At 44.8% G+C, this 140559-nt stretch overlaps 9 protein-coding genes and 4 long non-coding RNA genes across 22 annotated transcripts; 6 read left to right on the forward strand and 7 right to left on the reverse strand.

The window, feature by feature from the left end:
- Positions 1-5438: 5438 nt before the first annotated feature.
- Positions 5439-61564, forward strand: LOC310692553 (uncharacterized protein). Its single transcript, XM_083473501.1, has 20 exons — positions 5439-6022; positions 12302-12511; positions 14797-14955; positions 17029-17153; positions 18384-18578; positions 25944-26034; positions 27374-27572; positions 29316-29413; positions 34828-34958; positions 35851-36026; positions 39814-40304; positions 42594-42803; positions 43485-43643; positions 44386-44510; positions 46026-46220; positions 53218-53308; positions 54484-54682; positions 55955-56052; positions 57093-57223; positions 58412-61564. The coding sequence occupies exons 1-20, from the start codon at positions 5545-5547 to the stop codon at positions 58586-58588; spliced, it is 3738 nt and encodes a 1245-aa protein (XP_083329627.1). The 5' UTR covers positions 5439-5544; the 3' UTR covers positions 58589-61564.
- A 103-nt stretch (positions 61565-61667) lies between these two features.
- LOC310691022 (olfactory receptor 6N1-like) lies at positions 61668-64269 on the reverse strand. The gene is made up of 2 exons (XM_083470613.1): positions 64198-64269; positions 61668-62637 (listed from the first exon to the last, which is right to left on the reverse strand). Exons 1-2 carry the CDS (start codon positions 64252-64254, stop codon positions 61675-61677), a joined length of 1020 nt encoding a protein of 339 aa, XP_083326739.1. The 5' UTR covers positions 64255-64269; the 3' UTR covers positions 61668-61674.
- Positions 62417-63659, forward strand: LOC310691127. Its single transcript, XR_014518344.1, has 2 exons — positions 62417-62511; positions 63395-63659. It is a non-coding gene; the product is annotated as an uncharacterized lncRNA (long non-coding RNA).
- Positions 64270-67773: 3504 nt separating the features above from the next.
- On the forward strand, positions 67774-73423 carry LOC310691016 (uncharacterized protein). Of its 2 annotated transcripts, XM_083470605.1 has the most exons (3): positions 67774-67904; positions 70415-71160; positions 72651-73423. In XM_083470605.1, the coding sequence occupies exons 2-3, from the start codon at positions 70558-70560 to the stop codon at positions 73359-73361; spliced, it is 1314 nt and encodes a 437-aa protein (XP_083326731.1). In that variant the 5' UTR covers positions 67774-67904; positions 70415-70557; the 3' UTR covers positions 73362-73423. The 2 variants fall into 2 exon arrangements, with proteins under 2 accessions (XP_083326731.1, XP_083326730.1); XM_083470604.1 differs by lacking the exon at positions 67774-67904 and having other exon boundaries at positions 67911-71160.
- Positions 73424-75500: 2077 nt separating this feature from the next.
- Positions 75501-83833, reverse strand: LOC310691699 (uncharacterized protein; the record flags this gene model as incomplete). The annotated part of the gene is made up of 3 exons (XM_083471563.1): positions 83781-83833; positions 81147-82096; positions 75501-76454 (listed from the first exon to the last, which is right to left on the reverse strand). The coding sequence occupies exons 2-3, from the start codon at positions 82065-82067 to the stop codon at positions 75501-75503; spliced, it is 1875 nt and encodes a 624-aa protein (XP_083327689.1). The 5' UTR covers positions 82068-82096; positions 83781-83833.
- Positions 83834-85576: 1743 nt separating this feature from the next.
- LOC310691068 (olfactory receptor 13H1-like) lies at positions 85577-88160 on the reverse strand. The gene is made up of 2 exons (XM_083470668.1): positions 88070-88160; positions 85577-86652 (listed from the first exon to the last, which is right to left on the reverse strand). Exon 2 carries the CDS (start codon positions 86621-86623, stop codon positions 85688-85690), a length of 936 nt encoding a protein of 311 aa, XP_083326794.1. The 5' UTR covers positions 86624-86652; positions 88070-88160; the 3' UTR covers positions 85577-85687.
- Positions 88161-89480: 1320 nt separating this feature from the next.
- Positions 89481-92676, reverse strand: LOC310691069 (olfactory receptor 13H1-like). The gene is made up of 2 exons (XM_083470669.1): positions 92623-92676; positions 89481-91192 (listed from the first exon to the last, which is right to left on the reverse strand). Exon 2 carries the CDS (start codon positions 91161-91163, stop codon positions 90228-90230), a length of 936 nt encoding a protein of 311 aa, XP_083326795.1. The 5' UTR covers positions 91164-91192; positions 92623-92676; the 3' UTR covers positions 89481-90227.
- A 1890-nt stretch (positions 92677-94566) lies between these two features.
- Positions 94567-99261, reverse strand: LOC310691122. The gene is made up of 2 exons (XR_014518336.1): positions 98624-99261; positions 94567-95218 (listed from the first exon to the last, which is right to left on the reverse strand). It is a non-coding gene; the product is annotated as an uncharacterized lncRNA (long non-coding RNA).
- Positions 99262-112084: 12823 nt separating this feature from the next.
- Positions 112085-114083, forward strand: LOC310691055 (olfactory receptor-like protein OLF3). The gene has a single exon (XM_083470654.1). It carries the CDS (start codon positions 112684-112686, stop codon positions 113626-113628), a length of 945 nt encoding a protein of 314 aa, XP_083326780.1. The 5' UTR covers positions 112085-112683; the 3' UTR covers positions 113629-114083.
- A 155-nt stretch (positions 114084-114238) lies between these two features.
- LOC310691128 lies at positions 114239-115612 on the forward strand. The gene is made up of 2 exons (XR_014518345.1): positions 114239-114359; positions 115423-115612. It is a non-coding gene; the product is annotated as an uncharacterized lncRNA (long non-coding RNA).
- On the reverse strand, positions 115586-122775 carry LOC310691099 (butyrophilin subfamily 1 member A1-like). 6 transcript variants are annotated; one of them, XM_083470699.1, is made up of 5 exons: positions 121923-122775; positions 121271-121425; positions 119024-119441; positions 117535-117645; positions 115586-116924 (listed from the first exon to the last, which is right to left on the reverse strand). In XM_083470699.1, exons 3-5 carry the CDS (start codon positions 119298-119300, stop codon positions 116416-116418), a joined length of 897 nt encoding a protein of 298 aa, XP_083326825.1. In that variant the 5' UTR covers positions 119301-119441; positions 121271-121425; positions 121923-122775; the 3' UTR covers positions 115586-116415. The 6 variants fall into 6 exon arrangements, with proteins under 6 accessions (XP_083326825.1, XP_083326827.1, XP_083326823.1 ...); XM_083470701.1 differs by having other exon boundaries at positions 119024-119347; positions 121271-121487; XM_083470697.1 differs by having other exon boundaries at positions 121271-121487.
- A 944-nt stretch (positions 122776-123719) lies between these two features.
- THAP7 (THAP domain containing 7) lies at positions 123720-131740 on the reverse strand. Of its 3 annotated transcripts, none has more exons than XM_083470693.1 (5): positions 131292-131578; positions 128685-128764; positions 126961-127113; positions 126016-126132; positions 123720-125677 (listed from the first exon to the last, which is right to left on the reverse strand). In XM_083470693.1, exons 2-5 carry the CDS (start codon positions 128762-128764, stop codon positions 125122-125124), a joined length of 906 nt encoding a protein of 301 aa, XP_083326819.1. In that variant the 5' UTR covers positions 131292-131578; the 3' UTR covers positions 123720-125121. The 3 variants fall into 3 exon arrangements, with proteins under 3 accessions (XP_083326819.1, XP_083326821.1, XP_083326820.1); XM_083470695.1 differs by lacking the exon at positions 131292-131578 and adding an exon at positions 131644-131740 and having other exon boundaries at positions 124929-125677; XM_083470694.1 differs by lacking the exon at positions 131292-131578 and adding an exon at positions 129116-129233 and having other exon boundaries at positions 124929-125677.
- On the forward strand, positions 124957-129263 carry LOC310691117. Of its 2 annotated transcripts, none has more exons than XR_014518329.1 (3): positions 124957-125098; positions 126953-127132; positions 129032-129263. It is a non-coding gene; the product is annotated as an uncharacterized lncRNA (long non-coding RNA). The 2 variants fall into 2 exon arrangements; XR_014518330.1 differs by lacking the exon at positions 129032-129263 and adding an exon at positions 127385-127996.
- Positions 131741-140559: the final 8819 nt, after the last annotated feature.

The following is a 140559-nucleotide window of genomic DNA, read 5'->3' on the forward strand; positions in this document are numbered from 1 at the left end:
AGCCCCAACCCAGCACTTAACTGCAGGTAGAAGCTTTCAGCTTATGTAACTTGCATGCAGTTATGTCTAAAAAACTACCCACCACCTTTTAACAATTTTACACGATGTAAAATTTGCATTACAAAGAGCAGGACATCCTGGTTGGTTGGTTGGTTGGTTTGTAGCTGTGCTGGTCCAATCATTGTTGCCCTAAAATTCGGCTCATTTTTAAGGGCATTTATAATTATAATGGGAAAGAAGAAGAAAAGAACAGTGGGCTGGCTTCAACTAAGTTCTACATAGAATAGGTCCCTTAAAATTGATGGACCTAATTAGTCATCTCCATTAATTTCAATGAGTATAAACTATACAGTATAAACCATACAGTATAAATCACACATTACAAATAAGATATGAATTAGATTAATATTAATGCTACTTGCTTTCATCATACAGGGGACAGAAGTGAGAAACCTTGCTTGCTTTCTGGAATTTTAAAGTCATCTGGTGCGGAGATAGGTGGTTGTTGAACTGAATAAGACCTCTTCCTTTTTACAGGAAACAAGAGAAGTGGGTGCAACATGTGACACAATTTTAAGTGGCCTGTTGACTTCACCTTTGACATCTCCTGGTTGCATTTTGTCCTACTACTAAATCTCTCCACCCTTTGATGTGTGACGTAATAAGGGCAGCCGCAGTGGTGTGATAATTGCAGGCTATGTCCTGCTTTGAACCTATGTTTTTCTGCTATGATCCTTGCCCATTCCTACCCCCACTGCTCTCCTGCAATAGCTGCTTCCATGCCCTGTTCATTCTCAGGCATCCAGCAAACAAAAGCTGTCTGAGCACTAATTGGGCACTGGCACTAGTTCCTTTTCTAGCCTACTTCCGCCCTCATTGCTGCCAAACTCATAGAAAGAAGACGCCTGGCTTACACACTCTGCAGATGCTGGTGTGAGAAAGAAGAAAACCCGAAGGGTGCTGGCTCCAGCATTTTTGGGTGGGGAGTGGGGACATCCTCAGGTAGCCTCCCAATCTGGAGGAGGAAAAAATCCTGTCCTCTGGTACTCTGATGGCACTCTATCAATTAAATAACCATCACCTTTCTTGGATTCTTTATATAAAATGAGTTGGGGTGGTGGGCCCTCTGCTGGTTGTGGGATCCTGACAAATACCCAGCCTTGCTATTCTTTGGAACAAGCGCTGCAAAAAAATATCCAAGCATGTTTTGGGGTAAGATAGAGGCTCCTATAATAAAGGATGCTTTTGGAAAACGAGCGAGGTCCCAACTAAAGAAGAATGGCAGCTTAAACTGATGGAATATGCGCAGCTTGCGGACCTAACATATAGAGTAAGAGAACAAGAAGATCATACCTCAAAAGAATATTGGAAGATGTTAATTAAATATATGGGGGGGGAATTGTAAACAAGTCTAAACAAGTTTTGACGGGTGTAATAATGGAATACTGAATGGTTTAGCTTATGTAAAATATGCAGGGGTTTATAATAAGCAAAATGAACCATGGAAAGAGAAGAAGGGAAGTCATTTTAAGGTTGTTTAAATGAATATTATAAAGTGTAAAACAGAAAATGTGTGTGTGCGTGTGTGTGTGTGTGTGTGTGTGTGTATGTGTATATATATATATATATATATATATATATATATACACACACACGATGCTTTCATACTCTCTGCGACGATGCAGACAGCAGCATGCACCATGAGTGGAAGGGAAGGCAAATAAATCAGCTAGCATAATCCCTCCTGGAGCCTTCACTTCTGCCACCAAGTGAATGCCTTTATTTTTACTGGCTGCTTCTACTGAAACAATAATTTAATCCTTGTAACTTGTAATCTTGGATTGCCTCTGGCCTCAAAACTGAATCTGAGCACCCTTCCCCTGATACGACTGGGCTCTGTTCCCAAGCTGCCCGGAGCCAGCGCGCAAATCATTCTTGTCTTCCCAAGGTAAATGATAGAACTGCCTTTGTGCCTGGCCCCATCCCATTCAGTATGGACCGCCAGGGGAATCAAACACACAAGACTCTTTGTCTTGTATAGCACGCCTGACCTACATTCCTGAGTGAAGGCTCTTCGTTTCTACAGCGCAACAGGCTAAGAATCCAGAGGCATGAAGAAAACCTCAAGCAAAATCTCAGAGTGAAATGGAACATTAAGATCTTAATGGGGTTGCGTTTGTGGGTGGTAAAGATGAGCGTTGCAGGCTTGGCTAGTTCTCCCAAACATGCTGTATCTTTTCCTTGGGCTTCTGTTATCCTCCTGGCTTTTGGCCAGTGTTCCCCCTGCATGCCCCAAAACGCTTAAAAGTGGTTAAACCCTAAAGCATGTTCTTTGCTCTATAGCATTAGGATAAACATCCCCATGCAATTTAAAAAAGTGTACAAGAGAAGACAAGTTTTATATATTTACTACTGAATCAAGCCAATCAGCCTTGAAGCAAGGTTCCTTCAGTCTCCTGGCTGATCATCCCAATTCTAAGGGTGGTTTGGGGCCACAATAACCGTTTTTGCTTGGGGAAAATCATTCTGACAAGTGCTTTCATTGTGGGGATCCTTGCCAGGTTTGGGTTGTGTACACACTATATAAAGCACACACACCTAAATACAGCTCTTTCCTGCCATTCTCATGGGTAAGTCATGGGGGAATAGAAGCCCACATGCGTAGAAAAGGTCGGGGAGTAGCGACATTTGTCCAATTATATTCATTGTTGTGTCATGTGTGTGAATGAAATGATATGCTGGCATATTCGTCAGAAAGCCACAGTTCCATAATGCAGCAGGTACTGCAATGTGAAAGGAATGTTAGAGAACAGGACAGAAGCACTAGCATTATAATCAAGGAAACTAGTGAAATATTCCCCACGTTTGAATACACCCTTAGTGTTATGTGTGAGCCCCACACACAGGCCAACAACTAATGTCAATAAACCATGATCTGAAGCCCTAGTTTGTTACTGGATTACAAACTGGTTTGTTTTAACTATGGCTTGGTGTTATGTGTGAGCCCAGCAGCACCCATCTTTAATCATGGTTTGTTTGGCCACCCCATCCCAGATTTTCCTACTCATAGTGAAATACTGCCCCTCAATGAGGCCAAACTTAGATTCACAATTTTTTTAGGGGTATGCATCCCCCTGTGTCGCCCCCAGGAAAAAAACCACTGCATATCAGGAAATTCAGGTTGCACAACTGCAGTTCATTGGAAGTGCTTGCTCAACAAACCAAACTTCCCTCAGAGATAGGACTTTTGTGATAAGGAAAGTGGTTGCAGATACACTGCTCAGTAAGTGATCACACTTATTTGGAAGCAACTTCAGCTAACCTCCCCACAAACAAATCGGGATGAATGCTCAGTAAACAGGTCACCTGGAAGCTCCCCTAGCAGCAAGCATCTGTCATGCCTTTCAAACAGGGATGTCTTTCAGACGGAGACTTCTGTAAGGTCATTCACGCAGTTTATGAGAGAGCAGCAAAGATTGGACTGCAGATCCAGGTGACCAACAGTTTGGTATCAAGGGTGCCATTTTGGTACAGTGGTACCTCGGGTTACAGACGCTTCAGGTTATAGACTCCGCTAATCCAGAAAAAGTACCTCGGGTTAAGAACTTTGCTTCAGGATGAGAACAGAAATCGTGTGCCAGCGGCGTGGTGGCAGTGGGAGGCCCCATTAGCTAAAGTGGTACCTCAGGTTAAGAACGGACCTCCAGAACGAATTAAGTTCTTAAGCTGAGGTACCACTGTATTCAGTTTGTGTGTCTGTGTGTGTAGATATTTTGAATAGGGGGACAAGGTTCACGTTGAGATTTAGTGGCCCACTTTTGAATATGTTGAAGGTTAAATTGCAAACACAAAAAACCCTACCCCTTCCAGAAAACAAGCCTGCAGCAAATCTCAATTCTTTTTTGTTGCAGCTCCCTTTTATAACACTAGTCAGAGTGTAGAATCAGTGGACCAGTCATATACAGCATCTCCTGAGGATAAAAATCTGTGTAAGTGAGACATGCAGCAGTGTGTTGTAATGCAGACTGCTGCTGCTCCAGGAAATCGCTCATGTGCTTCCCATTCCTCCCTTCCACCTATTTCTCTCCCCCTACCTCTGATGACCACATTGATTTACTTCCGGGTGAAAGTTCAGCCCCTTTATAGGTTTTTCCCCTCTTAAAGGTTTTGTTGTTGTTTTTTGCCCAAGGCAGTGGTGTAGTGTGGGTTGTTGGCTCCCAGGGCGGGGCAAGTGTTGTGCCCCCCCCCGAAGGACTGGGCAGCTGTGGGGGGCTCACTGGGCCCACACAGAGGGTGGACAGAGCCCAGGAGGCACATGGCTGCTGGCGCATCCGCTGCTGGTGGCGGTAACAGTGCGCCTTCTTGGTTTGGCAGTTGCACTGCCCGCGGTCTCTCCCTGCCTCAGCCAGGGGTGCCAACTTGAATAAATATTTTTTTGGGGGGGGGCAGGCAAACCCTGCCCACATAATCACTCACATGTCATGGTGCACACATACCATTTGAATGACAATGTCCATCAACTTGGGGGGGGGCTCAAATATTTTATTGGGGGTGTCCAAAGACCACTCGGCCCCTAGGAGTTGCTGCTGCAGGCAGTGGCGTATCGTGGGGGGGTGCAGGGGGGCCGGCCGCACCGGGCGCAACATCTGGGGGTTAGGGTTAGGGGGCGCAAATCCACGGGTTAGGGGGCGCAAATTACTTGCCTTGCCCCGGGTGCTGACAACCCACGCTACGCCACTGGCTGCAGGGACTGCTTCTGGTGGCGGAGGTTGGAGAGGACTGCGACAATGAATTCTCAAAAACAGGAGCATGTGGAAGGACCCACAGGCTCTGTTTAGCCCTGTGAAGATTTTTGAACATCTCAGCAAAACGGCAGAAATCAGAAGTGCAATGGCTCTGTTGCACTTCGAGTTGTAACATCAAGTTTGTTCATCTGCACAGAAATGCAGAGGGATGGACACACAACTTGCTCATGCCCTGATGGATCTGAACCCTCTAGGCATGGAGCTGCCAAGCTTCCAAAAAGCTTCCTTCTGTTCCTGTTCCCTTTCTCCTCAGCAAGGCTGCTTTTTGGGACAGCGGAAATAATCTATTCTGCAAGGCCTTTTCATTTAAAAAAAGAGGGGGGGGGGAAGCAAGCAGCTCAGGCAATTGCCAATTTCCTCCAGCGCTTTTGAAATGTGAACTTTGCCTCTCTGAGAGTGGACTGGGGTCAACTCGCGAGGCAGACTTCGAACTGTGCTTGGGACCTGCCTCCAGCTGCAAGCGAATGCCAGTGTTGCAGATAGGGGAGGGAGGCGGCAAAAGGTGGGGGCTCTCAAGAGCTATCTTGTGCGAGTTAAAGTTTTCTGTCTGAGAGCCAAGAGCTTCCTCGAATCAGCCTGCAGGGACAGATGGGAGGGGAGGGTTGGAAACTTCGTCTCATTCACTTGTTGCTCAATACGCTCTTGCCTTCCATTCAGCACGGCTCAGACGGAGGCTATAGGAGGTAGTGTGTGCCTGCGGCTTGCAGGGCCCTGGGTCTTTTGAGGTGAGATCCCAGCCATGCTGGACTTCTACACAACCGTGATAGGGCTCCTGATCCTTCTGCTCCTCCTGGGGAATGTTTTCTTCCCCTACCTTTGGCTGGACTTGGTTTTCTTCTTCACCGTCCTTCATACAGGATACAAATGCCACAGGTGTCTCAGCCGCAAGCCTCCCATCACCTTACTGGACATCTTCTTGGCCAAAGTCCAGAAGCACCCAGAGAAGCCCCTGGTCCTCTTTGGAGACGAAACCTATTCCTACCGAGATATCGACAGGCGCAGCAGTCAGCTGGCCAGAGTGCTCCGGGACCACGTGGGGCTGGAAGAAGGGGAAACGGTGGCTGTTTTCCTCAAGAACATCCCTGCCTATCTCTGGGTCTGGATGGGACTGGAGAAGATTGGCAGTGTCATGGCGTGTATCAACTATAACATCCGAGCCAAGTCTCTCTTGCATGCCCTCAGCTCCTGCAAGGCCAAAGTGCTACTGACAACTCCAGGTGAGTTAAAAAGGTAAAGGTACCCCGTGTGCATTTACACCCAAGGGGGCAACTGAAAGCCTGTTTGTGCTACACTTGTCAGGCCATATAGTCACAATCGAGAGAACCTTGGGGAATTCTCTTGAACTGTTCCTCCTCCCACCCCCCTTTTAAAAGAGGTTTGACATGTCTTTTTCCATCCCTGACAAAATAGCACAGTCTGTGTGTTGTCTGAGCTCGTCTGCACCTGAGCAGTTTCAGACTTTCCAAGGGAAGAAAACAACAACTACATTTAAAGGAGGGGAGATCTGAGACAGTGATGACATGCAGATTCCCTGACATTAATAAAGAGACAGGCTGGCGCAAATCCACATTGTGGACAAACACTTGAACTTTGACTACTGATCTCCACCCAGGTGCTTTAGCAAGTCTGATTAGCAGAGTTAATACCCAGCAGAGTTCTAAATGCAGGGATTCCTCAGAGTTCTGCTTCTCCAAGGGAAAAGAGAAGGGGGATTCTGGGTTGAACCCCACACAAATGCAAAGCTTGATTGGGAAAATGGCATATAGTAACTTAAGGCCATTCGTTTAAGTGGATCTACTCTGAGTATGGCTTACTTTGAGATCACACCATTTGTTGATGAATCCACTGTCTTATTAGCCAGTGGCCAGCTCTGGACACCTTCCCGTCCCCAGATCAAAGTTTTGGGATTCAGTTACTTTGCTGTAGCTTGGAGAATGCAGGATCTTTGCCTGTTCAAGTGAGGCATTGCTCTTGATGCAAACTTTCAGTTGCCATTGGCTAATGGTTTTACCTTTCTCTGACTGTGGCATGGCTTCCATTCACTTTTTTTATTAAAGGAAAAGCTTTACTTTAAAAGCCATTTCTTCCTCCTTGAAGCCCTGTTGTTTGGCATTTTGGCACATGGATAACAGAACGTCCAAGTGTCCCTATTTTCCAGGGACAGTCCTGGATTTACAGAAGTCACCCCAGTTTCTGATTTGATCCTGGAATATCCTGCTTTCTCTTATGACGTTCCTATTTTCATCGGAGAAATGTTGGAGGACATGGGATAATAAATCTCTTAAATTGAAAAGAAAACAATATTTCTTAGCTAGTAGAAGTAACAATCTTTCTTTGAGCATGGGTGTATGAGAGTTAGGCAGAGTGCAAAGGGAAAAGAGCTGGAGAAAGCATTCCTTGAGTAAGTAGTCATTATTTCAGTTGCTTTAGCCCTAAAAGAAAACAAAGCATCTCTGAGTCTTCACCACGCAGGGTGTGTGTTTTCCTTGTTGGACTGCCTTCAGTGTTACCTCCCAAAAAACGGGTTAGTTTAATGAAGCAGTGCTCCAACAAGAAAATAACAGCAATAGCTGCTGATGTTTGAGGGAAAGGAAAGGAGGGAAGAGAGAAGGAATGGATATCCAGCGGAAGTAATATTACATTATCGACTCCAGTGGTTTCTGTGATGACATCAGTGTAACTGGCCAGGCAAAGTTGAGGGTGCTTTGCCATTCCCACCTGAATTGCCCCTTTGCAACAACTAGGCAAGCTGTGTCAGTGTTATTATGGATTTATTAGATTTCTCACCTGCCTTTCACCACAAAGGGCCAAAGCGGGTTATAATAAAATATGCCATTATGCAACAAATAAAAAATGAAGGTTAAAAAATAAAGAAATCACTAAACATTCCATATCTAAAAAACAGTACAAATGTTAAAGAACAATTTCATGGGGGGGGGGGGCGGGAGAGGGAACCCGCAATTTAAATCGATCCAATATGGATGCAGGCTGGGATAATTTGGAAGGCTTCTAGAAAGAGGAAGGTCTTCATTTGGCACAATAAAAAAATTCCTTCCAGTAGCACCTTAAAGACCAACTAAGTTAGTTCTTGGTATGAGCTTTCGTGTGCATGCACACTTCTTCAGATACACATTTGGCACCAATAAGACAACAAAGACCTGCCTGTCTAATATGTAACAAGAAGAAAGTCTGAATGATAGGGTATCACACTCTTTTTCCGGAATAAAATGGATGTCAAGAGTGTCTGACTCTCCCCGGGTTAATGAATCTGGACCGGGTGAGATTTTAATCCATGGCACCAGAGCCAAAGTAAACACTCTTGTGTACAAACAATTGTTTCTCTGAAGCAGAGAGGAAGAGACTCTCCCTGTTTAGACCAGCACACTAATCCTGACTCAACATCAATAGCTTGATAACAAGGTCTGGGGAGGCAGGGAGAGTGCATGGGGGTGGGAAGGGGTAGCTGGTTCCCTCTGTTTTCAGGGACTCCTAGTCATGATGCCTATGTTCTCCCTCTTACTGTCAGAGGCAGTCGGTCTCTGCTAGGAATCACAAGTGAGGAGACTGCCGTTGTGTTCAGGTCCTGCTTCTTGAGCTTCAGCTGGCCACCGAGACAGCAGGACACTGGGCCAAATTGGCTATTGGCCTGACCCAATAGGACAGCCAGTGTGGTGTAGTGGTTAGAGTGCTGGACTAGGGCCTGGGAAACCAGAGTTCAAGTCCCCACTCCACCATGAAGCTCACTGAGCGACCTTGAGCCTCTCAGCCTGACCTTCCTTACAGGGTTGCTTGGGGGATTAAATGAGGAAGAGGGAAGAAACCCATACACCACCTGGAACTCTTTGGAGTAAAGGTGGGATATGAAAGCAGCAAATAAAATAAAAATAAAATGCCATGAGTTCTGAGGCATTAACAGGCTCAGAATATAATGATCGTTAGCAGCCAACAGTCCCGCAAGCACGGGGATTTGGTTATCAGTTCAATTAAACTTTATTTGCAAGCATATTCACAGAGCTGCTCTCGCACACACCCATCACACATCCTGATCTAATCAGACACCTCCTCCCTATTTTGCTTCCAGCAAGATCCGTGCCAGAAACGCTTAAGCCTGCTTCTACGTTTACACCCTTCCTGGAGGTGTGCCCAACAGAGAGACCTCGGATTGGGAACGTCAGTTGGCTCTCCATCACTGTCATTAGACAGGAAGGCTGAGATGGTCCAGGAAGGGGAATAGGAGGGAGACATGGAGGTGGGGTTAGGGCTGCCATATGTCTGGATTTTCCCAAAAAAGCCCCAAGAGTTAATTTTTGGAAGGAGACGTCAAACAAACAAAAAAGCTCAACAACTTTGTCCGGATTTTCACTTTTGGGAATATGGCAACCCTAGGTGAGGCTGAGACCTGGGAACATAGGATGGTACAGTGGTACCTTGGTTTACAAACTTAATCCATTCCGGAAGTCCATTCTTAAACCAAAGCATTCTTAAACCAAGGCATGCTTTCCCATAGCAGTGGGGGACGCAATTTACAAGTGAAACACACTCAACAGGAAGCGGAACATGTTCTTAATCCAAGGCAAAGTTCACAAACCGAAACACCTACTTCCGGGTTTGCAGCGTTCTTAGTCCAAGTTGTTCATAAACCAAGCTGTTCTTAAACCAAGGTACCACTGTACTTCTGTCTCTTGGAGGTGGCTGCCCTAGCTGCAGATGCAGGACCCCATCTTCTCTCTTCCCTCCCAGGGAGCAGAACACAGCAATGGAATCCATGGAAGGTGCCAGCCCGCTGCTGTGGTGGCAGAACCAGGATCCGAAGGGGAGGGTTCAGCCCGTTCGCCCAGGCCCCGGAAGTGCTTCCACCACTTGGGAGCAGATGCATCCTCCCTGAATCAGTCTCGCCAGGCATGAGACTCTCACAGCTATGTTTGCTTGGCCTTGTCTTTAAAGGTTTGGCAAGTGGCATCCCAATCCGTTGGGACAGCTTTTCTGAACTCCAAGCCCTGATCTTGGACTCTTGGATCTTGCTACCAGCCTGGCTAGCCTCGCTTTTGTTTTCATCTAGCCTGAGCATAGCAACCGCTCTGACTCATTCCCTGTTGCTGAGCTTGTAAGTCTTCTTGGCATCAATAAAATGCCCTTCCTTCCTCTCAGGAAGGAGTTTCTGTCATTGTGCTCTCAGCAGGAGCTAGAACAAGGACTCTTCTTATATTCTTATGAACTCACATCTTTGGATTTGTGCAAAAGAGCCCTAGTTCCTAAATGCAGCTGCTCCCCTGAGATGGAAATTAACTATACCATAATACAGTATAAGCTGTTTCTGGTCTAGGCTATTTCATTCATCGGTCTTTTTCTTTTTACGGGCAAAATTCACAGTTGTGCAGAGATATATGAATAAGCACCCCTTCCTCCCATCTTTTCATGCACTTAATCTTTCTGTTTTGAAAACAGCTGGGAGGGGGAGCGATGGTGGAGAATCTGTTTTAAGTATCCTAGGCATTATCCAATAAAAGGCAGACATTTATATTAGCAGTTGCAACCACAGTTCTGTGGGGTAGTTCCCCATTTTCCTAGGAACATCTGCAAAACCAGTTTGACCGGGGACCATGCTGTAACCTCAAATATTCTATGTGCCAAAAACTACACCAAATGTTACACAATCATAGGCGGACCTGAAAATAGGCACAGCCTTGCACATCTGTTTGATGGAAGGGTAGGGTGCAAATTTAAGAAATAAATAATACATATTTTCAACAGGAGTGAGTGCAGGTTTTTCTGCTGTGCCCTAAGCACTGTTTTCCCCTTGCTTTCACTTCTCAAATGACACACGTACAGCCTTTTGAAGGTGAAAGTTGAATTACTCTTCCACTTTCCCTCGCTCCTCCCTATCTGATATTAGGTTTGCCTTGCCACTCCCTCAGGTGTTAGCAAATTATATATTTGTACAGCATCCTTTTAAAAACACACACACACAAGCAAACATGATTTTTTAAGGGCGCCTCCAGACTGTCAATATTTTGTCAGGGGGATTCTAGCAGATACCTGGAAATTTAAGTGGATTCAGGCTGCATAAACACTATACCTTTAAAGCACATTTGACACACATCTCCCCCTTCAAAGAATTCAGGCCACTGTAGTTGGTTAAGGGTTGATGGAAATTGTAACTCTGAGAAAGGTGAACTACAGTTAGGAGAATTCTTTGGGGGCGGGTCCTTTGAATGTGCTTTAAAGAGATAATGTGTACACAACCGAAAATACTCTGCCTCTCATCCCAATGAGTTCCACTTTTTAAAAAAGAAACACACTTTTAGTGCCTAGGAACAGGGAAATCCATTTGTTAGCTGTGCACTGGTTTCATTATTGCATTTGTGTTCATTGAATCCTTCCCTGACTAAGCAGATTTTTGTTGCTGCGGTTCCACTGGCAGAGGTATTTCGGTGGCTGCTCCTGACAGCTGCTGCTCTGTCTCTCTCGAAATGGTTGCATTGTTCCAGGGCATCCCTGTAATAAAAGAATTAAAAGCTGACCTCCACAAGACAATTCCAGCTGGGACCACCAGTTTAAAAATTTGAGTTCCCTCTGGCAACATAGTGTCCAAGACAGCCTTTCCCCAACCTGGTGCCCTCTATAATCCTTGGGCTATGTACACATTAGTGGTTTGAAATGCAGGAAAATCATTCCACCGCCACTACTGGTGCATTTTCATGTAGCTTTTGTATGTTGCTGTTCACACACCAGAGAAGGGGGTGAGGGTGTTATCACCTGAGGCTCATTACCTGAATTCTTTCCCTGTGCTGAACTTCACTTCATCTGCACATGCTCAAAAGCTGCCTGGATGTACACACCTCAGCTTAGCCATACCTTCCAATTTCAAATCGGATGGAAGTTAGTTTGAGGGAAACTGCCTCAAACAGGGGTATTTCTCAAGAAGCTACAGGAAACCAATGGATTGTAGCCAATGTCATGTGCTCTGGGCTTTAAACACCAGTGGTGGGATTGTGTGTTGGAGCTGGAGTAAGCAGTAATGTGTACCCAGCCTTGGACTTCCATTAAACCCAGCCAGAACGGCCAAGAATGATGGGAGTCGTAGTCCAAAACATCGGGAAAGGTGGTCCAGTTCATTCTGCAAATAATAATAATCAGCAGCATCACCATCATCTCCTCTAAGGCTGCTACTGGAGAATAAAAATCTGCCCATCCCATGAAAGCGTTTAAATCTGAGCAAGAACAAATGGGTACTTTTTGTTGCTGAAAAATACTGAAGTATCCTTTCATCACTCATAGCAACAAATGAAAATGAAACCAAATGGGTTCCAAAACTAATGCACACTCCTGTCCCAAATGCTACTGGCTGGTATACAACTGCAATTCTGGTTATTCATAAGCAAACAAAACCATTCTTTATTGCAGAATATGGGTAGGCTGCCTTACTGTCTAGCAGGATTTCCAGAATCAAGGGCCAATCAAGGGCCAATCTCACCTCTTTTCATGCTCTCTTGAAGATTTCAAGGCCGCCATTGAGGATGTCCTTCCTGCTCTAAAGAAAGAAGGAGTCCGGGTTTTCTTCCTGAGCGAAGACTCCCCAACCGAGGGTGTGGAAGCTTTGCTGGGGCAGATCCAATCCAGCTCAGCCGAGCCTGTGCCCATTTCCTTCAGAGCCAAAGTGACCCCTCAGTCATCATCCCTGTATATTTACACCTCTGGGACCACAGGTGAGGAGGAGAACGTCAGAGAGGTCGGTGAGGGAGCAAGGGGAGGGGAAACTTGGCTTGCGTGCCTGGAAATATCTTGTTTCCCATCTGCCCTCCTCCTGGGCACTTTTGAGGAGGGATGGGGTTTGCCCATTCAGGAGAGGCCATAGTTCAACCATCAAGGGGATGCATACCACTTTGATCCAGCCCAAAGTGCATCTCAGTGTAGCTCCCTGCCTGAGACCTCAGAGAGCCACTGCCAGGCATGTGTAAAACAACTTGAGATATACCGTATTGGCCCGAATATAAGCTGCACTTATTTTTCTAAATGTTGACCATGAAAAGTTAAAGCGCGGCTTAAATTCGCGACCTTACAAAAATGGGCTTTTACGATATCACTGCTGAAACAGACATATGGTAAAACAGAATGGGTGTGAGTGCCTGCGGAATTTTAAAGGCATGGCTTATATTCGGGTGCGGCTTATATTCGGGCCAATACGGTATCTCTGATCCAGTCCACACAGCCTGCATTTCCATGCAAGTGTCAGGCCATTTTGGCTGTGAGACTGTCACCAGTAGGCTGGTGAGGGCAAAAGAGCACACAGAGCTGCATAAAATCCCCGTAGCTCATTTATCTGTGTCAATGCAAATTTAGAAAGACTTAGCATATGCAATCCATTTCACAACAGTGGGGAAGACTGTGACATGGGGCATTTGCAGATGAATGGCTCCTGGCACTCTCCCAGTCACGACGCTTCTGCTGTCACTTAAAGGCAGAATTGCAATAGACAGTGTACACAATCAGGGATGTTGTGCTTTATTCCCGTGGAACCACTCTGACCAGTCTCGGGTCCCGGACCAAATTTATGTTGACTTGGGATTGAGACAGCACAAGATCTCATCAGGTCACATCAGCAGTGGAGGAGCTTCATGCTCCAGCACCGGGGAGCAGAGAACAGGCGGGGGCATGGCTGGCACGAGTCTCAGGGGAGTGTGGTGTGGTGTGCCGCCTCAGCGTCCTGGGAGTGTGGTGTGCCGCCTGTGGGGGCGTGGCGCTCAGCGTGGGGGGGGGGCAGCCACGATAGCACACCACCGGGATTGCACTGCCGGGGGTGCTCCCCCGCCCCCCTCTTCCTCCACCAGTGCACATCAGGTCCAAAGTCCAGCAGTAGTGCACTTTGATAATCTTTCATAATATGGTGCCCTGTGCGAGTCCAAAATTGGCGCCCCCCAAATGGATCTTCTCAATTATGGATCCTCTGAATTTTGTGTGCCCCTCCCCCCCGGCTTGGCGCCCTCTGTGTGGGAAGCGCCTGCACCACCCTAAATCCGGCACTGTACCTGGAATAAAATAGACTCTGTCAAAGGGTGGGGCAGCCCAAATCCTATTGATAGTCAAGACAAGACAAGACAAGACAAGACAAGACAACAAAAAAGGCTATAGGTGGAACTAAAAGCCGGTAGAAAAAGAATTCCTTTTCTGTGTCTGCCCTTTGCTATTTTGTGGTTGAGAATGTGGATAACCACAAAGAACTCATAACCCACCTACTTTCAGCAGCCAGAAACACCATAACCAGACACTGGAGAGACCTGTCAGGAGTAAGCATGGACCAATGGTACCAAATAGTATGGGAAACAGCCCTACTAGAAAAATTAACTAATAAACTGAAACTGACACGGGGACAAACAGAAGAAGACTCCTTCACCCCGGAATGGCTCCCCTTTATCACATACACAGCCCAACAGGACAATGACAATAATCCACCAACAGCATACAAATCAGTATGGCTAACCTGATCCAAAACACCCACCCACCTCACTCACACATGAAAACAAAGATCACCACAGCCAAGCAATCACAACCACATCACAAGCAAACAATCACACCCTAGGCCAACCCCAACCTCTCTCACCACCAAAGGAACACAAGTGAACAACACAAGCAATGCTGACACCAAACTCTACATACATTAAACATAATAGAAACACCGCCACCCGACCCCACCCCCATCCATCTTCCCTCTCTCCACCCCCTTTCTTTTTTCTTTCTTTTTCTTCTCCCCCTAATGCCTCAACAAATGAAACGGATTTGTAAAAATGTTACATGGGGGAAAAACCAAGGCATTACACTTACTTCTGTAAAACAAGAAAATCCTTAATAAAATATTTTTAAAAAAAGAATGTGGATAGCGTTATATTGGGGGGACAGGGACAGAAAGAAATATGACCCCTGCAAATTGTTGTTTCTCGCTTGATGGAGTCATTTCGGATCATCTTCCTTCTTTTTAATTTCTGCCTGCCTCAAGGGCTGCCGAAAGCGGCTATCATCACCCAGTCGAAGCTGCTCAAAGTGTCCCATATGTTTCGCATGTGCGGGGTCACTCCTAAGGATATCATCTACCTCCCGCTGCCGATGTACCACTCAGCTGCCCTTCTTCTTGGGACAGGAGGGTGCCTGGAGGTTGGTATGTACAGAATGTTTTTCAGTGAGCTGGCATGAATGGGTGCATAAGGTTTTTTTGTGGCGGGAGGTCAGAATCTGCACTCAGATCCTCAGTCTATGAATATGGATCATATGATCCTCAGGATCCCTTCCAACTCTACAGTCCTATGATTCTGCAAAATCCATCATTGCACATATAGGCTCTTGCCTGATACTAATTGGTGAGAATTTCTATGCAGGCAAGTAACAGATGGGCCCCTTTCCCATTCAGCATAGAAATGTAGTGGGCTGCTGCAGGAGAGATGGACCTCTCTGCTTGGCATGCAGAAAGGGGATAGAGAAATTTTTTTATCCCTCTCTCATAATGCTAGAACTCATAGACAAGCAACGGAGCTGAATGTTGGAAGATTCAGGGCAGATAAAAGAAAGCACTTAATCGCTCAGTGCATAGTTAAACTTTGGAAATCGCTCTCACAAGAGCAAACTTGGATGGCTACTGTTATAAGAAAAAACTGCTCCTTTTTACCTTATGGGGTATCCAAGACCCCGTATAGAGTATTTAAGTAGGTTCTCTATCGGTAGGAGAAAATAACAGAAGCCAACCAGAGACTATTGAGAAGCAAAGCAGCTATGAAGCCTGATCTTTATTAAACTGTTGCAACAGGGTCCCCCACTCCCCCACGCAGGGAGGGAGGAGAGGAACCCAGAACATTGGTGTGCAAGCTCTTATGCAGACATTTGAAATTGTCTACCCTGTAGCTCAAGACCACCCCCCCCCCAAAAAAAAACATCATACATTCATCACAGAAAGAGGTGGAACCCAGCAGGTAGAACCTGTCTGTCAGGATACCTGATAATGCCTTATCTGATTGCATTTCCTGGGTAGCCTGGCCATTCCTTTGAGATGGTAAATACATAGTTCCTGAATCTCTTACTCCTGTTGACAGTGTGCTCAGCTTAACAGATACTTGCCAGACTGTATTTACAGAGAGGTGTAAGCTCCTACAGTCCAAAGACAGTTAGAAAGCTTTTCCCATTTCCTTCCTCCTTGCAGATAAATATTTGAGGTCAATTTGGGAGAGTCAAAATGGCTTCAGGATTGTCCTCCTGTATGAAGGGAGAGTCCTGTTGTGCGCAGCTCCTTTTGTGGGTTCCCCCTTGAGACATTTGGTTGGCCTCTGTGAGAACAGGATGCTGGAGTAGATGGGTCACAGGCCTGATCCAGTTCCTGTGCTTGTAGAAATAGACAACACAGCACAAATACAGGTTGCTAGGGTTGCCATGTTTCAAAAATTGAAGATCTGGACACAAAAGTTGTTTAACTTTTTTGGGAGGAAAAAAAATGAAATGAATTTTTAGGAAAATCACCCAAAACGGCACTGCAAGCATGGGTTGCCATACGTATGGATTTTCCTGGACATTTTTGAATTTTTTGCCCAGACTGCAGTATTCCGGCTATGTCTGGGAAATTCCGGACAAATGGAAATCTGAAATGTGAGAATTTAATTTAGCCATGACGTGTGTGCTGGGTGCAGAGATACACTATTGGCTGCAAAGTCTGCGCTCCTCTCCCACCACTCTTATTTTCTTGAAACAAATATATTGCGAAACGAAACAAAGTTTTTGGGTCAGCACTGAATCTTGTACTGTTAGCTTCTGAACCACATTGTCAGAAATGTCTGAGTGGAGTGCTGAAATAGGGGAATGTGAATGCAGGGCACTGTTTTATTGCAGGTGCATTCCGCATCGTGTTCTCTATGTGATATTAGTGCACTAGTGGATTTATTCTGCTTTTTTGGTTGCTTTGTGACATTTCCCCAATGCTGCCATATTATTGCTGTCTAGGGCAGCAAACTGGGACAACCTCTCCACTGCCCCAAATATTTGTGGTATGAAAAGTTGAAGGACTTCAGCAGGAAGTTACAAGAGAAGTGCATACACTGGAACCAAAGCAGCACAACTGTCTTATAAAACTTTTGCAGGTCCAAACAGTAATGAAAGCAGAATCACTTTCTTTCTTTCTTTCTTTCTTTCTTTCTTTCTTTCTTTCTTTCTTTCTTTCTTTCTTTCTTTCTTTCTCCCCACCTCCAAACAGGATGCACAATTGCCTTGAGGTCTAAGTTTTCTGTTACCCATTTCTGGGACGACTGCAGGCGATACGGCGTCACTGTGATCCAATATGTTGGAGAAATGATGCGCTACCTCTGTAATGCACCAAAGGTAAATGAGAGACAGGTTGGGAGGGAGGGAGAATGTTGCCAAGAAGCAAAATGGGTTCTCCTGCTCAGTACTGAATCCCTTACAGCAGGTGGGTGCATGTCCACCTGCCGTACACCTGATGCTGCAGAAAGCAGGGAGTTCAATGCTTCTCGGTTTGAATGTGTCAGTCAGTTGCCATGCTTAGTTTTTGGTGAGCCAAAACCCCTGCAGAAAGTGTCAGTTGGTGTGATATTTGTGCATTGAATTACAAGGCTATTGAGACCAAAAGGTTTCATGGACCTCCGGGTAAAGGGCGGTATATAAATTCAAATAATAATAATAATAGAGGGTGATTGTAATTTAAAGTATGTTGCTTTTGGACTCTGTTATACAGCTGCAAATATAACATTTAAGCTCATTTTAAGTTCACTTTATAAATATAACACTAGATGACGATGGTGAGCTTATGGCAAATTCAATATATTTTTGAAAACTTTTTTAAAAAAACATTTTCACAGCATTTTTTATATATGTCTAGATTCCACCTTTGTTTTACTGTGTCTTGTGTTGCCCCAAAATCTTGTGTGACGAGGGTGTGTGATGTAAATCAAATAATCTGAATAAGATAGGATAGACTAGAGTGAGATAGGGAAGCTCTTTAGGTACCCGCAAGATACAGCTTGGACTCATCCACTTTTGCTTGACCCATATTTTGATCATATTGTGCACCAATTAATTTCTCCAGGTTGGATGGAGAGATTTATTGGTTGTTCTGCAGCCGTGCTTTGCAAAAAATAATAATTGAATCTTATCTGTTGAATTGAAGCTCGGTTAAGCAAAACCTCTCTTCAGATTTTCTGCACATCTAATGAAATTCAGTGGGTAGGATCGGATTTTCGCAAGGCACCACCACGGATCAGTGAGAAAAGCTCTCTGACCCTGGGCAATTAACCAGTACACAATATGATCAAGCTACGGCTCAGTCGAAAGTGTGGGTGAGCCCTTTGTCCTATTCTCTACAAGTTGCACCTCTCCGTTGTATCTTCTGATCTGGCTGAAGTTTCTGAACTGTCTTGCTAGGCAGCCCCACATTGCAGCAATCTAATCAGAAACTTACAGGGCATGACAAGGCGTTCTTTTTGTGAAAGTTCGTTAGTGTAACCACTTGGAGCAATTCCTACTCATCGCCAGTGAAATGGCTATCCATACAGCTTATAACCACAGTGATCACCTCAATGTGTTTCTTTGTAGACAGACCGTGACCGAGACCACTGCGTGCGACTGGCAATAGGTAATGGCATGCGTGTGGAAGTCTGGAAGGAGTTCCTGCGTCGATTCAAACCTATCCAAATCCATGAATTCTATGGTGCCACAGAGGGGAATGTTGGATTTATTAACTACATCGGGAAGGTTGGAGCCATGGGAAAGACAAACTTCCTCCACAAGGTAATGAGGGCTAAGCAGGAGTTTCCAGGGTGTGTTGATCATGAATGTCTAAATAAATAATGTCTTATCTTCTTCAGTTTTAACAGTGAGTCCATAAGTGACTGTGGAGGCCAATTCTGGACCCACACATCCTTCCACAGTGTTGGGTTGGATTTTTGGAAGACGCATGGGCATGAATTTGTTTTATGTGTGTAGATCAGTGCACGCTGATCAACGCACAGTCTTTGCAATAGGGCTCTGTTCCGATGGCATGAGTAGTCACGATGAACCGGTAGATCCTATCTGCTGCAGCTTTCATCCGCCTTCAGAGCCTTTGTAACATACCGCTTGTTATCACCTGCCTGTTCTGTCGTTGAGGACTTCTTGGGTCATTCTTTGTCTCACTCGCTGGATCATCACCTTGTGGTGGTGAGTGGGTTTGCACATTCCTATGACCCTTGTGAGCGAAGCCGTCGGGAATCTCGTACTCGCAACAGGGTCACCCAAGGCGGTAAAATCAAAGGGAAGGAGCTAGACAAAGAATGTCTTATAGAATTCCAAGGTCCCAGTTAAACATCCCCAAACACTCCACTCTAATTGCACACCTCATCTTCTGGTCTCTTAAAGCTGCCTTCAGTTCTCTCTTCAATAGCCACCTTTTCTGTGTAGACTTTGGCACTATACTTCAGTCTAGGAATAACCAAAGTGGTATTCTCCAGATATTGGACTGGATTCCTGACTAGGGCTGAGCGATAGCTGGTTTTCAACATTGTTATATATCAACAGCTAAACAAATAGCGATATACCGATATATCACAATGTCCGAAATAAGGATGGAACTATGTAGAGGCATTTGCTTCACGGTTTTGCCTTCATCGTGATTTTTGCTGGCACCTGCTCTTGTGATTCGCTGCCTCCTGCATGAGGTGGGGAGAGTTGAGTTAACAGAGTTAATAGGAGCTGTAGGAATCAGGAGAGGCATTGGCTGGCTTCACTGTTTTGCCCACATTGTGATTCTTGCATAACACACACACACACACACACACACACACACACACACACACACACACACAATTTGTGGTTTTTTGGGGGGGGGTGTTTATTGGGTTGCTGTTTTTATTTTTATTAGGTATTTTGTTGTTTTATAACTTGATTTTATTCTGTGAATCGCCCTGACACCCCCGGGTGTAGGGTGGTATATAACTTCAATAAATAATAATAATATATTGTCAGGTCAAAAATTACAAAGCCAATATCACAATACAGTTTTGGACAATATATTGATATATCACCTGGCCCTATTCCTGACCATTGGTAATGACAGCTGTGGAGGCCCCCCAATTTGGCCACACCTGCCTTATTCCCCCTTTCCTACTGAAACTAAACCTAAACAAATGTAGAGAAAACAAGTGTGTGTTCTTCCTGATATATCCGGCCTCCATCACCTTCCCCTCCCTCCCTTAACTCCCCTGTGTCAAATTTGAGATGGTTATCCCTTGCAGAGAGGGACCCATCTTTTTGCACTCCAGAAAAGTCTTTAGGATATATAGTTTATTTACACATATACACAACCTGCGCCTACGATGGAGAGGCTCACAGCATTAATACCCCAATAAGGTCTTTCTTCCCCAATGGCTACAGGTTTGGATTCCAGCAGAAATCAAGCATGGCTCTGTCTCACAGCTGCCCAGCTGCTTCTAGCTCACACACACCTCAACCTGGGCTTTTTGTTTTTTTAACTAACGACTAGTTGAGGGAGAGCAATCCACCTATTTTCTCTCTGGCACAGAGCCACTTACCGTAATGGCCCATATTTAGGTTGCCATTACCAGGAAACTTGCCTGGCTATTCCAGCAGTTGAATCCTTGATAGATCCAGGAATTAGAAGGGACACAGGCATACAGCCTGCCCCATCCACCCACCCCACTTGCCAATTCTCAACAATAGTAATTTGTGACAGCCACAGGCGTCTTTCATGAAAATAAAGCTGACAGATATGTAATGGTTGAGACGCCATGTGCATTTGGCGTGGCTGACTTGTGCAGCACAATGATATGGAGCGGGATAATTTGGCAGCTGCCTAGGTACGGCTGGCACACAATGTCCCTCAATCTATGCGAAGAAGAATCTCTTTCCTCAGGGCAGGTTGCGGAATACAAGCAAGAAAGTCATGAGTGGAGGAGTCTTTCCATGTTCCCAAGGCACCGTGAGAGCAGCTATAGTGTTCTCCCCATAAGTGCGGGAAATCAGAGTTGGCAACCTTTTATCCACCTAGGTTGCCCAGAGTTGTTGATCTTTTTTTTTAGGAAAGGTTCCCCAGAGTTGTCAACTGAGGGAGCTGACACTATGCGCTTATCTCTGCTCTGGAAAAGGAAACAGCAAACAGGTGCCTGGGGCTGCAAAGAGGAAGGAAAAGGACCATGTGGGGAGCAGGAATCAAATCCACACTCACGGGCTTAAAAAGAAAGAAATTCCCCCATAAACGCTGCTTTACACTGGTGGTAACCAAAAGTCGCTGTACTGCTTTTTGCGAGCTTGCAGTTATGTTCACGAATGTGTCCTGGGTGCAAACTGGGCAGGCTCAAACGACATCTCTCCCCTGGGGTAGGCAAGGTCAGTGGTAAGAGCTGCAAGGTGAGATATTGACAGGAGTCCATCTTTAGGCTATACAGCCGCAGTCATGGGGTCCTTCTGCCTAGGACCTTGATGCCTGTATTGGTACTGATCCGGGCTGGCTCGGCAATGAGCGAGTCTGCCCATTTTATGATAAGGCCTTGAGGTGGGGAGGGCGGCACATCTTGGCGTAGGGGTCCTTTGTGCTGGCCTACTGGTTGTTGTGGGAGACCACACTGAGGATACCGTAACTCTGTTCCCCTTGGGCCAACCTTTGGGTGAGCATAGCTCCCTTTGGAGGGATGTACTGGCGGGTAGCCAGCTTGATAGTAAGGAAGATCTCTGTCTTTTTACATCACCCATTGTCCTGCTATATACTCCCTGGGTATATAAACACTGCTAATAGAATCCCCTAGCATTGCAGTGGGTTGGACTACATAGTCCTTGGGAGCCTTTTCAACTCTACAATTCTGTGATCGAAGTCGGACTTCTATGATTCTACACTTCCCCTGCGGCTGCTTCAAAGTTTTTTAAAAAGAATAAAAGTCAAGAGATCCCATTGCGTCTATTCTGGTTCCTTCCCTGGCTGCCTTTGCCACCTCGCACTGCAAGAAAGGGGCCGCTTCTTCTCCAGGAACACCTCCTCCCCCAGCAGGCGGGGGTGACGCATTTTGGTGCGTCTCTTGTCCTTCTCCCCCCCACCTCCCTGTCACCTTCCGGGTTCCCTCGCTCCCTCCCCTGGCCGTTTCTGCGGAGGCTTAGGATCACTCTCCTCCCAAGGAGGCTTGGGAGGCAAGCTGCATTCCCGCCAGCCATATGTTTGATGGGGTGCAGCTGGTGAGTATGCAGGGAAAGGGGAGACTGCCACAAAGCCGTGCAGCTCCCCCACTTGCTGGGGCGCCCCTGAGAGGCCAGTGCCCTGGCGCAACGAACCACTAAGCCGTATGGGAAAGACGGCTCTGAGGTTAACCCTACTTAGTGCTTTTTTCAGGGGGTACTCAAGGGTACACAGTACCAGCAGCTCTTGGGGGTTTTTTGTTGAAAAGTGTGGCACCTATGTAACAATTTCATGCTGAGTACCGGCAAATATTTTTCTAGGGAGGAAAGCACTGTCCGTACTGTTTGCTAGATGCAGGTGGTGCTATGGTCTAAACCACTGAGCCTCTTGGGTTTGCCAATTGGAAGGTTGGTGGTTTGAATCCACGCAACGGAGTGAGCACCCATTGCTCTGTCTCAGCTCCTGCCTACTTAACAGTTCAAAAGCATGCCAGTGCAAGTGAATAAATAGGTACTGTTGTGGCGGGAAGGTAAATGGCGTTTCCATGCGCTCTGGTTTCCATCACGGTGTTCCATTGTGCCAGAAGCGGTTTAGTCCTGCTGGCTACATGACCCGGAAAGCTGTCTGTGGATAAACACTGGCTCCCTTGGCCTGAAAGCGAGATGAGTGCCACAACCCCATAGTCACCTTTGACTGGTCTTAACTGTCCAGGGGTCCTTCACCATTATCTTACCTTTATTGTTTGCAGGGATCTTGGCACCATTGGTGCCTTCTTAGTCTTAATCACCTTTTGGCTAGGGATGAGAGACTTTCTTCTGTTCCTTTCCTTTATTGTTATTCTGGTTCAAGGGCTTCAGCCTCCTCATGTGGTTTTACCCCACTGGAGTGTCCTTACTGTACTATGATAATGCCTGCTCTTTTCATGGATGGAGGATGGCGAGATATGGGTATTTTTTTAATGGGGGGTGGGGGCTGCTTCTAGAAACCTTTGATCTTTGCCTGGCTGGAATGCAGCCTCGTGTGCAAAGGTAAGAGTCCCACGAGATATTCCGAGATGAGGGCTTTTGTCCTTTGAAGAGTTGTGCAGTAAACAAGAAGCCTTGGAGGTGAAGCTGTTCCTGGCACGTCTGATACAGGGATGGGAAAAATTTAACCCCTTGCCATGTCTGTTTGAGATGCAGGGCTTAAGTCACAGGAGTCCTATGAGAGAGACAGAGAGAGAGAGAGGGGGGGGGGAAATAGCCATTGAGCTGAACTTGGCCCCGCATCATGATGTTGCTAAATCATGTTTTGGCACCTGGTACTTCTAAGTGCATTTTTTTTTTATTTTGATCAAGCACATTTCACAATAATGCGTTACAAAGTGTGCCGGAAAATGTTTCCAATTAATACAGTCATACTTCATGTTATGTTTGCTTCATGACATGTTTCTTCAGGTTGCGTCCTGCAGCGACTCGGGAGTACCAGCAAGGGTAACTTCCAGGTTTCGCCACTCGTGCATGTGCAGGCACGCAAAATGATGTCACGTGCATGCACAGAAGTGGTGAATCGCAACCTGCATGTGTGCAGACGTGCCGCTGTGGATTGCGTTCTATTAATGTTGCGAATGGGCCTCCGGAACGGATCCCGGTCGCAACCAGAGGTACCACTGTATATGAATATAGCAACAGGAAAACGCCAGCCAATTCAATATGGATGGATTGAGGGTGGGGGGGGGGAGAGATAATGCAAGACAGTCGCAAAGTTAGCGAACTCTTTTCTCTGTTACATTATATCATGTATTGTAAATGCTGCCATCATAATTCCCTCTATTGCTGATGTTCAGGCTGCCAGTGCCATTGGTTATGTTGTTAAAATGTCTCCCCCCACATAGAAGAGGGAAGATGTCACTATCTTGAGGAAATGGAGCGCAGTGACTGGAATCCTGAACAGGGAGCAACCCGTGCTGCAACATTTTGTTGCGGATCCTACTTGTCTACACAGTTGTACCTTGGTTTTCAAACAGCTTAGTTCTTGAACATTTTGGCTCCCAAACGACGCAAACCCAGAAGTGACTGTTCTGATTTGCGAACTATTTCTGGAAGGCGAATATCCAATGGGGCTTCCACAGCTTCTGATTGGAGCTTCCTGCAGCCAATCGGAAGTTGCGCCTTGGTTTCCATTCCGGAACGGATTCTGTTCAACTTCCAAGGTACAGCTGTAGTAATAGTAAACTCAATTTTCTAAGTGTGGTTGCTTCTGAAGCCAAAGTGGCAGTACTCACACAAACAAGGAAGATGTATCAGCAGGTACCCAGGAACTCCAAGGTTTGTAGAAGTACAAAAAAAAGAGAAACATTTTTTGGGGGGAAAGAGTCCAATGAGGGCTCTGCATACACTTCGGGTAGAGAATTATGACAGGTTGTTTTTGAGAGTGGAGTGGGGAGAATCGTAAACCAGCAGGGAGAGGGAATGGAATGGAATGCCCTGAAAAAGGGCATGGCTGGCTGGAGTCCTAAACTTCATGTTGCAACATTTTGCTGGAGCACCTGCTTAGATAAACTAAAATCAAAGAGCAGGTTCCAAAGTCCAGGGCAACAGAATGAAAAATCTGCTAACCCCACAAGCTTCACACAACTGTGTAAAGTTAATCCGTTCAGTCCTGAACTTTGAACTATTTTCAATTGAAAACCTTACAGTGATTTATTACCTCGATTGAAAAGCAAATAAATGTGCATAAGGTGACTTAGTTTAATAATCACCCCTCCCAAGAGGAACTCTGGGAACTGTAGTTCTGTGAGTGGCGGCATGCAGCTAGGTTCCTCTTAACGAATAATCCCCAGCACTCTCACCAAGCTACAATTCCCAGAATTCCTGGGGAGGGGGAGTCATGATAGCTAAAGTGACGTAGGCTTGTAGAAAGTTCCAAGAGCTTTCCCAGGTGGCATCTTTTTTGATGTTTTTGAGAGAAGGGCAGAAAACGCAGCTTTACCCAACACCGGCCAGAGATGTTGAGCGCACCTTTGCCCAGTTTAGCACAAGCAGTTACTCTCCCTCTGGCCTCTTGGTTTCAGAAAGTAATGCCAACATACCATATTTTTCTGTGTATAACATGCCCCTGTGTATAAGACACTATTTTGGGGGACTCAAAATTAAGAAAATGGGGGAGATGGTCCAGAGTTGTGGAGCTTTTTGGCGGAGGATTGACCAGAGTTGTGGAGCTTTTTTTGGGGGGGGGGGGGGATGCAGTAAATCACTAACCCAGAAAATCGCTCGCATTGCAGAAGCCTGCAAGCGTCTGCCCGCTCACAAACAGCAGCCGGCATTCGAACATCCAATTGCCACAGCGGCAGCCAATCCACAGCAGCCCTTGCCACAGCCACCAATCACCCACCAAATTGCCACTGACAAGCTGCAGTACGCGGCTGCAACCGATCGCTCATTCCCCCTATGCACTATCCGTTTATAAGATGCGCCCCGTTTTTACATCTTATTTTACAGAAGAAAAGGTCGTCTTATACATGGGAAAGTACGGTGTTTCACATCTGGCAACCAATAGGCCCTTTTGGTTTCAGAAAGTTCATGGGTAGACAAGTCTAAAACGCGCAGGACACAAACTAAGCTCTCCTACCACACTGTTTGGGGGAAGTTGGTGTTGCTGGTTGAAGGAGCTTGAGGTGGCTCTGTCCGGATCTGTGCAACGCTCGCTTTCCAGGGGCAGTGCTGAGGAGAGCAGCGGTGCCAAGGAGGAGAAGCCACAGTCAGGTGCCAAGGAACTGGCTCTGGCCTGTGGGCCACTGGTTATCTTTGCTTGAGGTCAATGATCCTAGCTGTGGTTCCAGGGCGTTGGACTCAATGACCCTTTGGGTCCCTTCCTGTAGTTCTATGGTTCCATAAAATGCTTTATGATCCTGGTGTTATAACATGCTTGCCTTGAATTTATGCCTTATCATCTAATGCTTTATCATCTTATGCTATCTTATGCCTTATCATCTCATGCTATCTGTTCCCCTTCAGAAACTGGCAAAATTCGAACTGATTCAATATAACATTGACCAGGATGAGCCGGTGAGGGATGAGAAAGGATATTGCATCCCAGTGGCCACAGGTAATAAAACAAGCGTACATTTACATCCACACCATAGGTTTAAAGCACTCTTATGCCACTTTAAAAGCCATGGCTTGCCCCCAAAGAATCGCGGGAGCTGTGGTTTTGCAAGGGTGCTGAGAACTGTAGCTCTGTATGGGGTCTCCTAACATCTCTCAGCACTCTTGACTTCAGAATTTTGGTTTCTCACTTCAGCGTGTGTGTGTGTTTGGGTCCAGCATCACATACAAGCACTAATTTTACATATGAATTGCCCAGTCCACAAAACTCTTAGGCGCATTACAGGAAGATTTTTAATTTTTTTTAAGATTGTCTATAGAATTTCTGGAATGTCTTTTTCCCAAGAGAACTCAAAAGTGAATTACAAATGATTAAATATAAAATATGTGGGGATACTTTTGAAAGTGACCCAGAAACTACAGTTAATCCAGAATGCAGCAGCTAGACTGGTGACTGGGAGTGGCTGCTGAGGCCATATAACACCGGTCCTGAAAGACCTACATTTGCTCCCAGTATGTTTCCGAACATAATTGAAAGTGTTGGTGCTGACTTTTAATGCCCTAAACGGCTTCAGCCCAGTATACCTGAAGGAGCAACTCCACCCTTATCGCTCAGCCTGGACACTGAGGTCCTTCTTCAAGGGTCTTCTGGTGGTTCCCTCACTGGGAGAAGTAAGGTTACAGGGAACCAGGCAGAGAGCCTTCTTGGTAGTGGCACCTGCCCTGTGGAATGCCCTCCCATCAGATGTCAAGGAAATAAACAACTATCTGACTTTTAGAAGAAATCTGAAGGCAGCCCTGTTTAGGGAAGTTTTCAATGTTTGATGTTTTATCGTGTTTTTAATATTCTGCTGGGAGCAGCCCAGAGTGGCTGGGGAAAACCAGCTAGATGGATGGGGTATAAATAAATTATATATAAATTAATAATAATATTCTGAACCAACTCAGAAACAAATGAAGATTTAAAGAGTTTTGTTCTTTTTAAGGAACTATCCAGTTTATTTTAAGACCAGTAATGTTCTAAAGGGGTAAAAGCACTTTTGTGTACGCACTATACTTTTAAAGAACATTCAAAATGCATTCTTTCCGTAAAAGAACTCTGGGTATTGTAGTTAGTTGGGGGATGCTGGGAATGGTAGCTCTGTGAGGGGTAAACTTCAAGGGGAAGGCATGCAAAGCTACCTTTTCCATTCAGCTCCTGTACTCTAAAAACATTGTCCTTTATGAGTGTAATTGTTTAGAGTAGTCTGGTCCAGTCAATTTCACCACTGTGTTGATTTGTTATGGGGCATGGGGAAATAGGACAGAATTACCAAGGTTCTCCTTCCTTCCCTTCCAAGGTGAGACGGGTTTACTGGTGGCCAAGATCACTAGCCATACCCCGTTCTCTGGCTACGCAGGAGACCGACAGAAGTCGGAGAAGAAGATTCTCCGGGATGTTTTTACCAAAGGAGACTGCTACTTCAACAGTGGTGACCTCCTGATGCAAGACCATGATGGCTTTCTGTATTTTCAGGACCGGGTAGGAGACACTTTCCGGTGAGTCCCACCTCTCCAGGTGGGGTGGGATCTGCTGCACTTGGTCTGCCAAGGTTGCAGTTTCAGATGATATACACCGTATTTTTCCGTGTATAAGACGCCCCCATGTCTAAGATGCACCCTTTTGCAGGGGACTCCAAATTAAGAAAACACCCCTCAGTACTACCCATGTATGAGACGAGCCCCAATTTTAAACCTTTTTTTTTTTGGTTAAAAAACCTAGTCTTATACACGGAAAAATACGGTATATCTGTTGTTGGCATTATGGCAGGTATAGCATATAACACCGTGCAAATCTATGCAAGGTATATTTAGAAGCAGGGGGAGTACTGAAATGTCTCGGGGACAGGCCCCTGACAGAAGCCTGCATGAGATTTGCATTTGCTCATTTATATTCATAGATGCAGATTTCTGCTTGGCTGCCGTCTCACTGCCCCTTTGCTTTGCAATATACCCAGCAGCCCTCAAAGCAAATGGTTGAGGGGGAAAAAACAGGAGATCTGGCTGTTGGTGCAAAAAGACCCACAATTTGAATCTCAGGGTTTGTCCTTGCCTCCGTTTGCCCCACTTCTGTCCGCTTCCACCCCTTGCGGAAACTCAATCTTTAGCACCAAATGCAACTGGATTTTCCACGATTGCTGTTTGTTCCGATTTATCACTAAAGAGTGGGTTTTCCGGGGGAAATGACAGGGCAAAGGCAAAATCACTCGAACCCATGCCCAGAAAGTATGGCACAAGCAGAAAACTGCTGAGCCTTGTGCTTTCAAGTGGAAGTGTGGACGAACCCTCAGGGAGAAAGATGACAGAAACACATGTACTGTAAATGTCCTTATTCTGTACAGAGATCATTCATATTGTGATTTTGAAAGGAGGCAGGAAAACAAGCAATGTGCCAGGAAGTTTCTGGTTCTGATCTGCAATGAACACTGTCAGATTGTTGCTGAGACCCACACCTCATGTGAAAGCCCCACTGCTGATCCTGGGAGCCTCCTTAGTGGGGAAGGAGAGCTGAAAGGAATGCCAACATATTTCAAATCTGGCAACCAATGCACTCCTTTGGTTTCAGATAGTACATGGGTAGACAAATCTAAAATGCCTGGGACACAAATTTTCACAGCCCTCTAGCAACTATGCTGGCTTGGTTACCAGAAGTAATGTATTTAGCATTAGCAAAATACACACCAGGAGATTTAGTTTGGTCCAAATCAAGTATAAACTTCCAGAGTGAACATTAAATACATCAGTTCTGGTAAATGAGCCACCGCAGCCACGAGAGGGCTGTGGAAATTTGGGTCCTGGATTTTTTACTCATCTGCCCATGTCGTATCTGAAACCAAAGGGGCACATTGGTTGCTGGATGTGAATTCCCTACCCCCACCCCAGCTCTCCTACCCCACTACCTGGTCCTATTCTTCCTCCTTCTCGCTGTTGCTGCTTGCTCTCTTGCTGACTCTGAGGTAGCAGAAGGTGTAGGAAGAAGCAGGGATGTGTGCCTGCTTTGGTTTATTCCACTGTTTTATTATGGGTCTTAAATGGACAGACATTGAGGGGCGAGCACACAGGAGTGTGCCAACTCTGCCCCCACCTTCCTGCCACCCTCCACAGATTTACAGATTACGGCAAAATATTGTACACAAAGCACTTTGAACACTCAAGAGCGGGAAAGAAATGCTGTGGTGGTTGCTTTTAACATAATGGGCATGCTCTTCTCCCCAAATGGTAACTGTTCACCTCTCTCTACAGCTGGAAAGGGGAGAATGTGGCCACCACGGAGGTTGAGACAACCTTGGCAGCGCTGGAGTCGGTTCAGGAAGCCAGTGTCTATGGTGTGCCGGTGCCAGGTGGGTCCTGAAGTGCCATTCTTAAATGCAACTTTGGGCAGCCAGAGTTAGCATCTGTGGCATCAGGAGATCGGCTCCACAGCAGCAGGCTAAGGGAAGAGGTATTGAGGATAGCCATTGTACCCACCATCTTTGGACACTGGCACCATTTCCAGTCATGGTTTGAAGTGCCTGTGAGTCCCACGGTCTATAGAGCACAAGGTGTCTAAACCAGAGGTGGGGAACCTATGCTGCCCCAAATGTCACTGGACTCCAGCTCCCATCTGCCCTGGAAGGTATGGCTGGCAGCTCGCCTCTGCTCCCCCTCCACTGAAAAAATGTCCTTCACCCACAATGCTTCCACACTGGGCATTCATTGTGGAATAGCCGCACTTTGTTCACTCTCTTTATGATGGATCTGCAGAACGTGCTGAACAGAGATTTAGAATCGCAGAGTTGGAAGGGATCCCAGCGGTCATCTAGTCCACACCTCTGCAATGCAGGAATCCCAGTTAGATCCGTTAGGTCAACAGTGTTTATTTCAAAATGCTGCTCTATTTTTATATGCTGCTTCTCCACTGAAGAGATACAAGGCAGTGAATGTAATATGCAACACTTTCACATTGATAGATTGCATCAGCTTTTAACACAAACAAAAAACCTGCCCTGGCCACAAATTATACCACTTCTTCTTCCTTTTCCTAATGGCCCTTCTCCCTTTCTATTAGTCCCACATTAATACCGTCAGTGGCGCAAAGAGTGCAAGAGAAGCTGGAAGGCAGGTCTCTGGTGACATGTGTGAAATGTGTTTTGCTAGCTAATATATGTTTTGCTACCTACAGTGGGAAGGAGAGCTGGAAGAAACACACATCTGGCAACTAATGGGCCCCTTTGGTTTCAGATAGCACATGGGTAGAGAAATCTACAAAGCCTGCAACATGAATTTTCACGGCCCTCTAGCGGCTATGATGGCTCATTTGCCAAAAGTAATGCATTTTGTGTTAACTCTGGAAGCGCAGACTCAATTCTGACCAAACTAAGCCTCCTAGGGCAAAATATAGATCAGAAGGCTTAGTCTGGTCAGAACTGAGTCTACTCTTCCAGAGTTAACACGAAATACCTCACTTCTGGTAAATGAGCCACCATAGCCACTAGAGGGCTGTGAAAATTTGTGTCCCGGGCTTTTTAGATTCATCTACCCCTGTATTATCTGAAACCAAAGGGGCGTATTGGTTGCCAGATGTGAAATACGTTGGCACTATTTCCAGGTTTCCTACTCCACTACTTAGAAGGGCTCCCACAACGATCAGAGCAAAGTCACAAACCATTACATTGCACCACTGGCAGCTATGCTAGCACAAATATTTGAGATCAAGATGCCAGTTAGGTTAATCTTTCTCTCTAGTCCACATACTGCCTTGTGCTACAGGCAGACATATTCAGATGTAACCCTTTTATCTATTCTGAGTTGTACTGTGGACAATGAAAATGTTTGCGGGAGCAAAAATCCATTCACCTCCCAGGGTGCAAGATGGACTGATCATTTCCCCTCTAATGTAGAGAATGTGGTTATTTGTGACATAGCTAAAAGCCAGAAAGACCAGAACCAACTTCTTTGCTATTTACAACATGTTCTCTACTTGGTTGCCAACAAGCAATTTTTACTGTCCCACCGGCAAGCCCAGGCCAGTGGCTATTTACAAGCCTATTTAATTAATTATTTCGTGGCATGTATATTGAATCCCAAGCATACGATAAAACCATAACTTCCAGCCTCCCTGTAAATGCAATAAAAGAAAAGCAGCCTGGAAAGCAGGTGTCTAAGCTAGCTTCTGAAATAGCAGAAGGAGATGATAGTAATTTCACAACTACAAAATCTATATGCATAAGGGTGGGTGGGAATATGTGAAGGAGAAAAACAATCTGAAAGAGAAAACTCACTTGGCAAGAAAAAGAATGAGCCATACTGGGTTCTCCGTATAGTCTAGGAGTAGGTAAAGAAACAATGTTCACAGAATACAATTTCCCCAAAGCAACATTAACATGTTTTATTATTTACTGCTGAAGGAGGGTCCATTTGCACATCAGGGTGCAGGACAAATGTCTGCAACTGTTGCACGTCTAGAGCAGTTAGTTGTGACAAGTGAAGCACCAGGACATAGGCGCCGACTCCATGGGGCTTGAGGGGGCCCGAGCCCCCTCAAAAATTCGTTTGGGGGGGCTCTGCCCCCCCCCAATAATCTCCGGCGCCCCTCCAGCAGAGCGCCATCGCCGCCCCTCCCCCAGCCCAAAATGCACAGGGTCGGGCTGCCTGCATGCCTCCTGTCCTCCCTCCCGAGCAAAAGCTCCACCCAATTTCCTTCGGAGCTGATTAATAGGCGCAGCACGAGGAGGCGGCGCCACTTTATTTGCATATTCATGAGCTTATTTATTATTCATGAGCTTTCACGGGCCCCCCCCAATATTTTTTATAAGTCCGCGTCCCTGCACCAGGACACAAGCACTTTTTTTTAATGCGATAAGTTTTATATTGCAGTTTCCTGCAACAACATCCTCTTGTTTGATCCCTGTCCAGCTTCCATTTTTCTTTCAAATCTCAGAAAATCTGACTTAATAACAATTAAGAAAATTCCATAGAATACTGTGCAATTTTCCCCAGATGTAGATGGCCTGTAATGCTGCTGTTCTACTGGGTTATGGCTTGTATAGATTGTTGTAGCCATTTCCTGGCTTATGCCACTCTCCAGTGGGTGCCCAGTCCTAGAAGATATCAAATAGCAAAGCACTCCCCAGCAGGGACAGGGTTGCAGATGGAGCACAGTGCAAACAAACCAAGGTCAAGCATGGAGAGTCAGCCAAGGTCCAAGGTATAAACCAGAAGCAACATCAGGCAACAATCCAAGGCTAATAGCGCAGGGAGTTCAGGCAAGCTGCAGGAACTAGAATCAGGAGCCGGAGACCTGTGCTGTTGCGTGGCGAGTTCCCGCCCCCAAGTGGAAATAATGACACACGACACAATTATTAAGGTTAATGGGCTAAAAAAGGCCACAGCTTTATTGGTTACACGTGATGAGTGGTATTGGCTTAGGCATTGGTTCTAACTGACTATATCTGACTTCAGCCCGTCTGCTTGAAGTCTGGGAAGGGTTAACCACCAGTAGAAGGAGTCCTGCTGATGCACATCAACTATTAACTCCCCTGGGGTCACCGATAGGGGGCGTGCCTTAGGCCCTCAGCTCCCCAGGCTTCGGACAGGGCCACACCCCCCGGAATCCTTTACCGGACTACCCTTCAATATGCAGGGCAGGTGATGGCATTACCTCCCCTCTTCCATCTACAGAAATATACCAATGCCTAACCGCCAATACCTGGCAAGTTATGACAATTGCTACGAGGTAGGTGAAAATCAAGTGGCTGGTGCCAATTTGCCAAGTGGAAAAATTCCTACCAGGCCCCTCAATGGTGACCAACCAAGGTCCATAGCAAGGTCAAAGAACAAAACCTTATAGGGTGGGAGGGTGGGAAAACCAAACATATAGGGCAGGCCATGCCACCTGAACCAGCCGATTGGCCTACCAGGGGGTGACGCGGCTGGCAATCCCCCCAATCGCGCGGGGGCTGGCCTCCACCCACCGCGTGCGTGGTGGGGCTGTGAAGCCCGCAACGTCACCTCCTCTGAAGAGCAGAAGTGGCTTTTCCAGCAACTAAAAGGCTCGGGAGACTCTTTACTCATGAGCTGTGTGTTGACTCTGAGTCTGTAGCAGAGGTGCATTTAGGGGAGCGAGACTGGTTCGCCCGCACTGGGCACTGAATCAAGAGGGTGCCTGTAGGGGGCACCACAACAACGACAAACAACAGAAGTGGAGAGGTGAAGGGGTGCCGAATTTTTATGTCACACACATGCTACGTCATTGCTCTTCAGCCACAGACCTGGATCTTACACACACACACACACACACACACACACACACACACACAAATTTTCTGTTTTACGATTTAAAATACTCATTTATACATCCTTGACATACCAATGACTTCCCTTCTTCTCTTTCCATGGTTCATTTTACATATCATAAATTCCTGCATATTTTACAGAAACTATACCATTCAGTATTCCATTATTACATGCATCATAACTTATTTACACTGTTGAATTTATCTTAATGCTGCCCACATTTTCAAATGTACGCAGTTATTTCCCATATATTCAGTAAAGGTTTTCCAGTCTTCTCTAAATGTATGTTCTTCTTGTTCTCTTCTTCTGTATGTCTGCAAGCTGCACATATTCTGACAACTTAAGTTGCCACTCTTCTTTAGTTGGGACTTTGCTCATTTTCCATTTTTGGGCTAACAAAACATGGGCCGCAGTAGTGGCCTACATAAATAACCTTTTTTGACACCTGGGAATTTCAGTCTGAATTATCCCCAACAGAAAGGACTCTGGAGTTGTTGTTGTTGTTGTTGTTGTTGTTGTTGTTGTTGTTGTTGTTGTTGTTGTTTTGGGGGGGAGTACTTTTAAACATATTTTTCAGTTTGTTATGGATCATTTCCCAATACACTTTTACTCTTTTACAAGTCCACCAAAAGTGTTCCCTCAGACCCAGATCTTTCAATGCTGGTGTTCTTGAGGACTGGGGTGGTGGCGGCTCCTACTCTTCCTTTGATACCACCAAGGGTTTTTCAGCAGGCCTTCCCTGAGAAGATCCCTCAAGGGGATCCTCAGTGCTAGTTCTAAGAGACCGTGCGTACTCCTCAAAGTCCTTGGAGTTCACCCTCTGAGGACTCTACGTTTGTTCACCCTCTGAGGACTCTACATTTACCAGGTCAGGGCTAGGCATGGCAGTAGAACCATTTCCTTCTCTATTGTCTATTTCCTCTCTAGGAATTAATTCTACTGCTTTAATCCTGAGATGGTGAACCTGCAGCCCTCCAGATTCTATTGGACTCTAACCCATCAGCCCCAGTCAGCATGCCCAGTGATCAGGATGACAGGAGCAGCAGCCCAACAACATATGGAGATCCACAGGGCCCCCTGCCCCTACTTTAGCCCTCTTCTTTAACACTGCCTTTGGGTCCTTTCTTTTTCTCCCTCCGCACACAGAAATAATTGTGTGCGCGTGTGTGAAGTGCAGAGGGAGCAGGGAGAAGTAGTATTTCACCCTTTCTCACACAAATAATGGTCCCAGTGAAAACTGTCCCCCTCCAACATTTGGGGCAGAGGAAATGAAGGCTGCACACTTGGCCACAGAGTGTTAGTTTTCTGGAAGCAGAGCTCTGCTTCCGCTTCCAGTTTAAGACAGAACAGCTGTGATGGGGATGCTGCCACATCTGGAAGCCCCCCTAGAAGAAACCCCCATTGGGGCTGTCTTTTATCCTCGTTTGTGTGCAACGTGTGGCAATGCCCTTAAAACATTCCTCTTTTTGGTTTGTTCCAGGACACGAAGGAAAGATCGGGATGGCATCCATATGCCTGAAGGATGGGCTGCCCTTTGATGGGAAGGAGGTGTATGCCCATGCCAAGGACTGCTTGCCAAACTATGCTATACCTCGCTTCATTCGCATCCGGGTAAGGTGCTGCTCTGTTGCATCACTCTTTAGTCTGTATTATTAATGCTGTTAGCTGTCAGGAGTGAGCCTTCAGTAAATCACATGGAGTATGTGAAATTAACTCTTTGGTACAAAAAAACAGGATCTGCGCAGGAGCGCCAAGCCTAAAAAGCACACCAACTCTTCTTCAGTAGGTCTTGCCTCCGTGAGGCAGTGGCGGAGAATGAAGGTCCCTGCCTTCCCACAGCTGTCTATGTCACCTCCTCTTCCAGCAAGCAATATGAGACTGTGCCTGCCTGCCTGTCTCTGCTCCTCCCGCTTCATGCCTCTCCTGGTTCTGAGATACTAGTGAGGAAAGGAACGGGTCGCAGCAGGAGGGGGAGACACCTGTGCTTCTTCACCAGCCTGTCCTATCTCTGCTTCTTGGCCTCCCTCCTTTCCTGCTTCTGATTCCGGACTTCTCTCTGCCACCGCCTCTTCCTGCTCACTAAACCCTGTTACCTGTTAGCTCTCAAGAAGCGGGAGAGTTAGGAGGCAGCCAGAGTGTTGCTAGGCAATCAGCAGATAAGCAGAGGACTGAGAGTGTGTCGAGTGGAAGGGGGAAGGCCAGCCTCTCAGTCCCCGTTCTAGGAGAATGGATAAGGTCAGAGGACAACAGATGGGCAAGAGAGGAAGGGCTGGAATTTGACGTCCTTCCTGCTGTGAAAGGGGTGGAGATTCAGACTGACCAACTATCATCAATGCGAGCAGGCGAGAAGCCATGCTCTGGATGTGTTTTTTATAAGTAAACGTAACATAAAACTGCCGGAGAGTCATTACTTCTTACCAGGGCTTGCTTGCCTGCCTGAGATGATTACAGGTGGGGCGTCATTCATGCTTCTGTACTCACCCCAGTGCCCTTTTTCACACAGGACATGCTGGAGACCACAGGCACTTTTAAGCAGCTCAAAAGTCAACTGGTGAAGGAAGGATTTGACCCTGTCATCATCAGGGACCCTCTCTTCTTCCTAGATGACCTGGAAAAAAGTTATGTGCCAATGACTCAGCAGATCTTCAGTGCCATTGCAGAGAAGAAACTGAAGCTGTGAATGCCTCTTTAGCTGTCCTTAGTAGCACAGGAAACCCAAGAACAACTAGAGCACTGAACACTTTGGCTTTTGTCTGGGAAGGGCATGCATGCATCTCCATGAATTCTTGAGAATCCTGCACAAGTTAGTTTGGAGGACCTTTTGTTGTTGTTTTTTAAAGGAGTGCCTGGTTTTTCTTTTCCCCTGTAGACTTTGTCCTTCTGTGTTCACACAACACATTTGCTCTGCAATGTATATATTGCAAACTACATACATGAGGCTGTCACCGGGGTCCTCTGCTCCCTACCCACTGGAATGTTTTTGTGTGTTATCACACATTTGCATGTAGCTGTGCACACATGTACAAATGTGGTCCAGGGATTAATGTTAACCTGTGCAGGAAGCAATCTTCGCCAGTTGCCACTTTTGCGTTTGTTGCAGGGAGATATCTGTGTGTCATTTGCAGAGATCTTCCAGGCAATATGTTTGTGGAGCATTCATCCCACCCTATTCGTTTTCGCAAAGTTTGTGCAGACATCGCATCAAACAATTGCTATTCTGCCGTTTCCAGTGCATTTCCCTGTCACTTCCCTTACCAAAAGTTCGGGATTTGTGTTTGTTTGTTTGAAGCAGGCTTGCTGCACAAGATAATCAAATCTGCTTTAATTGCACAACCTCAATTTGCTGGTATAGGATGGAATCCCACCCACAAAATAGCTACAGTCTGGAATTGGCCACAATTGATGGCAACAGATTTAAATGCTGCCACTTAAATTCAGGTGAACCAGCCACAGAAAGCACAGTGTGGTCTTCATGCTTCTAGGCTGGAACCTCATGGAGGAAACATCACGTCGTCTTCTCATTAGTTTGTGTTCTCCTTTTGTATTTTTATGTTGTGAACCACCCTGTGAACTTCAAATGGATTTAATAAATAATATTAATGATAGGACCAGATCGTTGCGCATCTGGAACAACAAAAGAACTAGGATCGGTGCTTCATTTCAGTAGGGTTCCAGACATGGCATGGTCTTGGAATGTGGTCCAAAAGTGGTGGTTTTCCAGAGATGCTGGAAAAGGCCACTGTCATCTCAGAGCATTCTTCTGAGTCAGTGCACAGAGAATTTCAGCCACACCCAGTCATCGGTAGATAGAGCTAGATAGATATAGGATGGGTGTAAAAACGTAGGCTGGAGGGCTTTAGGAAGATAGGGCAGGGGGATGAAGGAATATACTGAAAGGGGGACTGGATGGTTTTTTTTCCAGGGGGTGTACATGTGACAGGAGCTGTAGCTGGGGCTGCTGCACTGAGCTGGAGCTTGCAAGGAGCAGATCAGAAGCTGCTTTATACCAAATCAGACAACTGGTCCATCTAGCTCAGTATTGCCTACCATACACTGACTGCAGGAGCTGTCCAGGGTTTCGGGCAGGGGTCTCTCACAGCCCTATATCTGGAGATTCTGGGGATTAAACCTGAGGCCTTCTGTATGTAAGGCTCTGCCACTGCACTACAGCCCTTGACATAGCCATAACCAGATGTAAAGGTAAAGGGACCCCTGATCATTGGGTCCAGTTGTGGCCGACTCTGGGGTTATGGCACTCATCTCACTTTATTGGCCGAGGGAGCCGGCGTACAGCTTCCAGGTCATGTGGCCAGCATGACTAAGCCGCTTCTGGAGAACCAGAGCAGTGCACAGAAAGACCGTTTACCTTCCCGCTGGAGCGGTACCTATTTATCGACTTGCACTTTGACATGCTTTCAAACTGCTAGGTTGGCAGGAGCAGGGACCGAGCAACGGGAGCTCACCCCATTGCGGGGATTCGAACCACCGACCTTCTGATCAGCAAGCCCTAGGCTCTGTGGTTTAACCCACAGCACCACCCCTCATCCCTATAACCAGATGTACCAGATGTACATATATGCAATGTTTACAGAGGGCAGCATTTGGCCTGCACATATGTCAGGATGCTGTCAGCGGCTCCTAGCTGGTTGCCCAGGAAAGTACAAAGACAAGGGAAAGTTTCTTACCGTTCTTTTTTTATTTCAATCTTTACAGCAGAGAGAGGCTATAGAGCCCAGCCTCTTGGATAATGGCATTGTCCTGAGTGAATCTCTGCTCTCCCACTTCCTCACTCGTCATTCTCATTGTCTTCTCTATGGGTGCTGCTACGTGCCCTGTCTTTGAGCTCTTTGCTCTCCTACTTTTAAAGCTCACCGGAATCTGAGAGATGGAGGGTCTGGAATGCCTTCTGAGGACAACGTTTCAGCTGGGTGTTGTTCTGGCTGTCCCATGATTTCCCAGCTTTCCCCCTCATGTGCCTCTGAGCTGCTACCTCCATCAACCCCCTGTTTTAATTCTGAACTTCTTCTCTGGCAAGTCCATTAACTCTCCCCTCATTCCAAAAGAAATCTAATCTAGGCAGTTAGGCAGCTGCTAAACAGGTAGGTCCACAGTACGGCCGGATAGGAGGCAGAAGTTTCCTCCCCCTTCCAGTAATCACTACATAGTAAGACTTAAAAAGCAAGGCTAGCCAGAGGAAAAATCAACAGTGTCCTGCAGTGTCATATTAAAAAGTCACACAAGCCACCATCTTTTCTTGCACCTACAGTAGATCCCCTATGACGATAGGTCTTGTCAAATGGACTTAATGGACTTGCCAAATGTTTTTAGTGTTTCATATTCTTGTGGTTCATGTGTTTGCATACAGAACACACCTGCTTTCTAGTTAGCATAGAGTGTTTACTATAATGCTGTCTCATTTTTAATCTGCACAAGGCATTGGTGTTATGATTGGTTAGTAAAAGTGCATCCTGATAACTTCTTCTCTGGAAGGGTCAGGCTGGGGAGGCGGTCTCCACTATTCCTCCTCTGCCCAGTTCCTGACAACACCAGAGGTTCCCAGCCCCTCAGCTGCTCCTTGTGAGTGCAACCTGCTTCCCAAGCTTATTCGGAGTATAAAACGAGAGGCAGCCATCTTTGCTAACTTACTGACCTTTACGGGTACCAAGGGTGGGACAAAAAAATGAAATAAATGCATAAATGTCTGTGGAAAGTCCATTTGATTTTCTCTATATCAACCCACATTTTGGAACTCTGAGCTCTTGTAAGCATACCATACACGAGGCACTGCAACTCCTAGGGGATGAAGCAGTTTTGGCGCCCCCCCCCCAATATTTTTGGGAGGAGGCCAGGCCCCCTCAATCTTCAGAGTGTGCTTGGCGCCAGTCTCTGGCTCCTTGAACATCATCAGGACATCACGTGACGTGCGCTTGACATTGGGACATTGTGTTGGGCCTGCTCAATTGTCGTGAGAAGATGGCGCCTCTGCCGTACCCAAACAGAAGAGTGTTTTACCATAACTGCACACGTGGACAGCACCAATGTCCTCATCTAGTGCTATTTTTATAGAAAAAGAGGTGTTGGAACTCTCCCTCGTCCTCTTATGATGGCAATGGAGCCCACCTAAGAGGTGCTGGAACTGAGATCCGGTGAGTTCCGGCTGAAATAAAGCCCTGCCTTCATCCAAGAGGAAATATAATCACTAACCGTAAGTCAGAGGAGCTGTGTGTGCCACCAACCCTGTGCTGTGAGCCAAAGACAACTCAGTCCACGCAAATTAACTGTCTGCAGACTGACATTCAAGTGTTCCCTCCTATTAGCTTGCGGGAACTGGTGGGAGGGGAGAGTCTAAATTCCATCTCATTTAATGTTCCTCGTTGCTTTTCTGCCTTCCATTCAGCAGCTCTCAGACGGAACCTGCCAGAGGCAGTGGGTGCCTGCAGATTCCAGGAGCTTGGGTCTTCTGAAGCCAGACCCCAGCCATGCTCGACGTGAACACGGTTGTGTCAGGGATCTTGATCCTTCTCTACCACCTGGGGAAATTTTACAGCCCCTATTTTTGGCAGGACGTGGTCTCCTTCTTCACCGTCCTTCATACAGGATACAAATGCCACAGGTGTCTCAGCCGCAAACCTCCCATCACCTTACTGGACTTCTTCTTGGCCAAAGTCCAAAAGCACCCAGAGAAGCCCCTGGTCCTCTTTGGAGATGAAACCTATTCCTACCGAGATATCGACAGGCGCAGCAGTCAGCTGGCCAGAGTGCTCCGGGACCATGTGGGGCTGGAAGAAGGGGAAACAGTGGCTGTTTTCCTCAAGAACGTCCCTGCCTATCTCTGGGTCTGGATGGGACTGGAGAAGATTGGCAGTGTCATGGCGTGTATCAACTATAACATCCGAGCCAAGTCTCTCTTGCATGCCCTCAGCTCCTGCAAGGCCAAAGTGCTACTGACAACTCCAGGTGATGGTGACTGTTGGCTAGTGGGAAATAGCTACACCTCAGGGGGGAAATGAAAGCATGTCTGGACTGCACAGTTAGGCCAGTTTGACCACTGCTCTCCTCTGGGCAAGGAATCCTGGCAGCAGCCCCAGACAGCTGCTTTTGAGTGTCATGAAAGGGAGTGAATAGTTAAATTTGTTTAAATCGTATTTCTGCTTCCAGGGAAAGGGGTTTGTGTAGAATATGCTGCCTCAGGCGCCCCGAAAACTTGGCCATTTTTCGGTGGGGAGCACCATTTGCAGCTCTTCTTCTTGCAGGAACATTTCTTGGGCTGGATCCGGAAGAGATTGCGACTAAGGGCTTGTCCACACTTACCTTTCCTTGGCTCTTTCCAGGCATGGTTGGTGATTTAAAGCTTCGTGTCTGGGTGCCCTTCTTTTTGCTCCAGGGTTTTCTCTGTGAAAACGTGCTCTTCAGTGCTCAATCTGAGCCAACGCCAATCCAGGGAAAATCTGAATTCAGCTTTAAAGAGGAGAAGGTTTTTGCAGGAAAATCTGGGGGGGGGGGGGCGGGACGGCTCAAACACAGAGCCTGTAAAGAGTGGGGCAAAAAGTACCGGTATATAAAGTGTATAAGCCCCTTTTATCCTCTCTTTCTTCCCTGCTCTCACTTTTGATGTTGCAGTCCCAGACAAAATGCATGGTCACATTGCTCGATTTTGCAAACTGTGCAAAAAAAAGGCTTGCTAACTTGGGGCTGATCCATACTCCCACCCCCACCAAGTCTTCCCTGCAAAAACCCATTCTTTAAAGCTGAATCAGAGCAAGCATCAATCAGGGTTTTCTGTGGGTTGACGTTTGCTCCCATTGAGCACTAAAGAGCAAGCTTTCACAGAAAAGCTCTGGAGCAAAATGAATAAATAAATGGGGTGGGGAGGCACCTGGACACAGAGCTTCAAAGCACAGACCTTGGCTGGAAAGAGTGGAGGAAAGGTAAGAGTGGATAAACCTTCAGCTGATGTTTGCAGAGCTCCCTGTTTTGTGCCAGTTCACTGACTGCCCAGGTGACTAGGGATCCACAGTGGCTTCTCAGCTCCAATTAGGTACATGGCTATACCTCAGGGGACCTCTGGCCTACAGATGTTCTGGACTCCAAATCCTATCTGCCCCAGACTGCATGGCCACTGATCAGAGATTATGGAATCTGTCATGGATGTTGGGAAGGGGTAAGAGGCAAGGAGAAGCAGTTATCCTGTGGGTGAACCATAATCCCAAGAGTCCATGCTTTCATTTTACAATAAAAAGTAAGTTTTGAGCATTTGTAGAACCTGAGAAATGAGGCCAGGCACTATACAGGCACTATTCTCATTTCTTTTGTGAGAAACTAGCGTGCCCCTGCCTTTCAATACAGTTTTCCACTGAACAGTTACAGAAGTCATTAACATTTAGGAAAGGAGACCTAGCCAAGAAGACAAAGGGCACCTCCAGTCCATCAATATTTGGCGGGAGGGATTCAAGAACATACTGGAACTTTGAAGCTTGCACAATTAAAGTGGGTTAAAGGGCGCTGTTCGCAAAGCGCAACAAATCAACTTTTAAAAAGATTCACACTTTTTGCAGCTTGGAAAGTGATGGAGAAAAACATTGGAAAGTGTGGAATGAATTAGGGAATGGTTAAGGGGAAAATGTTAAAACACCTCACAAGAAAATCAGGATAAATGCAGAAGAATGCCATTGAAAACACAACTGGGAAAGCCTGCAAACACCCCATTCCGCCTCTTTTGCTGATGAAATATACTCAGAGTCGCAGTGATTTCATGCTCTTTATTCAGCTCATAGTGGTGAGGAGGAATGAATGAAAGTCCCCTCAAAGTATCTGCTTTATATACACAATGGGCTGCACATGATTGGTTAATTCTGGAATTCTACTGTAAGCCAATCAGGTTGTGGATTCACTTATATCTGGAGCATGATTGGGTGGTTCCTGCCAACCAATCATACTGCTGCATTGTTCTTGGACCAATCAGACTGCTGCATTCTGAATCCTATTGTTCTAGGACCAGACTGCTGCAATTTGGATCCTATTGTTCTAGGACCAATCAGACTGCTGCAGTTTGGATCCTATTCAACTCAGTACATAACAGCTGACCTTTTGGGTCACGTCCGGATTTGACGCAATGTGTGTATATACAATTGCATGCATATTGAACATGCGTAAATGGGGAGTTGCCTGTATTTGAAGATATCCGTGCCTAAGGTTAGGAAGTAAGTGTCAATAAAAAACCTCACCTCTTTTCATGCTCTCTTGAAGATTTCAAGGCCGCCATTGATGATGTCCTTCCCGCTCTAAAGAATGAAGGAGTCCAAGTTTTCTTCCTAAGCGAAGACTCCCCAACCGAGGGTGTGGAAGCTTTGCTTAGGCAGATCCAATCCAGCTCAGCCAAGCCTGTGCCCATTTCCTTCAGAGCCAACGTAACTGCTGAATCCACATCCCTGTATATTTTCACCTCTGGGACTACAGGTGAGGAGGGGAAAGGTCACAGTGATGGGTGAGGGGGGCAATTATGTCTAGAAATCCCATCTTCCTTCTACCTGCCCTACTTGTGTATGGGGTCATTAAGGGAGGGGTAGTGCCTTTGATAAGGGACGCGGGTGGCGCTGTGGGTTAAACCACACAGCCTAGGACTTGCTGATCAGAAGGTCAGCAGTTCGAATCCCCGCGATGGGGTGAGCTCCCGTTGCTCGGTCTCAGCTCCTGCCAACCTAGCAGTTTGAAAGCACGTCAAAGTGAAAGTAGATAAATAGGTACTGCTCCGGCGGGAAGGTAAACGGTGTTTCCATGCGCTGCTCTGGTTCGCCAGAAGCGGCTTAGTCATGCTGGCCACATGACCCAGAAGCTGTACACCGGCTCCCTCGGCCAATAAAGCGAAATGAGCGCCGCAACCCCAGAGTCGGCCACGACTTGGACCTAATGGTCAGGGGTCCCTTTACCTTTACCTTAGTGCCTTTGATGAGGAATCTGTTTGCTTCTTCTGGGGCAGTTTGTCCCACCTTTGGTCCCCATCTTGCACTCAGCTCTCACCTGTGGCTCCTAGAATCTGTGAACATGGGAAGGAATGTATTGGGATCCCAGCATGTTACGCTTTCCCACTGGATGGAGTCATTTGTGGTTGTTAAATGAGCCCTTCTCTTTTTCCTCAAGGGCTACCGAAAGCTGCTATCCTTTCCCAGAGAAAGATGCTGATAGCATGCAACCTATCAGGCCACCTTGGGGCCCGCGCCAAGGACATCGTCTACATCCCGCTCCCACTGTACCACACAGTTGCACTCATAGTTGGGGTTGGAGGATGCCTGGAGGCTGGTATGTATGGAATGTCCACTCACACGCCTCCTCTGCAAGAGGGTGATAGGCAGAGATGGGTTGATAAGTGCATAGACATACACACATCCATGAGTGCAGATGTACTCTCAAGTTAGACTGAGAGACTGGCCCAAGATTGCCCAGTGATCTTCAGGGCGAGTGGGGACCAGAGCCCTGGTCTCCCAGGTCCTAGTCTGATGCTCTAACCACTACACCACACAACCTCTCTCCACATAGGATCCTTCCTCACCACATATTTGCACTTTATACATTGAAAACACCTGCCACCATTTAATTCTGAACATTCTTTCATCCACCCATGGGAAGAAGCGGACCAGGAAACCTATGTGTGAAAGACAAACATATTCAGGCTGTGTACATAACATGATTTTAAAGCGCACTGCTCCCCTGCGCCAAAGAATCATGGAAACAGTAGTTTACCCCTGACAGAGCTACAGTTCCCAGCCTCCTTAACGAAATCCTCCAGCCCTGTTTCAGCTGCTGTCTGGCTCAAGAAGCAAGGAGGCTTTTGTATCTGTGAGGGTTCACTGCACATTTAGAGCAAATCCCTTAGTTGCTGAATTTTGCCCCAGCTGAAAGTTTCCAAACACTTTCCAGAGGCAGCCCAACATATGACTTACATTGCAATAATATAATACATGGCACTTAGAACTGCATCTGCCTATACCAGTGCTCACAACAAGACCACACCTAAGCCACTCTCTCTCTTTATTCCCACAAGGGTCTACATGTGTCGTCAGACCTAAGTTCTCTGTGTCTGAGTTCTGGAATGACTGCAGACGATATCGTGTCTCCCTGATCCTGTATGTGGGAGAAATGATGCGCTACCTGTGTAATGTGAAAAAGGTAATTGTTGGCAAGAGAGGCCAGTTTTGTTGTTGCGGCAAAAATGGTGCCAAGAATTCAGATGGATTGTCCATTTGGATTCACAGCTGAATCCAAAAATATAGATGGGGGCTGCACCTAGAGGTCAAAGTCAAGAGCCCCACACAGCCCAGGGAGCTCGCAAATGACCACCTGGAGATCAGCCATCTTCTTTTCTCATTGCTTTTTTAAAATCCATTTTATTGCCGAGGAACAGCTGGTGAAGCAGGTACACAGTTGCAGGCACTCATTTTATTATTATTTAACTTAAAAATATATTCCTCCTTTTCTAGGCAACAATGCCCTTGGTGAATGCCACCCCATCTCCAAAAAACAAACAAAAAAACAAAAACAAAAAGACCCTCAAATGTTCCAGAAGCTGCATCAATTTCCAGGGTAGTTTATGGCCCTGTCAGTTTCTTTTGCTTGGTTTTTAAAAGAAGGCCCATGGGCCTGGCAGCTACCTGAGAACCAGAATTGGAAACCATGGTTTGGAAACCTTTGGTGACATTGGTTGCCTTCTATCTGTGGCACAGCACGTAAATTGTGAGATTTGTTCCTGCAAGAGCCAGTGAAGGCCGCCAACTTGGGTAGGCAAATTCTGCTGTTGCGTTCTCTTGCTGCTTGTTGGCTTCCCACAGGTATCTAACAGATCAAGATAATAATCATAATAATCATAATAATAATTTATTATTTATACCCCGCCCATCTGGCTGGGCCTCCCCAGCCACTCTGGGTGGCTTCCAACAAAATATTAAAATACAGTAATGCATCAAACATTAAAAGCTTCCCTAAAGAGGGTGTCTTCTAAAAGTCTGGTAGTTGTAGTTCTCTTTGACATCTGGTGGGAGGGCATTCCACAGGGCAGGTGCCACTACCGAGAAGGCCCTCTGCCTGGTTCCCTGTAACTTGGCTTCTCACAGTGAGGGAACCGCCAGAAGGCCCTCGGCGCTGGACCTCAGTGTCCGGATAGAATGATGGGGGTGGAGACGCTCCTTCAGATATACTGGACTGAGGCCGTTTAGGTGTTGTACCAGGTGGGCCACTGCCCTGATTCAAGGCTATTCTTATGGCATACTGTTTAAATAACAGCCCCTCAGCTGCAGTCTGAACCAGGTGAAGTTTCCAAAGAGCCTTCCTAGGAAGCCATTCACAGAGCACATTTCATTAACCTGACATGTTTGTTATCAGGAGGACAGGAAGCCGGCACTGGTCAGTGTGGCATCATTGTTAGAGTGTTGGACTATGACCTGGGAGACGGGGGTTCGAATCCTCACTCAGCCATGAAGTTAACTGGGTGACATTGAGCCAGTCACGATCTCTTAGCCTAACCTATCTCACGGGGTTGTTGTGAAGATTAAATGGGGAGGAAGAGAACCATGCCCATCACCTTGAGATCCTTGGAAGATAAAGGTGGCATAGAAATGTATAATAATAATAAATATTAGCAAAGTTTATTTAGTCCAGCAGCGACCCCTCTGACATGCTGCTTTGCAGACAGACAGCGACCGAGACCACTGTGTGCGAATGGCAATAGGCAACGGCCTGCGTGCGGAGGTCTGGAAGGAGTTCCTGCACCGATTTGGACCCATCCAAATCAATGAGATCTATGGAGCGACAGAGGGGAATGTCGGGTTTTTTAACACCACAGGAAAAGTCGGAGCTGTGGGAAGGTCCCACTTCCTCTACAAGGTAATGAGAACTAAACTAGAATATCTCAGCAAACCCATAGCTACCTGAAACCCTGTTTAGATATACATTCTTATCTAGATTGGTTTCAGTGGGGAAAGAACCCTTCTCCTGGGTTTGGTACAGTCCAAATTTGTGCATTGCAGATGAAGCCATGAAGTCACTTCTTCAGAGTAGGCCTATGTTCATCACCGCTGTTTGTCCAGCCCTTTGCTGCCCGAAGCAGAGCTCAAATGATGCCCCCTTCCTGTGTGTTTTGGGGCTCTACGATCTTACATGAAATCGCAATTTCACACATGTTTGGGCACCATTCTGAGAGCACGGAGACCAAAACCAGGATATCCTGATTTAATCAAGGCAGTTGAGGCGTATGAAATAGGAGTCTCCTAACAACTCTCAGCACCCTTAATAAGCTAGAGTTTCTCCCAGGATTCTTTGGAAGTAAGCCATGTGTGTTCAAGTGGTATAATAATGCTTGAAATATATAAGGTAAAAGGTAAAGGTAAAGGACCCCTGGATGGTTAAGTCCAATCAAAGGCGACTATGGGGTGCAGCACTCACCTCGCTTTCCAGACTGAGGGAGATGCTGTTTCAGCTGCAGACAGCTTTCCAGGTCATGTGGTCAGCATGACTAAACCACTACTGGCACACAGATGAGTGCCAGTGCACAGGGAAATGCAGTTTACCCTCCCACCACAGCAGTACCTATTTATCTACTCTCACTACTATGCTTTCAAACTGCTAGGTTGGCAGAAGCTGCGACAGAGCAATGGGAGCTCACCCCGTCGTGCAGATTCAAACTGCCAACTTTCCAACCGCAAGCTCAAGAGGCTCAGTGGCTTAGGCCACAGCGCCACCCACATCCCTCTCTTGAAATATATGGAGTGGATGTTGTTAAGTCGTGGGTTGACATAGCAGCCGGCACAGCGATTTCTTCAAGTAGCTCTTTATTATGGTAAGCTGGAATAGAACTGACTGCGAACAGCTCAGCCGGCCTGTATTTATAGGCAGCCGGCTGTCAACATTGTAACCACAACAGCCCAGAGTTCCCGCCTAAAATAACTGCCGCGGACCTGAGTGAAAACTATCTACAGACCTGAGTGAAAACTATATACAGTATCCCCCTGTTGGCCCAGGGTGAAACTACACTACATAACACCCCTCCCCACCGAGATAAGGCGTTAGTTACAATCGTAATGGTTTCCTTATATACAGCACTACGCGTAATGGTTCCATTAAGCACAAAAGCATATCGGTTACATTTCCCATACTTAGACCAACAGTGATACCTGTCCAACAACATAGTCCTTTAAATAAGTTGGGCGCTTGGAAACTCTGCCAGACCGCCGGGGACTGGTAGCCAAGTCCGGAGGGCCACACAGTTCTCGCTGAGGCTGTGGTGCGACCCTAGGTGGCGTTGGAACCAACTCCCCTGGATCCGCTGCTGTGGGTGGAGCCTCCGCAAGTGGAGTGGTCTGAGTCTGTTCTGAAACGGCTTGGTTCGGCTCCACGCTGGCAGTTTGCGAGGGAGGTGTAGGTGGGGCCTCGCCATCTGTACGTGTCTCTTCTGGAGCCGCAAGCGCAGTTGGGGGCACCTCGGTAGTGTCCAAGTCCCCAACCCTGCGCCTAAGCTGGTCTATGTGCCGTCGCCACAAGCGTCCGTCTTCGAGTGCCACCTGGTACGAGCGAGGTCCAGTGACTCCCACTACTGTGGCTGGCACCCAAGGGATGTCTCCCACATAGTTCCGGGCAAAGACCTGGTTTCCTGGGACAAATGACCGTGGTGCGTTGGCACAGCCTGGGGGTTCAGCCACGGCAAAGTCTGGGTGTAGCCGGTCGAGCGGTGACCTGAGGCGGCGGCCCATAAGCAGTTCAGCAGGACTCCTCCCTGTGGCCGCATGAGGGGTGATGTGTTGCACGAACAAGTATTCGGCGACCCGCTCATGCCAGTCTCCCCGGTCCAGGCGCGCCAGTGCCTCTTTTGTCGAGCGCACCATTCTTTCCGCTTGCCCGTTGCTGGATGGATGAAAGGGTGCCGTTAGGGCATGGCGGATGCCCAGTCCCAAAAGATACCGCTCAAACGTGCCTGACGTGAACTGCGGTCCGTTGTCAGAGACAAGGACATCAGGACACCCATGCATTGCAAACAGGCCTCGCAGCACCCGGATGACAGCTTCGGTAGTGGTGGAGGGCATCAGGGCGACCTCCAGCCATTTGGAATAGGCGTCCACCACTACCATAAAGGTCCGGCCGTGAAAGGGGCCAGCCAGATCGATGTGCACCCTCGACCAGGGTGTCTTTGGCGTCTCCCAGGTGTGTCCCTTAGCTGCCGGTGGTGCAGGCCTCGACTCCTGGCACGCTTGACAGGCGGACACCCAGGCAGTGATGGCATCGTCCATATTAGGCCACCAGACGTAACACCGAGCCAACGCCTTCATTTTGACAATTCCCGGGTGGCCAACGTGCAGAGCCTCCGGGATGCGCTGACGGAGTCCCTGGGGAATCACGACGCGGTCTCCCCACAGCAGGCAGCCCCGATGAGCTGAGAGTTCATGTTGTCTGGTTGCGAAGGGCTGGAACTCCGATGCAAAAGGCCCTTGTGGCCACCCCCTCCACACCCAGTTGAGCACCCGGCTGATGGTGCGATCCTGGGCAGATGTGGAGGCCACAGTGGCAGCCGATACAGGCGCTGCCGGAAGATCCTCAATCAGAAGGAGCGATGAAGCTGGAGCCGGGTCTTCCACAAATGCTGGAAGAGGGCAACGGCTGAGGGCGTCGGCATGGCCCATCGATTTCCCCGGGCGATGGATGAGCCGGTAGTGGTAGGCAGCCAGGAAAACAGTCCATCGCAGCATGCGTGGTGAGAGGACCGGTGGAGTTGGACGATCACCGGCGAGGAGGCCCAGGAGTGGCTTGTGGTCAGTGATGAGGTCAAAAGTCCTGCCATAGAGGTATTCATGGAACCTCTTCACTCCAGCCACAAGTGCCAATGCCTCCTTGTCGAGCTGGCTGTAATTCCGTTCCGTCGGAGATAGTGTCCTGGAAAAGTAGGCGAGTGGTGCTTTTCTTCCATCTGGAAAACGGTGACTAAGGACAGCACCGATGCCAAAAGGTGAGGCGTCGCAGGCAAGGACCAGCGGCCTGGATTCACTGTACTGTACCAGCACACTGTCTGAAGAAAGGAGAGCCTTGACCGCGTTGAAGGCCGCCGTCTCCCGATGACCCCAGGCCCAAGGCGTCTTAGTGCTAAGGAGTCGGTGAAGAGGCTCAGCCACTGTGGCTTTGTGGGGCAGGAACATGTTATAAAAGTTCAGCAGCCCCAGGAATGCCTGCAACTCCGTTTTGTTCTTTGGGGTGGGGGCCTGCTGGATAGCGCGGATCTTGGATGTGGTTGGATGAAGACCGGAGGCATCGATAAGATAGCCCAGGAACTCTACCTGTGGAACGGCGATCTGGCACTTCTCCCTCTTTACCTTGAGCCCGGCCTCCTGGAACCTGGTCAGCACGGCACGGAGGCGCTCGAACAGCTGCTGGTGTGAGTCTGCAGACACCAAGACGTCATCAAAATATGGTACCACGCCCGGAAGCCCTTGCAGGAGACGCTCCATAAGGCTTTGGAAGATGCCAGGAGCCACACTCACCCCGAACTGCAACCGGCGGCAACGGAATGCCCCCCGGTGGGTGACGATCATCTGGGCTTCAGCAGTGGCATCATCGACTGGCAGTTGTTGATAGGCTTGGGCAAGGTCCAGCTTAGCGAAGACCTTACCCTCACCCAGGGAATGCAGCAGGTGTTGGACAACAGGAACCGGATAAGCGTGCTGCTGAAGTGCCTTGTTGATCGTGCACTTGTAGTCAGCGCAGATTCTCACCGACCCATCTGGCTTGACAGGCGTGACGATGGGGGTTTCCCACTTTGCGTGGTCAACCGGCTCCAAAACTCCTTGGGCGATCAGTTTGTCCAGTTGTTCGTCCACCTTAGCCTTGAGAGCAAAGGGAACCCGGCGTGGCTTTAGCTTGATGGGGGCGACTTGTGGATCAAGGCTAAAGGAGATGGGCGTACCTGTATATTGGCCCAAGGTGCCGTCAAAAACCTCGGCAAAGTCTTTGACCAGACCCTCAGTCTCTGCGTTAGAGATGCAGTTGATGCCGGTGACTTCCAGGCCGAGGGCATCAAACCAGTCTAGCCCTAGGAGGCTTGGCCGCTGACCTTCGACCACCACCAACCGGAGCAGGCCCGAAAAATCCTTGAAAGTGATCCGGAACCGGCCAACGCCTACCACGGGAATGTCGTTTCCCTGGTAGTCTCTCAGGTGTACGCGGTGAGAGTCGAGTTGCCTTTTGGACACTCTGGGTACCAGTCTTTTGATGGTGCTCCATGACACGATGGACAGGGCAGACCCGGTGTCGATCTCCATGTCACATGGAGCTCCTTCAATGAGCACCGTGACGTTCAGCTTGCGTCGCGTAGGCGAGTCGGTTTGGCCAATCGTGGTTCCAGACGGGCAGCGGCAGTTGGTGAGAGCGAAACAACTTCCTTTGGCAGACTGGAGTGAAGACTTGGACTTGCGAGTCGATGAAGGGTGGGTGTCAGACGGAGCCGATCGGCAGACCTTAGCGATGTGGCCCCTTCTGGAACACTTCCTACAGATGGCGTCTCTGAATCGACACTTGGCACGGGAATGGTTGCCTCCGCAGCCAGCACATTCCGGTTGGCCCTTGGACTTCTGTTGGAACTTCCTGCGCTCCCGCTTTGTCTGGTGCACGTCATCGTCTTCACTGGAGGATGCCTCCTCACTGCTGGCCTCTTCATGATGCACCGGAACTGGCTCCCTAGCAAGACGCGGGCTGCTGGACTTGCGGATCTCCTGGGCGGAGCGTTCAGCAGCTTCTGAGGCCACAGCCTCCTCAATGGCTTTCTGTAGCGTGAGGTCTGGCTTGGCTAGGAGGCGCCGTTGCAGATGGATGTCCCGGACCCCGCAGACGATTCGATCCATCAGGGCATCGTCTAAGTCTCGGAACTCACAGTGCATTGCAGCCTGTCGCAGGGCGGTGGTGTAGTTGTTGATTGACTCCCCCTCTGCCTGGTTCCGGTGGTAGAACGCATGGCGGGCAGCAATCTTGGACGGCTTTGGTGCGTAGTGGTTGCGGAGCTTCTCTTGGATCGTGTCCCATGGTGTTGCCTGGACTGCTTCAGGCGCAACCAACGCTCGGGCCGTCTCAAACACCTCAGGCCCACAGAGGCTGAGGAATAGGCCCCGCTTCCGATCCTTTGATACTGCTGTCAGCTCGTTGGCTTGGAGGTAGCAGTCGAACCGAGCGAGGTAGGAGTCCCATGATTCAGAGGCTGGCGCAAACGGCGGTAGAGGCACAAGTGAAGCCATGATTCCAATGCCGGCGTGAAGGGCGATGGATGGAACACAGTGCTCTAGCCAGAACAGTCAGCTCTGAATTGGTTCTGCTCAGTGATTTCGCTCAGTGATTTCGCTCTGTGATTCAGCTCAGTGATTCAGCTCAGTTCAGAGGCTGGCCGCATCTGGCTGTGCTCTGATGTCCATCCATCCCACCTTCGTCGCCAGTGTTAAGTCGTGGGTTGACATAGCAGCCGGCACAGCGATTTCTTCAAGTAGCTCTTTATTATGGTAAGCTGGAATAGAACTGACTGCGAACAGCTCAGCCGGCCTGTATTTATAGGCAGCCGGCTGTCAACATTGTAACCACAACAGCCCAGAGTTCCCGCCTAAAATAACTGCCGCGGACCTGAGTGAAAACTATCTACAGACCTGAGTGAAAACTATATACAGTATTCCCCTGTTGGCCCAGGGTGAAACTACACTACATAACAGATGTGGCCCAAGTCTTGCAGCACACAATCCAGAACTTGTTATTCCTGCTGCACTCTATTCACAGGGCATGTCAGGACTGACCACCTCTCCTCTCAGACAGCTAGAAAGCAGTAGAGAGAATGCAACACGAAGGTGAAGCAAGATAAAAGCCCACAGCAGGGGAAAATACAGGGAAAGGTACCAAGAATTTTGTCGACACCCCCAAGCAAAAATGTAAGACTTGGAAAGATAGTTTGTGGGCATAGTGCAGCCTCCGCAGTGTGAGTTGCCCACTGCCCAGCGGTTCCTGCTGAGGTTCAAGCCTGATCTCGTCCATTATGCCACTCAACAAATCAGTGGCAAAGAGGGGCATGGCTGCCAAGCCACACTGCCAACAGACAAAGAAGCAGCTCCCTTCTTCCAGTGGCACCTTGCTGCATTTCCTTACTATGTGCCGAGAAAGGGAAACCCTTTTCTCAGAACTCTGCAAGGAAGCATGTCTGGTGAGGCATTTGGGCATGTGTATATCTGGATTTGGGCCAGTCTACTTTGGGCTTTGCCCCCCAACAACAGCACATCATTAAACTCAAATGAGGCAATGCAGGCAAGAAAGGGGTTCTCTGCCCCTGAGCTTCAGCTGCTACCAGGGGAACTCTAACCAGTGAGGTACAGCAGCAATGTTGAGGGACCTTTGGCTCTCCAGATGTTGATGAAGTATAACTCCCATCAGCCCTGGCAAGCATGGTCAATGGCCAGGGGTGATGGCTGCAGTTCATTCAGTGACACCTGGAGGAGCAAAGATCAAGGAAACCAGACTCAAATCTCTGCTCAGCTGCAAAGATGAGCTTGGCTCAGCTGCTGTCTCTCAGTCCAGCCTACCTCGCAGAGACCTTTAGGGCTTCAGGTATTGTTGTGCTTCCTAGATAAGTTCTATGGTTTGTCTTCTATGGTTTTATGTACAATTGTTGTAAACTGATTTTAATTTTTTAAAAAAACGAATTAGCAGTATATTATTATTATTATTATTATTATTATTATTATTATTATTATTATTATTATTATTAATAAGCTCCCTGTTCCCTTGGGTCATTCATAAAATATATTCCAGTCCATGTGTAGCATTGAATTTCAGCCTTGTGGGATCATGTTTCCATTTCCTGCTTGTTCCACCTCAGAAACTGACAAAGTACGAAATCATCAAATATGACGTTGACAAGGATGAGCCTGTGAGAGACAAGAACGGACATTGCATCCCAGTGACTCCAGGTAAGCCAATAAAGTTGGCATTCAGACAGGAACTGGGCTTTGTATTGTCAGAGTCCTAACTCACAAGAAGGTACTGTACATGGCCTCTAGACTGTGGAAATTGCTCACATCTCTCCCAGCAAGAAAGATGGCAGAGTCCCTTCTTCACACATAGAACAGAAGAAGAATCATTGAAAGAGGAAGTGTGAGCCACTCCTGCTTTGTGTTAAATGTGAAGAGTCTTCATTTTACAGGGCCACCAGAAGGGATGGATGCATCTGTCAGTTTCAACTTCAGTTTCTCATTTCTCCAGTCTTAGGTTGCTTCCTGTTTAATGAGTGTTCATCCAGTTTTGTTTGCAGGGAGATTAGATGCCACTGGTTATTTAATTCATCCTTATTTGTTTGCAGGGAGATTAGATGCCATTGGTTATTTAATTAATCCTTATTTATTTGCAGGGATGTTAGATGACATTGCATCAAAGCCAGCTTAAATCTTCACTTTCTAGTCCATTTCCCCCATTCCTTTCCTTTGTGCAAAAAGTTCAATATTTGTGGAAAGCAGGTTTGTTGCACAAGACCTCCTATAATTCCACAGACTGAATTTGTTGGTATGTGATTGAATCCTGCCTGAAAATAGGATTCTATATCAGCTAAATTTTATTTTATTTTTAAAATTTTATTTTAATTTTAAAATTTTATTTTATTTTTTAAAAGCCGCACAAAAATTTGTTTCTTCTATTGTACACATGATTGTGTGGGATTTACCCTAATATTCACATTTTGGAAAGTAATTTTTTGTAACATAATGAGTTTCTGACCTGTCTTGAATCTACTGCTCAGGGATTTCACAGGGTGGCCCAACTGAGGCCAGCATCCTGTCAAATCAGCATATTCTGCAGCAATCAGGTGTGGTGATGTGCTTCACCCAATTTAGGGATGAATGCCTGAGGAAACAGTGTCCTAAAACAGAGTCACTCACATGTGCTCCCTTGCTGTGCATTCTGACAGCTGCTAGAGATGCCAGCAGTAGCAGATGTCAGTGGCAGCAAGGAGAACAGAAGGAAGGCTGGTCCCCAGTTGCATTGGCTGCCTCCCACCGGAAGCACTCAGAGGCAGTCGTCTTGCCCGTGGTTCTTTGTTGGAGGATGAATATTACGGTAGTTGGTTCAGCTTCATTCCCTTTTCTTTTCCCAGGTGAGACAGGCTTGTTTGTGTCCAAAATCACTCGGCTTGCCCCATTCTATGGCTACGCAGGAGACCGACAGAAGTCGGAGAAGAAGATTCTCCGGGATGTTTTCACCAAAGGAGACTGCTACTACAATAGCGGCGACCTTCTGATGGAAGACCAAGAAGGCTTTCTATATTTCAAGGACCGGGTGGGAGATACTTTCCGGTGAGTCCCGCCACACAGGTTCTGCGGCTGATATTCTGACAAATGTAGAACAGGCAGTCAGCACCAGTGTTTCATTAGCATAGGTAGCATTCACAAATGCTGGCAAACGCCTAAAGATCTTGTGTAGGGCAGTGGCTCAGAGTGTCACGAAGCATCTAGTTCAAATCTCACCACTGTCGTCCCCAGGTGTAATTTGGGTATAATAAGGCTCACTTATCTTATAGATGTTGTTGCAAGGTGGGGATGGGAAACCTGTAATCCTGCAGGTGTTGCTGTACTACAGTTCCCATCTTCCCTGACCACTGGCCACGCTGGTTGAGGTTGGTGGGAGTTGAGGTCCAGCCAGATCTGGAAGGCCACAGGCTCCCTATTGTCGTCGTAAGGATCGCAACAAGATCTTGTAAGTGAAGAGCTCTGAATGAATGAAACCAGTATCCAAAAACTAATAAGTAATTTTATCTCGTTATTGATAACAAAAAATCTAGCCCATCCTTCGTCAATGGTTAGTCACTGCTTCAATGAATATGACTGGATCTACGTACTTTTGCTCTTTCTACTGATGCTTGTATTTTAGGGTTGGTTGTTTTGATACTGTTGTTAGTCGCCCGGGCTATTCTAAATAAATAGCAGGAAAGGAAGATGCACTTAAATAAGGAAGATCCCAGGGTGCGTTACAAGGCAATAATACAGTAAGGGCCCCTCTAGACCAGTGTTTCTTCGTGGATATATTCTGCACAATGCCATTGGTGTAATAATAGCGCATTAGTGGTGGATTTATACTGGACCATCCACACATCATTTTGCTTTATGAGTTGTTCTGCGATGCTTCCCCGACGTTAATGCATCATCTGGAAGGGATCCAGCAAAAGCTGCACTCTGCCAAGCATTTGTGGCATTAAAGGTTACTGGATTAGAAGCAGGAAGTTACGGGAGCTTTAACAGTTGGGAACAAAGCCCTGTGTCCTCCCTGAAACTTTTGCAGGCATAAACAGTATTGAAAGAGGGAGCATGTATAACTGCCCTGATACCGTCATGAGCACAAAGTATGTATACAATTAAAAGGGTGTTTGGAGGACCCCCGAAACAACTGCTAAATCAAACCAATGCAGCGCAACTTATCTAAGCAGGCAAGGACGCAGCGTTTGAAAACACCAAGGAACCACAAACTGGCCTCCTCGCTTGCGCCAATGACAAAATTCCCGATTATGAACGAAAGGAGGGATGTTCACTTTTACCAAACCCATCTGGGAATAATCTGTTTTGTCCATGCAGCTGGAAAGGGGAAAACGTGGCCACTACAGAAGTGGAGAACACCCTGGCACCACTGAGATTCATCCAGGAAGTCAATGTCTATGGGGTACCAGTGCCAGGTGGGTCTGAAATTCCATTGGATCAAAACCCGTCTTTCTGCTGCCACATTTAGCGTCCAAATATATGGCAAGATTATCCGCTCACCAGCAACAAGGTTCAGTCGCTCACGAACGGCTGCAGCTCTTGGGTCATTTGGGTTCTGTGAACCGATTTGTGAAAGGCTGGTAGCGGATATCCCCAGACTGCAACTGAATCACTCTTGCAATATAGTGGTCACGCCCACAACATACATTTACAGAAGCCTATGTTTAAAGAGTCTGTGTGGTGTAGTGGCTAGAATGCTGGACTAGGAGCTGGGAGACCAGGGTTCAAATCCCCACTCAGTCATGAAGCTCACTGAAGTGACCTTGGGCCAGTCTCTCACTCTCAGCCTCACTTACCTCAAAGGGTTGTTGAGGGAGGATAAAATGGGGAGGAGGTGAAGCTTGTTCACCGCCTTGAGCTTCTTAGAGGAAAGGTGGGCTAGAAATGAAACAAACAAAACATTTAACGCACACTTAATGCACATGGCTTCCTCAAGGAATCCTGGGAAATGCAATCTGTTAGGGGTTCCAGGAATTGTAGTTCCCGGGATTCTTGGGAGGGGGAGGAATCAAATTGTAGAGTTGGAAGGGAACACGAGAGTCATCTAGTCCGACCCCCTGCAACGCAGGAAGCTTTTGCCCAACGTGGGGCTTGACCCATGACCCTGAGATGAAGAGTCTCATGCTCTACCGAAGTGTGTTTTCAGTGTACCATGTGGGAATGTGACAATCTGGAGGCAGTCCTGCATTTCTGTGCTGGTTGTGAAGGAAAGGCCCTTGCTTTCCTCCACGGCTAGCTCAAAAACCAAAGTGGTCAATGTAGAAAATCCAAAAAAAAATTGGAAAAAGGAAAAGATCAGAAGAACAAGAAACTGGATCATTCATATGGCAGGGTAAGCCTGTGTGAACTGGAGTGTTTTTAGCTAGCCAGTCCACAGCTGTTCTAGGTGCATTCATTTACATGTGACATGGCTTTCCACACACACCACCAACCGGTCCCTTCTGGTTTGTTCCAGGCCATGAAGGAAAGACTGGGATGGCTGCAATCTGCCTTAAGAAGGGGCACTCCTTTGACGGGCAGAAGCTGTATGCGCATGCCAAGGATTTCCTGCCAGCCTATGCCATACCTCGCTTCGTTCGCATCCAGGTACGATCCCTTCTTGTCACTTCCCTCCCTGTGCTTGCTGCCTTGAGAAACCATAGGTCAGCCTCCTACCCTGGGAATTCTTCCCTTCCCTGCCTCTCACACTTCATCAGCCATCCATCACCTTCTTGCTCAGCTGTTTCTCAATCAATGAAGCACCAGGGGGCAAGACTGTGCGGAGAGGAGGCTGGCTGGGTACAATATGTCTTTGTGAGCCTGTGCATGAATGGGCATGTGTGTTTGAGAGAGTGTGGGGCACGGATACCTCTATAGTGTCCTTTCCTGACTTTGCAGCTGTTTCCTAATCAGAGGAGCAGCAAGGGGAGGGGAAAGGTTGTGTGTGTGTTACATGAATGTGTGAGTGTGAAAGGGTGTAGAATGACTTCACCCATGGCCAGCTCTCCACACACACACACACACACACACACACACACACACACAGCCAAGAGAATGACACCCTTAAGCTGAAAAAGTGTTCCCTGCCTATAGACAAGCAGGCCAAGACAGAAGTCATAATCTCATCCACACTTAAGCTGAAAAAGTGTTCCCTGCCTATAGACAAGCAGGCCAAGACAGAAGTCATAATCTCATCCGGACTTTCTTTTGTGCCACACTTTCCAAGTACAGGTCTGTGCTTTAAAACTCTGCGTCCAATAAGTTTTTGTTTATTTGTTTATTTTCTCTGGGGGCTCCCTCCCCCCCCGGGAAAACCTGTATTTTACCGCTGAATCAGAGCAAACATTAATCCATGGAAACAGGGGTGCTAATTTGAATAAAATAGGGGGGTATTGTATGAGAGGGAAGGATGTTGGCCCCTAGGAGTTGGCTCCTATGCTTGGAAGCCCCGATTGTCATTTCCTCCAAGCTTTCCCAGGGAAAGTGCCAGGATAAAAACAACAACAACACTCAAAGACAGACAGCACAAAAGGAAGTCTGGATGAGCCCTGAGTCATAGATCCATGTTGTTTGGCCTTCAGCAACCGGGGGTAAATGAACAGAGTGAAATCCACTCTCGTTATCTCTAATGAGATGCTTAGGATGCCAGCTCCCCTAGCAGAGCTCAGAGCCTGTTCTGGTACATCTGTCCTGCCACTGTTCAAAACACTGACTCCCTTGGCCTGCTCTAGGAATGTCTTGGAGTGGGGTGTCGTTGGTTGTTCTCTACTCACTGCACTGCTCTTTCCCATGCAGGAAACCCTGGAGATCACGGGCACTTTCAAGCAGATCAAAAGCCAGCTGGTAAAGGAAGGATTTGACCCTGCTGTCATCAGTGACCCCCTCTTCTTCCTCGATGACTCTGAAGAATGTTACATGCCCTTGACTCCACAGATCTTCAGCACCATTGCAGAGAGGAAGCTGAAGCTGTGAAAAGGAGCAACTGTCTCCTTAACTGCCCTAGTGGCAACCTAGGAACAACTATAGTGTTGAGCTACTTGGCTTCTGCCTAGGAAAGAGGGGATAATCTATTGCCATGGCAGAGCTTTCCAAACTTTTAATGTTGGTGACACACTTTTTAGACATGCATCATTTCATGTCACAGTAATTTAGTTCTACTAGCAAACCAGAGGTTAGCAAGGGAAGCATTCACGTGGCATACCTACACACTGCAGCCGACACACAAATGTGTCACGACACATGGTTTGGAAAGCTCTGTGCCATGGTTCTCAAAGTGGGCAGTGAGCCACCCCGGGTTGTGGTGAAGGGATTACACAGTGGGTGCTAAGAGACAAGTGGGGGTGGCCCTGGAGGTGTAAATGACTATTGGATTTTGAACAAATGGGGGGGGATTTCCCCAAAATTTTATTAGTTTTCCACATTTATGACAAATATAACATATGAAACACACAAAACACATTACAATACTAAAAAAGGGGGGGAAACACATATTCTTTCTTATTTTAATTTCCATTGTTAAGTGACTTCCTCAAATCCCCCCAACTGAATTTCATTATATCACCTTGTAACAGTTCTCCCAAACATCTTTCTAGATAATTAGTTCCTTCAATTGACTATATTCAACTCTTTTCTTATTATCTTAAAACCATATCGCTATGCCACATTCTTATTATCCTAGGCCTGTTTAGTACTTTCAAGAACCTTCTCAATTATCTTATATTACAATATTATAGTCTTTAACTTTCATCCAGTCTTCTTGTTATTCCTCCTCTTTCTGTTCACAAATTCTTCCAGTCAGGTCAGCCAGCTCCAGAAAATCCAACATCTTCATCTGCCATTCTTCTACCGTTGGTTTTTCTTGAGATTTCCATTTTTTTGCTAATAGCAGTCTTGCCGCTGTAGTGGCATACAAAAATAACCTAACATCTTTTTTGGGCAATTCCAATCCTATTATTCCAAGTAAAAAGGCTTCTGGTTTCTTTACAAATGTATATTTCAACATTTTTTAAAACTCATTATAAATCTTTTCCCAGAAGTCCTTAACCTTAGGACACGTCCACCACATATGGTAAAAGGTGCCTTCCTTTTCTTAACACTTCCAGCATGAGTTATCATACGTATGATAAATCTTTGCTAGTTTTACCAGGGTTAAGTACCACCTATAAATCATTTTCATAATATTTTGTTTTAGTACCGTACATGCCGTGAACTTAACCCCTTTCTTCCACAACCTTTCTCAATCTTCCAACATTATATTGTGTCCCACGTCTCTTGCCCAATCCATCATAACAGATTTGACTTGTTCATCCTTTGTATGCCACTCCAACAGCAAATTATACATTTTAGACGGATTTTTAACATCCATATCTAACAACACCGTTTCCAATTTGTTTTTTTCCGTTGCAAAACCATTTTTCTTATCAAACATATACAACTCATTGATCTGGTAATATTGTAACCAGCCATCCAGTTTATCTTTAATTTGATCAAATGGTCTCAATTTAAATCCTTCATTATCTTCCAACAATAAATCAGCATATTTCAACCATTTAGTCTTCATATTTAGTTTTTTCTGGGCCTTAGCTTCCATTGGTGAAAGCCACATTTCCTTTCTAAGAGATCTTTATATCTTATTCAAACATTATACAGAGATTTTTTAATTACATGATTTTTAAAACCTTTGTGGGCCTTTATCTTGTTGTACTGTAGATATGCATGCCAACCAAATACATTGTCAAATCCCTTCAGATCCAGCACATCAACATTGTCTAATTGAATCCATTCCTTTATCCAGCAGAAAGCTGCAGCTTCAAAATATATCTTCAGGTCTGGCAGGGAGAATCCCCCTCTTTCTTTAGTCTCTGTTAGTAACTTATATTTAATTCTGGGTTTTCCCCCCTGCCAGATAAATTGAGACAATACTTTCTGCCATTCTTTAAAACACTTAACATTATCAATAATTGGTATGGCTTGAAATAAGAACAACATCTTTGGCAATCTTTACCACTGAAATTAATTGTTACCGTTTTGAATTTTATTGTGTTATTATCTTCCTTAGTGGGTGATGCAGACTGCTATTCTGAATAACGCTTCTTATAGATTAGAAGGCACTGGGGATGAGTTTATGGAACCAAGGGGGCTGTGGCCCAAAATGGTTTGGGAGCCACTGATCTAGTGTTTATTTCTTATCTGCTAACTCCAGGGTGTGAGCATGCATATATATGTATATGCTTTTGAGTGCATAGGGATTAAAAAACAAAACAGCACCTTTTCCTTTAACGTCCTCAATCGGGCAATACCTTTATTAGGGCCAAGCAACATGCCACTAAAGAGTTGCAGGCTTTGGAGTGCTGCAGAACTCTTCATCAAGCAAGATATCATACAAAGCAAGTCATGGGGTGAGGAGTGAGGAGAAACAAAGAAGTAAAATATAGGCTTGATGTTACAGTCACTAGGTCAGTTTCTAGATTTAGGGTGTGCACAAATTACCACTTTAGAGCACAGTGAAGTCCCATTTCACAACTCCCTTCTTGTATACACACTATGTGTAGTGTACTAGCAACACACTGTCTTCTGACTAATAGCATATTGATGCTTCCCTTAAGAAATGCTGCATTGAGGCACCCCCCCCCCAACCAGACTGCAGTTTAAGTTACTAATGCATACACTGTCATTGAATGCCATGTTTCTATGTAGGATCGCTGCTACATTTTAATTGGTACAATGGAGTATTAAGAGCTTCACAATCATGGATCATGCATGCTGAGGTGCAACATTACATGCTCATGATCGCAAATGTATGCATATGTAAATCTAGATATTACGTACACATTAAATGCAAAACTCCAAAGGGAGATAAGAAAGTTTGAATTCTGTTTCTTCTTATTTGAATCAATATCCCTTTTCTTTACAAGTGAAACTGTGGAAATAAATTTTGTTAGACGTTCATCTTTTTTCTTTTCTTTTCAAAAACCGTAATTACAGCAACAATCACTGGGTGAGCAGGGCTTTTGAACGTGAAATGACTTCCTGATGTCCCAAGAAGTTCAGAAACCACCTCATATGTTGCTGGCACATGGAAACCCAAAAGTCTTTCTGATCACATCTCTGATTTCTTTGTTTCTCAGAGAATAGATGATGGGGTTGAAGAGAGGGATAAAAAAGGCGTAGATGACTGCAACAATCTTGTCATAACGTCCCGATCCCATCCATGTCAAGTGCATGTACATGAAGCCAGTAGTTCCAAAGAAAGTAAGGACCACAATGAGGTGGGAGGCACAGGTGGAAAAAGCCTTCTGGCGCCCCTCCGAGCTATTGATCTTAACAATGACTTTCAGTATCTTCATGTATGAGAGGAGGATGAGGAAGATGAGGGCCAGGATGGCGATGGTGTGGAGGGCAAAATCCAACATGATGCTGGTTGATATGTCTGTGCAAGCAAGACTTATCACCTGGGGGAAGTCACAGAATATATGATCTATATGACTAGGCCCACAGAAGGGCAACCTGGAAGTCAGAACAATCTCTGGCAAAGGACATGCAAAACCACACGCACAGCATCCCAGCACAAGCTGAATGCAAAGTTGGGGCGTCATCTTGGTCATATAGTTTAACGGGGCACAGATGGCTAAGTACCGGTCATAAGCCATCACTGCGAGCAAGCAGGCCTCTGAGATACCCACACTGTGGAAGAAATAGATTTGCAGAAGGCAGCTCCTGAAGGAAATGGACTTCTTGCTCCTCAGAAGGTCCACCAGCACCCTGGGCATGGTAATGGTAGTATAGAACACCTCCAATGTGGCCAACACAGCAATGAAGAAATACATGGGGACGTGAAGACGAGGAGTGGCAGAGATGAGGCATAAGATAAGAGCATTGGCACTGAGGATGAGCAGGTAGGTCACCAAGAAGATGGCAAAGAGGAGTATGCCGTAGTCGCCCAAGTTGAGGAACCCATCAAGCTCAAACTCAGACACTGAAGTGCCATTGATAGCTTCGACCTGCATCATAGGTAGGCTAATCTAGAATAGGAAATAAAATCTATGAAGACGGGAGGCTGGCAAATGGAGGGTCATGGAGTTCATGTATGCCTCAGACTTTCACTGCATTTCCCTGTAACTTGAAAGATACCACTCCCCGAAGCTTGCAAGGATCATTATGACCACACAAATAGTACAGTACGGGTCAATCTTTTTAACAAAAGTTCCAGAATTTTGGGGGGGATCTGTGTGTCGATTACATAAAACCACATACTTCCATTCTCAGATACAATTGGAAAGAACAGTGGGTTGGGGGTGGGAGGAGAAAAGGAACATTTCTTTTACTTGGTGCTTTCCGGGTCATGTGGCCAGCAGGACTAAACAACTGTGACAGAAACCAGAGTGCATGGAAACGCCGTTTACCTTCCCGCCACACTTCAACTTGCAATGGCGTGCTTTCGAACCGCTAGGTTGGCAGGAGCTGGGACAGAGCAACGTGAGCTCACCCCGTCACAGGGATTTGAACCGCCGACCTTCTTATCAGCAAGCCCAAGAAGCTCAGTGGTTTAGACCGCAGTGCCACCAGTGTCCTAGTATTAGAAGCGATGGTTAATAAAGGCTGTGCACTGCTGTGCTCCCTCCCTGCTGAACGTGATGGGCACAGTCACTGAAGGCAAACGTAGTGCACAAGAATAGGATGGGGTGCAGCTGGCCAGCTCCCACCAATCACAAGAGACAGGAAAGTAGAAATTGCACATGATACCTGGGACTGAAATGGGTTCATCTCTTTTCTTCAAAGGGAGCTGTGTGTTTACTCTGCTTTCCATGCCAGGACTCTATAGCATCTGGGGAGTGATGACAGTGCCTCTGAGTGTATACAGCTTGTCTTTCTTTCCACCTCTAACAAACCACAGCCAGTTCTCAAACATTCCAGATTAAGAAGCAGAGACTGGAGGCCAGATTAATTATTTCCTCAATGCTTTCAGAAGATATAATACTAATAATGTCTCACCCATAAATTGCATCCCAACGTGATTTACAATGTTACAAAAACATACATAAAATAATGTAAATATAAAATATTGTGTGTGTGGATATATAGGTAAATAATTAGGTAAGTTGAAAATTTAAAACAGCAACAGGACTTACGTAACATACCAATTACATCCAATACAGATACCAACATTGACAAATACCTTAATTTAGAAGACTTGTTGAAAGAAGAACATCTTTGGCAGGTGCCGAGAAAACAACAGTGATGGTGCCTCTCTGATGTTTAATGTTCCAAGGAGTAGATGCTCCAATGGCAAAGGCTCAATTCTGATATTGTGCAGAAAGATCAGACAGTGCTGCAGGATAACATCTCCTGCAGAATGCAGTGATTTTGATTCGGCGCGTAGAGAAGTGAGACAATCCTTTAGGTGTACCAATCCCCTCGTCCACAATGGGAAAATTTTATACCTTTCCAAGACCCCTGTGGCCATCCCTTGTTTATTATTACTCCCTTGTTTTTTATTATTCTTCAGAACAAAACTGTTTCCCCAGGAAATAAACATACCCTATTGAGTATAAATTTAAATATCTCCTAAAGTCCAACTATACCTGGAGGATTTTTGACTGCAAGAAATTGGATCCAAAAACTCTGGAGGCACCAAACATTAGGCTGACTCTTTTTCACACACCACAGGAGCCTCTGGGCTGCAATTCACACAACACACCCATCAGGGAGTAGTAATTCCCACTGAGTTTATTTGTGAGTAAATGCGCTGAAGAGTTCAGAGAAAAGAAATGCCATGGTGCACCTGTATTCTCTCCCATATTGGTCTCTACAGCCACAGCTGGCGCTGTAACTCTCCAATGGTTTGACAAGTAGATCAGTATCAACTTAAGTCTGGGTGTTAAAAAGCGATCCTCCTTCAACAAACAAACACACACTACGTAATTCTTATAATTTTCAGAACTTCAAGCTTCCACTTTACTAAGCATTGTGGATGGATATTCCATAACTAAACTTCTCTTGAATACCCACAGCAAAGACTCCATACTTCCCTGGCCTTTTCGCCTAGCATTGCTGTAATCCAAAAATATATCCTGATGTTGATAATCAGAGACCCTGGGGCCTCCAAGAGGGAAGAGGAAACTGCCCCCCCCCCCAATAGGGCCAACTAGTCCTTATCATACAGCTAATCCAGCAGCCTTGAACTCATCCCACATTGCCATGCCTTCAACCAGTCCTGTTTCCTGCTAGGACTTGATGCTCAATTGAGTACCATAAAGGAGAACAGAAACACCTTGTTTCAAAAACCCCACTGGCTACCAGTCCATTTCCAGGTGCCATTCAAAGCTTTGGTTATGACCTACAAAGCTCTATACAGATTGCATTCATGCTATCTGAATGAGCATCTCTCTCTGTATGATTCTTCTCTGCTTTGAGATATTCCGGGGAAGTCTTTCTCTCAGTCCGAGGGCCACCATCTGAGTGACAGACGTGTTCATCTGACGGACCTCCTTTTGTTTGTTTTTATCCCCTCTTTATGTTTATTTTATTTTATCTTTAATTCTTGTATAGCTGTGGCCTGTTGGCTTTGCTAATAAAGTTCTGATTGATTGATTTCTCTCAGTCCCATCCCACTCACCGCTACTTTTGGTGAAGATAAGCAAACTTTTTTGTTCTGACAGGCCTTTTTCTTTGGCCACTAAATGGCTGTCGGGGCAGCATTGGTGTTGCGCTCGCTCTCTCTCTCTCCCCCTCTCTCTGTTTTCACCAGCAAGCAAACTTTTTTTTCTTCCAACAGGCTTTTTTCTTTGGCAGGCTTCCTCAAACTCGGCCCTTCAGATGTTTTTGCCCTACAACTCCCATGATCCCTAGCTAGCAGGACCAGTGGTCAGGGATGATTAGAACTGTAGTCTCAAAATATCTGGAGGGCCGAGTTTGAGGGTAGGTGTTATGTACGGAGTTGAATAGGATCCAAAATGCAGCAGTCTGATTGGTCCTAGAACAATAGGATCCAAAATACAGTAGTCTGATTGGTCCCAGAACAATAGGATTCAGAATGCAGCAGTCTGATTGGTCCTAGAACCATGCAGCAGTATGATTGGTCTGCAGGAGCTACCCAATCCAGCTCCAGATGGAAGTGAATCCACAACCTGATTGGCCTACAGGAGAATTCCGGAATTAGCCAATCACGTGCAGCCCATTGTGTAAATAATAATAATAATAATAATAATAATAATAATAATAATAATTTTTATTTATACCCCGCCCTCCCCAGCCAAGGCCGGGCTCAGAGCGGCTTACAAGCAATAATGAAAACAAGATGAATGATTACAACTTAAAAACAAAAATAAAATACAACATTAAAATAATGGAACATTAAAATATTAAAATGAAGTTTCATTGCAGGAGGAGAAGAAAAAGAAAAAAGAGAGGGAGGAAGGGAATCAAATTGGCTCCAGGCCAAAGGCCAGGCGGAACAACTCTGTCTTACAGGCCCTGCGGAAAGAAATCAGATCCTGCAGGGCCCTGGTCTCATGAGGCAGAGCGTTCCACCAGGCCGGAGCCAGAGTTGAAAAGGCCCTGGCTCTGGTTGAAGCCAATCTAACTTCCTTAGGGCCTGGGACCTCTAGGGTGTTGTTATTTATGGACCTTGAGGCTCTACGTGGGGCATACCGGGAGAGGCAGTCCCGCAGGTATGAGGGTCATAGGCCGTGAAGGGCTTTAAAGGTCAAAAGCAGCACCTTAAATCTGACCCTGTACTCCACCGGGAGCCAGTGCAGCTTGAAAAGCACTGGGTGAATATGCTCCCATGGCAGAGACCCCGTGAGGAGCCTCGCTGCAGCATTCTGTACCCGCTGGAGTTTCTGGGATAGCTTCAAGGGCAGCCCCACGTAGAGCGAATTACAGTAGTCAAGCCTGGAGATGACCGTTGTATGGATCACTGTGGCCAGGTCGGGGCAGGAAATGTAAGGGACCAACTGCTTGATGCAGCGAAGGTGGAAAAATGTCGCCTTGGCTGTTGCTGTAACTTGTGCCTCCATGGAAAGGGAGGCGTCAAGGATTACACCCAAACTCTTAACGGAAGGCAATGGCACTAATTGGGCCCCCGCAAGAGAAGGGAGTTGGTCCCTCATCCCCATGCCATCCCGACCTAGCCATAGGACCTCTGTCTTCGAAGGATTTAGTTTCAATCGGCTCCCACGAAACCATCCAGCCACAGCTTCCAAGCATCTGGTCAGTGTGTTCGGGGCCGAGTCGGTGTGGCCATCCATCAGCAGATAGAGCTGAGTGTCATCAGCATATTGGGGGGACTTTCATTTTCCTCCTCACCACTATGAGCTGAATAAAGAGCATGAAATCCACTCTCAACTCTGAGTATATTTCAGTAGGTGTTGTTCTTTGTGTTTGGAGACTATGTTGGCCCTAGTCTGCTTTCCTGTCACCAGCAAGCAAACTTTCTTCTTTGGCCTTTTTCTTTGGCTGTCGTGGCAGCATAGCTGTTGTTCTCTGTGTGTGTGTGTGTTTTCAAATGATTTTCAGATATTCTCAGTGCTGTATTTATTATAGCAGCTAACAAAACAGATACATTAAATTATGATTTGTAATAATAAATAAATAAATATAATCCAATCAATAAAAACATTTTATATTTATAATTTAATATCTCTTGTTAGTCACTGTAATAAAAACAGGGTTTAAGTGATTTGGTATTTTGTTGCATTCCACAGGAAACTTGTCTGAAACGCTGTTTGATGCTCCAAAACCTGTCTATTTGTACATACTTGTGTGGAATCTCTTAATTAAAATAAAAATGGGGGAAATAAACCGAAAGTTAACTTTCCTAAATATATCTGTTGTTTCTGCTCACCTGAAGCAACCTAACAGACAAGTAAATGGTGAAGCAAAGTAAAGAAAACACCAGGTAAGCTACCCGCCTAGGTGGACCAGGGTGCCCTGTCCCCACTAAGGACCTTCTGTGGGTTTTCACTTTGCTTCCCCATTTGAAGAAGGCTTGGTTCAGAAGAGCCAGGAATCTGCACTGCAAAAGTAAAAAATAACAAATCGCTGGCCTAGATCATGTTTACATCTCTTGATGAGATTAGCTCGGCAAACGGTTCAGAAGATCACAATCCAATTAGGGTACGAGAGTGACCGAAAAAGAAAAAGGAACCCCGGCAGCGACCCTAAGCAAGGGAGCATGGGGAGGAATCCCCACCCCACGCCCTCATTGAGCAAAGCACGCAGATCGCAAAGCGGCGCCTTTCGGGAGAAGGAGGAGGGATCGCGCTTGCGCACTTGCCTCGGAACGCAGGTAAGCAAAGGGGGGATTTCCTGGAACCCGCGAATCCTTCGGCGGGATTAGGCGAAGGCGAGCCTTGGTTAGAGAAGAACCCAAATTTCAAAGGTCCTCCGGAAGACCCGCCCTTCGCCGCGGCAGTCTGGAGCGTTGAGCGGGATCCGCTGTGATGCTTCTGTCTGGGGTTGTTTTTTTGGGTTGTCGCCATCCCGTTTTTCGAGCTGGGGCGGGGTAAAGGGGTGCCTGCTGTCCAAAAGAGAAATGGATCCCGATATTGGGGGGTGAGAGAAGCGGGGAGGGGGCGTGCCGGATCCTTGAAGCGATCCTTACCCAATGCATTAAAAAAGAAATAACTTTTGCAAGCGTTTGTGTGTGCAGACAAATGCTCCCTCGTTGGATCAGCAACAGCGATGGCAGACGCAGGCGGAAGAGCAGTGCAGATTTGGAGGGGGGGAGTGTGGGGGGTCAGGCAGCTGCCTCCCTCCCTCCAAGCCTAACAGTGAGTGTGGGGAGGGGGGGGGGTCTGATCTCGATCTCTCTCCCGCCTCCCTTCCAATTTATTATGATGGAGGAGAGTGGGAAGGTCAAGCCGCGGTTGACACTGAACTGGGAGGAAAGTTGCCGCGCAGCAGCAGAAAAGGGCGCCGGGGTAGCGCTGGTCCAAAGAGCCAAAATCCTGTGTTTTGGTATTTTTCTTATTTTCCCATACACACACACACACACACACACACAAATTTTAAAAATGGGCGTAGCCAGGATTTATTTAAGGGGGGGTGGGCAGAGTTTATGTTGGGCGGGGGGCGGAACCAAGCTATTTGCGATGCAATTGGTCAGTTAAGCACTTTCATTTATTTACTTGATTGAGGCTGGGAGCCGCTGACCCCCACTCACCCCCAACTACGCCCATGCACACAAACCCAGTACTGGAACTTGGTATTGCTTCTTGATCACAAGACAGCAGGGGTTGAGGAGTCCCTCTCTGGGGACAGGATCAATTCCTCACCTTCCCCCCTGGCAGCTCTTTAAACAGCCTAAGGTCCTGCCAGCGCTGAGGGAGATTGTAGCCTACCCACCGCCTGCCTTGACACACTCCTGGAGAAATAGGAAGGGGAAGTTTCCCGCTTCCTGTTCCTTCTGGAATCATCGCTCCATCCCCTATACTCTATATGTTGTAACTGAGCCAAATAGTAGGCATAGCGGAAATAATCATGCAATCTTCCTCTTCCTGCTTCTTATAACCAACTTGCTGGCTCCCATTTCCTCTGTTGATGGCCATGTCTGTGTTTAAGTGCCTCCAGACTCTCTGTGTGTCACAGGAGGGGTTCCTGCGTAAATTTAGGTACACTGTTGTCCTAGTGCAAGAAACCCCGCTTAAAAATGAGTAAAAATGGATCTTCTGCAGTTAGGGAACTGACAGTGTAATGCACTGAGAAGTGTGGGGTGAGCAAATGATGAATGGGAAGGCATGTAAACACACCAGGAGTAAATCAGGATGAATGCTCTTTGTTGTGTAAGTGCCCCATAAGTAAATCCAAAGGAAAGCACAGTAAATAGTTAGCCGCAGGGTAAAGCGAATCAGGAAGGATGCTGAATTGTCCACAGGAAGCGTTAGACTGTAAGCCTCTTCTGCAAATGCAGCTAACTTGATGTTGCTAGGCTACGGTTCTCATCACTCCCAGCCAGCATGCCCAGTGGTCAGGGGTTATGGGAATCCAACAACATCTGGAGGAGACAGTGCTACATAAGGCCTCATTCTCCTTGTCATCAGTGTGTAGAAGGTGTCAGTCTGGTTCACACATAACACTAAACCTTAATTTGTGGAACTGTGTTTTATTACATGATGGTGTGGCATTACATGTGAACCATGTCCTATGGCTTAACTATGGTTTCTTTATTGCCATCAAGCCATCATCCGAAGCCACAGCTTGTTGGCTTATAAATCTTGGCTTGTTTTAATTATGACTTGATGCATGTTTGTTTTGGGTTTTTTGGTTGTAATTCAGAAACGTGAACAAGGAATAAAAATTTTTTAAGAAAGCAAAGGTATGGGGCAAGAGTAGCTGGAAAATAAAGCAAACTGGAGAAGCAAACTGGTTTGTTTGATCATCTGTGAGACAACTTGTGGTTTGTGAAACAAACCGTGGCTTAGCATTAAGACAGACCGATATGCTCCTTTATAATGTATTTTTGCTAACATTTTACCATATGCTGTCCACACCAGTGGGCAAAGTTGGATGAGAAGTAGCCAGGTTTCACCTTGATATACCATTGGCCACATAATTTGTTTTACAGCAGAAATGTGCAATTCTTAGACTCACAGAATTGTAGAGTTGGGTCATCTAGGACTCATCTACATTAGTAAAAAAAAATGCTATGAATGCGTTATAAACATGCAACACTAGATGGTGCTGTAGAGCAAAAAATTATCTTCGCGATTTTCCATTGCGAGGTCCCCCCCCCCCTTTTTTGTTATAATGATTTAATTTCTGACTTATATATTGCGGGGGGTTTTCCCCTTTGTGTAGATCCACCCCTGTTTTAACCCGCTGCAATGCAGGAATCTCAACTGAAGCATCCATGACAGAAGGTCACCCAACCTCTGCTCAAAAACCTCCTTTGTTCAACATTGCTCCTGTGACTTCCAACACCATTCCACTCCTTGCGCAGCATGGAAACTCATGTGTTGCTCCAGCTGCTGAAGTTACACCTTGAGGTGTTGGTTGCGGTGCTCCACTCAGCCATCAGCCGATGCAACGCCTATCTTATGAGTATCAGAAGGCGGCAGAGGAGGAGAGTGCTGATAGGGCGGGCGATTCAGAACCACATCTTGAGGACTAGGCGCATCATTCAGAGGAGGAGGAGCTGCAGACATATGGTTCCTATCGTCACCTTGTTGGAAAGCGGGCCGAAATTGCGGCGCTGGTGGGTCTGCCCCACCAAGCAGCATTGGTGGGAGCGTTCCATGCTGGGGACCCGGGACGACGAAACGTGGATCGAGAGCTTCCAGATGAGCCGAGGGACCCTCTTCGAAATTGCGGACGTCCTCCGACCCCAGCTCCAGAGGCAGAGAACTATCATGCGGGAAGCCATCCCCGTCGAGAAGCGGGTCGCTATCGCCGTGTGGTGGCTTTCTAATCTGAAGTGCTACCGCGAAGTTGCCGCTCAGTTTGGAGTTGGGAGGTCGACGGTGGGAGAGATCGTTCTGGAGGTGTGCTTTGCCATCAAGCACCTGCTCGTCCAGAAGACAATCTATTTGGGCGACTACTGGAAGGTAAAGATTTTTTTAAATGTGTTTTTTAAAAAGTTGCTGCAGTTTCACAGGTTCAAACTAACACTGCTGTGCCACACTGCTGCATTTTCTGGAGTGTGTGTGAGTGTGTTGAGTTGCACATTGCAAAGGAAAAATAGCGATAGATAGATAGATAGATAGATAGATAGATAGATAGATAGATAGGTAGATAGATAATTTTTCTGTTTTACAATTTCGAATACTCATTTTACATCCTTAAGATATCAACGACTTCCCTTTTTCTCTTTCCACGCTTCATTTTACATATCTTAAATCCCTGCATACTTTAACAAAAACTATACCAATCAGTATTCCATTACTGCATCCATCAAAACTTATTTATTGCATCCGTCAAAACTTATTGTTGAATTTATCTTAACGCTGCCAGCGTTTTCAGCTATACAGTGGTACCTCGGATTACATACGCTTCAGGTTACATACGCTTCAGGTTACAGACTGCGCTAACCCAGAAATAGTACGTCGGGTTAAGAACTTTGCTTCGAGATGAGAACAGAAATTATGCTCCGGCGGCAGCAGGAGGCGCCATTAGCTAAAGTGGTGCTTCAGGTTAAGAACAGTTTCAGGTTAAGAATGGACCTCCGGAACGAATTAAGTACTTAACCCGAGGTACCACTGTACACTATTATTTTCCATATATTCAATAAACGTTTTCCAATCTTCTTTAAACGTATGTTTATAGTTATAGCTAAAAAGTTGGACAGATGGCAAGAATTAAGATCGATAGCGTAAGAACATATGCTAATTGATATTATTCTTGCCATCTGTCCAACCTTTTACCTTTAACTATATGCGGCAATTGCCATTGTATCTGTGGGCACTTATGGAGTAGTCAGTGTAGCAAAATGTTGCTTTCTTTGACATTTTCATCCCACCTTCCCAAATATAAAATCTTCCATGGGCAGCTTACTATCATCATCATCACCATCATCATCATCCCACCTTTTCCTCAGACTGGGACTCAATTCAGCTTACAGATAATATAGTTATACAGATAAAACTTCAATGTACATTAATAAAACTAATATAAGCATGAAAACATAACAGTTGCGGTGTCAGAATACCACTTGCTGAAATCCTATTGCCATGTTTTATATTATGTGGAAGAGATTTCCCATACAAAACGACTGAATTGTTCGAAACTGCATGGATTGATGCAGTGGGACAGAATAATTTGGGAACATGGGGCAGAAACTCACATATATTTGCATTGTAGTTTATATGGAATGTACCTTTTTCCTGAACAGTGTTTTTCTGTTTTGCACTTGCAATGCAAAATTAGTAAAAAATACTTACACAGCACAAAAAAGAACACAGCTTGCTACTATGCCATATTACTGTGACTTTTTTTGGACGTGGTGGGTGTGCCGCGTGGACATTTTTGGGGTGAAATTGTTGGCACAACCACAAAACAACCGTTTTTAAATTTACTACTTCTTTGTTGCCGCTTACAGATCATGGATGGTTTCAGGAAGATGGGATTCCCTCACTGCGTTGGCGCGATGGACTTGACGCATCTGTCCATAATAGCTGCTACGGGTCCGGGAGACGAGTGCAACAAGCCAAAGAACTTCTGTTCCATTCTGCTTCAAGGGACAACCGACCACACCGGCCGTTTTACTAACATCGAAGTGGGATGGAGCGGGAAGAAACATGACGACGTGCAGATCTTCCGCAAATCTGCGCTGTGCCAGGCTATGGACGAGGGCACCTTTGTCCCGGGGAACCCAACTATCAACATGCAAGGTGTGGAGATCCCACCTCTAATACTCGCCCATAGCACCTACCCTATGCGGAAGTGGCTCATGAAGCCCTATGGAGGCCCCTTGGACCAGAGGAAGACCATCTACAATAGGACTTTCAACCACTGCCACAGCGTGGTCCAGCAGGCCTTTGGCAGGCTCAAGGCAAGGTGGCGTTGCCTCACGGCGAGGCTGCCAGTGGCAGAGGAGAACGTTTTGGCGGTGGTCACCGCGTGTGTCGTGCTGCACAATATTTGTGAGACCAAGGGGCACGCTGTTCCCGAAGGTGTGGACATCTCTGAGCACGTACTGTTGGCAGCATATAACGAGGACTGCCATTCCTACGAAACCAGCAGTGAGTCGGGAGGCGAGGAGGTGCGCAATGCGATCTCACATTACCTGGCAGGAAATACTGAATGCTGATATCTGGACTTTGCATTTCAGTCTGTTTTGCATTTATTTTGTAAATATAATTGCCTTGGTTACACTCACGCGTTTCATTTGTGTGTACGCCATCTACACTCGTTGAGTAAAGCTCAGGTTAATGAAGCCAGATCCCCTTCCCTTCATTCCTAAAATTCCATATTTTGCATTTTTCTGTTTTTAAAAAATCATTACAGTTCATACCATTTGCACAAGTTGAATTAACATGTTGCTGCCATAAAGATGAATGTTAAGTGCACATACAACCTGCTTCGCCCCCACCCTAAAACTCGTAATACTACCTCCCCACAAGAGCAAGACATCTGCCCCCAGATGTACAAACAAACAACAACAGCTTCCCTGTGAAAAAATAACAGACAAGTTAACGAAGGTATTGAAACACACTGCCCCTTCCTCCTGCTCTAGGGAAGGGCTCTGATTAAGCCATCTCCTCTGACCCCTTAGCACCATGGTGACTGAAACACAACTAGCTGGAGGAAGGAGAGGAGTTGCTTTAATTCCTCACTCCAAATCACAGTTTTTAAGGCGAATGATTCCTTAGAATGTAGCAGTGGCGTAGCGTGGGGGGTGCCAGGGGTGCCGGCCGCACCAGGCGCAACATCTGGGGGTTAGGGTTAGGGGGCGCAAATCCACGTGTTAGGGGGCGCAAATTACTTGCCTTGCCCCGGGTGCTGACAACCCACGCTACGCCACTGGAATGTAGCCCTTTTTAGGTGTTAATGGTCCTTGGAATGACTCAGGATAGCTCTGTGAGCGTAATGGTAGTATGCGGATTGGAACTCTGGTTTCTCTGGTCCAAGTACCACACACTGGCTAGCCATGCAATTGTTTTCCGTTTAATCAAGCAATCTAAAGACTTGAGGGGGGAAAGGCAGGTTCTTGAATTCCAAAGTTGGGTATGTGAAGGGTGAGACAACCCAAAACCTAATTACAGTGGTACCTTCGTTTAAGACCAGCTTAGTTTATGAACAACTTGGATTAAGAACGCTGCAAACCCGGAAGTAGGTGTTTTGGTTTGTGAACTTTGCCTTGGAAGCAGAACATGTTGAGTGTGTTGCATTTGTAAATAGAGTCCCCCGCTGCTATGGGAAAGCACGCCTTGGTTTAAGAACGCTTTGGTTTAAGAACGGACTTCCGGAATGGATTAAGTCCATAAACCAAGGTACCACTGTATGTGGAAACCACTGCCTCCTTGGAGGAAGTTCCGTTACCAGGGAGCTATAACCAAGAAGGTTCTGCAAAAAAGGTGCCTGGTCATTGAGGCCACCCAGGGATGCTGCGAGGGATCAGTAACTACAGATAACATGTTAGCCCCATCTTGCATGCAGCCAGTTATCAAGGCCAATTAATCTTCCACCAATGTCCTCCAACCACACACTACTTAAGTCTTTTCGTTGGGCTCTATTCACATCTGACTTGTCACTAAGGACATTGTTCAATGTAAAAGAACAAAAGGGTGGTTTGGGAGGAAGTGGGATGACTTTGGTGTGGGTGTGGCAAGGTTAGGTCTGAAGTGTTACATCCACCTGAAAAGGAACCTCTTCCTGAAGAGAATTAGGATGGCATTCCACCCTTATCCCAAACCAAGCACTGATTCCCAGCCCTATATAAGGAAGCCTTTTAATGTGTAATGTTTTATTATGTTTTTATATGTGTTGGGCGCCACCCAAAGTGGCTGGGGCAACCCAGTCAGATGGGCGGGGTACAGATAATAAAATCATTATTATAATACACACATTGGCATATGGCATCATGGAGTCCTAGAGTCCAGCAGTGACAAAGACAGCAAGTCGGAGACTACAGAGTCATCAGCTAGGAAGGAAGCCTGAGTTCCCAACTGACACTGATAAGACGTTCCTATTTTCATCAACGTTCTCTTATTTTTCTTGGAGAAATGTTGGAGGGTAAGTAATGTTGGTGATGCAAGAGACGACTGAACCTGAAGGCTGGTAGACAGGAGTCCCCTGAACCATAACCGCACAAGAACATCCTTGTTGGATCATGCCAGTGGCCCACCTACTTGCTTGTTCCGAAGTTGGAGCCCCTGTGTGTGTGTCGACAGCAAGCATATACTGTATAGTTGTCTCCAAAATCAGGAATTTTGGCTAATAGCTGGTGCTAGAAAGAGGACGGTGTCTTGGGGTACAGTAAACGCCTCATGGCATCCTTCACTTCTTTGTTCCTCAGGCAATATATGATAGGGTTGAGCATTGGCGTCACAACATTGTAGAGCACAGTTGCCAAGGTGTCAAAATATACAGAACGGCTGGCACTGGGCCTGTTATAATTGAACATGCAGGTGACATAGAATAAGGTGACCACCGTGAGGTGCGAAGTGCAGGTGGAGAACGCCTTGCGGCGGCCTCGGTTGGTACGGATTCTCAAGATGGCCGCCACGATGTGGACGTAGGAAACCACGATGCAAAGGAAAGGACTGACGCCGAGCAGCAGGGTGACTGCCAGCAAGGTGATTTGGTTGGGGAATGTGTCCGCGCAAGACAGTTTGAGTAGCTGGGGGACGTCGCAGAACAAATGGTCCAGGTTGTGAGAGGCACAGAAGGGCAGGAGTCCGGTCATGGCCGTGTGCAGGACTGAATTGAGGAAGCCGCAGGCCCAGGAGGCTGCCACCAGCCAGGTACACAGCTTTCTGTTCATGAAGATGGTGTACGTAAGTGGGTGGCAGATGGCGACATATCGGTCATACGCCATCACGGCCAGGAGGAGGCACTCAACCCCTACAAAAGTCACCAAGAAGTAAAGCTGAGCCAGGCAGCCCAGGATAGAGATGGTCTTTGTTTCCGCCAACAGATTCTTGAGCATGTGGGGCAGAGTGACGGAGGAATAGCAAATGTCCAGGAACGACAGGTGCTGGATGAAATAGTACATGGGCGTACGAAGGCCAGAATCTAGCCCTGCGGTCACCAGGATAAGAGCATTGCCCAGCAAGGTGGTGATATACATGGTCAGAAACAGGAGGAAGAACAGGGCTTGGGGTTCTGGGAAGCTGGAGAAGCCCAGGAACACAAATGATGTTGTCGCGGTTTGGTTTCCCATCTGCCTCACCTCCTGTACCTGAAATGTGGGAGAGATTTAGAAGACCAAACGGAGGGACCACAGCCATAACTGAAAATCATGCTTATTCCCAGCACACACAAAGCCCCATTCACTTGGTTGTATTTATTTCATCTGTGATCTCCCAAGCACACCATGAGTTACAGCAAGAGCTGGGATAGCTCAAGGGGTAGAGCATGAGACTCTTAATCTCTTCGTCTTGGGATTGAGCCCCACCTTGGGCAAAAAAATATATATCCTGTATTGCAGGGAGTTGGACTAGATGACCCACGTGGTCCCTTCTGACTCTACAATTCTGATTCTATGTAATCTGCCCTTTCCTCCCTATTTGTTTCCTGATCTATAAGATACCCGATTATTCATTTCTGTCTCTCTGTCTCTCCCTTGCACCTTCAGCATCTGTTTCTTTCTTTCCCTCTTTTTCTTCTTTTGCAGCTTGTGATTCAAGCCCAGCCTTTGTCCACTAGATGCCCTGAAGATGTTGCTGGATTATAGCTCCCATCTTCAATGACCATCGGCCATGCTGGCTGGGTCTGATGGGAGTTGGAGTCCCATGACATCTGCAGATGTGGGGCAAGCCTGGTTGAGGCAAGCTGCTCTGCCATCTCTACCGGTTTGTTAGTGACTTCCTCTTCTCTCTCCTTCCTAAACCTCACTTCAACTGCTGCTGCCTCACCAGTGTGCATCACAGCAGAGATTTCTCATCCTTTGCTTCCTCTGTTAGCTTTGCAGTCTCTGCTTCACTTCATACTTCTGCTCTATTGACAAAGCTGCATGAATCCCACAGTGCAGGGCTAGGAAAGCCAATCTGGTGCCCTCCTGATGTTTCTAGACTACAATGCCCATCGGCCTCAGCCAACACGGGCAGTGGTCAGGAATGGTTGGAGTTCTAGTCCAGAAACATCTGGATGTTGTTGACTGTTTTGGGTGTAGAATGCTATGAGAAAGTAGATTCTGCCTCTGTAAATACAGATATTTCTGTAATAATGTAACTGGGATAGGATTAACATAACACAACTCTCTTAGATGCAGGATGTGTCATATTGGACACCTGGGACCTTGGCTCAAATATTTGTTTGACCATGAAGTTTAGTAACAGTGACCGTAGGCAGTCTTTCAGCCTAAGTTGCCTCAAAGGGTTTTTCTGAGGGGAACTGGGATAGCCCAGTTTTATCAACAGCCATTTAAAAAATTAAAAGCATTTCTTGTAGTGAGTAAGCACTGCTTCAGGTGGGGAAATGCTTGCAAACTGGATGGGAATGAGCTCCATTCCCCACCCAATCGCAGGCACTTGAATTTTGAGTACAAGCAACGTTCATGGGTTTTCTTTTCTTTTTTCCAAGATAGAGATGGGAGGAAAGCTGAGGAACAAGCTGTGAAGTCAATACATTCCACAGTGCCCTGTTTAGTCAGTGGACTCATGTCAGAGTTTTGGAAGCGGGCTATCGTTCTTGGTGGGCAACAGTAAAGTTGCCTAAGGGATCAAAGAGGAATATTAAAAAATCCCCAGCCTTTCCCCCATCCATTTCCTCTGCTTGGTGTTTATAGATGCTACAATCACAGCAAAATCAGAGAAGACAATGCTAAACTAAATTTGTTGGAAGACCAGTGAGGCAAGGCAATTGACAGCAAGAGAGATGCTGGCAATTACTGTTCCAGATGAATCTTCCTGTGTGATTTTCAGCTACTCTGAATTCAAGGTTGCAATGGTTTTTGAGTCTGCAAACCAATTTAGTTAAAACAGTTCTATGTGATCTTTGCCCCATTGACTTGCCTGGCTTCAATTGCCTTCACATTTATAGACTCAGGCTTGCTTGAAGCTGCTTTAAGTTGAGTGTGGTCAATGGCCCATGTTAGTAAAGTATTTACTCTGACAGGTACATAGGAACATATGAATCTGCCTTCTACTGAGACTGGCCAGTGGGCCACAGAGCTCACTATTGTCACACAGACAACAGCACTCAAGGATTCCTGGCCAGAGTTTCTCCCAGCCCTAGATCATCCTAACAACCCACAAAACATTCTAGAGTCTCACCTCAAAACACAAAAGTATGTTGCATTACAGAAGTAGCCAACATGGTGCCCTTGGGATGTGGTTAGACTGAGCTCCATCCTAAGCAGTGACAACAAAATGAAGATGCAAAGCCAGAGAGTGAGAACAAGAGATGAATAGCTAGGTAGACCAACAGATGGACAGGGAGCCGGGAAATAAGTTGCATTAAGGACCATAAATATATTTACCAGTGCAGAAGGGGCTCTTTTGTATTATCTCCAGTAAACGCCCATTTCTTGTAATCACACCCCATGAATAAGCCCATGTATATCTTAGTTCTTTGAATACACAAAGCATTTTAAAAAATATCCCAGTGTATTTGCTGCAGATCTGAGGAGCAAACATATCTCAATGCCTTTGGGATTGATCAACTCAAAGGAATTGGTACTCTTAGAGAATTGTTTACTTGCTATAAGAAGTTCCGTCCCCCTTGAGCATTATGTTCCTTGATTGGACCCAGAAGACTTCAAGATCAGCCCAGTACAGCCTATTCTTACAGTGAATAATAATAATAATAATATTTATATGCCGGCCATCTGACTAGGTTGCCCCAGCCACTCTGGGCAGCTCCCCCCCAAAATATTAAAAACACAATAAAGCAGACTGCACAGGATACAGACTGTACTGTTACATTTCTCCATGTGCAATAGCACTTACTTGAGTTTGGTTTCCTTTGAAAGGAGGCTTATTGCCATTTTGTAATATTTGCATTTATTTACAGATAGACAGGATGAGCATAGGTGGAGGCACAACTTCAGTACTCCAAAAGTCCATCACAGTTCACTGTTCCTGCATCAGATCCATTTTGAAAATCATTGCCACTGGTGTTACCCCATGAATGGCTTGAAAGCATCAGACTATTCCGCAACATTGTGGAAGATAAACAGATGTGAATCGGCATCTGGACATAAACTGCTTTGAGCAGGCCATATCAGACAATCTGACTCCCGTTTTGTGGGGAGAAAAATAGATATAAACCTTCCAGTTGGGAGAATTGGCTTGATCCCTAGATCTAAAGTGCGGGGCTAAACATACGCTGCAGCAAAAGAGAGCCTGCAGCAGAGTTTAAAAACACAGAATTGTGCAGCAAGTGAGTGAAGCATTAGAATAAAAGTCTGTGGGACCTTTTAAATATTCTTAACACAGAGAAATCCCTTGTTAAACTCAAATGTCTTTCTCCCTTTATCTGCATATGTGTGCACAAGAGAGGGAAATGGTAATATTTCCCTTTCCAGTTCCCAAGGAAAAGGTTACTGGGAGGGTAGACTTTTCTCCTAGGAAGAGTTTACACCAGGCATAGGCAAACTCGGCCCTCCAGATGTTTTGGGACTACAATTCCCATCATCCCTGACCACTGGTCCTGCTAGCTAGGGATCATGGGAGTTGTAGGTCAAAAACATCTGGCGGGCCAAGTTTGCCTATGCCTGGTTTACACTTTTGTTCTCCCTGCTCACATGGCAAAAGGAGCTCAGAGGGAAAAGGAGAGACTGACACATTTGCAGAGACATGCAACATTTTTATTTAAGATATTGAAAACCTAATAAACATGACTGTGCACAACTGGTTCCACACATTTCAAAACATGTTTTGATTTCATGCCAGGATTTCAAAATCTTGCTTCCCAGTTCCAGATCTTTAGGTTACACAGGGCAGCACATAAGCCAGGGATGCCATCTTCATTTCAACATCAGGAAATGGCATTGCATGCTGAGTTGGGTGGGACATGTCCTCCGCCTCACCCATAGCTCTATTCTGGACCATCTGCTTGTGGAAGTTGCATAGCTCAGTTGGTTAGATCGTGGTGCTGATGACGCCAAGGTTGCAGGTTTGATCCCCCTATGGGACCGCTGCCTATTCCTGCATTGTAGGGGTTGGAGTAGGTGATCCTCAAAGTCCCATCCAACTCTACAATTCTGTGATTCTGAGGGAGCTGCTGAATTGAGACAATTGTGTTTCCATAACACTTGCCTTTGTGCTGCATTTCCAGGCACAGAATTGGGCTTTCCAGTCCATTTCCTAGTATTTATTTATTTTTGCCCCACCACTTTCCCCATGAAAACCCGCTCTTTGACACTGAATTGGAGCAAGTGGCAATTTGTGGAAAACCCGAATTGCTGTTTGTTCCAATTCAGCAGTAGAGACTGGGTTTTCCTGGGGAATGTGGAGGGACAAAAAATGGAAAGTGCGTGGACACGGGCCAGGGAAGTGCAGACCTGTGGCATAATCTTTAATGTACTTTAACCCATATCATAAGACATCTGAAAATGAAGGAATATATGGAAACCTAAGAAGAAATTTCTCCAGGGCAAACATTCAAAATTCCACAACAGCTGAATTCCCAAGCTCAAAAGTCAGCGCTCGACATCAGAAATATTTGTGTTTCGTTATTTCACTATCCATAAACCTCGCTTTGCTATTTTTCAAGACTTTAGGTGACAAATTATAGCTTTTTCTAGACACAAAAGTATTAGTTGAAAAGACACTTGGGGGGACCAGTACAAATGTGCACCTATACAAAAATATACATCAAAAGAAAAGGCCAGCTAAGCAAATTTAATAAAACAGAAAAAAGTAAAAAGAAAAGGCCAGCATTTCTGATATTAAAGGGAGGAGGCTGGTAGGTATCAGAGGTCTCTCTTCCTCCCTGTCACTTTCCTGAAAGCTTGTTTCACATCCTTATTCCTTAAGCTATAGATCAGTGGATTCAACATGGGTGTGATGGTGACATAGAATATGGCAACGTATTTGTCTAGATCTGAGGTTGTCTTGGTTTGAGGCTGTAAGTACATTGACATGGCTGTTCCATAGAATATGGTGACCACCATGAGATGTGAACTACAGGTTGAGAAGGCCTTGGCCCTGTTCTCTGTAGATTGCATTTTCAAGACGGTGGTGATAATACGGGCATAGGTGACCAAGATGAAGCCAAAAGGAAGAAGCAGAGTAAGGATGCTGGTGGCAAACATTGACACCTGGTTTCCACTAGTATCTGAGCAGGCCAACTTGAGCATAGCCTGGACCTCACACAGAAAGTGGTTGATAACATTATGCCCACATAGAGAGGCCTGTGAGGTGAGAGAAGGTACCAGGATCAGCAGGAAGGAGCTGCCCCATGAAATGGTTGCCATAGCAATGCAAACCTTATTACTCATGATGATATTATAGCGCAGGGGGTTGCAAACAGCCACCCAGCGGTCATAGGACATCATTGCCAGCAGAAGGCATTCTGTCATCCCCAAGAAGAGGGAGATGTACATTTGGGCGTAACAGCCGGAATGGGAAATGGTGGTCTTGGCTGACAGGCAATGAGCCAACATCTGGGGGATGGTGCTGGTAGTATAGCAGATGTCAAGGAAAGACAGGTTGCCAAGGAAGAAGTACATGGGGGTGTGCAAGCGGGGGTCTACCACAGCAAGCAGCAGGAGGAGACCGTTGCCCACCACAGTGATGAGGTAGATGAGGAGAAAGAGGCCAAATAGGGCGATCTTCGTCTGAGGGTTACTAGAGAGGCCAAGCAGGATGAATTCAGTCATGGTAGTCTCATTCTCTCTTCTGCCCATGTTATCTCCCTCTAAGGGCTTACCTGGAACTGAAACAGGAAAACAGATTGGAAGTAAATAGCCTCACCTGACCCAAGAGTGCTGCATTAATTTATATTGAGGCTTACATCTTGTATTATTGCTGAAGCCTCAAGGCTGCTAAGCAATAATGAGGAAAATAAGAATCAGGAAAACCCCCATAATATTAGAAGGAAACTAAAAACTGCAAGGAAGGGGGAGTTGAAGAAGTTAGGGAGTGGGAAGAGGGGAATGGGTCTTGGAAGCCATCAAATTTCATTAAAAGCTTGAGAAGGGCAGAAGGGATGCAATGAGTAATTGCGTAGGAGACACAAAAGTGAGAGGCAGCATAAAAAAAGCCACCACCACCCACTCGAGAGCCAGTGTGGTGTAGTGGTTAAGAGCGGTAGACTCGTAATCTGGGGACCTGGTTCACGTCTCCGCTCCTCCACATGCAGCTGCTGGGTGACCTTGGGCTACTCACACTTCTCCGAAGTCTCTCAGCCCCACTCACCTCACAGAGTGTTTGTTGTTGGGGAGGAAGGGAAAGGAAAATGTTAGTCGCTTTGAGACTCCTTTAGGTAGTGATAAAGGGGGATATCAAATCCAAACTCCTACGCCTCCTCCACTCAACAAATCAATCCAGATTTAGTCATGATTATAGTACACCCAATACACACACACACACAGAGTACATACAATTATTTTGTTTTTTAATGTAGCCCACTGTGGGTAGCTCATTGTATCATCAGCCCATACATACATACCTCTGAAACTAGCACCAAAATCCATGGAACTTATATTAATCATAATGTCAGCAGAAGTCTGGAAAATGCAACTTAGTCAGACTGCACTTCTCCAGCGATTTACTTCTGTCTGATCAGATTGAATTAGGATTACAACTTGAATTCAGATTGAACTCAGTATATTTACAGCAAAGGAAATGAAGTCCTCTAACACCCCACCACCATGAAGAACATAATTAACGTGTATAATCTTATTGTCACAAGGTGACACAATGGCCATTAGACAACTTTAAAAGGGAGTTGGAAAATAAGAGAACAAGCAGAATATTCCTTGAAAGAAGACTGGAAACTGTTTCCTGATTATATGGGTGAAAATTGTGTACATTTAAAAACACTGGTAGCATTAAGATAACTTCAACAGTGTAAACAAGTTTGGATGGTGTAACAATGGATTACTGAATGGTTTAGTTCATTTAAAATATGCAGGGATGTACAATATGCAAAATGAACCACAGAAAGAGAAGAAGGGAAGTCATTGATTTAAGGTTGTTTAAATAAATATTTTGAAATGTAAATTAGAAAAATCTAATAAAAACTATACATAAAAAAATAAAACAAAATGGAATTACATTAGAACCGCCCCCCCCCCCAGTGGATCAAAGTATCCCCAACTATAAGCCAGGATAGATAATAATGAAACATCAGCATGCAGAGGAGGTATGACCCTGTATACCAGATGCTGAGGACAAATTACAAGGCAAGGGAAATGCCATCAGTTTCATGGTGGCATCAGGGAGCAGGTCCATGACGGGTGACCATTGTTTGAAAAAAAGAGTATCGGACGAGATGGACCGCTAGTCTGATCTATCAAGACATTTATTATATTATTATAGGAGACAAAGTAATAACTGATCTTGTCCTAAATTCTCATTTAACATCCTTAGAAGGAAAAGGAAAGACAGTAACTCACCATAGCAATGCCTTAATCTTCCAGAGTTTTTGGCACCTGTTCACAAATTTTCCCTCACTTGTGAAAAATGAAAGACATGAAAATTACCTACAAATATTAGAGAATAGGATACTGTGTGTCATAGTCTGGGCATTTTAAATAAGTCCACAACTATCCCATAGATCAATGAAATTAAAAAGATGCATTGTCTCCATCTAGGGTGAGGGAAGAAAGAAGCTGCAGCCAGGAACAGGACACGTTTGTGGTAGTTTTCACAACTGACGAAAAAACTCCAGATTCATTGAAGGTTTAGATAACAACATTCTCTAACTTGGTCATTTTCCAGGATTGTTATCTTATCCACAGGGAGATAATCCACTCTGTACTGTAGTTCATTAGGGAGGACTTGCACATTAGCAATTAAATAGTTTTTTCTTTCTCCTCAGTGACAAATGTACCCAAAGATCAGGAAAAAACTGTTTATGTATGCAACAACAGCTGCCCAGATGATTTATGCCAAGCACAGGCAAACTCGGCCCTCCAGATGTTTTGGGACTACAATTCCCATCATCCCTGACCACTGGTCCTGCTAGCTAGGGATCATGGGAGTTGTAGGTCAAAAACATCTGGCGGGCCAAGTTTGCCTATGCCTGGTTTACACTTTTGTTCTCCCTGCTCACATGGCAAAAGGAGCTCAGAGGGAAAAGGAGAGACTGACACATTTGCAGAGACATGCAACATTTTTATTTAAGATATTGAAAACCTAATAAACATGACTGCGCACAACTGGTTCCACACATTTCAAAGCATGTTTTGATTTCATGCCAGGATTTCAAAATCTTGCTTCCCAGTTCCAGATCTTTAGGTTACACAGGGCAGCACATAAGCCAGGGATGCCATCTTCATTTCAACATCAGGAAATGGCATTGCATGCAGAGTTGGGTGGGACATGTCCTCCGGCTCACCCATAGCTCTATTCTAGACCTTCTGCTTGTGGAAGCTGCACAGCTCAGTTGGTTAGATCGTGGTGCTGATGATGCCAAGGTTGCCGGTTTGATCCCCCTATGGGACCGCTGCCTATTTCTGCATTGTAGGGGTTGGACCGGGTGATCCTCAGAGTCCCTTCCAACTCTACAATTAAGGGATTCTGAGGGAGCTGCTGAATTGAGACAATTGTGTTTCCATAACACTTGCCTTTGTGCTGCATTTCTAGGCACAGAATTGGGCTTTCTAGTCCACGTCCAAGCATTTATTTATTTTTGCCCCACCACTTTCCCCATGAAAACCCGCTCTTTGACACTGAATTGGAGCAAATGGCAATTTGTGGAAAACCCGAATTGCTGTTTCTTCCAATTCAGCAGTAGAGACTGGGTTTTCCTGAGGAATGTGGAGGGACAAAAAATGGAAAGTGCGTGGACACGGGCCAGGGAAGTGCAGACATGTGGCATAATCTTTAATGTACTTTAGCCCATATCATAAGACATCTGAAAATGAAGGAATATATGGAAACCTAAGAAGAAATCAGCTAAAGTGCCACAGGAGTCTTTGATGTTTTTGTTCTGGCACACTAAAACAGGTTCCCTTCTGGAATTTGTTTGCTCAGGTCCTTCATGCTGTGACTACATTTCTCCGGGGCAAACATTCAAAATTCCACAACAGCTGAATTCCCAAGCTCAAAAGTCAGCGCTCGACATCAGAAATATTTGTGTTTCGTTATTTCACCATCAATAAACCTCACTCCCGTATTTTTCAAGACTTTAAGTGACAAATTATAGGTTTTTCTAGACACAAAAGTATTAGTTGAAAAGACACCTATACAAAAATATACATCAAAAGAAAAGGCCACCTAAGCAAATTTAATAAAACAAAAAAAAAGAAAAAAGAAAAGGCCAGCATTTCTGATATTAAAGGGAGGGGGCTGGTAGATATCAGAGGCCTCTCTTCCTCCCTGTCAATTTCCAGAAAGCTTGTTTCACATCCTTATTCCTTAAGCTATAGATCAGTGGATTCAACATGGGTGTGACGGTGCCATAGAATATGGCAATGTATTTGTCTAGATCTGAGGATGTTTTGGTCTGAGGCTGTAAGTACATTGACATGGCTGTTCCATAGAATATGGTGACCACCATGAGATGTGAACTACAGGTTGAGAAGGCCTTGGTCCTGTTCTCTGTGGATTGCATTTTCAATACGGTAGTGATAATACGGGCATAGGTGACCAAGATGAAGCCAAAAGGAAGAAGCAGAGTAAGGATGCTGCTGGCAAACATGATCAACTGGTTTCCACTAGTATCTGAGCAGGCCAACTTGAGCATAACCTGGACCTCACACAGAAAGTGGTTGATAACATTATGCCCACATAGAGAGGCCTGTGAGGTGAGAGAAGGTACCAGGATCAGCAGGAAGGAGCTGCCCCATGAAATGGTTGCCATAGCAGTGCAAACCTTATTGCTCATGATGATATTATAGCGCAGGGGGTTGCAAACAGCCACCCAGCGGTCATAGGACATCATTGCCAGCAGGAGGCATTCTGTTGTCCCCAAGAAGAGGGAGATGTACATTTGGGCGTAACAGGCAGAATGGGAAATGGTGGTCTTGGCTGACAGGCAATGAGCCAACATCTGGGGGATGGTGCTGGTAGTATAGCAGATGTCAAGGAAAGACAGGTTGCCAAGGAAGAAGTACATGGGGGTGTGCAGGCGGGGGTCCACCACAGCAAGCAGCAGGAGGAGACCGTTGCCCACCACAGTGATGAGGTAGATGAGGAGAAAGAGGCCAAAGAGGGCGATCTTCGTCTGAGGGTTACTAGAGAGGCCCAGCAGGATGAATTCTGTCGTGGTAGTCTCATTCTCTCTTCTGCCCATGTTATCTCCCTCTAAGAGCTTACCTGGAACTGAAACAGGAAAACAGATTGGAAGTAAATAGCCTCACCTGACCCAAGAGTGCTGCATTAATTTATAGTAATCTTGTATTATTGCTAAAGCCTCAAGGCTGCTAAGCAATAATGAGGAAAATAAGAATCAGGAAAACCCCCACAATATTAGAAGGAAACTAAAAACTGCAAGGAGGGGGAGTTGAAGAAGTCAGGGAGTGGGGAATGGGTCTTGGAAGCCATCAAATTTCATTAAAAGCTTGAGAAGGGCAGAAGGGATGCGATGAGTAATTGTGTAGGAGACACAAAAGTGAGAGGCAGCATCAAAAAAGCCCACCACCACCCACTCAGCAAAACAATCCAGATTTAGTCATGCTTATAGTAGACCCATTTTATACACAACCACACACACATCCCATACAATTACTGGGTTTTTTTTAATGTAGTCCGCAGAGGGCAGCTCACAGTATCATCAGCCCATACATACATACCTCTGAAACTAGCACTGAAATCCATGGAACTTATAATAATATGAGCAGAAGTCTGGAAAATGCAACTTAGTCAGACTGGACTTCTCCAGCGATTTACTTCTGTCTGATCAGATAGAATTAGGATTACACCTTGAATTCAGATTGAACTCAATATATTTACAACAAAGGAAAGGAAGTCCTCTAACATCCCACCACCATGAAAAACATAGGTAACGTGTATAATTTTATTGTCACAAGGCGACACAATGGCCATTAGACAACTTTAAAGGGGAGTTAGAAAATAAGAGAACAAGAAGAATATTCATTGAAAGAAGACTGGAACCTGTTTACTAATTATATGGTTGAAAATTGTGTACATTTAAATATGCTGGTAGCATTCAGATAAATTCAACAGTGTAAACCAATTTTGATGGTGTAACAATGGATTACTGAATGGTATAGTTCATTTAAAATATGCAGGGATGTACGCTATGCAAAATGAACAACAGAAAGAGAAGAAGGGAAGTCATTGATTTAAGGTTGTTTAAATGAATATTTTGAAATGTAAATTAGAAAAATCTAATAAAAACTATATATAAAATAAAATAAAATAAAATAGGGAATTACATTAGAAACACCCCGCCACACTGTGGATCAAAGTATCCCCAACTATAAGCCAGGATAGATAAAAATGAAACATCAACATGCAGATGAGGTATGACTCTGTATACCAGATGCTGAGGACAAATTACAAGGCAAGGGAAATGCCATCAGTTTCATGGCGGCATCAGGGAGCAGGTCCATGACGGGTGACCATTGTTTGAAACAAAGAGTATCAGACGAGAAGGACCGTTGGCCTGATCTATCAAGACATTTATTATATTATTACAGGAGACAAAGTTATAACTGGTTCTGTCCTAAATTCTCATTTAACATCCTTAGAAGGAAAAGGAAAGACAGTAACTCACCATAGCAATGCCTTAATCTTCCAGAGTTTTTGGCACCCGTTCACAAATTTTCCCTCAATTGTGAAAAATGAAAGACATGCAAATTACCTACAAATATTAGAGAATAGGATAGTGTGTGCCATAGTTTGGGCATTTTAAATAAGTCCACAACTATCCCATAAATCAATGAAATTAAAAAGATGCATTGTCTCCATCTAGGCTGGGGGGAGAGAGAAACTGCAACCAGGAACAGGACATGTTTGTGGTAGTTTTCACAACTCACAAAAAACTCCTGATTCATTGAAGGTTTAGATAACAACATTCTCTAACTTGGTCATTTTCCAGGATTGTCATCTCATCCACAGGGAGATAATCCACTCTGTACTGTAGTTCATTAGGGAGCACTTGCACATTAGCAATTAAATGGTTTTTTCTTTCTCCTCAGTGACAAATGTACCCAAAGATCAGGAAAAAAAACTGTTTATGTATGCTACAACAGCTGCCCAGATGATTTATGCCAAGCACAGGCAAACACGGCCCTCCAGATGTTTTGGGACTACAGTTCCCATCATGCCTGACCACTGTTCCTGCTAGTTAGGGATCATGGAAGTTGTAGGCCAAAAACATCTGGCGGGCTGAGTTTGCCTATGCCTGGTTTACACTTTTGTTCTCCCTGCTCACATGGGAAAAAGAGCTCAGAGGGAAAAGGAGAGACTGACACATTTGCAGAGACGTGCAACATTTTTATTTAAGATATTGAAAACCAAATAAACTTCACTGTGCACAACTGGTTCCACACATTTCAAAGCATGTTTTGATTTCATGCCAGAATTTCAAAATCTTGCTTCCCAGTTCCAGATCTTTAGGTTACGCAGGGCAGCACATAAGCCAGGGATGCAATCTTCATTTCAACATCAGGAAATGGCATTGCATGCAAAGTTGGGTGGGACATGTCCTCCGGCTCACCCATAGATCTATTCTAGACCTTCTGCTTGTGGAAGTTGCACAGCTCAGTTGGTTAGATCGTGGTGCTGATGACGCCAAGGTTGCCGGTTTGATCCCCCTATGGGACCGCTGCTTATTCCTGCGTTGTAGGGGGTTGGACTAGATGGTCCTCAGAGTCCCTTCCAACTCTACAGTTCTGTGATTCTGAGGGAGCTGCTGAATTGAGACAATTGTGTTTCCATAACACTTGCCTTTGTGCTGCATTTCTAGGCATAGATTTGGGCTTTCCAGTCCATGTCCAAGCATTTACCGTATTTTTTGCTCTATAAGATGAACCAGACCATAAGACGCACCTAGTTTTTGGAGGAGGAAAACAAGAAAAAAAATATTCTGAATCTCAGAAGCCAGAACAACAAGAGGGATCGCTGCACAGTGAAAGCAGCGATACCTCTTGCTGTTCTCGCTTCTGGGATAGCCTGCGCAGCCTGCATTCGCTCCATAAGACGAACACACATTTCCCCTTAATTTTTAGGAGGGAAAAAGTGAGTCTTATAGAGCAAAAAATACGGTATTTATTTTTGCCCCACCACTTTCCCCATGAAAACCCACTCTTTGACACTGAATTGGAGCAAGTGGCAATTTGTGGAAAACCCGAATTGCTGTTTGTTCCAATTCATCAGTAGAGACTGGGTTTTCCTGGGGAATGTGGAGGGACAAAAAATGGAAAGTGTGTGGACATGGGCCAGGGAAGTGCAGACATGTGGCATAATCTTTAATGGACTTTAGGCCATATCATCAGATATCTGAAAATGAAGGAATATATGGAAACCTAAGAAGAAAATAAGCTAGTCTTTAAAGTGCCACAGGAGTCTTTGATGCTTTTGTTTTAGCAGACTAAAACAGGTTCCCTTCTAGAATTTGTTTGCTCAGGTTCTTCATGCTGTGACTACATTTCTCCAGGTCAAACATTCAGAATTCCACAACAGCTGAATTCCCAAGCTCAAAAGTCAGTGCTCGACATCAGAAATGTTTGTGTTTCATTATTTCACTATCCTTAAATCTCGCTCCCGTATTTTTCAAGAGTCTAGGTGACAAATTATAGGTTTTTCTAGACACAAAAGTATTAGTTGAAAAGACACTTGCGGGGACCAGTACAAATGTGCACCTATAGAAAAATATACATCAAAAGAAAAGGCCAGCATTTCTGATATTAAAGGGAGGGGGCTGGTAGGTATCAGAGGTCTCTCTTCCTCCCTGTCACTTTCCTGAAAGCTTGTTTCACATCCTTATTCCTTAAGCTATAGATCAGTGGATTCAACATGGGTGTGATGGTGCCATAGAATATGGCAATGTATTTGTCTAGATCTGAGGATGTTTTGGTCTGAGGCTGTAAGTACATTGACATGGCTGTTCCATAGAATATGGTGACCACCATGAGATGTGAACTACAGGTTGAGAAGGCCTTGGTCCTGTTCTCTGTGGATTGCATTTTCAATACGGTGGTGATAATACGGGCATAGGTGACCAAGATGAACCCAAAAGGAAGAAGCAGAGTAAGGATACTGGTGGCAAACATTGTCACCTGGTTTCCACTAGTGTCTGAGCAGGCCAACTTGAGCATAGCCTGGACCTCACACGAAAAGTGGTTGATAACATTATGCCCACATAGAGAGGCCTGTGAAGTGACAGAAGGTACCAGGATCAGGAGGAAGGAGCTGCCCCATGAAATGGTTGCCATAGCAATGCAAACCTTATTGCTCATGATGATATTATAGCGCAGGGGGTTGCAAACAGCCACCCAGCGGTCGTAGGACATCATCGCAAGCAGGAGGCATTCTGTCATCCCTAAGAAGAGGGAGATGTACATTTGGGCGTAACAGCCAGAATGGGAAATAGTGGTCTTGGCTGACAGGCAATGAGCCAACATCTGGGGGATGCTGCTGGTAGTATAGCAGATGTCAAGGAAAGACAGGTTGCCAAGGAAGAAGTACATGGGGGTGTGCAGGCGGGGGTCCACCACAGCAAGCAGCAGGAGGAGACCATTGCCCACCACAGTGATGAGGTAGATGAGGAGAAAGAGGCCAAAGAGGGCGATCTTCGTCTGAGGGTTACTAGAGAGGCCCAGCAGGATGAATTCGGTCATGGTAGTCTCATTCTCTCTTCTGGTCATGTTATCTCCCTCTAAGAGCTTACCTGGAACTGAAACAGGAAAACAGATTGGAAGTAAATAGCCTCACCTGACCCAATAGTTTTGCGTTAATTTATGTAGAGGCTTACATCTTGTATTATTGCTGAAGCCTCAAGGCTGCTAAGCAATAATGAGGAAAATAAGAATCAGGGAAACCCCACAATATTAGAAGCAAACTAAAAACTGCAAGGAGGGGGAGTTGAAGAAGTCACAACTGGGAAATGAGTCTTGGAAGCCATCAAATTTCATTAAGAGCTTGAGAAGGCAGAAGGTATGCAATGAGTAATTGTGTAGGAGACACAAAATGAGAGGCAGCATAAAAAAACCCCATCACCTCCCACTCAACAAAACAACCAGATTTAGTCATGCTTATAGTAGACCCATTACACACACACACACACACACACACACACACAGTACATACACTTATTGTGTTTTTTAATGTAGCCCACTGTGGGTAGCTCTCAGTATCATCAGCCTATACATACATACCTCTGAAACTAGCACTGAAATCCATGGAACTTATATTAATCATAATGCGAGCAAAAGTCTGGAAAATGCAACTTAGTCAGACTGCACTTCTCCAGCGATTTACTTCTGTCTGATTAGATACAATTAGGATTCCAACTTGAATTCAGATTGAACTCAATATATTTACAACAAAGGAAAGGAAGTCCTCTAACACCCCACCACCATGAAAAAACATAATTAACGTGTTTAATTTTATTGACACAAGGTGACACAATGGCCGTTAGACTACTTTAAAAGGGAGTTAGAAAATAAGAGAACAAGAATAATATTCCTTGAAAGAAGACTGAAACTGTTTCCTGATTATATGGGTGAAAATTGTCTACATTTAAAAACACTGGTAGCATTAAGATAAATTCAGCAGTGTAAACCAATTTTGATGGTGTAACAATGGATTACTGAATGGTTTAGTTCATTTAAAATATGCAGGGATGTATGGTATGCAAAATGAACGACAGAAAGAGAAGAAGGGAAGTCATTGATTTAAGGTTGTTTAAATGAATATTTTGAAATGTAAATTAGAAAAATCTAATAAAAACTATACATAAAAAATAAAATAAAAGGGAATTATATTAGAAACTCCCCCCCCCCCCCGTGGATCAAAGTATCCCCAACTATAAGCCAGGATAGATAAAAATGAAACATCAACATGCCGAGGAGGTATGACTCTGTATACCAGATGATGAGGACAAATTACAAGGCAAGGGAAATGCCATCAGTTTCATGGCAGCATCAGGGAGCAGGTCCATGACGGGCGCCCATTGTTTGAAACAAAGAGTTTCGGACGAGATGGACCACTAGTCTGATCTATCAAGACATTTATTATATTATTACAGGAGACAAAGTTATAACTGGTTCTGTCCTAAATTCTCATTTAACATGCTTAGAAGGAACAGGAAAGACAGTAACTCACCATAGCAATGCCTTAATCTTCCAGAGTTTTTGGCACCCGTTCACAAATTTTCCCTCAATTGTGAAAAATGAAAGACATGCAAATTGCCTACAAATATTAGAGAATAGGATAGTGTGTGCCATAGTTTAGGCATTTTAAATAAGTCCACAACTATCCCATAAATCAATGAAATTAAAAAGATGCATTGTCTCCATCTAGGGTGGGGGGAGAGAGAAACTGCAACCAGGAACAGGACATGTTTGTGGTAGTTTTCACAACTCACAAAAAACTCCTGATTCATTGAAGGTTTAGATAACAACATTCTCTAACTTGGTCATTTTCCAGGATTGTCATCTCATCCACAGGGAGATAATCCACTCTGTACTGTAGTTCATTAGGGAGCACTTGCACATTAGCAATTAAATGGTTTTTTCTTTCTCCTCAGTGACAAATGTACCCAAAGATCAGGAAAAAAACTGTTTATTTATGCAACAACAGCTGCCCAGACAATTTATGCCAGGCACAGGCAAACATGGCCCACCAGATGTTTTGGGACTACAATTCCCATCATCCTTGACCACTGGTCCTGCTAACTAGGGATCATGCAAGTTGTAGGCCAAAAACATCTGGAGGGCCGAGTTTGCAAATGCGTGATTTATGCACAAATATGGAAATAATGTGAGAAGTTGTCCGTGGATAGAAACTGACAAAGGACTTCAATATAAGGGTAACCCTTTTATTAGCGCGTTTGCAAAGGCGGACCCTCCGTACCCGTGGATACGAAGAGCCCCGATCTGGTTTCAGAACCGTAGTTTTATCCCTTACTGCCGCCCCTCTTTTGGAGGCTTGGCTTACAATCTACCTATCAGAGTTTAATACATTTCTAATACATTGTTCAATCTACTCTATTCATTTTTACTCCCTTCTCAGTGTGGGCATCACCCTTTGGCTCGCCCTTTCTGGCGTACGCGACTGTGTTATCTTGTATACATGTCTAGCTCTCAAGGCTGAGTTTGAGGCACGTCCTTTCTGTATGCTTTCATTGTTTCCCAATCTCACAATCCCCCCTCTCTTTTGTACCTTGCCTCAAACTCACATAATAACTCCCATATTCGTTCCTCCACATACAAAACAATTTTTCACAGTTAGCTCTTTGGCGATAGTCTCAGCTAGACTCAAAAACATGTTATGAGCTCTTGGGGGAAGAGGTAATTTATTTAATTGTTGTATTTCTTCTTCAAAGCTCTCAAATACTGAGATTGGCTGTTTGCTGACCTTAGTAGTATGTACTTTTATGATTAGGTGCCTATAAGGATCCTTCCCATTTCCATCTATCCCCAAACCAAGGTGAATATATTTAGGTCTAGTGGAAGGGAGTTCCTTAGCCCACAGACATACAGGATTGCATTGTCCTGACCCACAGGCCGTCGAAGCCGCTCCCCTGGTGATATTTATCCCCTTCGGACCCCTATATAGGGGTATCTCTTCCACCCCATTTGTATACCAATGGTTCGTCACCCTTGTGGCCCCTATATTGGAACCGGCAATCTGCTGGAACAGGTACTTATTCTCTTGGAGATAAGCTCTCTCCCAGCTTAATGACCCACAAGTGACTCCGGCTTGGTCGTTAGGCCCCTGTCCCTTTGAAATAGCAATGCATGCATCAAAACAAACATGTATCTTCTCCGTGCCCCTGGTGGAATTGTGAGCTACATATCCCCTTCTACTTTGTGCTAGGGAAAACATATGTGCCCTTTCACTTGCTTTGTTTGCAGTTCCCCCTTTATCTCCATATACATATATGCTAGATGTAACAGGTCCTATCGCTAGAGGCTCATAACACTCAATTTTGTTTTCTTTGGTTCTGCACCTGAAATACTGTGTTTGGTTATGAACACATGGATCTAATGTCTCTCCACACTCTGGGGCAACATTGTAATACATCAAAGTCCTTGTGATTTTATTCCCAGTTTTAGTGACTTGAATACATTCTGCGCACGACGGTGTTCCTACGGAGCCCCAGACTACGCCAGCTGTTAGAAGGCCTAACAGGAATCCCCTTAGCCAACTTATTTTCATATTATACATTCTCCAATTCCTTGAGGGCCTGAACCACTGTGGGGGTCTGAACCAAACTACATACAATTGCCCCTCCCTCTTCAACTGTACAGTATCGGAGTATTATGTCCTCTATGCACACGAGATTGCACTCCTCCGTGCAATGGACACAGCAGACACACCCTTCACAGTGAGAACAGCAACAGCATTCAAAAAGACATTTGCAGGTGCAGAATAAACACATTTGAGCCCCGGTTATTGCCTTACAGTTCTTTCCTGGTTCCCAGTTCCTGATTTTGTAATCTTTATTTTCAGTGGATCGTCTAGGCTTGGTATGGCCGTCCAACGTTCAGGCGGGGCCCTCTTCACACGGTGGTAGTGGGTCCATCCATACTCGCGGGTCCGTATGGCTGATTCAGTAACAAGCAGGACCCGGAAAGGACCATCCCACCCTGGGCTGAGCTTTTCCGCCTTCCACGTCTTAATCAGGACCAGGTCGCCAGGCTGGAAACTATGTTGCTGTTCCAATAACGGAGGGCGTTGAACTAGGACACCACGCCTATGGAGAGACAACAGAGACTGGGAGAGTGATCGCAAATATTTTCTAATGAACAAATCCTTAAACTCGATCATAGGTTGACCTAATTGAGCCAAATACGGTCTTCCCATCATTAACTCGAATGGAGACACCCCTAAGTCCTTCCTGGGGGCTATGCGCATTCTCAATAGAGCCAGAGGAAGATTTTTTTGTCCATGGTAGTCCATTTTCTAAGTATAATTTAGTCAAATGTTTCTTAATTTCTGCGTTTGCCCTTTCCACCTTCCCACTGCTCTCTGGGTGCCAGGGTGTGTGAAGGTCCCATTTGATTCCTAGGGCTGCCATTACTTCCTGTAGAACTTTCTGTGTAAAATGAGTGCCGCGGTCTGAGTCTATGGCTTCGATTATACCAAACCGGGGGACTATATGTTCTAGAATGGCTTTTATTGTTACTTGTGCTGTCGCTTTTCGACTTGGGAATGCCTCCACCCATCCTGTAAGATGGTCTTTGACTACCAGCAGATGTTTATAACCTCCCTTTTCGGGCAGTTCCGTGAAATCCACCTGTATTCTCTGGAACGGCCATACCGCTAGAGGTCTTCCCCCTTTCTCTGTTTTCTTTGCTCTGGTCCTATTCACTTTTTGGCAAATTATGCATTTCCAGGCTATGGAGTGGGCCATGGGCCACATGTCTTTACTCCAATACAACGATTTCACCACGTTAACCATGGCCTCTGTCCCAAAATGCCCACTCTCATGTATCTTTTCTAGAATCCCCATCATTACAGTTTTTGGCAGTACTATTTGTCCCTCTGGGGTCCTCCATTCCTCATCCCTCTTTTCCCATCCTTCTCTTGTTATATACTCCATCTCTGGGGAGGTAAAGGTCAAATTTTCCGTGTCAGCTGCAGTCAGAATGGGCACCCTTAAAGCACATTGCTGTATCGTTATTTCATTTGGCACGCCCTTAGCTGCTTCTTTTGCCCTCAAGTCAGCCCACCTATTCCCCGATTCCTCAGGGGTTGTACCTCTGGTGTGAGCGGGGATATGTACCACTGCAACTCTTTCTGGTCCAATAAGGGCATCCAATAACCTTTCTAGCAAGGCCATGTGTTCTATCTGTTTTCCATCTGCCTTAATGAACCCTCGGTCTCGCCAGGTCCTACCGAAAGTATGTACCACTCCCCACGCATAACGGGAATCAGTCCATATGGTTACTTCCAGGCCCCCAGCCAGCTCGAGGGCCCGGGTCAGGGCCATAATTTCACATTTCTGGGCCGACCAGTTCGCCGGCAAAGCCCCACTTTCGATTATCTCCCCATCTTCCTTAACTACAGCATATCCTGACTTCCTTTTTCCTTCCTCAACATAACTAGATCCATCAACGTACCATCTCTCCCCCATTACTAAAGGGATTTCTGATAAATCCTCTCGAACCTTTGCCATTAATTGTATAGTGCCCAAGCAATCATGCTCATCTGGTTCCCATTCTTTCCTTTCTCCTATCAAAAACTCTGCTGGATTTAAATTCTGATCAGTTCCTAATGTAATATCAGGGCTGGTACGTAGCACTGTTTCGTAGTGGGTTAGGCGGCCGTCCGTCATCCAGGTGGAGGCTGCCCCAGTTAGTATCGTGGATATTTGATGAGGACTGTGAACAATCAAGGCTCCTCCAAAAGTTAACTTCCTACTTTCGACTACTAGCTCAGCTGCTGCTGCCACCACCTGGATACACGTGGGCCATGCTCGCACTACTGGCTCCAGGGTTTTGCTAAGATAAGCTACTGGCTGATACCGCCCCCCTCTCTTTTGGGCTAGGACTCCGACAGCAGTCTGAGAACTAATAGTTACATATAGGTGGAACGGCTGTTGGAGGTTTGGTAGAGCTAGGACAGGGGCCCCTATCAATGTTTTCTTTACTTCTTCCCATCTTTGTTCATCGTCCTGTTCCCATGTTATTCTACCATCTCCGGCCAGTTTCCGGTTTAAAAACCGGACCAGCTTGGCAAATTGATCTATCCACAGTCTACAGTATCCTAGGAGTCCCAACATTCTTCTTACATCTGTTTTGTTTCTAGGAGGTTGTAATTCTAAAATTCCCTTAACTCTTTCTGGATCCAATTTCCTTGTTCCCCCTTCTAGTAAGTGTCCCAAATACTTTACCTTCCGCTGTACAAACTGTAGTTTGTCCTTAGACACCTTCACCCCTCCTCACTCTTCTCAACTCTCTTGCTCCCAGACCGTTATCCTCTCTCATATTCTGCGGCCCTCTTTGTGCACCCCCCCCAATCTTTAAGTTTGCTCAGTTAGACATTGCCCACACAGCAGTGTTTGCTTGTAGATTACATGTATGTTAAAGATTACTACCCTGAACCTGGACCTTCATGTTGAGACAACACAAGAAACCAGGAGCGACACACATTGTGTTGTATTTGTACTCTTCTATATGGAATAGCTCTATGCTTTGCCCACAGAGCACTGAAGAGCACAGCATTGGTTTTCACTAACTAAAAAAACTTTAAAGTTTTTAGAAAACTGTATTTTACTGCAAGCAAAGAAACAAACAAAACCAGAGTTCTTCCAAACTCTGCAAGGAGCATTCTAGACAGCCTTACATTGCCAGGCCTATCAAGAGGTGTGCAAGGTCTAGCACTGGAAAGGCTGGTGTAACGTTGCAACTTTTAAAACATGCACAAGCTAGAATACACACCACTCATCCACCTTTTAATTGCTTAAAGGTAAGAAAGATCAAGAGACAAACCCCCACTTTCAAAATATGAAACTGGGAGTCTCTGACCCTCCAATACACATTAAACCCCTAGAACCTTGTACTGGTTGAAAACCTCATTCCCCTTTCTCCAACCCTATTTCGAAGCCACTTTTCTCTTCTATTCTGCAGCCCCGCTTTGCTTCAAAGTCTACGCAGCTGCCTCCTCTCCTTTAGGGCAGCTCCCCTTACACACAGGACACCTCCATGGGGAACCTCCTGCACCTGTCTCCTCCCACCAATTGCAACTACAGAGCACCCTTTACACCTTTCATCCAGTTATGAAGCTGCCACCCCCATCTGATTCTGCAGACCCTTTCTTTCGTCCCTTGGCTTTCATCTTTGTCCCCATTCCCATGCCTACCTCCTTCCTTTATTGCACCCCATTTTTCGCCTTTCCCTTTCCCCTTCCCTTACTCTGACTCTTGCCCATGTTTACAGTGTCTCCGACTCGCACACACACACACACTCACGCGGAATCGCCTGGCCGCTCCCCTTGCGGGAAAGACGGAACCGCAAGCTAATCCTCCCGTCAGGGCAGAACCCTGATCCACACTCACGCGTCCGTATGGAACCTCTCTTCCGTTCAGGAGACGATTCTCTCGCCCCCGTCCCGTTCCACAGCCCACAAGTTTCTTCACTTTCCCACGTCTACTCACCCAGTACAGTCCAGCGTCGCTTCTCGCAACTAGTGAACAGGCGGGCGTCCCCGCTGGGTGCTCGCGATCCCGGACCGCCAAAAATGAGACCTAGTTCTCTCTCTCTATCCCCCTATATCAAGTCCTGTCTTTTAGCCCTCGTGAACCGTCACGGGTGGACTCCGGCTCGGGTCACTCCGAAAAGACGGAGGGGCGCCTACCCGGATTCCGGGATCCCCCCGAGCAGCCCGTCGAGGGCCCCACGTTGGGCGCCAAAAGTTGTGAGAAGTTGTCCGTGGATAGAAACTGACAAAGGACTTCAATATAAGGGTAACCCTTTTATTAGCGCGTTTGCAAAGGCGGACCCTCCGTACCCGTGGATACGAAGAGCCCCGATCTGGTTTCAGAACCGTAGTTTTATCCCTTACTGCCGCCCCTCTTTTGGAGGCTTGGCTTACAATCTACCTATCAGAGTTTAATACATTTCTAATACATTGTTCAATCTACTCTATTCATTTTTACTCCCTTCTCAGTGTGGGCATCACCCTTTGGCTCGCCCTTTCTGGCGTACGCGACTGTGTTATCTTGTATACATGTCTAGCTCTCAAGGCTGAGTTTGAGGCACGTCCTTTCTGTATGCTTTCATTGTTTCCCAATCTCACAATAAGAACCAGTCCAAACCAAGGAGGATTGGCAGATGAAATTGATGGACTATGCAGGGATGGCTAAGCTCACATAAGGAAACAGGAAGAAAAAAATTCAGTAAAGAATGGGAAAATTTGTGGACTATTTGAAAAATTATTGTGAACAACTTAAATCATTAGCAGGCTTAGCATAAACTGAGCAGTTAAGATATAAATGAAATAGAATTTTTAGGAGAAAAACAAATTAATAAGGAATTAATTTGGATATGTAGCAGTAAAGATAAAATGTAAGGAGCCAAAGAGAGGAAACATAATCAAATTGTAGGTTTGTTTTCTTTCTTTCTTCTGTAATTAAACTTGTATGTTTGTTGTAAAACTGAAAAACTATTTAAAGAAAATACACTGACAAATGAAGAGGAGGACACAGAGGAGTAGAGAAGGGGTATATTTTCAGCTTTATTGGAAACCTAATATTGGAGTCATCCTCTTAAAAAGTATAACAGTAGGGATTTTCATCCATTTTTATTCATTCAGAATCAAATCAAATTCTGCTTTATCTTGGGGTAGGGTATATGGCTTCCCACCACTATCTCCAGTGCCCCAGAATGACACAAGTTCTAGTGGCATTCTGGGAAAGACCTTCTCAGCCATTGTGTCATTTTTGTTAAGGTTCTGATCATGCCCATTGGGTACCATAGGTTGTGACCAATATTAATCATTTTCAGAATAGACCTATTGAAATGAATGCCGATCATTAATCTAGGTACATTATTTTCAATCAGTCTACTCTGAGGAGAACTTAGTTTAAGACAACCCCAAGTTATAGAAAACTATAATTATTGTCTTCCTCAATCACTGTGCATTTTTTATTTTATTATTATTTTTTAATTCATTTTGTTTCTCAAGCAGTTGCTTGAGGTTGCTATTATGTTTCCAGTGGTACATAAACTCACAATCACAACTGCTTTTCATACTTAACACATTTCAACATGGTATAAATACAACTATTACTTCACGAAAGGAATAAGTTGGTTTATTATTTTAACCAACAGAAATTAGAATCCAGACTAAAGTATCAAAATGAATACATGCCATCACCAATAAATAGAGGTTTAAATTGCTAAAGCCATAAACGAACACAAAGCGTAATTGTATTTTGGCATACTTTGAAAACTAATATGATGTACAACTGTGCTAAAGAATTGGATGTTGCTTTAGTAATGCAGTAGGTACCAGAAGGCACAATTTCAGCAAGTGCTTGTTCAAGTTAATTTTTCTGTAAGAGATCTAACTAGATTTGAAAGATGTGCTCTAGAAGCCATTTTATGCCAAGTCTTAAAAGCATCTTCAATCTGTCAGTGTGCATCTTTTGGTGAAGAAAGTATTGATCTGACGTGTAAAGATCTTTCCTATTCTAATTGATTCAAGAGGGTTCTGGAAGCTTCCCTGTGTGATACAAACTAGTGCAAGCTGGAAGTTTCTAGCTGACACGTAAGTTTCTATTCTGCCTAGAAACAAGCAGAAGGTTCCTGATGTTTGGGTTCTTCCTTCAGAGAAGCTGAACAGCTGGTTTAAACTGATTCTATTATCTCTTCCACTCGTGGTCATGCTGACTATAATAATAGGCCAGGAGGAGCCTGAGTTTCGCTTTCTATCTTTCTCTTTCCTTCTGGTGTGGTGTTCTGTACATAGTATGCTTAGTGCTAAGGTTTTAGTCTTATTATAAGTTGTTGTAAGTTTAGGTTAAGTCTGCTGCAACTGGATTTCTTATGGACAGTACCAATCCTGAATGTATGGATTTGTGACCATTAGGCGCATTTACCTTCAGTAGCAGTAGTAAAACTCTGCTGGATGGAATATTAATTGCCTGTGGTCTATTTTGGGGGAATCCTGCAAAGTGCTATGTCTTTTTTACTCTGCTAACTATACGCTGGAGTTCTGCTCTGGATCAATATGAGCAGAATTCATGACACAATCTTGACATTAAAACTATGGAGGTGGCCTAAGAGCAAGATATTTTTTGTTGGAAGAGAGGACTTAGCTAATGTTGCAATGGGCAAGCAACATTGTGAATGACCTTAACTTGTAACAATACAAATAAAACTAAATTTTAAACAATACCTTGCAATCATTTTGTGAATAATAATAATAATAATAATAATAATAATAATAATAATAATAATTTATTATTTGTATCCCGCCCATCTGGCTGGGTTTCTCCAGCCACTCTGGGCGGCTTCCAACAAAGATTAAAAATACATTAAATACACATTAAAAACTTCCCTGAACAGGGCTGCCTTCAGATATCTTCTAAATGTCAGATAGTTGTTTATTTCTTTGACATCTGATGGGAGGGCATTCCACAGGGTGGGTGCCACTACTGATAAGGCCTTCTGCCTGGTTCCCTGTAGCTTTGCTTCTTGCAGTGAGGGAACCACCAGAAGGCCCTCAGAGGTGGACCTCAGTGTCTGGGCTGAATGATGGGGGTGGAGACGCTCATTCAGGTATACTGGGCCAAGGCCGTTTAGGGCTTTAAAGGTCAACACCAACACTTTGAATTGTGCTCAGAAGCACAATTCTTTACCTCTCAGTAGCTGCCTGGTGTTTACATCCAGTCTCATAACGATAATATAGCATTTGGGAAGAAAAATGAAGCCCGGTAATGCAATATTGGAGACTAAGGTGGAGAAGATCTCCACAGTCACCATATATTTTCCTTTGGCGCTCAAGTAACAATGCAGAAATCACACACGGACACACTGGCGGAGGAAGGGGTGTGTGGTGAGTGTGGTCCACCCCTGGTGTCATCACTGAGGGGGGATGACATCGGCGCACCGCCCCCCTCCTGGGACACTTACCCTGCCCCGGGTGCGCAGCTAGCTCCACCTCTGCATGGACATAGGAAAAAACAACCCCAACCGCTCCCCCCCAAAAGACCCACATGCTGAAGGAGATAAACTTGAATCCCGATTGAGTCATACTTTGAACCAGTGCTTGGAAAGTTAATTTTTAAAATGAATTTTTTCCGGTTCCCATTCTTCCCTCCAAAAAGGAATTCATTCCAGTTCAAGTTCACCCCCTCCAAAAAGGAACTAATCCTGCTCCAGTTCAATTCACAGTTCAATTCACAATTCATCCATGTGGTCCTTGGCAGGTTTTTTTTCAGGCTTCAGAATTTTGCTAGCTGCTCTGCTAAATTGCAAAATATACTTAAGAATATCAAGAAAGCATCAACACACACACACACACACACACACACACACACACACACAGTAATATGAACAATGGTTTTATTTGTTTTCCCCAACAATTGATCTTTAAGCTTAAAAATAATCACTTTTCAGAGAGATGATGATGATGATGATGATGATAATAATAATAATAATAATAATAATAATAATAATAATACCACCACCCCACCCATCTGGCTGGGTTTCTCCAGCCACTCTAGGCAGCTTACAGCATATATAAAGAATTGTAAAGCATCAGACATTAAAAATTTCCTGATACAGGGCTGCCTTCAGATGGCTTATAAAAGCCAGATAGTTGTTTATTTGGGAGGGTGTTCCACAGGGCAGGCACCACTACCGAAAAGGCCCTCCCTCGTTCCTTGTAACATCATTTTTCACAGTGAAGGAACCGCCAGAATGCCATTGGAGCTGGACATCAGTGAACTGAACGATGGGACTGGAGACGCTCCTTCAGGTATACAGGGCCAAGGCCGTATTAAATGGTAAATACAATGGTCACAATCAAACACAGAGCTAAATCCGATGAAATTTTCTTAAGTTTTAACAAATTAAAACTTAAATTGCATTGAATTAAAAATTGCCCAAAGTTCCACTGCTAAAGGAATTTAATTCTTGTTCAGTTCACCAGGAAATTATATGGTACTTTCAGGTGTAATTAATTTTGAAGTATTCAGTTATTAGTTGATCTGCATTAGTTAATTCCTAGGACTAACTTGAATTCAGTGGGGCTAACTACTGAGTAGACATGTATGGGAATGTTCCATAACACAGGAGTAACATAATCTGGATCCAGCCCAATGAAATGTTTAGATATGCATCATAAACTGTATATGTAAAAGGATAGTTAACAGTTTATGTAAAAGTTTAAAAGATAAACCAAATAAAGGAATGGATAAGTAAGATCCCACAAGGTATCACAATGTCTTCAGGGGCTAAGGCTGCTGTGGTTTCTAACTTTTAAAACCCAAGATGCTTCATAGATAATTGCTCAGTGGGGAATAGGAAGGGCTCAATATAGCTCAAACGTGAGAACCTGAACTTAAGTAACTTTTATCCAAAGTTCTTAAACGTTTCCCATGACTAAATGTTTTCTTACTTTTTGCAGGAAGATTACACAGCAGTGGAGGTAAGATGCATGGAAGAGATGGGATCCAATTTAGAAAACATCAGTCTTGTAGGGAGTTTTTTAGGATTATTTTTTCTCTATGTTTTTAGTTTGGAAGGACAAATAAAAGAGTCTCTCATGGTGAAAATGCTCCTAATTTTGAGAGCTAATTCCGAGAGCAGTAAGCTTCATTAGGCACCTCCCAAGGCCCACAGTCATTTTATTTTAATATGTATTTTTTAAATAACTGCTGGTTTTACTTGCATTTTGAAAAATGTTTAGGTTGCCTTGTTTTAAACATCTGATTTATAAATCATTGTCATTTTCTTTGTAAACTGCTTAGGTTTTTTTAAAAAATAATTAAGCAGTATATAATTCCTGTTTAATAAAGAAAAAAACCACTCCCTTATCTTTTAAAACTGCCCTGGAAATCCTGATGAAGGCATGTATATAAATCTTTTAAAATAAAGCAAACATCTTGATTTCAATGGGAGTTAAATATGCCTAAATCTAGATCCAGCCAATTGCATTTTTGTGAAACTTTGTGAATTGCTGTTGCATAGTTATAACTCCCAAGTCAGTTTTTGCAATGCTTGTGAAGAATTTCACAGCTTTGCCTGTACTACTAGAGGATATTGGTTTATTTTAATTTACTCCTAGAAATTTCAAGACCAGTTGTTAACAATCAACTTTAGGTGCTAACAAATGGCCTGTTTATAATTATTTGCTCTTGTCAGGAATGAGTATGGTTGTTCCCGAGGTAAACAGCTGACCTGCCTTTTACAGGTTTTATTGGTTGCAAAAACCATGTACAGTGCAGAAGTCCAAAATCCATGTCTGCCTCAATCACTAGCAGATTCTGAGAGTGGTTTCTTCCGGTTCCCCCTCTAGCACCAAAGCCGAGACAACCCCCTTCTCCTCCTCTTTTCCTTACGTTTAATTCCCTGGCGAAAACTATGCGACGGTAGCTGCACTTCAATCTCCCTTTCTGTTTGCCTGGGAGCGGCGCTGTGGCTCACCTGAGCTTGTGTGAGACTTTGCCCCCCCCCTTCATCCATTTCTCCTGAGGCTTCACCTTCACCAGTCTCTGGCGAGGTGCTGTTGCTCAGCAAAGGGGGAGGCTGCATGTACTTTCCTGCCTCCCTCCCCTCTCTTGATGGCAGTCCCCTGACAGCTCTCTTTTTTAAAAGTATTTTTATTAGTTTTTTAACATATCATTTTCAACAATTATTAAACATACTTTTATATCTTATGCAATTTTTTTTTACTTCCATCAATCACATCTGAAAATTTTCCAGTCTTTTCTCTTAATATGCATTTCTTACATTCACTATTACATCTAAATCTCATAAATAATGTCTCTCTTCTTTGCAATATTTCATATATTTCTCCTTACAAAACTTCTAATCCTACTAGTGTAATTTATTGATTACAGTTGCTCTTCAAATGGTTTGGTTATTTCTTCCAATCTTCTGTAAATCTCCGGTCCCGCAGGTTTCGAATCCTTCCTGTCATTTTATCCAATTCTGCGTAGTCCATTAATTTTGTCTGCCATTCTTCTTTCATCGGTATTTTTTCTTGCTTCCATTTCTGAGCCAACAATACTCTTGCCGCTGTTGTTGCATATAAGAACAATTTTACATCCTGTCTATTAATATACTCACCTATAGTGCCAAGTAAAAATGCTTCTGGTTTTTTAAAAAATGTATATTTCAGCATCTTTTTCATCTCATTATATATCACTTCCCAGAGGTTTTTTACTTTCTCACATTCCCACCACATATGAAAAATGTTCCTTCTTTTTCTTTGCATTTCCAACATTTCTTATTTATCTTATACATTTTGGCTAATTCCACAGGTGTAATATACCATCTATACATCATTGTCATCATATTTTCTTCCAAGGCATTACAAGCTGTAAATTTTATTCTTTCTTTCCACAACCTTTCCCATTCCTTAATCTGTATGTCGTATCCAAAATATTTTGCCCAGTGTATCATCACCAATTTCACTTCCTTGTCTTTCAGGTGCCGTTCCAGCAGTATTTTATACATTTTAGACATTATTTTACATTCATTGTTTAATATTTCTATTTCAAATTTTGATTTCTTATCATCAAATCCATTTTCCTTTAAATCCTGTTTATACATTTCATTGACTTGGCGATAGTGCAACCAATCATAAGGTTTCATTTTCCATTTACTTCCTTCCCCCCCCCCAACAATTTCTGATAGGTAACCCAATTTTTACTCATATTTATCTTTTTCACACTCATTGCTACCAATGGAGATAACCACCACGGTGTTTTACGTTCTAATAATTTTTTATACCTGTCCTATACTTCATATAAAGATCTTCGAAATATATGATTACCAAATCCTTTATGGATTTTTGTTTTGTTACACCATAAATATGTGTGCCAGCCAAATCTATTGTCATAACCTTCCAAATCCAACAATGTATTTTTTAGCAACATCCATTCTTTTAACCAACAGAGGCAAGCTGCTTCATAATACAACTTCAAGTCTGGCAGGGCGAAGCCCCTCTTTCATTAGCATCTGTTAACAATTTATATTGTATTCTTGGTTTCTTCCCCTGCCAGACATATCTTGAAATTGCTTTTTGCCATTCCTTAAAGATTGCTGCCCCTTTAATTATTGGAATTGATTGAAATAAAAATAACATCTTTGGTAGCACATTCATTTTATAGCCAAAATCCTTCCCCAAAATGACAATTTCATCCTTCCCCCTACTTTCAGGTCTCTCTTAATTCCATTCCACACCGGTGTATAATTATTTTGAAATAAAACTATATTCTTTGTGGTTAACCAAATTCCTAAATACTTAACTTTTTAAACTGCTTCTATACCAATCTGCTGCTGCAACATATCCACCAAGTCTTGTTTCATATTTTTAACTAACATTTTAGTCTTTCTTTTGTTTAATTTAAAACCTGCTACGTGTCCAAATTGTTCTATTTCTTCAGTAACCTCTTTGGCTTTGTTTAATGGTTCTTCTATAGTTAGTACCAAGTCGTCTGCAAAGGCTTTCACTTTATGTTCTTTCCAGTCAACTGAAATTCCTTTTATTTTCTCATTTTCTCTGATTGTCCTTAGGAAGACTTCCAGTATCGACAGTAGTGGTGAAAGTGGACACCCTTGTCTTGTACCCTTCGTAATTTCAATATTTTCAGTTATTATATTATTTACTATCAGTTTTGCTTTTTGATCAGAGTATATCACTTTTATACCTTTTATAAACGATTGTCCAATGTCCATTAATTCCAAGCTCTTTATCATATATTCCCAAGCCTTTTCCGCATCTGCAAACATTAACATCGCTTGTTTATCATTCCTTGCCGTCAGATATTCAATTATGTTCACAATATTCCTTATATCATCTTTCATCTGACAGCCAGGAAGAAAACCTGCTTGATCTTTATGTATTATCTCATTCATTATTTTTTCAACCTATTTGCTAATATACTTGCAAATAATTTATAATCATTATTTAACAGCAAAATTGGCCCATAATTCTTCACTTGTAATAAATCAGAGTCTGGTTTGGGTATTAATGAAATATATGCTTCTTTCCATCACTTCTTTCATTGGTACAAGCAGGGTGTGCTTTCATTCTTTATAATATTTCACTGAAATGAATAATATACTGGGAGGGAAAGATATACCACAATCCTGGAAAGAAGCACTGATCACTCTAATCCCGAAACAGGGAGTGGAGTTGACAGACATGAAAAATTATAGACCAATCTCCCTGTTGAATACAGACTATAAAATCTATGCTGGGGTGATGGCTAATAGATTAAAAAAGACTCTAAACAAAATAATCAGCAGAGACCAGGCAGGCTTCTTACCAGATAGACATATAAAAGACAATACAAGAACAATAATTGACCTGTTGGAGTATGTGGAAATGAAACCAAGTAAAAAGATGGCCATGTTATTGGTTGAAAGCTTTTGATAGAGTATCATGGAATTTCCTATTGGAAACTTTCAAAGGTCTGGACATAGGGGAGAAAATAATTAATGGAATTAGGGCGATATATGATAACCAAAAAGCAAAATTGCTAATAAATAACGAGATCACAGAAGAGTTCAGCATCGAAAGGGGGACAAGACAGGGGTGCCCTCTCTCCCCACTTCTTTTTATTGCCACCTTGGAACCACTTTTAATAGCAATAAGAAAGGATAAAAACATAAGAGGAATTAACCTAGGAACTCGATACTACAAAATTAGAGCCTTTGCAGATGCTGTAATCGTAACCACTGAAAACCCAGTGGAAAGTATCCAAAAAACGCTTGCAAAACTGGAAGAATTTGGGAAGGTTTCTGGGTTCAAACTGAATAAAGGAAAATCCAAATTATTAACGAAAAATTTACATAAGTCGGAACAAGAGGAACTGGAAAATACAACAGGTTTAAAGGTAGCCAATAAGGTAAATTATTTGGGGGTTTGGATCACCAATAAGAATATAAACTTATATAAGGACAATTATGAGAAGAAGTGGAAGGAAATAAAACAAGAATTAGAGACTTGGGGAAAATTGAATTTGTCCCTGTGGGGAAGAATATCCACAGTTAAAATGATGGTTTTGCCAAAGATGATTTTTATGTTCCAAACAATACCTATAATTAGAGGCGTAAAGTGTTTTAAGGAATGGCAGAAAGACCTTGCCAAGTTTATTTGGCAAGGGAAAAAACCACGCATAAAATTTAAGCTACTAACAGAGCTGAAGGAAAAAGGAGGCTTTGCGGTCCCTGACCTTAAACTGTACTTTGAGGCAGTGTGCTGGACATGGATTAAGGACTGGATATTAATTAAAAACACGGAAGTCCTGGATCTGGAGGGGTGGGATATTGTGTACGGGTGGCATGGCTACATAGGCTATGACAAGGTAAAATCTCACAAAGGATTTTTAAATCATATTGTGAGAAGGGCATTATATGAAGTATGGGAGAGGAGTAAAAACGCAGTAGTAACCAAAACACCATGGTGGCTGTCACCAATGGAATCTATGTCGGTTCACAGGATAAATATGAACAGCTATTGGCTAACATATAAGGATTTAGTAGAGGAAACAAGTAGTGATCCGAAAATAAAGGACCTAAGTGAATTGAAACAGAAGGGAATAACCTGGCTGGAGTATTATCAACTAAAAGCCGCCCTTGAAAAGGATAAAAAAACCAAAGGATTTGACAAAAAAATATCCTATCTGGAGAAGGATATTTTATATAATAATCAAAAGACACTTTCAAAAATATACAAACTACTTTTGAATTTGCAAAGAAAGGAGGAAGATATCAAAGAAATTACAGTAAAATGGGAGAGGGACCTGGGACATACGATCAAACCCAATATTTGGAATGAATTCTGGACTAAAAATATAAAATTCACGGCTTGTTTCCTTATAAGGGAAAATCTTATGAAAATGTACTATAGGTGGTACCTGACCCCTGTAAAACTTGCAAAAATAAATAAATCAAACAATAACAAGTGCTGCCGATGTAAGGAACAGATAGGAACATACTACCATATGTGGTGGTCCTGTCTAGAGATACAAAGATTTTGGAACATGATTTATGAAGAGATAAAGAGATTGATAAAAACTACATTTAGCAAGAAACCGGAAGAATTTTTACTAGGAATGGTTTCAGATAATATTCCCAAAAACAAAACTAGGCTATTTATGTATGCAACGTCAGCAGCAAGGGTTATAGTGGTAAAACACTGGAAAGATAAAAATACACCCACTAAAGAGGAATGGGTAGTCAAATTGTGTGAGTACTTGGAGGTCGCAAAGCTGACAGATGCAATAAGAGATAAACCTAAAAAATTGGTGAAAGAAGAATGGGAATGTTTAAATAATTATTTAGGGGACAAGGGCTCAACAAGAAAGATCTGGCTATGTTTAAAATGATACCGCATAGAGAAATGTTCCCTGATACCAAGATGAGGGATTCCTCTGGAATGCAGATAGAGATAATGGATAAGAATAATGATCTGTTGTGAGCTTGACGGAAGTGTACAATAGATGAGCTTTCCTGCTTTGGCTCATCTTCCTTTTTTCCCCTTTTTTTTCTTTTCTTTTATCTTTCCCTTAGTTGCTTATGTTCTGTGTCATGTACTTAGATATTTTTTGTAGTTTTTTTTAGCTTTTTTGTCATTGCTATTAAGGAATTTTCTTTTGTAATTTTGGTTGTCTATATTTATATGTACCTGTTTAAAGCAAAATAAAAGTTTAAAAATATTTCACTGTAAATCCATCCGGTCCTGGTGCTTTTCCACTTTAAAAAAAAAGAACTTTTTTTTTAGTTGCTTTATTGCATCTTTACTTTCTTCTTCCTCTATTACTCCATTTAACCGTTTTTTCTTTTCTGTCAGAATTTGTTGCACTCCTTTCTGTTTCAAAAATTCCTCTATCTTCTTTGCATCTTCTTTTCCAGTTTTTTGTAATACAATTGTTTATAAAAATTAACAAATCTTTTTCTGATTTTCTACTTCTTTTCCGTCCAATTTTATTTTATTTATTGTGCTTTGAGCTTTTTTTTAAAAAAAATGCCATGCCAACCATTTACCTGATTTATTGGCATATTCAAAATTCTTTGGTCTCATTCTTTTTATATTCCATTCCTCTTCTTGATTAATTATCATTGCAAATTGGCTTTGTAACATCTTAATGTTCTGATTAATTTTTCCATCTTTCGGATTTTTTATTAGCTTTTTTTCATTTTCCATAATCTGATTTAAAATCTCTTTTTTCTCTTTCTCTCTAATCTTTTTTCTGATGCTGTTTTGTTGTATAAAGAAACCTCGCATAACAGTTTTACTAGCATCCCAAACAACATTCATTTGGGTTTCTTTATTACAATTATTTAAAAAATACTCTGTTAGCATCCTCTGAGCCTTCTCATTTATTTTTTCATCTTCTAACAAATTTTCATTTAATCTCCATCAAAAAGTCTTTCCCTCTAATTCTTTTAATTCACACTTAATTGTGATCAGAAAGTATCTTTGGTTGGATTTCTATTTTTGTAACTCTAGGTCAGGGGTCAGCAACCCGTGGCTCCGGAGCCGCATGTGGCTCTTTTACACCTTTGCTGTGGCTCCAGGGCAGATACTAGCGAGGGGAGGAGGCGCATTGTGTGCCCCGACACTCCCCACTGTTTTAAATGTCGCAATGGTTTTGTGGCTCCCAGTTTTTTTTTCTTCGGTCCAAGTGGCTCTTTTTGTCTTAAAGGTTGCAGACCCCTGCTCTAGGTGATAGTTCACGGGATATCTACACATAGTCAATTCTTGAAGCCGGTTGATTTGGTTCTGAAAAATACGTAAACTGCTTATCTAATGGGTGTCTCAGTTTCCAAACATCTATCAAATTGCAATTCTTTATCATAGAGAAACAAAGTCTTTGGTAACTTCCCTTCTTTTATTTTCTCTTTTTTGCTTGACCTATCCATTTCCAACAAAACCAGTCCATTCATATCTCCCATGATTATAATTTTTTGATCCATAAATTCAAACAGTTTTTATTCCAAATCTTTATAAAATTCCATTTTACTGCCATTTGGTGCATAAATTCCGACAATTATCATTTTTTCACCTTGCCAGTTGACTTGTACTGCAATTTTTCTGCCTTCTTCATCTTTAAAGATTTGCTGAGCTTCTAATTTGTTTTTTACATACATCACCACTCCTCTCTTCTTACTTTTATCTGATGAGACAAACACATTTCTTAATTTTTTGTTGATTAATACACTACTGTATTTCCTGGCTACATGAGTCTCTTGTAAACAAATAAAGTCCAAATTCTTTTTTAACAAAAACTGTTCAATTCTGTTCCTTTTATTTTTGTTATCATTTATGCCATTAACATTCCAAGTCCATAATTTCAATGCCATTTTGGCCTTCTTTGTAAGTAAAACTGTTAAAGTTCTTAAACCTGTCCTCCTCCTCCTTCTTCCTCTTCTTCTGATTTATTAATATCTACTCCCTCTGGCGTCACTGCTGCTGCCTCTTCTCCCTTTCCCAATTCTTTGTATCTTCTCAGAAATTTGTATGTCTCATCCACATTTTTGAATTTAAATTTCTTTTCTTTGTAATAAAATGAAACTCCTTCTGGAAATTCCCATTTAAATTCAATTCCATTTTTTCTCAAAATCTGAGTTAATGTCTTATATTGGTCATGTTTTTTTAACAAGCGAAGTGGGACATCTTTAAATATGATTGTGAATATTCCATCAATGCATAATCTTTTTTATGTGTTTTTCTGCAAAATCAAATTTCTCATTTCTCTATCCTTAAATATAATCAAACAGTCTCCTGGGAATTTTTTTTGCCTTTGTTGTCTTCGTATTAATCCTGAATGCATTTTGTATTGTTTTTGCCACATCTTCTACCTCCATATTTAGCCAACGCCTGTATTCATTGAGAGTTGTAAGGTATTAAGCAGGGATGGGGAATCCAAAACTTCTAGATCAGGGGTAGGCAACCTAAGGCCCGTGGGCCGGGTGCAGCCCAATCGCCTTCTCAATCCGGCCCACAGATGGTCCGGGAATCAGTGTGTTTTTACATGAGTAGAATGTGTCCTTTTATTTAAAATGCATCTCTGGGTTATTTGTGGGGCCTGCCTGGTGTTTTTACATGAGTAGAATGTGTCCTTTTATTTAAAATGCATCTCTGGGTTATTTGTGGGGCCTGCCTGGTGTTTTTAAATGAGTAGAATGTGTGCTTTTATTTAAAATACATTTCTGGGTTATTTGTGGGGCGTAGGAATTCGTTCTTCTTCTCCCCCCCCAAAAAAATATAGTCCGGCCCCCCACGTGGTCTGAGGGATGGTGGACCATCCCACAGCTGGAAAAGGTTGCTGTCCCCTGTTTTAGATGTTATTGGATTACAACTCCCACTATCTCTGACCACTGACCTTGCTGCCTGTGGCTGATGGGAACAGGAGTCCCACAACATCTGGAGGGTGACAAGTTCCATATCTTAGGTGTAAAACCATCCCTGTTCCAAAACTTCCCATTTCAATCCTGATTTCATTCTCTTAGCTCAAGCATTGTGTGTGTGATGGAGCAATACAATCAAACAATTGCCCTGGAGTTCGTGTTTCTGGGATTTTCCAAAGATCCAGACACCAACCTTTACCTCTTTGCAGCGGTCCTTTTCATGTACCTCATCACCCTGACAGGTAACACACTCATCATCGTGGCCATCCACATAGACCTACGGCTCAGCACACCCATGTACTTCTTCCTGAGCTATCTGTCCTTCCTGGACATCTGCTACACAACAAGTGTGGTGCCTCAGTTGTTAATCCATTTCCTGACCAGCTACAAGACCATCTCCTACAACAGGTGCATGGCTCAGCTCTATCTCTCATTCGCCTTCGGAAGCATTGAATTTATCCTCTTGGCAGCCATGGCTTATGACCGATATGTGGCTGTCTGTCATCCGTTGCATTACAAGGTCATCATGAGCAGGACAGTGTGTACGCAGTTGGTGCTAGCATCCTGGACAGCCGGATTTCTCAATGCTCTCCTGCATACGGTGTTCACTGTGCGCCTTCACTTCTGCAATTCCAACATCATCAATCACTTTGCCTGTGAAGTCCTGGCTGTTATCAAGATTGCATGTTCAGACACTTCCATCAATGAGATTCTGTTTCTGGTGACAGGGTCCATTGTGCTGGTGATCCCCTGTATCGTGGTCACACTTTCCTATGTCTATATAATCCGTGCTATCCTACGTATCCAGTCTTCAGGAGGTCGTCAGAGAGCCTTCTCCACATGTACCTCTCACCTGACCGTAGTTGCCCTCTGCTATGGCACAGCAATCTTTGCTTACATGAGCCCCAGATCCAACACTTCGCCCAACCAGGACAAGATGCTGGCTTTCTTCTATGCAGTTGTTACTCCGATGCTCAATCCTATAATCTACAGCCTAAGGAACAAGGAAGTCAAAGGAGCCCTGGCTAAAGCAATAGGGAAAAATATCATTTCTGAAAGTCATTGATCCATTTGTGAATTTTTATACATCCAGTAAGGTGGCAGAGCAGATGGAGACATGCAATTTGCTTAATCACTTAATTAGTCCACACAATGGACTTGTATAGAAACTGATTCTAGGAGGAAACATTGTTTTGATACAAGATGAACATTTAAGACTGCCAAAAAATAAACAAAAGCATTGAGGAAGTAATGGGCATGAAAACGAGTCGCTGAAAGTGATGAATGATCCTCCCACCTCAAAACAATTCACTTGCAACCCCAAGAGGAGTGGTTTGGAGTTTGATTTTGCCCCATTTAGAGGATTATCAGGTTAATCCAAATTTGCAGGGGAAACACATTGAGGTTGGTGCTGTTTGCGTGTAACATTTTATGGACTAGGTAAGCTAAAGGGGAATGCAAACAATAAATACACCCCAAGGTATCTTACCGATATCTCCTCTTTGCCATCTCTCTCTCAGGCTCTTGCTACCTATCCTAACTCCTTCATTGGACACCTCTCGATTCCATACTTTTAAGTCATCAACAAGGAATGTCACAAAGGAGGCATTCCATTGTTACCTTGACAACCTACCTACCTGGACACAGGCCATTTCTCCTATTGAGTCAAGATTCTAGACTGCTTACTCCAAGTCCTCTGCTGTGCTGCCAAAAGGTTTTCTAATTCCCCCTGCCCGCCCTCTCAAATGTGGCCATTTATATATATTAAAGTCAAGAAGACAGTCATGGAAAATCATGGTGAACAGATGTTGGCTTAAGGAGATGGTTGAATTTAAGATTTAAAAAAAAAAATAATCAGAGGAAGAGAGTCCGAAACGAGGTGGTGGAGCATCCCTACAGTAAGACACCGCAAAGGGAAAGGAAGATAGACTGGGAATAGAGATGGTAGCCTTATGCTGAACTAGAAGTTTGATACCTATAGAATATTTTGGATATTAACAAATCCAAAATAACTGTTGTGTGCCACTTCAGTCCTCTCAGTGGACTCAGTCCATTCACACATATCATTAGCAGCAAAGCAGCTGCTTTTTCTCCCATGAGATGAGGTGTTGCTGAAGTAGGCATTTGAGAGGACTGAAACCACGAGCCAATGTTGGAAGTGCAAAGGTGCATTGGAATCCCCAGTGTGTGCTAAATAGTGGTGGTGTGAATATACCCATAATCTACCCTCTTTTGCAAGTACAATGCATTGGGGTGGGGAATATATGAGAGAAATACTGCAAATTGTCAGAGGCAAATCTCACAGAGTTGAATGGGACTTACTCCCAAGTAGGTGTGCTGCACCAACACTGACAAGGACCACTTCTCAGTCATGTCACCCATCCTGACACCAAAATATAGCTTGTTTGCTGTATTGTTAGCTGAGGTGACATTATTTTGAGAAGAAGAGAATCACAGCAGCTGCCATTTGTTTTTCACACAAAGCCGCTTTCTGAGGTGGTTTTTCGAATTTTGAGTAACTCAAAATGGCTGCCTCCTTTGCCACTCACCGGGGACCACTGTTGTAGTGGGCTGCAAATGAATATGTACAGAAAACCACACACCTTTACTGAGTGGACCGACTGTGCCTCTAAGCACTGTCCTTTTCTCCGAGAGATGCAATGTTAAATATCCCTCCAAAGAAAAGACAGATTGAATCAGACATGTGAAAAATATAAAATCACAGTGTTCTGTTCCACATAACCCTATTTTTAAACTTGAAGTATAAAAACAACAAGAACATTTTACACATTTGGATTTCTTCTCATTTCATAGTAGAATGTCTTGCAAACCCCCTCAATGTTTTTTTATTATTTCACAGCAGATAAAGAGGTTTAAAAGGCAACCCATGCCATTCTTTGGGGTGGAGGAATGAACAATGTAAGCATATTCATTTCTCATCAGAAACGTAGGAGACCCACCAAGCTCAATAGGACTTAATCTCAAGTAAACACACCAAAGAAACAAATTTGTGTGAAGGGCCATTTCTTTTCTTTTATTTTTTTGATAAACATTTTTATTGCAAAGTAAATACATTAATACCAAGCCACACATAAAGAATACTATAAAGAGAAAGAAAAAAATAAAGAAGAAAAGGGGGGAAGCAAAGAAGACAGTAAAAGAATAAAGAAAAGTATAATATTTCAATACAATAAACACTATTTTACAAAATAATAATAGTAATAGACTTCCATCACTCTCACAACACTTCCTTTCACATTTCATATTTTATCTGTATTTCAGTATTATTTTCATCTTAATATATAGATATGTATATATGTATGTTTCCCCTTTTCCATTCACGAGGTCATTCTAGACACAGCCAAATTTTTACATTAGAACCTTGTCTTTCTAAATAATCATTCAAGTACTTCCATTACTTCTTGACTGTATTCATTGGCTTTAGTCTTATTACATCCATCAATTTGGACAGCTCCAAATATTCACATAATTTACATAACCATTCCTCTTTGGTCGGTACCAGGAACCAGCTGAGGGGCCATTTCACCAACTCATCTCTCCTTAAATTACCGGCTCAATTTCATAATTGGTTGGTGGATTCACTGTTTCTTGCCACATCGAAGGCTGTGTACACATTACTAGGTTGTCCTGATTCCTGTTTGAATCCAGGCAGGTTTGGCAGAAAACGCATCAAAATGTGATTATTTCCTAGGAAACCACGTATGGACTGTAACTAATGTTGTGTACACTGCTCCCAAGCCAGCAATGGAACCACACCTGTTGCGGAGCAAACAGGAACACGTACACAGCCCTAGTGTAGGATTGCAGCCTAAGTCATCTTAAAAATGTGCCCTTATGAGATTTTCAGGGGGATCTCGGTATCCCAGACCTGGAAAAAGGGAAACATCTTCTCAGAGAAAGGATAGTTGAAAGTATAGATAAGTTCCATGGAGTCGGCGTCATAAAAGGAGAGGATTTCAAAATCGTACTCCAGGAGTATCTTGATCCGTCGCGGGGATTTCCACAGTGGAAGGACAGTGGAAGGAGAGGTAGAGGCCATATATTCCCCCCCAATCAGCTGCAGTGCCCAAAACCCCTCAGTAACTCTGATGCATTGGTACCATTTTCTCCCTATGGATTCCCGGACTGCCCCAATGGCCCATGCTTTGGCCTTGCCCACCTCTACCACCCATTCCATAGTCCCAGAGGTGATGCCTTCTGCTCCGAGGACACATGGCGAAAAATTGAAGCGCTCAGGGTTGTCAGGAAGAACCTGGGCCTGGCTGCCCAGGTACACACTTTTCCGATCTTCAGAAAGGATGAGGGTAGGGAAGGCTGTCTTGGGATCCAGTGTGACTTCCACTAAAAACAGAGACGGAGAATAGTTTGCAAACCTCAGCAGCTGAAGAAATGACTTTCTACTGTAGGAGTTGAGAACCTTTGGCCCTCCAGATGTTGCTGAACTACAACTACCATCATTCCTGGTCATTGGCCGTGCTTCCTGATGCTGATGGGAGTTGTAGTTCAGCAATTCCCGGAGGACCAACTGTTCCCCATACCTGTTCTACTGCTTTAGTGGTAACAGTTTCCAGAGCACAGACATCTCAAGGTGAAGAACAACGTTTTAGGAACAGTGAATGTTATTTAATGGTACCTTTGCTAACCAGAAAAAACATGTGCTATTTTCCTTCCTAGGATAAGTTCTAAAAACAAAGCAAAAAACAACTTTGTAGATTTGGGCATAGTTTCAGGTTGAACCCAGGAAAGCCTTCCTTGAAATATTACAGGTATATTTTTATGATGTAATTATTATGATAATTACAAACTCATATTCATAACTATATCATTGCTGTTAAGAAGAAGAAAAAGGCCCTGATAATTATAATATGGTAAGTATAACTTAAAATTGTACATTATCTTCAAAATTACCATTCCAGAATGCGTCTTCTTCTATTTGTCCCCGTAAACTAACCTTTCTTTTGAGTCCCGCAAAACTTGTCAGTGATACTGGACAGCAACCTTTCTTCCCGTTTTCTTTTTTCTTCCCTGGTCGAGGCCGCTGCTTTCGTAGGCTGCAGGAAAACTGTTGTTGTTTTAAAAAAAGAACGCTCTTGTTAGGAATAAGTAAATAAAAGAAAAAAGATTTCCCATCCCCTTTTTGCTCCCCTTATACCACATGTACAAGAACAGTGTCTGTTCGCGGAAGTCCCATCAATAAACTGATGCAAATAGGATCAGGGTCTGCATAGTATTGCAAGAGTTAGGGCTCCTCCAGACTTTGCATCATTGATATGGGGCTCATGGAATAGAAATGTGCAGTATAAAGCCTGAGGCTGTTCTGTGGGCAGAGTTGCGAAGGGCCGCAGTCATGTAGAAATATCACAGTAAGAAACTGCTGGAGGCCCAGTGTCACAGCTGGCATAGTCTTGGATCTGCCAGGGCCCACAGCCCCCCAAAAGCACATAATAAATATGGTGGTATGTAGCTGCCCATTGGCTAAGCCTCCATATGTGCTTGGACTTTTTCACAAGGCTAGTACACTGGTACCCCGGGTTAAGAACTTAATTTGTTCTGAAGGTCTGTTCTTAACCTTAAACTGTTCTTAACCTGAGGTACCACTTTATCTAATGGGGCCTCCTGCTGCCATTGCGCGATTTCTGTTCTCATCCTGAGGCAAAGTTCTTAACCCGAGGTACTATTTCTGGGTTAGTGGCGTTTGTAACCCGAGGTACCACTGTACAGCTTCCTGCAACTGCGAGGCTCCATCATACAATATGGAGCACGGAACAGTGTATGGCCACCTTTTTAAACACAGGAGGTTGGCCCAGGCAGCCACTGCTACTCACTAAGCCCTAGTCAGCTGCACTGAGGTAGTGGCAGTCCCAGTGATGTCGCCATGGGCAAGGAAGGGAGAATCTCTGCTGCCAGGGAGGCAAGGGAACAAAGCATGAGTTTGAGGTATCAGGGACAGTGGTGAGCTCACCAGGCATGGAGGACAAGGTGCTCCACTGCAAGTATGAGGCCCTTCAAGGACTGTTGCTGGCCCTACACTGCTGCATTGGAGAGACGGGTTTTCATCTTAGAATCACAGATTCATAGAGTTGGGAGGGACCCACAGGGTCATCTAGTCCACCCTTCCTACAATGCAGGAATCTCAGCTAAAGCATCCATGACAGATGGCCATCCATTGTTGCCCACCCAGGCACACAGCAGACGAGCGAAGACCGTTTGATGCTCACAACCACATCATACATTTAAAGCACACGGATTCCGCCCAAAGAATTATGGGAGCCATAGTTCGTAGCTCTGTGATGGTTGAACTGCAGTTCCCAGGATTCCATGGGCAAAGTCTATGGGCATTTCTCAAGCATATTTGATACACAGATGAAGTGCAGAATTCACAGCAAATTGGACAAGAGACCTACGAAGCCTGGAATGGTGGGGCTCCTTTGTTTACTTACACGCTGGCATCTCTTGTTTGACTTTTGCCGACAGATCCTTTCTATTTATTCGGTCGAGGATGTTGACTGTCATCTGCAATGCTTTTGCCTCCTCGTAGGCCCTGACCATGAGCCGTGCTATTTCAGTGAGGTCGGCCTTCTCGGTCTTACAGTGCCGGATCGGCTTGTAGCCTTGCTCCAGTGGGTAGTCTTCGAGGTGCATCTTAAATCTCTTGAATTCCTCCTCTGTGAGCTCGTCCAAGTAGTCCACCAATTTGCAGCAGACACTGTTGGACATCTTGGCCCCTTCCAGTCAAAGGTTTACGGAAGGAGGAAAAATGGTCTCTAGGAGAAGGAAGGGGAGTCAATTCTCTTCTGATTGGATTGAAGAAGCAAAGATGGGGCTGACCAGTTTCTGCAAACTGTCATGAGCTGTGAGCTGAAGGATGCACAATAATTTTACAGAACGATTTCAGTTTCATAAAAGGAGACTCCTCAACCCATTTATTATTATTATTATTATTATTATTATTATTATTATTATTATTATTATTATTATTTATAAGCAACTTAATGACAAAATGCAAACGGGGGAAATCAAAAGCCATTGAAAAGAATGAAACAACAAACAATGCCACATTCCTAAAATGCTCATCCAACAATATAGTAAGAGGGACAAGTTTCTGGAAAAAAGCATAATGTCAAGGGGAACCAGTGGTTGCAAATATCAGTTAAAAAAAGGTAAAGGGACCCCTGACCATTAGGTCCAGTCGTGACCGACTCTGGGGTTGCGGCACGCATCTCGCTTTATTGGCCGAGGGAGGCGGTGTACAGCTTCTGGGTCATGTGGCCAGCATGACTAAGTTGCTTCTGGCGAACCAGAGCAGCGCACGGAAACGCCGTTTACCTTCCTGCCGGAGCGGTACCTATTTATCTACTTGCACTTTGACATGCTTTCGAACTGCTAGGTTGGCAGGAGCAGGGACCGAGCAACAGGAGCTCACTCCGTCGCGGGGATTCGAAGCGCCGACCTTCTGATCGGCAAGCCCTAGGCTCTGTGGTTTAACCCACAGCGCCACCCGCGTCCCAAATATCAGTTACCTCCCTCTAAATAAAGGTGAGCCCAACCTCACCCCAAAATGAATGCTAAATAGGTAGGAGTCACATAATAAAAATAGATTGGCCCCATTCTGCTCAGTTTTCCTTTTGTTACAAAACAAATATGCTCCATCTCCACACAGCTCTGTTGAAGTGATGCATAGGCGCCGACTCCATGGGGCCTGAGGGGGCTCGAGCCCCCTCAAAAAAATTTTTGGGGGGGCTCAGCCCCCCCAATAATCTCGGGCGCCCTTCCAGCAGAGCGCCGCCGCCATCCCCCGCCTCCTCCCCACCTGCTCCCTCGCCAGCCAGCCAGCCGCGCGCCCTAGTCGGAGAGCCCCGGCCGTCCCCCGCGAGATTAGGGAATCCCCGGGGGCGGGGGCTCCTGCCTCGCTGCTTCGCAGCACCACCGCCACTGCCAAGGCACTGCCGGGGGGAATTTCCTTCCTCCTGGCGGTTTCAGCCCCCCGCGAGAACAGGGGAATCCCGACTGGCCACACCTCCCAGCCAGCCAATCGGCTGGCTGGGGGGCGTGGCTTGCCCTATTTAGGGCCGGAGCCACTTTATTTGCATATTCATGAGCTTATTTATTATTCATGAGCTTTCCCGGGCCCCCCCCAATATTTTTTATAAGTCCGCGTCCCTGAAGTGATGTCCTGCCTTTTCATGCTCTGTGAGTATCAAATATACCACAGAGTACTCCATTATGTGTGCATATTGGGTACATTCAGGTCAAATTCCAAAGTCTGTTTGACAAAAACTTAGAGGGGAAGCTGTGATAATTACAGCAAAAGCAAGAAAAGAACTTTGCAGCAACTATGTCTGTCCGTATTCAGGAGTAAATTATATTGAATTCAATGGGGGTTTTTTCTCCCAGGTAAGCGCAACAAATTTATTTTCTAGTGCAGACGTTGTGTTGTGCCTATCCCACTTCCACCTGACACAGGTATATATATTGCATATTATAAACAGTATATCACCCTGCTTCCATAGCCCTGGCTCAGGTTTGTTTATTATTCTGTAAACCCAGCCAAACCTGTTTGATCAGCGACGACGGGAGGACAAAAGAGACATGTATGTACAGAACAAGAAGCAAGGCGCCTTTCAAGTCAGCAGCCCAGGCTCAACATTTAATTTGAGGGAAGGTTCAGAGTTTGGGGAAAAACTCACCGCTCCTTCCTTGCTGCGGTTGTCCTCTTTGGCATGGCACAGCAAATGAAAGTGAAAGTTCCGCGGAAGGTAAAACTCAATTCTGCCCCCCTCGCCAAGTTGAAAGTGTCGTCATAGCTTGCCTGTGCCGCGCAGACTTTGAACACTGTTGCTTCCTTCAAAGTTTATAGCTAAAAAAAGGTTAGAAACCTTTCTCAAAAAACGAGCTGCTCTGGCTCTATAGGAAAACAAGCATACATTAGATAGCCAGCTGCTTAAGAGGAAATAATCCTTGAGTAACTTTAACAGGAGCTCCATCCGCAGAGATCAATAAGGGAAGGTTTTCATGGCCTGGGGGTTCGTCAGCTGTTAATGCCAGCCGATTAAACTACTGTTAAAAGTAATAGGAGCAGGGGTCTTATACATTTTTTGAAATCTAACAACCCCACCCCACACACACATATGCACATTCATTTTCTTGATGTTCTTCTCCTTTGCTGATTTTCAGTTTGGTAAGACTGTGATCCACTCTGCCAAAGAAATGAGACAGGAAAGTATCTGAATACTGGGAGCCGGGGCTGTTATTTTCTTAGCGCCCTGGTAAAGTGTGTTAGAAATTTAATTAACTTATGAATAGAGCAGGGATCCTGGCAAAAGCTTTAGGGGTCCGTACCTGTTTCTTTGGTGCATCCCCCCTTTGGTCTGTCATTTTCCGCCACTCTTCTCAATAGCTTGGAATTTGAACGATAAAGCTATCCAATTGTTGCATGCTGGGAATCCCAGTTCTCCTCCATTAAAGAAATCCCACCCTCGTCCTTCTCCAGTTACAGGCTCCTTTCCTGGGCTTATGCTGCCCTCGTGTGGCCCCATTACTCTTCACTGTAGGCATGAGTCTCTTGTTCAGTATAGCAGCACAAGGGGGTGGGGAGGGGTGGATGGGGTAGCCTTTTCCTCTCATTCCGTGGTCTCAACAAAACTGCCAACTGCCTTTTGGAAAGGGAGGGAAGCTCCCATCCCAATGCAATAGCTTTTTTCGGGGGGAAGGTGCTGTAATATTGGGGGTGGGACAAGTTAAATCCCACTTCCCAGTGCACCACAGGCTCAACTAGACCATCCAGCAGCCAGTTTTTTAAAAAATGGGGGGAGCAGATTTATATATCTTCAGGTGACATCTTGTCATGTGTAGCTTGGCCCATAAGTCTACACACTAACAATGAGCTCAGCTTTTCAGACTTAATGGGTATGAGTCAGCTAAAGTTGACCACTTTAAATTTCCATTGATTTTAGTGGTATTTAAGATTGGGTTTAATTCTGCCACTGGCATCCATACGAATTACATGTTCCGCTCTGATGATTGTACCTTGTTTAGCTTTGGTGCCTGTTGTAGACATGCACTTCTGTTATAGGACCACGACACAGCACATGCCAATTTGCTAAAAAGTAAGTTTAGCAGGTAACCCAAAGTACTGTAGAGCTGGCAGCTAACAGATACAAGCCTTTCCTGCAGTTATAAGTAAACTGGGGGTGGGATTTCCCAGGCAGTCACAGCCACAGCCTATGAATGTGAGGCCACAATGGATAAATGAGGTCACAAAGCCAGTCTCTGGTGACTGGTCATGTTGCCTATAGTGATTAGTCAGGTTATCCCTGCATCTCATTGCTAAGGTGCAGTTGAGGTTGAAGGGATGAGGAGCAGGTTCACTTCACTCATTGTCTCTTGATGGCATTTCGGCACCAGGACATCTTCAGAGTACTCATTTTCTCAAGGTGTGTAGTATTGCTGAATAAGAAAGGAAGGATTCCTGTATATTTCCCATTCATATTTTATCCCATGTCTCTTTAGAACTGTATCTTGTGCTTTACTATAGAATTAGACTATGTAACAGCTTTATATAGCACTGTTTAAAACAGGAATAGGGAACATGTGGCTTCTACTATCATCATCAATAAGATTTATATGCCACTTAATATATAATATACCTAAGTGGTTTACATAAAGCATAGTAAGGTAAGAAAAAGAAAAATGTATGTACAACATTTAAAACCAAAAATACAAAGAAATACATGAGTAAAAACAGAAAAGCTATCAATAAAGCATTCAGTTAAATATCAATAAATAATAGAACATGGTGAATCTGATGAGGCTGGGAATGCCAGCTTAAATAGATGGGTCTTCAGGAAGTGTTTAAAGTTTGAAACTCTTTCTGCCTCATGAACTGTGCATGGAAGAGTGTTTGACCACTGGCTATGTTGACAATAGCTGGAGTGGCACAGGTTCCCCATCCCTGGTTTAAAAAATAAACCCAGCAACAGGATTTTGGAGGTTCTCAGACAAGGCATCTCTGTGGGACCCCTTAACCTGGAAGAAATGGGCATGTAATTCTCTAACACTGGCAGAGTTCTCCACATTTTATGGTAGATCATTGCAGCTATTCTGTAGCCGGACATTTTATTTAGGACAACCAGAATATCAGTTGGAGTAGCCCAGTATATTTATTTTGTTTCATAGTGTTAAATACAAATAAAAAGTACAAAAAAAATAAATAAGGGCTTAGAGCTCATCAGTTATTCCGGTGCCTTTTCATTCATTAGCCAGAAAACAATAGAAGGCAACAGCAATTTTATTTTTAGAGAGCAACTGGACAAAAGTCTGTCTGGGTGCTTTCCCGGAAAAAGGACTAGAGACTTAGGGTTTTTTTATTAAAAAAACCAGCTGAACATTCAGGAGAGAGGCCAGGAATATTTCTGAGGAGCCACATCCTTGTTCCACCCACCCTTACGGGTTGTGATAGTCATGATAGGCATGTAAGTGCTTCTGTTCAGGCAGCTGAGTCCTTGACGGGTGCCAGCACAAAGTGAAATAACCTGCAACCGTTGCAAACTATAGAAATCATTTTGGTTCAAGCTGAAGACAGTTGCCCCAGTCCAACAAGAGATCCTTACAGGTAAGCAGCCTTCTGCATGCCACTAATGTGCATTTTTAAACTGTTTTCACTCCACTCTTTGAGCTGGAAAAGGCTCCCAGAGCAGGTTTCAATTATCAGTAATGAGACTCATATTCACCCATGACCCTCCAGCATTTTGAATAAAACATTTTTGCAAAAGGTTATTTGAAGAGCACAGATGGTTGTGTTTATGAGTGCACATGAGAAACGCCCAACAAATGGTACTTATTGTTCCTGTCTTAGCGCTTCTGTCCTTTTCTTACATATACCAGGCCTAACTCAGCTGATAGGTGGACAGGTTTTGCTTCGCAGCAAGTCTAGCAGCCCAGACTTCACTTAAGCTTTTGGCTTGCTTACTTAAAACCATCTGAGTGGTTTTCCTGAACTGTTCCTCAAAAGATGGTGCCATCTCCAGCATGGCGTGTTTGCTCTTCTCCTGCTGATGCACATCACTCCACCATATATATTTTATGGATAAGCCTCTGTGGGATGAGGATGCCTTGGCCCACAGGATCTTAAGATCCTTGTAAACCTATAATCCATCAGAAGACAGGGCAACCTTTATCCCATACACCCCCTAATTCAATCTCCTTGTGAGCAAGGCTGAGCCAAAACTTGCTAGAAACTGTATGATCCTTCCTATGCCTCGGGCAACACCATGCTGAAGGCCGCAGGTTGACAGCTGTTGCAAATCTGCTGTAAAAAGTGTCTTTCAGACGAGTAGGAAGCATCCATCATACAAAACAGCATTTATTTACAGGTACAGATTATATGCGAATGGTGATAGGGAAGGCGGCGAGTGCCAACCGGCCAGCCAAACTGGAGGACCCCGAGTTCTGGCACACAGCTTAGCCGCAGGGACCATCACACAGCCTGAAGCTGAGAGTGCACCAAACAGGGAAAGGTCGGTTTTGGCCCGCCCCAAAGTTACTCAAGGTCATTGAGGAGCTGCAGTTCAAAGACCTGCAGGTGCTCCTTGAGCCGTCGATGTGCCTCGGCGCTGTGCGGCCGCCGCTCGCGCTGAAGCTCGCAGATCCGAAGGCGGAGTCGCTGTTCTCGGCGCCGGCAGGCCTGGAGCTGCCGCTGCGCCTTCCCCAGAGCATCGAGGGCCGCCTCCGCTCGCCGCTTCCACAGCAAGGCACTGCCTACCTGGTAGCTGTGCTCGTTCTGGATGTAAGCCCCAGCTGGGGGAGGCAGGCGCAACATGTAGAGAGAGAGGGAAACGGGGTGGGATGAATCCCCCACAGGCTCCGGGAGGGCCGGAGAAGGAGAAGCTTCTTCCTGGCCAGTAGCAGCGGGTGACTGTTCTAGGGGAATGTCTGACAGGGTGGCCAGGCTCTCCGACACCGGCCCCGGGAGGTCAGGCTGGCTACGAGGCTCGCCGCTGGTGGGAGCAGCCCCAGGGCTTGGCAGCTCTTGTGCAGGGAAGCAGGAGATGTCCATGCACAAAGGACTCGACTCCTCCTCCAGGCAAGGGCTGCAGCTGTAGGCAAGGAACAGAACCCTGGTCAGACACGAACCGAGTGGGGAAGATCTGCCACACTTTTATCGCAGGTGTAATGACAAGCAGAGGATGACAAAATTGGACATGCCCTTGTTCCCGAAATAACCAAAGCATGCCAGCATGGAGCAATAACTGTGGTTCAACTTCAACTGGAGGGTAGCAGCTTCCCTACCCCTGCAGTAAGGCAGCAATTCTGTGTGCACACTTCCAAAGAAGCAAGCCCCACTAAACATAATTAACATTCATAGGATGGTACAGAAAGGGAGGGAAGACCTTCCATGGAGCATGGCAAGAGAAGCCAGAAGGGCAATACTCACATCTGCTTCTGTTGACGTTTCGCGAGTTTCGAGTTGCCTAGCTTTGATTTTTGGCGCAGTTTGGCGTGAAGTTCAAATATTGTGGGAACAGCACCCTCTTTGAGCCGATGGTAGCCACTGCAAAAAGGAGCATCAACACTCATAAGCCATCTCTGCTTCAGACAGGCAAGCATCCTTCTCTGGAAGGTCATCTGAACTATAGACCTTGCAGCAAGGCGTCTCTTTTTGGGGAGCTGCTGGGTTCTGGGAGGTGCTAGCTGCACCTGCGGTTAGCCAGTTATACTTCTGCATTGCAATGTTTTCCCTCTAGATCTCTGCATGTGCAACTGCATGTGCTGAGTCCCAAATAAACAGAGCTTTGTAAGTGACACATGCTGCTTAAATTCGGATTTCTTCCCACAAATCTCAATGGAGATAATCCAGTGTGACCTCCACAATACAGCACTCCCACTTGCTTATACTCCTAAGATATAAAATTGCTTTATAAGGAGTCGGACCATTATTGCCCACTACTATTTGCTCTCAGTGATACTTATTGGGAAAAGCCTCTTCCTGAGTCCTTAAGATCCTCACACACCTTCATTACTTTATCAAACTGATCTAACAGGTCTTGGTGACTTGGGTATGTCTAGGTTTATCTACATCTACACAGCATCTACACATTGGATTCTGCCCTCACCCCCCAAAAAAGTATTTAAATTGAAAGCTGGTCACCCTGAATAAACCACAGAGCGGGTCTTCCATGAGAGCTTTCTGGCCTTCAACAATTGTTCCCCCCACCCCACCGGCCTTTAAGTCATTTCTAGCTCCCTTCTCCACCCCCTCTGCAAGCAGCACCTTTGCCAATGTCAAATGTATAATCTAAGACATTGTCCAATTGTGAGCATATCCACCTGTTTTAATTCTGCTTAGCTGTTCATGCCCTTTCATATTCCAGTGACCTACCTGGTGCCCACCAGTTCGAAGCAACTCTTCTCAAAGTGCTTGGAGCAAAAGTAAACATACTTGGAGGCAGGGTCCCAAAGACCCTGGCCGCTCATGTCCTTCCTCCGACAATTCTCCAACCACATCGCTCGCCGGGGGTTGTCCTTTGGAAGTCTAGGAGCACACACAGGAGGTGAGTCAGGCAAGGATGATTGGCAGAGTGCAGCAAAACAATGGAGGCCTTCTTCCCAGGTACAAGGACATTTGTCTGAAAATGTCATCCCAGGAGCTTCCCTGTCATGTGGACTTATGTGCATCATAGAGCAAAAGTATGATTTGATTGCATGGAATAACAATTGCTCTGAGTGAGTTGCTTAATGTCAAACTGAGTCTGACTGATCCCTTGGGACTCCAGATCCTTGGCTAACATAAGAGTCTTTCCCAGGCTGGAAAAAGAACTACAGCATCATTCTAGCCCTTTAACGCTAGGAGACACTACAAGGATATCTGAATTACTATTTCCAGAGATTATGGCTGTTCCGCCAACAGTATCACTACGGTGCAAAAGGAAAGTAAGTGTAGCTAGGTAAAATATTCCATAGTTTTTGGTGAAGCCACCCTGCAACTTGCCCTTCCCATTCACATTTCATGCCAACAAACCCCTATCTTGAACACTTTTTTTGGTGAGGGAGAGGGCAGGACATGATTGTTACTTTAAAAAAGAAGTATGCATATTACAGCTTCTGTTTGTGCGAAATCTGCTTAAGGTACCGTAAAAAGGCACTGTGAACTTCAGAAATGATAACAGGTAAATACAGTGATACCTTGGTTCTCAAACACCTTGGTACTCAAACGCCAAAAACCTGGAAGTAAGTGTTCCGATTTTTGAATATTTTTCGGAAGCTGAACGTCTGGTGCGGCTGTCGGCTATTGTTTCTGGGGCACCTGCACCAATCAGAAGTTGCGCCTTGGTTTTTGAACATTTCGGAAGTCAAACAGACTTCCGGAATGGATAAAGTTTGGCACTTTTGTTTTTGCTATTTATTTTGCATTTTTGTTTTTTAGGCTTTTTCAGTTAATTTGTTTTTGTTACTGTGTGGAACCCAGTTCAGCTACTGATTGATTGACTATGTGACTGCGGAAGTGGATAAAAGCCCCCCATCCAAACAATGACTATCATCAGTGCAGGTAAGAAAAAAAACTAATTTTAATTTTTATCATCTACAATACTGTCTTATTTATTTTATAGTATAGTACATTGATTATTGCTTTCATTTTATGGATCAATGGTCTTGTTAGATAGTACAATTCCTGTTTTAGGGGTCGTTTTTAAAAGTCTGGAACAGATTAATCTGTTTTGCATTACTTTCTATGGGAAAGCACGCCTTGGTTTTGGAACGCTTTGGTTTTGGAACGGACTTCTGGATTAAGTTTGAGAACCAAGGTACCATTGTAATGGAAAGATCTTCAACTAGTCAAAGGAGTGACAGCAGGAATCTGGTAGGTTTTCTTAGCCTTTCCTCTGCCTTGTGACAGCTCTAACTTTGGATCAATGGCTACACACACACACACACTTTATTTTCTGCCATGAGCTCCTCAAGGAAGGGTGGGACAGAAATATAAGAAGAAATACTAATATCCCCAACGTGATATTCCTGCAGACTAGTACCAGCCAGCCCTCAATTCAAAATGGGCACCATTTTGAAAGGGAGATTGGGTGGGCCCAGAATAGCATCAACTCTCACCGATGGAAGGAAATGCCTCGGTTGCGTGTCTCAGGAGTGTCACGGGTGCAGCAGCCAGTGGCAGAACAGTGGCGGGGCATCTATAAGAAAAGAGAGGAACTTTAAAACCCACACTATCCTGAAGACTCAGGGTAAGCTATAGAAGCTATTATATTTGTATTTTAAGAGGAAGGGGCATGCTGGGTATTCATAAGCCCCAAGAGCTGACTAAGTGTGCTAAGAAAGTCCCAAAGTTCTGCAACAAGTTATCATAATTTGGTGCCAAAAGCATCTGAATTCTATAAACTGTATAAATTATTCTAATCAGCACAATTTATTTGCATAATCTGCTAGTTTTTGTTTTTTAGGCAGAGGTTAAGACAAGGAGCTATATAGGGAAGCAAAGTCCCACCCCACAATATAACTACTGGAAATCATCTTCATCCACCCACCTGGTTTATGAGATTTCACCAGCATTGCAGACAAAACTTAAAGCCCACCTTCACAAGACATCTAAGATTCTGAAGAAGCAGGATCCCTTGCACAGGAACACAGTAAGTTTTTCAGTCTGGCATGGAATACACACAAGCTGACTCTCAAGTCATGCAGGTTCTTCCTTTTGTTATACTTGATGAGCACCTACTCTCTGTTTGCATCTGTTTCAATTATTTTTCAAGGTATCAGAAATAACGAGGGGGGGGGAGAAAAGCCCCTTCATATTTTCTGGGCCTCTGTATCTCTCATTGTAGAACAGCAGAAACAGCAATGCAGCACATAACATCCTTATAACACTAAGGCAATATCCCAGAAACCATTTAAGTAAATACACTTAGGGTTTGGACAGCTCTAAAAGCAGAGCAACCATCTTCAGGAATTGGCATAAGGCTGTTGCAAGCCATGTATCCTTTGGAAGAAGATTACTGAAGCTCTTGTCAGAGATTACTGAATCTCTTGTCAGGGTTTGGGGAGAAAATTACTTGCACAAAACAATATAAAATTATGAGTGCTGAGGGGGAAAGGATACTAGAACAGGGTCACCTAATAAAACTGATTTGGCAGTAGGCCAAGGACAGGGAAAGGAACGTGCTTCTGCACACAGCAGATTAATGCAGTGAATTCAATACCCAGATGTGATAACTTAGTACTTAGTACTTAAAAAAGAAAAGAGCATTGAACATGTTCATGGAGAAGACCATCAACTGCTATAAGTGGAAATTATTCTTCCACAGCCTCTTACATCCATCTTTGGATGTACACCTCTTCCAAGTTCTCTCCAGCATTCTCTGTTGTTTGCTTCCTGCTGTTAGTTTTAGATTGTCCACCCATTGTATATGTGGCCATACCCTTCAACATTTGAAACTGAAGGTCTCCAGTTACCAGATATTGGCACAAAGCAACAGGGAATGAGAGTTGCCTTCATCCACTGCTGGGAAGGGTGGGGCATTCCAGAGGATCTACTTGGCCAATGATGCATCAGAATGCTGGCCTAAATAGATCCAATGTAACATGGTAGCTGAAGTATAAGCTCTCAGAGATCTTAACCCTCCACCTTTTGGCTTAGGCATTATTTTCATTTGCACGACATTTTATTTTATGATGCTAGGGCTGAATTTTCTTCCCTCACTGCCAGGTTGGCTCACATTTGGATGTTGCAGATATCACTTAGGTTGCACTAGAGGCAAGATGGTGCCCAACAACAACGGAATCCAGACAAGGATACAAATAGGAAAACGAAGAGCAAAAGCTGGTGCTGAGAAAATACAGCGGTACGAGATAGGAATGAGAAAACACTGCTCTTAAGTGAAACAGAGAGGCCTAGACAAAAGGTTTCATACATCTCACAGCCATTCAGCTCATTCAGCTGCTGATCTCCTAAGGGGTTATTTATTTTTAAAACCTGTATCCCATCCATCCCCCTGGGGGATCATGCCTCCGGTGCTCTTCCACTGCTGCCACTCACTTCAACCCTCACAACAACACAGTGAGGTGGGTGGCTAGTTCAAGGTCACCGTAACCAGCTTCAGAGCCAAATAGTGGGGGAATGAAGCCAGTATTCCTACCCCCCACAACCCCCCCACACACACACCCCAAGGTCCTAGTCTGACCCTTTTAATACCAGCTGAAAACAGACTGGCGACGCCCTTACATTCACCCGCTTTCACCCACCCGACCGTGGAAGTCCTAACGTGCATCAGTAATTGGGGGCCGGCGGAGGGCAAGGAAAGGTTTGTGGGGGTTTTTTTGCCAATCAATTACGCCCATTATTTCGGGTTAGCTAATCTGGAATGAAATGGGAAGAACGTTTGAGTGGCAGGAACTGAGGACCATCCCAAAGGGATGGGGGAGGGAATGTCATGAGCCGCCTCCCGCCGCCCCCCCCCCCCCCGCAAGGAAAGGGACATTCCAGAGTTTGAAATGACTGGGGGGGATATGCAGAGCAAAAGGGGCGGGGCCACAGCAGGTCTCCATCTCTCTCTCCCTCCTCCCCCCCCCAACTGGGAAAGGAGGAAAAGCGGCCAAAATGCCCCTCTGCCCACCGCCGAGAACGGAGACGCAGAGGAAGGGCTCGCGGCGGAGAAGTCGGGTGAGGGGGTCATTAATTTTTATTTTATTGGTTTCTCTCCTCACCTCCCCACTCCCATTGCTCGGGGCACCGCCGTCGCGGCTTCGAAGCTGACAGGGGGAATCTCAGCACCTTCTCGCGAGAATAGGTGCGCGAGCAAGCGAAGACCTAGAGATAGGAAAAAGTGAAGAGAGCCCCCTCGGCGCCGGCCATTTCCGCTCTCGAATTCCATTCGCTCAGGCGTTCAGAATGCAAGGATCGCTTTCCCCGTAGAGCAAAGAGCCAACGCAAGAAATCACAACGCTTTTATGAAAAGCATTTTAGTCTGCATTCCTAGGCGTCTTTGCCCGAGGGTAGGAAAACCTAGGGGTTGCGTCTTGTGTATTACAGGAAGTTCAGGCTGCGCGCTTTTCTCACTTTTTCCTATCTCTAGGAAGCGAGATTGCAGCTCCTACGTATCACCCCCCACCTGACCAATCACCCTCTCGCCTTTCTAGGCGCTTGTGTTGCTTCCGGGCAGCCTGGCGCAACTTAACCTCCCGCCTACAGCCAATCAAAGGCCGCCCCCTTCAGATCAAATGCGGGTTCTAAAAGAAAAAAGAGCATAACGGATTGCGTGCGCATGAAAAGGCGGGTACCGTCGCCCCGTGGGCCAATCACAAGCGCGCCAAAGCACCCCGCCAGGAGGCGCGCGAGCCTGGGGGCCAACTGTCAGTGGGCCGGTTTGCTTTTAAAGCGGTTCTGTCCATTTAGACAAGGCAGCCTTTGCCCAACAGTTCACAGGCTGATAGACATGACACCAAAAGAGGGGAAGGGAGAACGAAGCAGACTCGAGTGACAGTTATTAAAGTTAGATAGTAAGTTCCTGTCTACCAATTTCGCATGGGTCCCTCTACCTATGGAATATGCAGAAATGGCGAAGCTGACCGCGAGAATAAGAAATCACGATAACAGACTTTTTATAAAAGAGTAGAAGTTATTGAATATTTACAGATAAATTGCAAACAGATAAAAACATTAGCAGGATTATTGTAATAACCTGCAGTTTCATAAGAGTATATATTTAAAGTAGATAATGGGCAAAATAAATGAATTTGGATATGCAGAAGATATTAAAACATAAATTTCAGGAACTGCAGAAAAAGGGGAAACGAAGTCAAACTTTGAAATGTTAAATTGATTGTAAAACTAATGAAATGTATAAATAAAAACTTTAAATAATTATTTTTATTTTGTGACTCCTACCTATTTAGCATTCATTGACCTTCTCCAAAAGGTCCCTATCCCTCCTCTTGCATTCCTACCCTTTAAGCTATGTAAAGGGCCACAGACAAGAATATTATGGCTACATGGGCTTCTTGGCCATGTTCCGATTTTTTACTGCAGTTTTTGCTAGGGGAAAATATGTTTACAACTTCAATGAAGCCAAATCTATCACCTTCAGCATGTTATTTTGTAGTGTTTGGGTATATTCTAACTTTTTTATTCCTCCCCCACTCTACTGGAACTGAACAAATATGCCATGCATTCTTCAGAATTATAGTTTCAGTGGTGTACAAACTCATTATCTTGAGTATTGCCTCTTCTAACGGGCCTCTTTCAATCGGACTTGAGGTGTGTTGAGTCAGTCTGTGATTAAAAATGAAAAGCTCTGCATTGTCAGCTTCAACAAACTCTGATCTTCCAGAAGTTAAACAGTGGTGAGATAAAAATATTTTCGAGTAACCCATCTCAATATAGTGGTACCTCTGGTTGAGAACGGGATCCGTTCCGGAGGCCCATTCGCAACCTGAAAAGAACGCAACCCACGTCTGCGCGTGCGCGGGTCATGATCTGCCACCTCTGCGCATGCGCGTGATGTCATTTTGCGCGTATGCACATGCGCAAGCGGCGAAACCCGGAAGTAACCCTTTCCGGTACATCCGGGTCACCGCGGGACGCAACCTGAAAACGCGCAACCTGAAGCAAATGTAACATGAGGTATGACTGTATATGGAGAAGGAACCAGGATTTGTCGTCAGGATTGAGGGTGCCTGCCGCTGCCACGTGGATGTGCGACATCACACACATATGTACAGGCATGTGCATGACATCGCACGTCCGCATGGTGGTTCCCCTTCCTCCTCTCTGCGGGCAGGATCCAACACCCCCCCCCCCCGCGCCCCGGGAAAGGATGCCTTGTTGGCTGGCTGCAGAGGATGGAGCTGAACAACTCTCTCAGAGGCAGTGCCACTGACGCCTGCTGGGTTTTCTCATTGACTTTGTGGGGGCCCAGCCCCCACAATTATTTTTTTGTGCCTCCCTGGAGTTGGCTGCTATGGAAGGAACTTTTGGGTTTACCACTAAAGGTCAAACTGCCATTTTTGGTAGAAATGCAGGATTTCTTCAGTTTTAAAAATAACAGCTTCCATTTACTTCCCAGGAAAGAGAAGTATTGAAAGAAACTAGACCAGAAGGTCTGATCCCAGCAATTAAGTCTTTGAAAACATTTAAGTTATGGGATGTTGCACCGACAGTTGCAATGTGGCAGTGGACAGGGAAATATAGGGAGAGAAGAAAGTGGTTTCCTTGATCCTAGCAATCTAAATTATCCTAGACATGAAAATTGTGAAATTAGAATGCTCTCCTCACACTATACCATCTTCAGCTATATAGGTAGTCATAAAGCAGTTTCAGCCTGGTAAACAGTGCCAATCCTGAGCCCTCCTCCTCCTCCTCCGATCACTCTTGGCAAGAAAGATTATCTTCCATGAACACAGTCTTAACAGTGAGTCCATAAGTGACTGCAGGCCAATTCTGGATCCACAAGTCCTTCCACAGTGGGGACATAGGTTTCCTGGCAGGAGTTGATCACAGTGAGGGTTTGTCAAATGTACCCTACCTCTTGCTGTTTCTCCTTTTTGCCCTGAGCTCGTGCTTATTCAAAGTCCATGACACCCTTGGTAAAGGATGTTCTCCAGCTGGAGATGAAGATAATCAATAGAGTTGGGGCAATAACACACCCCTGTTTAATGTCTGATCCCACTGTGAATGGTTGACTTTTGAGAGCCATTGTTATCCGCGATTGTTGCCATCATGTTATTGTGGAGGAGCCAAAGGATGTTCACAAATTTATCTGGGCAGCTGTTTTTCAGAAGGACAGTCCACAGGGCAGTACAATTTACACTACCAAAGTCTTAGTCAGGTAGATAAACACCATATACAGGGGTTGATTTTGCTCTCTGCATTTTTCTTGAAGCTGTCAAGCAGTGAAATTCATATCCACTGTCCCCCTAGAACATCGAAAACCATTTTGGGATCTAGGAAGTGTGTTCTCAGATATAGTTAGGAGATGGTTTGCTAAGATCCCTACAATAATTTTGCTGGTTATGGTCAAGAAAGAGATGCCTCAATAATTTCCACAATCCGTTCTATCAGCTTTTTAAAAAAGATTGATAATTTTGGCATCTCTAAAGTCTCCTGGGATCTCTTCTCTCTGCCAGATTTTTTTGAAGTTGTTGGGTAAGCTCAATTCTGCCCACTCCAGATCTGGAGATACGGCAAGATGTGGAGATACATGCAACACTAGCATGTTGGGGTAAGATTTGAGGTAGATGGGAAAGGTGGGATGAGTTTCCTCTCCTACCCTTAAAGACCACCACGTTTCCTGTTCCAGGGCAGCTGTTATACTGAACATTATCACTCTTTTTAGAAGGAAAGGTGTATTGCAGGAATTTGTTAGCAAATGGCAGAAAACCATGGCTAAAAAAGCCACCTCTATTGGTCTGTCACCCCTCCTCAACTGTATTACCTGGGTTATGAAGGCGTCCTAAAGACGTTAAAGATCATGGGATAATCCACACAGTGACTTGTGATCTAGATCACACGCAGTCTGTAGTCCGCTGGCAGTAGGAGTACAATATGGGCATGTCTTTAAGTTAACATTGTCAGGAAAAAGCACCAAGGCAAAAGCCAGCTCCAGATGGCTGGAATGCAAAACAGGATGTTGTGTTTTGCAGATGTACTGTTGGAGAAAAGGTGGAGCCTATTCTCTGTACTGAGCACCGGATGTTAGCTCAGTGTGTCATGTGACCTGTGCTGGAAGTACAGGGGAGGAGTTGTGACTCTTCTGATGGAGACTGAAGGGTGCAGTCACATTTCTATGTACTGTTGAGTGACAGGAATAAAACATGTAGAAAGGACTCCTGTCTGTCTCATTTCTCCTCCCTGGGAGAATGCAGGGAGGGAGAGAGAAGCAGAGGGTGTGTTCTTCTCACGACTAATGAGAAGAATCGCCGGGTTTGTTTACCTAGCCTGCCGGGGTCGCAGACGGAAGGTAAACACAGTATCTCGCTCAATTGCCTCGGGGGAGGCCAGGTACCTCTGACTGTGAGCGAAGATACTAACATATGGCAGCCTTCGGATGGTTGCGATTCATCGGACATCTGCATGAGAGGCTGGTGGAATGTCCTCCTCTGCTCCAAGGGAGAAGGCAAGCGTCTGAGAGAAGCCAGAGGCTGAACAGACCCAGAGGAAAGTGTTTTCCAAGCAACGGAGATCAAGGTATGCTGCATTTTCGGGCTAAAAGTGTGAACGCAGGTTGATTAATTCCCTGGTTCATGGGAGCTGCGTTTTGGAAAAACAAAAGCTCCGGAAGGAAAGGCCTGCAGCTCAAAGCTGAAGCCTGCATTCCACAAATTCTTGTGGTTAAGATAAGAAGTCCTGAATGCACTCTTGAGTGGAAAGTTACTGGCAAAGGGGCTGGACTGTGAGTGTAAGCCTGGAAAAGCGAAACAAAGCCACTGAGTGTTTTGGCTACAAGCTTATGTGCTCTTGGAGGGACTTTCCATAGCAGCCAGCGTTTAGCTGCCAGGTGCAAAAGAGCGTAAACAACTTGCAGTTTGCCTGCCTGAGAAAGGAAGAAACAACTGTTGGATTTTACAGCTTGCCTGAGAGTGTGAGCTAGAGGCTTGGCTTCAAGATGGATGCCAAGAAAGGAGCTCTGCCTTGCCCACCTCCCTTAACCAATGACAATTATTCATCTTGGTCTGTAAAGATGAAGGCCCTGCTGCAGAATCAGAGGCTTTTTGATGTAATTGAAAACCCCATCCCTGCAGCACCAACCAGAGGTTGGGAATCACAGAACGTGAGGGCCAGGACTGCTATAATTCTGTGTGTCTCAGATTCGCAATTGGTGCATATTCAGGATTTAGAACACGCGAAAGAGGTTTGGGACACGCTGCGTACAACGCATCAGAGAGATGCTGGTTCTTCAGTGTTGCTGTATTTTGAGAAATTGACCAATCTGAGACTAGCGCCTGATGGAGATGTTCAAGCGCACCTGACAGAGATGAAGTTTCTGCGTCAACAGATGGTGGAACGCAATTTCCGTCTACAGGAGGAAGTGTTTTGCTTCATGATGATAAACAGCCTTAATCGCACCTACAAGGTTGTTGCAAGTCAGCTTGGTTCCCTACCTGCCGCGCAGCTAACCGCGGAAAGAGTGTGTGCTGTGGTCCTGAATGAACACGACAGACTTGCTGCACTGGAAGTGAAGGACAGGGGGAGGGAAGAACAGAGTTCTAATTCCCCCACAGCTGAATCTACTGGAGAGCATGGAGCAGCATTGAGTGCTGTTCGATGCCACAATTGTGGACAGACTGGGCATCTACAGTGAAACTGTAAGAAGCCGCGCCAGTCAAAAGGAGCAAAGAGCAGCTCTACGAAGCCTGAGGCGTCAGGCAAAAGCCGTTCCAAGTACCAGGTGAAACCTGCAAAGGCTATGATGGCGAAAGGAACCACGCCAGATGTTGGGAACGCCTTTATAATCAACACTGGATGTACAAAACATTTATGCCCACACAGACAACTGTTTTCGACGTTGAGGAAGCAAAGCTTCACTGTGAAACAGGCCAACGGTCAGGAGTTGGAAGCGACCGGAATTGGAACTGTGTATCTTGAGAGTCTGAACTTGACTATAAGCGATGTTTACCTGGTTCCAGAACTGAAATTTAATCTGCTGAGTGTGTCGCAGATTGCAAAGAAAGGACTGAAACTGTCCTATGATGCTAAAAGCTGCAAGATCTACAAAGATGGAGAACTGTTTCTTACTGCCAAAGAGAAAGATGGACTGTATTTGTTGACTTTTGATAAAAGTGATTACATGAAATGTAATTCTTCTGATTCTAACGTAATCTCTCTTGCAGGTGTGACCAAGAGCGCCTGGAAGGTGCCGAAGGTCGACAGAGCATTTCAGCGGGTGTATGCTGATGTGATTGGTCCTCTAGAACCATCTAGGGGCAATGCAAAATATTACCTTTTGTGTGTGGATTGTTTCACTAATTATTCTTGGGTTTATATGATGGAGAAACCGCAAGAAACTTTAGAAAAGTTTCAGGAGTTTTGTGACAAGGTTAAAAATATGCATGATGCTAACATTGATTGTCTTTTCACAGATGAGAAGCAAGTTTTTCTGTTACAGAAGTTTCAGAAGTTCCTGGATGGAAAAGGGATAGACCACAAAGTTGCTGTTTCAACCGAAGCGTGGAACAGGGGGGGTCTGTGTTAGAGTGAACAAAGAATTGCAAAAGGGGATGAATGCGCAATTGCTGAGTTCACATTTGCCACATGAATATTGGGCCGAATCGCTAGCGTCCTATCTTCATGTGTGGCTGAGAAAGGTCTCAACAGAGTTGGGATGTTCTCCTTTTGAGAAGCTGTTCAATAGAAAACCTTCTGTTGCCTATTTCAAGGTTTTCGGGTCTCATGTGAGAACAGAAGCCCCAGGTGGAGTAAAGAATGCCAGAGGCATTTTTGTGGGATATGAAAAGGGTCTCTACAGAGTAATTTTGTCTGAATCTGGTCAGGTGATTCTCACAAAGTTCCTAGAGAGTGCTCCAGAACTAGAGCGGGTTGTAGAACACACATTTCCCACAGGTGACGATTCAGATGATGATGGTGATTTTTCTGATGTCACAGATTACAGTGGTACTGATGATGATGACACTGATAGCTCAGAGAGTTCAGTTGTAACAGTCATTGAGAGAAAATCTCACACAATGGATAGACCTTCACAGGTGAAGGAGGAACCACTGTTAGCCATTGCTACTGGTTCTCAACAAAGTCCAAAGGTTGAACCAGTGAGCACAGAGGATCAGAACCTCATACGCAGGTCTGAGAGAGTTACAAAGGGTGTACCACCAAAGAGGTACTCAAAAGAGTTTGCTAACTTAGCTGTTGCATGTGTTGCTATTGTTAACAACTCAAAGCAGGTTAAAGCAGTGTCTAAGTCAGAGACAAAGACACAACAGAGAGTAGCAAGCCAAGGTAATGCAGAAGCACTCATTCCTTGGAAGCCAGACAACCAGAGAGGTACACTGGTGAAGCCAGTGGTGGGGAGTTCCAAGGGTGGAACTGAAACAACAGGGGACTGTTATATGTATAACAACTGTTTGTTCTCTTCTTTGGAACATGTTTTGCCAATTGATGCTTTTGGGGGAGGATGTCAGGAAAAAGCACCAAGGCAAAAGCCAGCTCCAGATGGCTGGAATGCAAAACAGGATGTTGTGTTTTGCAGATGTACTGTTGGAGAAAAGGTGGAGCCTATTCTCTGTACTGAGCACCGGATGTTAGCTCAGTGTGTCATGTGACCTGTGCTGGAAGTACAGGGGAGGAGTGGAGTCTCTTCTGATGGAGACTGAAGGGAACAGTCGCATTTCTATGTACTGATGAGTGACAGGAATAAACATGTAAAAAGGACTCCTGTCTGTCTCATTTCCCCTCCCTGGGAGAATGCAGGGAGGGAGAGAGAAGCAGAGAAGCAGAGGGTGTGTTCTATCTCACGTCTAATGAGAAGAATCGCCGGGTTTGTTTACCTAGCCTGCCGGGGTCGCAGACGGAAGGTAAACACAGTATCTCGCTCAATTGCCTCGGGGGAGGCCAGGTACCTCTGACTGTGAGCGAAGATACTAACAAACATCTTACATTACAAATCTTACAAATCCGGGAAGAGCAGAGGAGGAGGAATTTGCGTTTATATAAACAACAACTGGAGCTCGGACATTAAACAAATGGACACGCATTGCTCTCCTGACTTGGAGTACCTAGTGGTGAAGTGCCGCCCTTTTTACTTGCCACGTGAGTTTAATGTTGTTATAATAACAGCGGTGTATATACCTCCTGATGCAAACACTACTACAGCTATGGGCCATCTGCTAACTGCTATTAGCAGACAGCAGCGGGCCCACCCGGATGGAGCACTTGTGGTTGCTGGTGATTTCAACCGAGCCGATCTAAGGACTGTGCTCCCTAAGTTCCACCAGTATGTTGATTGTCCCACTAGGGGGGGAAATACCTTGGACCGAGTATATAGTAACATCATGCATGGATACAAGACTAAGCCCTTGCCCAATTTGGGGCAGTCAACCCACATATCCTTACTTATGATACCATCATATAGACCTCTCGTACGCAGAATTAGACCATCAACTAGAGAGATACGAGTGTGGCCAGTAGGTGTATCTGAGCAACTCCAAGACTGCTTTCGAAGCACCGAGTGGTCGCTTTTTGAGGAGAATAATGTGGACACATATGCTTCAACAGTACTGTTCTACGTTAAAAGCTGCATTGATGTTGTCACTACCACCAAACAAATACGGGTGTTCCCTAACAACAAGCCCTGGCTAAACAGGGATGTGTATCTTCTGTTAAAGGCAAGAAATGCTGCTTTTCACTCTGGTGATGCGCAACAGTATAGAGAAGCTAGAGCCAAATTGAAAAAGGGCATTAGGAACGCCAAAGCTATGTACTGCCGGAGGATCGAAAAACATTTAGAGAGCTCCGACCCTCGTCGAGTATGGCAAGGCTTGCGACAAATTACAGGGCAAAATATTAAAAACGAATTGGCTAGCAGCAGTGCGCACCTGGCTGATCAACTGAATCAATTTTTTAGCCGCTTTGAGGAGGGAACTGGAACTACCGTCACTACAGCATTGGCCACCAGCACAACATCAGAAACTACTACTGATAGACAACCACTTTTATTACAGACCTGTGACGTACAACGTGCCTTTCGGAGCATTAACATCAGGAAGGCAGCTGGACCGGATGGAATCATGGGACGGGTTATTAGGGACTGCGCTGCAGAATTAGCCGGCGTATTTACGGACATTTTTAACCTATCCCTGTTGCAGGGTTTTGTCCCTACCTGCCTGAAGACATCAATTATAGTGCCAGTCCCCAAGCAGTCAGTGGTGGTATCTCTCAATAATTATAGACCAATAGCCTTAACATCTGTCGTTATGAAATGTTTTGAGAGATTGGTGCTAGATTATATTAAGGCTAGTCTTCCATCCA

Source organism: Podarcis liolepis, assembly GCF_965112155.1.
Source record: "Podarcis liolepis genome assembly, chromosome: 13".
Taxonomy (NCBI): Eukaryota; Metazoa; Chordata; class Lepidosauria; order Squamata; family Lacertidae; genus Podarcis; species Podarcis liolepis.

What these genes read in the sequence shown, in the direction of transcription:
- LOC310691068 (XM_083470668.1), bottom strand. Translation starts at nt 86,623, where the DNA reads ATGGGCAGAAGAGAGAATGAGACTACCACGACAGAATTCATCCTGCTG.
- LOC310691055 (XM_083470654.1), top strand. Translation starts at nt 112,684, where the DNA reads ATGGAGCAATACAATCAAACAATTGCCCTGGAGTTCGTGTTTCTGGGA.
- LOC310691016 (XM_083470605.1), top strand. Translation starts at nt 70,558, where the DNA reads ATGGAAACTCATGTGTTGCTCCAGCTGCTGAAGTTACACCTTGAGGTG. An exon ending in ATTTGGGCGACTACTGGAAG is followed by an intron (nt 71,161 to 72,650) that starts GTAAAGATTTTT and finishes TGCCGCTTACAG; the next exon opens with ATCATGGATGGTTTCAGGAA.
- THAP7 (XM_083470693.1), bottom strand. Translation starts at nt 128,764, where the DNA reads ATGCCCCGCCACTGTTCTGCCACTGGCTGCTGCACCCGTGACACTCCT. An exon ending in CGAGGCATTTCCTTCCATCG is followed by an intron (nt 127,114 to 128,684) that starts GTGAGAGTTGAT and finishes GTGTGCTCCTAG; the next exon opens with ACTTCCAAAGGACAACCCCC. An exon ending in AAACGTCAACAGAAGCAGAT is followed by an intron (nt 125,678 to 126,015) that starts GTGAGTATTGCC and finishes CCTTGCCTACAG; the next exon opens with CTGCAGCCCTTGCCTGGAGG.
- LOC310692553 (XM_083473501.1), top strand. Translation starts at nt 5,545, where the DNA reads ATGCTGGACTTCTACACAACCGTGATAGGGCTCCTGATCCTTCTGCTC. An exon ending in TTACACCTCTGGGACCACAG is followed by an intron (nt 12,512 to 14,796) that starts GTGAGGAGGAGA and finishes GCCTGCCTCAAG; the next exon opens with GGCTGCCGAAAGCGGCTATC. An exon ending in ACCTGTGTAATGTGAAAAAG is followed by an intron (nt 44,511 to 46,025) that starts GTAATTGTTGGC and finishes GCTGCTTTGCAG; the next exon opens with ACAGACAGCGACCGAGACCA.
- LOC310691022 (XM_083470613.1), bottom strand. Translation starts at nt 64,254, where the DNA reads ATGTTTGGTGCCTCCAGAGTTTTTGGATCCAATTTCTTGCAGTCAAAA. An exon ending in TGCAGTCAAAAATCCTCCAG is followed by an intron (nt 62,638 to 64,197) that starts GTATAGTTGGAC and finishes TTCCTATTCTAG; the next exon opens with ATTAGCCTACCTATGATGCA.
- LOC310691099 (XM_083470702.1), bottom strand. Translation starts at nt 119,300, where the DNA reads ATGTCCAACAGTGTCTGCTGCAAATTGGTGGACTACTTGGACGAGCTC. An exon ending in CAAACAAGAGATGCCAGCGT is followed by an intron (nt 117,646 to 119,023) that starts GTAAGTAAACAA and finishes AAACAACAACAG; the next exon opens with TTTTCCTGCAGCCTACGAAA. An exon ending in TTGCGGGACTCAAAAGAAAG is followed by an intron (nt 116,925 to 117,534) that starts GTTAGTTTACGG and finishes CTCTGTTTTTAG; the next exon opens with TGGAAGTCACACTGGATCCC.
- LOC310691069 (XM_083470669.1), bottom strand. Translation starts at nt 91,163, where the DNA reads ATGACCAGAAGAGAGAATGAGACTACCATGACCGAATTCATCCTGCTG.